We start from the raw sequence: 128,441 nt of genomic DNA on the forward strand, positions 1-128,441 counted from the left end.
TAGTCTTTCTTAACACTAGAGTTAGAGTGGTCAATTTTCAAACCTTTTCTCAAATGTTGTTGCTCAACTTTTATGCAAATTTGTACCAAATCATTGAGATCTTGATAGGGCAACAACTCCACTTTATCTCTAATATCAAGATTAAGACCACTTAGAAATCTAGAAATGGTGGTTCCTTCTTCTTCCCTAATTCCCGCTCTCATCATGTAGAGTTCCATCTTTTGCCTATACTCTTCCACACTCATGGTTCTTTGTTGGAGCCCTTGGAGTTTATCCATAAGCTCTCTATGGTAGTAGGAAGGTATGTGTCTTCTTCTTAGAGCACTCTTTAAGTCATTCCAATATTGGACTTGAGGGGAATTGGAGAGTCTTCTTTCTCTCACTAGGGAAGTCCACCAATACATGGCATTCCCTTGAAAGCTTAGGGTGGCTAGGGAAACTTTCCTTTCCTCTATTATTTGATGACACTCAAAAAGTTGTTCTACTTTCATTTCCCAATCTAGGTATGCCTCAACATCTTCTTTCCCATGGAAATGAGGAAGGTCTAGCCTAATCTCTCTTGGTGGTTGTTCACTCTCCCTTCTATACCTTCTAGGTGGAGGATGTTGGTAGAATTGGGCAGCAGTCCTACTATCTTGTTCAGGGTATGTGTTTTCTGTGGGAGTTTTTGAACTTCTCCTTGAGTGACTCCTACTCCTACTTTTCTTTATCTCTTCTTGGACCTTTTCTTGTTTTTGGGCTAGAACTCTAAGTTCTTCTTCTAAGGTTTCAAGATATTGTTCTCTTTCAATTCTTTCTTTTTCTTTCAAAATGGATTCTTGCTTTTGCCAAAGTTTTAGTGATTTTAGTTCCTTGGCCATTTGTTCTAAATTTGGTTGGGCCTCTTCACTATAATCACTATCAATTTGGTAAGAAGGTTCCTTAGACATTCTTTAAAAAAATTCAAAATATGTAATGCACACACAAACTTGTATTTCAAAAGTAAATTCCTTTAGAGATTTAAGGAGGCAAAATAATCTCAAGTTCACTTCCAGGAAAGAGAGGAGAATCACTAAGGATCACTTAAAATCCAAGTCTTTCCTAGCCAAAGTTTACCTCAAGTTCTCTTGCACCAAACTTCTCAAATGGAATTAGGTTTGATACACAAGTAGACACACAATAAATTATAAGCAGTTAAAGACAACAATTAAACTAGACTATGCGGCCTAATGGTAAAGTTAGAAGGCACTTTGGAACCTTCAAACTTTAACCAACTAAAAACGTTTTCAATATGGTTTACAAGTCTTTGTTAGGATATGGGATTGAGTATCACAGACTACCCCAAGATACCTAACAAGGTTATGAGTTACAAATCCAAAAGCAATACAATTTTACAACTCAAAAATGCGTAATACAAATAAATAATGTGTGTTCCTCTCTAAAGTGTTTCACTCCTTTTCTTCTTGTCTCTTCCTCAAGGTTTCAAGGTCCAAAGAGGTCTCCGATCACCCAATATACTATGTCCAATTTCGTTTTTCCTCCAAAGAATATCCTACACCAAATATCAAACCAAATCCGAAAGGTAGGAATCCAAAGAGAATGCAAATCAAGGGCCAATTTGAACAATAGCTCTTCAAAAGGAGTTATGTTGAGACAAAACAAAGAGTAATGAACAAGACAATCAAGAAAATAAAGCTTAAAAACAAAGGCTAGGCACTCAAAAGAATTACCTAAAGAAAGGCACTAGAATAGATGAATAAAACAAAAAACAATTAGAATAGAGAATTATTACTTCTTATCTTTACAAACACTGAGCTAATGGTGCAATGTAGGCAGAGACAATATTTTGTCAAAAGTGTCATGTCCAAGTCTCATATCCAAGGGTCATGTCCAAGTGTCATGTCAAGGTATTATGTCCAAGTATCATCTCCAAGTGTCATGGTAAAGTCTCATGTCAAAGTCTCAAGTCAAAGTAACTTTTTTTTTTCACTTTTGCTTTTGCTTGTACTTTTACTTTTTTTTTTTTTTTACTTTGGCTTTTTACTTTTGTCTACACTTTTGTTTTTCAACACAAATTAGATCTGGACAATTTGTTTGGGTAGCTCAAAGTTCATGACTCAAAGAAAAAAAAAATGGAAGAAATCTTACTAGAATCAAAAATAGAGCATGAAACTCAAAGAAACACAAGAGAAACTTAACTCTAAGAACTTGACAATGATCTAATGACAAGAATGAACTCAAATATGAAATAAAAAAGCACTCAAATGGATGTATATACTGTAATTTCGAAATCCCAATGGGACATATTTTTTTATGATTTTTGCAAAGCCCGAACTAAGAGAAAATGACATAAAAATGACTACACATGACTCTAGACAACATGGATGGAATTAAAAATAAAAAATAACCCAAAAATGACATTAAAACAGAACCAAATATATGAAGAAAGACTCAAAAAAAATATAAAAGCACGCCACAACACATGTATATGGAAACTTAGTGGTAAAAACCGAATGGTTCCGCAAAAGAACAAACTAGAACCATAAAAATAACATGTATGAAAGTAGACTATGGAAGACAATAAAGAACAACACAATAACAACAAGAAATACACAAAGATAGGTAAAGGACCAAGATACTTAGCTCTTGTAGACCCAAAGCTCTTGATACCAAATGATAGCGTCCTCCTCGAGCTAGGTTGGGCCAAAGCACGAAGATGAAGCTATGGAGGTGGAATTTGTGCGGAAGCGATGGATATGGTGGTGGGCTCACAATTTTGGTGAGTATTTGTGGTAGGATGGAGGTGTTTGATGGATCTCCGGAGAGGTTGGGCCAACTCTAGAGAAGGGTGGTTAGAGGGACCTCATGGGATGCTCTAGCCTTGACTTGAGACAAGATATGTTTGCACACATTTTGGCATAATAACATTCAAATTCATCAAGTGATTTTACAAGGAAGGATACCCTTCTATTTATAGAGAAAGGTGTCTCCTAAGTAGACAAGAAACCCTAAAAACTATCCACTCTTAAAGAGACATGTGGCAATCCTCTTTTACAAAGTTTCTCCACTCTTAGAGTGCCATGTGGCAATCCACTTTTGTAAAGTCTTCTCCACTCATGTGGTAATCCACTTTTGCAAAGTTCCTCCACTCTTAAAGTGCCATGTGACAATCCACTTTTGCAAAAGCTTTCCACTCTTAGAGTGACATGTGGCAATCCACTTTAGGAAGAGTTTCTCCACTTGGAAAGTGACACATGACCACTTCCTTTTTAAGAAGTGTCTTCACTAAGAGCTTGCCATGTGGCCATCATGTCCCATGGTGGGACACACTCTTTTAAGCTAATATTACAAACCATACAATACTTGGCCCATTATACAAGGCCTAAAAATATACCCTATACTACTTGACCCTTAATACAAGGTCTAAAATACACACAATTTTACCATGGCTAGGGCATATGCCATCACGTTCGGTCTTAGTGGATGGTCCCTTAAGTAGCGTACGATCTTAGTGGGTGGACTTGGTAGCGTTCAGTCTCTTAAGTGGCGTTCGGTCTCTCTTAGTGAGCGGTCCCTCTTCAATCTTACCATTTATGGATCGTTCGGTCCTGTCTTTTGGGAAGTGAGATACCGTTCGGTCTCCACCATTCACAGGGTGTTCGGTCTCTCCCATTATGGGTTGTTGTTTCCTGTTCGGCCTATATTCCTAATTATTCCAATATGCTATATTACTTAATTGTTCTAGTTGCTTTAAGGGTTTATGTATGCATGAACATGTTGGTGTTAAAGTGGAAAGTATTAGTATTGGACGTAATTCCATGATCCTCAAGGGGGATACATGGTGGTGCCATTTCAGTGTGTTTAGAATGATTTGCATGGTAGCTCAGTCTTGGGGGTTTTCCTGACGCTCCAATGGTCTTTCATTCTCAAGTATAGAGATTGATCCATGTGGTGAGGAGTAGCAGGAGGTCCTAGTCTTGGGTGCTTCTAGTATGGCCCAAGGTGAGTGATAACGGACTAACCTCGTGAGTGTGATAGGGTGAAACCCATTGGCAATGGCTTTGCAAAGCAGTAGAAGCCACCACGAGTGCATAATCCGCCATAGCTCGGCAATCATTCTAAGTCTGGACGAGTCAAGTTTAAGTGCAACAAGTCATGTTTGTATAGTATAGTATATTCGCCTTTACTTGCATGTTGCCTATACCTGTTAATAACATGTTTTTATATCTAGCTCACACATGCTTGTGTGTTTGTGTTTGTTTGGATATGTTTTCTTTTGCAATGATCATCCACTTGGATGTGAGCAGAGATGGATAAGGTGCCTTTAGAGCAGGCTTTGGAGGAAGGCGATGTTGCGGCTTAGTCTCCTTAGGACTCTCTTAGTATTTCTTGTATTTTGAATTACTATTTAGTTGTTAAGGATTTTCCCGATGACTCCTATCCTTTTGAAACACTCTACTTGCATTTAAGTTTTAAATTATGACTCATTCTGGGATGACTGTAAGCTTAACTACTTTGTTTACAGTGTACTCTAACTGTTCTTTTTTATTTAAATGTGGACTTATTATGTTATATGCTTCTATATAATCTGAGATGTTACAAATAACAGAGAGAAAACAATTCTATATTTTTGAAAAATAATATATATTTTTTTAGAAAAAACAAACAGTATTTATTTTTGAGAGATAGAAATACCTTTTTCTGTTTCTCAAAATAAAAAAGTATTAGACTAAACATATATTTATCTTTAAAAGTTTAAAATTAGTATAGTTTTCAATAGTAGGTAAAAATAACATTGCAACCCTCCCCTCCCTTTCTTTTATAAAAAGCTTGAAAATTTATGATCAAGCGAACGATTTTTTACTTACGTTAAAAGAGATTTTTTCTTTTAATATTTATTATAGATATAAAATGAATGTTACTTTGTATATTAATTGATTTTTAATTCAGTTTAAATGAATTATGTTGTTTGAGAGTGATTATTGAAAATAATAAAACTAGTATGAATGTGACATCATAAATTTGAAATAAAATATAAATTATTTCTTTGTATTAATTATTGTTACTGAAATTGTAATATAAATCTTTTTACTTCACTAATAGTTTAAGTCATCTTATTAAATGATGAGAAAAGAATGTACTGAAGGTAAGGAAATGATGTATTGATTTGATTGTAATAATATTGAATATACATATATTCACAATTCAAAAAATATTGTTTCGTTTCTAATTTTCTTTTCAGACTTATGAGTGAGAGAGTTACTCAAAGTTTGTCTTTCAATTGGTTTAATCATGTGTAAGTTAATGTTTTCGTGAGATAGTCAACAACTTGATCAAGTGGTAAAACATAGGCTCCAATAATTTGTTTCGCAACATTATCTCCGATATAATGCACATCAATCTCAGTGTGTTTTGATAAAGCATGCATAACTAGATTTGAAGCTAAAACCTTGTCACTCAAGTTATCACAACATAATGTTGGTTATGTTAACAAAGGAATTTTAACTCATTAAGGAGCAAGCAAATCCATGATATTTCAACAACTAAGTAAGTCAGGATGTATATTCTGACTTTGTACTAGATCTTGAAATTGCCTTTTCCTTCTTTGAGGACCAAAAGATAAGTGTTTCACCAAGAAAGACACATTGACCAACATAGAATTTCTATCATTCACACTTATGGCCCAATTTACATCTGTCCAAGTCAATATATGGTTTGATGTGTAAACAATGGTGAATGGTACCTTGAAGATACCTAAATATTCTTTTGATATCTTATTAGTGATATATAGTGGGAGATCCCATGAATTTACTACACTTACTTATTGAGAATCCTAATCCTATGTCAAGTCTTGTGTTTGTTAAGTATAACAGTGCTATGATAGCTTGCTTAAACATGGTTGAGTATTGTGATATCCCCCTTTCAAATCTAAATTGTTTGTTGGTTATCATAGGTGTTGGACACAATGAAGCATTTTCTACATTGAATTTTCACATAATGTTTTCTATGTACTTTGATTATTTCAAGTACATACTGGTTGTGTCTATGAGATGAGATTATCACTAAAACATATAATATATCTCATGTTTAATCTAGTGACATTTTAGACCAGATACCATTTACCACACACAAATAAAAAGGTCATGACACACTTATAAATGGTTATATATCCATATAAGAGCAATCATATATAAATCACGTACAATATACAAGGTATATCATACAAATGCATTTATTCTAACATCATTAATATTTTTTTGTGAATATAATATATTTTTTTTTATCACATGTGAATATCATCATGAGTCACACATTACTTGAACTAACTCTTTTTGCTTGAATAACCTTACTACCTTACGCAAAGAAAAGCATTATTGCTTGAGCAATATTGCTTAAGCGACATCAACTTCAACAAAAAGATGTTTTTGTCTCTCTCTCACTTAACTTGAGTGTTACATGCTTTGGAGTAGAAAAAATTGTCCCAATTTCTATTTGTTCTAAGTCTCAAGTCATAGCTTAATTGATTTACTTTAATCACTTGGTGCTAATTAAGAATATTTTCAACTATCTTATCATCTACTAACTCAGCAACATTATAATTTATTTATAAAAACAAATCACTTCATAATTCAAAATTATACAGATAGTTTATAGAGAGTAGAGTTTTAAAGCAACATAAAATTTACATCTATTCATAACCTTTTTACCTTTTATTCATTTAAAATTCTATAAAAATTCAGGTCTTACAATAATAAAATTTACACCCCATTTGTTCTTAAGATAATCCAATTTTATTAGATTATAAATAATAATTGGCTAGACTTTGTTTCTTCAAATGAACATGAAAGAGAAAGAGAGCTTGAAAAAACATTGACGAACCATTGATAGAAAGAAAAAAAAAAGTTAGAAATTATGAGCAACATAAAGCAGTACACAGTGTGCCGGGGCTGTACACATAATTGTTCTACCTCACACTGTTGTTGTGCATTAAATTGTTGAAGATGTTTGATGGGCTAGTTTTGTGAATCAAGTTATGACTTTTTTTCTCTCCCTCATCATCCAATGGTGATAGACCACACAGATTTGACCACACTCTTGATGCACCTTGCTTACATGTTGGCATTAGAAAGAAAAAAAAAAGATATGGTGGATTTGGCACCCACATGATGGTTAGAAGATGAAAAATTAATAAACAAAATAGAAGGGCCCCTACCTCTAAGATGAAGGGTAGTATGTGAGGGTGAGAAAGCACAATGATGAATGATGTGTTAGCCCCTCCCTACAATACCTCATTTCCCACTCTCCCACGTGCCAATCTGCCCAAAGCGTGGGCGTGGCTTGCTCAATGCTTATATACATTTCCCTTTTTGCTCCCCTTCCCAGACACCCCAACCCTACCATAAAGCTACACTTTTACATCATCCCAATACAACAAAACCTCAAGGCCAAAATATATATATATTAATTTAAGCATCACACAACTACTATCAAATATGGTATAAAAGTTTAGAGTTCACTTTACTCAATTATTAATTAAGATTTTAAATGAGAGAGAGAAAACTCATAACTTAAAAGAAAGTTTTAGATTCAAAATGATATTAATATCTCATATAAATACAGCTCATATTTTATTAATGTTGTATCATTCTAATACATCATCTTTCAAAAGATATATCATTGATTTTATATAAGATTATTCATTGTGAAAAATCCTATAATTTTATGCTACAATAACAAAAAAAAACATAAATCAAAATGTCACCAAGTATCTTTTTTTTTTGTCAAATTAAAGAGTTAGGACAAGATAATAAACTTAATCAAAATTTTCTTTTATGACAAGTTATTTTATCTAAAAAATATGTTATCAATGTGAATTTTATCTCCAACGTGAAGAATCAAAATTTTGGAATCATCACTTTGCTTTGGAAGGAATTTTCCTAACCAACCACTCTAAATAAATGAGTTGAGAGTTAAACTCACACTTATGTGTTTCGAGATATCAACCCTAAAAAGTTCTAAATGAACTAGTTGGATGCATGACCAATGCTTAAAAAAAATAAAGATATATGAGAATTTTTATTTTACTTCTCTTGATAAATATTAAACAAAGAAATTATCATCAAATTTGTATAAAAACGAGTGAATACACAAGTTTCACCTGTCAATTCTGAATATCACATATAAAAAATAGTTATTAGACTCAAAATCTTATCTAAGAAAGTCCTAGTAAAAGGTGAAACGATATTATAAAATCTCGACTAAGATAAACTCTTAGTGACTCTGAAAACAAAGTAAGAGTAGAACTTAAACCCAACTCTTAATAAATCAACTCAATAAGGAGAAATTTGTCTCCACTTATATATTATAATTTGATTTTATTTCTAGTTGATATGGAATCTCTAATACAATAATAGTCCAAATCAATAAAATATCACAAATCAATCATAAGATTACATTATTACATTGAATAATTGAACTAAAAACATATCTCTTAGACTCTAAAAGTGTAGCCCAAAATGTTGATATTTACAAAAGCAAGATAAATTTGGGAATTTAACAAGTTATAAGTTATAAAAGAGCTTATTTTTTCAATAAAATAAGACTCAAATAATAGTAAGAATTAACATTATTGGGTTGATTTTGTGAATGACCTATCACTAAAAAGGGAGTGTATAAGTAGATGAAAGGGTTTAGGATAGATTTTTCCAAAATTAGTTGATTTTGGCTTTATTTTGGAGAAGTTTTGTAACTTTTATCTTCACACCTCAATTAAGTTTAACTTTGACTTTAATTGCATCAACACACATTAGAATATTTGAAAATTATTTTATGTGTCTAACAAGCTATTTTCAAAACATTTTTGTTTCACAAACTCAATAAACCTTCAAACACTCATCACCAATGGCGATGGAGGTGGAAGCAATGGTCAATGGGGTTGACATGTTATTATCTTTTATGACTCTCCAACCCTTAGATCATAATGCTCATGGACTCATTTCTTCTTAATGTGAGCACCATTAAAACTTATAGCACTTATTAAGGTAAGCATTATCAAAGCAAAGGAAAATAGTTGTTTTAACACTATCCTCCACAAACTTTAAATAAAATGTTATATTAATGTATGAATGAGACTGTGTGTCACAACAGTACTCTTCAAAGACATTGCCAAAATTTAACAAATATTTATGATAATATGAATAAGATAACTATTAGTAGTTATGGACTATCTTTATACAAGGTGGTGAGTAGTATAAAATGTAAAAAAAGAATAATTTTACACTAAAGAAAAAAAAAAGCATAATTCCAAATTTGAAAAACTATATTAATACTGTAAAAAAATAATTATATAATGATTTGGAATTACTCAACACAACCAATAATAATTTCATAATTCCAAATCATTATATAATTCAAATTCAATATAGTTTTTCAAATACATCTAACTTTAACTTTTTACACTTAAATCATTAATTCAACCAATAAAAACATTTATACTCAAATCAATAGATCAATTACGACTTAAAATAATTTACCTTACTCTACAAGTTACTTACATTCCTTGTAATATCTATAAAGAGTTGGAAATTTTAAAAATATTAAAAACATTGTGCAATGTAATCAAGAAATACCAAACTTTAGTCATAGTTTAAATAAAATAAAATTGTTGAGATAATATTTTTTCTCAACTGACCAACTCAATAACGAGCAAAAACACTCTCGAAACAAAAAATTAAAGGATATTAAAATAAAAAATATGTAGTTTAAAATAAAATGCAATCAAGCTTACCTTTTAAGGATTGGCCAACAATTATAGGATTTGAATTTGAAAGAGATGAGAGCTAAAAGAAAAAAAACTGTAGATGTAACCTTTTCAGAAAAAGAAACAATAAAAAAAATGAAGAAATTATCTTTATATATATAATTATTTATATGTTATTTATAATATAGTTTGTGTATATTTTATGAAATATAAATTTTTATTATGAATTTAGTATGATCTCTTCGTATTTTACATTATTTTATTTTATTTTAATAAATTTTTATGTGATAAAAAATTATTGATAAACTTTGATATATAAACATAGTTCACAATAATACTTACTATTAACTTATTTAGTAAATAAGGAAGAAAAAAAGAAAAGAAAAAGAATAAATCTTAAGACAGACTTAACCATAACAGTGGGTTAATTATTTAATTTTATTTTAGTAATTTTAAATTGTTACTCGTTATCAATTTTATTTAAGTTCTTACATATTTATCAATTTTATTCTATTTCATTTTTACAATTTATTAGATAATTTATTTCTATGTAATATTTCATCATTTAAAAAGAGATATATATGTTTTAGTACATAAACATTTCCCAAGTTAAAGTAAATTGATTATAACTTCTACATTTTTTTAACACTTACTTGAAGAATAAAATGTTTATAGTAAAAAAAATGTAGAAGTTAAAGTATTGCTTTCAAGTAAGTGTTTTAATCAATTTTACTTGCAAATATATATTTAAAGTTAAACTTGAACATTATTTAAGAAATTGATAAATATATTTTTTATTGAAAGGCGTAACACTACCTACTCCATATAATTTTATCTAATGATGATCTTCCAGTATTTATAGTAATTTTTTTTCTTTCAATTTCTTACTGAGTATATTTAAGACGTTAGTTTGTAATACTCATATTTAAAAATATATTTATAGGTACAATTATAAATTAGGAATACAAATGAATTTATTTTTGTAGTATTAACCAATCTGTTTTTTTTTATGAAAATTCTTGAATGGATCATGTTTGAGTATAGACATAAGTAATATTTTAATTTTTCAATTGAACTAGGGATGGGGACGAGGATGTTTATATCTGCTTTGTTTCTGATTTAATATTCGTTCCAATATCATTATCTCTTTTTATCTCGTTTTTTTTCAAATTACTAAAATATATATATATATATATATATATATATATATATATTTTATGACGTCCCAAAATATATAGAAAACCATATATAATAAAGATGTCATCATTGTATAATATAAAAAAGCAGTCAAGATAATTAAGGATTACAGTCATCCTTAGAATAGCGTGAATTGAAAACTAGAGTATTAGAGTTTCCCTCTGGAAATTACAGAGAATTTAAAACTTTAAATGCACAAAAGTTCTTCAAAGCTAGCAAATAAAAGCTAGAGAATCTAAACTGCAGCGCTACCGTCCCCATCAAGAACTGTTTCCAAAGTATCCTCCTTGCTATTTGCTCCCGTATAACGAATTATACGATCATCGCACATACCCAAACACAAACACAAACAAGTAGGGGTGAGCTAGACATAAAAGCATGTTATTCAACCTCACACGACATGCAAAAATAATCACTCAAACATGGTAAAATGACATCGCAGGACTTGTTACTTTATAAACCGACTCGTCCGGACTAGAATGATAGTCGAGCTATAACGGGTCTTGCACTCGTGGTAGCTTATGAAACTTGGGCTCCCCCACCCTACCACACTCACGAGGTTAATCCATTATCACTCACCTTGGGCCATACTGGAAGCACCCAAGACTAAGACCTCATGCTACTCCTCACCACATGGTTCAATCCTCTCTACATGAGAAGAAAGACCATTGGAGTTTCAGGATGACCCCCAAGACTGAGCTCCTACTTTCATTCTAAACACTACTAGGGCACCACCATGTATCCTCTCCTTGAGGATCATGGAATTACATCCATGAATCATACTGTCACTTTGAAACTTAATCCCAAGACATGAATAACCGGATACCATCATATTATCACAGTGAATCCAACATATCTCATACATTCACATACTTCCAACATAAATCACATCGTTATAGTTCACATCCATGTTCAGATGCATAAATTCAAATCCAATAAAATCCAATCATTTCATAAATCATACAAACTGAATATATTCCAACAAGATATATTACACAATAATTTAACAGTACATAATCTGTTCAATAGGATTTAAGTTAAAAACTTGTCGAGTAGACTTCCAGGAAAGAGAGGTGCATCACAATGGACAACTTAAGTACCAAGTCTTTCCTTAGCCAAAGTGTTCCTCAACTAGTTTTTAACAAATTTCTTATTTACAGATTCAAAACAGCATCATATAATATTGACACTAAAATTCAATATAATTTAATTTTCTAATATATAATATATTATATTACTCATCTTCCAATCTTCAAAATACAACTACACATAAAATTTAAGAATATAATTATTCAAGATTTTACTCAATTCAAATAAATTTACTATTTCGTGAAAAAAAATTTCTTCACTCATATCATTAATTAAATATTTGAACCCATCAAACTAATTAACGACATGTTTAGATTATGTGGTAAAATTTTCAGTCCAATCCAACGGTTAATAAGGCAGAACTCATAATTTTGTATAAATGGTCCAAAGACAGAAATTAAGCAATATTGAGATCCCTCAGAAGATACAAAATTAATATCTCTAAATCTATAACTCAAATTTCAAATCTGAACGGTCAAAGTAATTCACTATGTGTTAGAAACTACATATTAAAATTTCCGGTTGATCTAACGGTTAACTAGATAAATATTGAGGTTTTACCGAGGTAACTCAGGGACAGAATTTTAAGTGGTTTTCGGTTAAAATAAAATTAAAATAATAAATAATATAAAAAAATGATGAATAGTAAAATTTTTGGACTATAAATAGCCATGAGGGAGGAGGCTATTTTGCACAAAGAGAGGAATAATCAAGTGAGAAACCTTGAGAAATAGAGAAGAAAGAGTTAGGAAAAAAAAATTATTTGCAAGAAGAGTAGAGGCTCTGGAGGATTTTCGGGGAAAACGAATTCGGAACAAGAGAAGTCTGGAATAGAGGTAGGGGAGCTAACCTTTCTATGCTTTTATATTATGATTTAGTATTTTTTTATTAGTATGCATGTCTTGAAATTATGTGTGAATATTGTTAATGCTTACTGTATGCCTATCTATATTGAATTTCGGTGTTAGTATTATATGCTGTTGTTTTGAATCTGTAAATAAGAAATTTGTTAAAAACTAGTTGAGGAACACTTTGGCTAAGGAAAGACTTGGTACTTAAGTTGTCCATTTTGACGCACCTCTCTTTCCTGGAAGTCTACTCGACAAGTTTTTAACTTAAATCCTATTGAACAGATTATGTACTGTTAAATTATTGTGCAATATATCTTGTTGGAATGAATTCATGTTATCGTGGTAGATATGGAATTATGAAATATAATTGTGATGGTAGGATAGAGGAATCTTAAAAACTGGAGTTGGTACATCCCTGATCATAGAGCAGCCCTGGTCTAATCCAGTAAGTTGTGACTAGTCATATGTACTGGCGTTTATAGTGAGTTTGATTCATCAAACATTTGATTCTTCTCCGGTGACCATTTATGGTGATATTTTAGAATTGTTAATTTATTTTGTGATTTATGTGGAAAGTATGTGAATGTATGAGGTATGTTGGATTCACTGTGATAATATGATGGTATCCGGTTATTCATGTCTTGGGTTAAGTTTCAAAGTGACAGTATGGTTCATGGACGTAATTCCATGATTCTCAAGGAGAGGATACATGGTGGTGCCCTGGTGGTGTGTAGAATGATTGCATGGTGGTGCCCTGGTGGTGTGTAGAATGATTGCATGGTAGCTTAGTCTTGGGGGTCATCCTGAAACTCCAATGGTCTTTCTTCTCATGTAGAGAGGATTAAACCATGTGGTAAGGAGTAGCAGGAGGTCCTAGTCTTGGGTGCTTCCAGTATGGCCCAGGGTGAGTGATAACGGATTAACCTTGTGAGTGTGGTAGGATGGGGGAGCCCAAGTTTCATAAGTCACCACGAGTGCAAGACCGACCATAGCTTGGTAATCATTCTAGTCCAGACGAGTCGGTTTATAAAGTAACAAGACGAGTCGGTTTATAAAGTAACAAGACGAGTCGGTTTATAAAGTAACAAGTCGAGTCGGTTTATAAAGTAACAAGTCAAGTCAGTTTATAAAGTAACAAGTCCTCTGACGTCATTTTAGCATGTTTGAGTGATTATTTTTGCATGTCGTGTGAGGTTGTATAACATGCTTTTGTGTCTAGCTCACCCCTACTTGTTTATGTTTGGGTATGTGCGATGATCATATAATTCATTATACGGGAGCAGATAGAGGAATATCATCTGACTCAGTGCCAAGGAAGGGAAAGATAGAAGAAAAAAGTAGAAGAACTCAAATTATAATTAGGATTTTTCAAATATGAGTTTACAACATATATAGACATATATCAACTAGAAAAATTTTAATGGTGAGATTACGAGATGTTACCGTAAATGTAATATTACAATACATAAACTATGAAAATTCAAATGTGAGATTTTAAAATGTTACCTATATTACTTCATCATCTAATTGTTTGACTTGTTTTATATCTCGATACATATCTTTTATTCCAATTTTGATTAAAATATAATTATATTCAAATCACGTATTATCAATTTCATTTAATAAAATAAATTTTATATCTCACAAATTACGTATTATCAATTTCATTTAATAAAATAAATTTTATATCTCACATATAAATTGTATTTAATTGTGTAAACTTTTTATTGATTAGATGATATTAAAATTTAGGGTTAAATATGTTTTTAGTCCCTAAACTATTGGCCGTTTCTGGTTTTCGTCCCTCTTTCAAAGTAAGGTACGATTTGGTCCTCAATCTTTAAAAAACGTTCGTTTTAGTCCTCAAAATTTTGTTTTTAGTCCTCGTTTTAGTCCTCGTTTTAGTCCTCAAAATGTTCGTTTTTTCGACTAAAACGAACGTTTTTTAAAGATTGAGGACCAAATCGTACCTTGCTTTGAAAGAGGGATGAAAACTAGAAACGGCCAATAGTTTAGGGACTAAAAACATATTTAACCCTAAAATTTATCTTCTTTGTTGTCTTTGATACTTAATTTTTCTTTGATTTAAAAAATATTTGTTATGCTAAAACAATTTTAATTTTATTGGCTTAACTATTGATATTTGAAAAACTTTCTCACTATTCAACGTATTTTTCACCTTATAATACTCTTAATTGTCGCTATTTTATTAAAATGTGTATCAAATTAATATTTTTATTTGTTATTCATTTTTATCATGTAAAATATTGTTTTTAATGATTTTTATATAATTATTTTCGTTTCTAATTTATTTTCATAAATATAATTTTACCATCACAATTGTATAAAAATGTTTTATAAAGTTTTTTATGCAAGCACACATGTTTGACTTAAAGAGGACAAGTATTTTTAGAAAAGACGAATATTATTGAAGTGTTTAAAATATTTAAAAGTATATTTGGTTTAGTAAGAGATAGTTCGCAAACTTTTCATTTACTATGTAATTTAAAAAAAATTATCTCTGTTATTTTATTTTTAATCTTTGCTTTATTTAAAGTATATTTTGTTTTGCTCAAATAATGGGTTCAATTAGTTCTATTTGAATTTTTTTTTTAGATGTTCAAAATGATTTTTATTAATTATACATGTTTTTATTTAAAATTTTATTGGTGATGTGTCAAATATTTTATATAATTTTTTGTTTTTTTTAATATTTTTATTTTGTTTATCATGTAGTATATTATTTCATTTTTTTTATTTTCTAACTTATTCTATCACTATAATTGTATTAAGTTTTTAATTCACTATAATAAAATAATTTAATGTCATGAAATTCAGATGAAGTACTTTTGTTTAAATTCAAACTATGATTTATGATTTTATATTTTTTTTCTTAATGTATAAAAAATATTTTATTATAATTTAAAAAAATAAAGCAAATAAACATTGAAAATATTTTAAAATTGAATATTTATTTATTTTTTATAATTTTTAACTTTATTAACTTTATTTTATTAACATTATTTATTGTTTAATTACTTAACTTTTCATTTTATTTTTTCACTTTTATTCTATTGTTTGATATTATGATTTAAGTTTTATGCAATTATCTATTACTTACAAATATTTGACATTAAATATGTTATTTTAATATTAAATATTTAATAACATCGTGTTTATGTTTTTGGTGAATTTTTTATAAATAATAATTAATTAATATTAAAACAGTGACACAAATAAATTCGTTACTTGACGAAAATAAGAATGAAACAAAAGTTTCATACCTATTGAATATGAAAATATAGATGTATAAATTTTTACTTGAAAGATGATAATAAGATAATGAAATTTAAAAAATTAGAATGAGATAAATAAATTTTCCCGTTGAGTTAGAGAAATATTTAATGTTTAACCATGTTTTATTTTTTATTTACTATGAAATTTGATTGGTTAGAATCTTATTTCAATGAAAATGACTGATATTTATAATAGCTCACTTTCACTCCATACTTTTTGACACTTATTAAGTAATTGTTGCAGAAAAAAGAATCAATATATATATATATATATATATATATATATATATATATATATATATGCTTGCAAGTAAATTGTTCTAAATAACACCTTTTAAATATAAAAGGATTAAAACTAGATTTAAGCAAAATTAACAAATTAAAAAATATTTAATCCTGTGATTTAAACAATGAGAGGATATCCCAGGCACTACCCTGCTTATTTCATTAACCTTAATAATAAGTATGAAATAGTAAAAAATAATATTATCTCCTAAATTTATTTTTCATATATGTTTAAAATAAAAATTATGTTAATTTAATATACATTATTTATTATTTTTAACATTTCATTAAATTAATAAGTTATTAAATAATATAAACGTGCTTTATAAAAAGCTTATACTAATGAAATGTTAACCAAAATAGAATATGTACCGGAAGAAAAAAGAAAGAAAAATAACTCGAGAAAAATTTCATCACTTTTTCTTCAATTCAAATTTTATTTATTTATTATATTTTCGTATTTATCTCTCCACCTTTAAAATGCAACATTAAATCGATAGTATTATATTAGGGCATGAATTTTCTCTATTTTGTCCATGGGCGCGCACGTGCGACTGTAATTATTACACACCCACATTCGTATACGCCATGCTCATCTCCTCTCCTGCAAAAGAAAAAAGTCAATATTAATAAAAATTAGAATATTAATAAAATAAAAAAGATACCAAACAACCTTTTCACCATCTCAATTCTCAAACCCAGGGTCCCTCTCATCCCAATAACGTCATCCGTTATTTTCCCTCCCTTTCCTCAGTCTCATAACGGATTTTCCCACCCTTCAAAACCCCGTCCCCACCTTCTTCCTCAATTACTCTTTTCTCCTCCTCGTTTCTTATTTTTACCATCAATGTACAAAAACAGACTCAAATAAATCATCTTAATTACTGCCTCATTTTCTCCTTTCTTCCTTTTTATAAAATCAATTATTTATTCTTTTTAAATTACCTCAATCAGATACCTTTTTTCCTTTAAATTAAATAAAAAGATTTGACAAATACAGTCATAAAACAAATAATTACGACCTTCAAAATTAAAACAGTGCTACTTGTGTATGCTTCAACTGAAATTTCGTATATAACTCAATTATCAAGCTCATAAATATTATATGATTAATTAACGGCAGAATAACCTACCAATCAAATGTTTTCTGAAGTTGACTTTTAAATTAATGTAATTCTATAATAAACACAAATAAGTAATTTGTATAGAAGATAGAAAAAATAGATATAGTTTTGCTGACGGATTATTTATGTTGTTACACACATTTTTCATAAATTGATATATGATTTGGATGTGGAATTGAGTTTGCGTTTAAGCAATATTCAATATTCTGGTCACTCATTTCAATGTTAATTTTTTGGGTTTGAGTAAACTGTTTTCTAATCTATTGAAAATATCAGTTAAAAGTGTTATAATATTAAAGTAAGTCTAATTGATTAAGTAGTTAATATTATAATAAGTATACAATAAAAATCAAAACCATTATATTTTATATTTATAGTTTTTTTTTATAAACTTTTGAATAAAGTCGGTTTAATAAAGTCTAAATCCTTTTATATATGATTATTGATTTGTTTAAATTATTTAGAAGATTAATTGACTCTAACCTTGGCTGACCGATCTTCTCATTATCTGAATGATCAGTCATGTTAATTTGATCAATAATATACCGAATAGTACTTATACTACATGATATTTTGTTATCGTGATAATTAATTAGTGTTAACAGTTTTAACTTAATTAATATATTAAATTTTAATATTAAATATATAGGTAGATTTATGATTGAAATAGTCTTAATATATGTTCAGTGATAATTATATCCTATATAAAAAAAAAAGTCTCTAATAAAACGACCAAAAAAGTTACAAAGTATTCTTCTAAAATGAATATGTAATTATTGTATGATAACAGTTTTGGTTATACTAAAATAGAAATAGAAAGATTGAGAATTTTGAGTATTGGGAAGGGTGAAGTGGTAATTTAAAGTGGTGAAGTTGTTTATATATAGCTCCCGCTACGGGAATTCAGTCTTAACTCGTTCTTTCATCACTACACGATCAAAAACAGTTTCCTTCCTCCTTCTCTTGTAACCGTAACTCGTTCCTTCTCTAATGGAAGACGAAGTTAACAGAGAACTCGACCTTCTCCCACCGTCGCGCTCCGATTCCTCTCTCCTCCGCCTGCGCTCGGCGGTGTCCTCCTCCTCCACCACAGACTGCGGTGGCGCCCCGTCGCTGGACCTGCAGCTGTCGATCAGCGTGCGTCCGCCGGCGGCGATGCTGATGTGCGACGGCGTGGATGCGCTGAAGTGGCAGGCCGCGGAGCAAATCCGGCTGGCGGCGTTGGAGAAAGCGTACGCGGAGCGTATGCGGGAACTGACGCGGCGCGAGATGGAGATGGCGCAGACGGAGTTCGCACGTGCGCGGCAAATGTGGGAGCGTGCGAGGGAGGAGGTAGAGCGAGCTGAGAGGATCAAGGAACGCGCGACCAGACAGGTGGATTCGACGTGCATGGAGATCACTTGCCATTCCTGTAGGCAAAGGTTCAGGCCCGCTTGATCCCACAAACACCACTACCTTCCATGATCGCTTTCTTTTGCCTCTGTTTCTGTTTTCTGTTTCTCTAACAAACCAACCACAATAACACTCCCCTTAATGAATTAACCGTTTTCCCCTTCCTCACAATAACACTTAACTACATGCGTGTGTTTCCTCTGTATATCGTTAATTTCATTCCATGTTTTTATTTCCAAGATACATACATGTGTTTGGCGGTGAACAGACAGCACAATTAATACTTACGTACGCGAGTGAGGTCCCGTGAGAGGACGGAGATTCAAGACTGAGCACCCAATCCTGTTTCCTTAAATTATTTCTGCGAATCTGTTTCTTTTACCCTTTTCAGTTAAAAGGATAAATCACAGTCCAGAAATGAACCAGCGTGGTGGTAACCAGTGCCGAACCTTTAGTTTTCAACTTTTCATAAACGTCTGTTATATAATTATTGCTCTTATTACACATCTCGAGGATTGCAACCCAGATATATTACCACAACTTGTGTGTTTCTGCTCTTGAATGCACAAAAACTAATATTATTGTCTAAGAAGGGCGATCTTCCCTCTAAATCATTACATTGCTGTCCATTCTATCTTATTCACCAGTGCGTTACTATTGTATTGCTATTGCCCTTTCAAGCAAAATTAACTACATTCTATATATGTTAATATCTGTGTTTCGATATGCTTAATTAATTATTATATAAAACATACAGTGCTGAAACTGATCGCGAATAACGGAGTGGTGATAAACTTGGTGAGACAAGACCCAAGTTGGGAACTTGGATGACGATAGAACAAATGAATCGGAACAAAAAGCATAGTATACCACCAATCACAAAGACTAGATAGCTGTATCCACTTGTATTCAACTTCTTAACTTTTGCATATCACCCACTATCCCTGTCTATTTTGGATCGGATTACTGACTAAAAGCATCAATCAGAACAGTGAACAGTAGTCCTCCTTTTCGAAGATGTTGCAAGACTGGAATTAGCTTGATATGTCGGCAACACCTTTTTTTTCTGTACGAAAAAAAGGGTCTTAGATTAGGGAAAGTAAGGAAAGAAACACTAGAATTTTTTATCTTATGAAATTTTGTATAATCCCGAAATCCAATTCTCGAGTTCAACTTTTGCAGCAAGTAATAAAGCAAGAGAGTCAATTATCGTAGTCTGCAATTGTCAAGCAACCTCTGATCTAAATAATATAACACTCAGATACGTACAGTGAAAAGGGTCAAGGGTGTGACACAATAATACAGTAGCCACTTTGATTCTATTATGAACTGAAAAAGTATCCAGTGGGCGCAAATCATAGACTTTGCGAAAAGTACGTTTGAGAAACGTTAGGGAAGGCATGAAGTCGCAATCCTCATAAGTCAAATTTGTATCTAGTCTTCCATTTATTCCGAATATGATTTTATTTTATTCAGTAATAATCTAGATATTATGGGTTCATGAATTGCCTTACTAACTACTAGGGGTCTTTGTTACCCACTATTGCACGACAAGCTTCAAAAGTAAGTTACTGCCTCCGTGTCCCTTTTATACGCTATTTTCATCTCATATTATTTTATGTCATTTTTTTCTTCAAAATAATAAAAAGATTAAACATACTTCCTAATTTTGCTATTACTTATTTTTCAAATAAGAGAGTGCAAAAAATTATGTAAATGGTGATTATGTCACAACCTTAATTGTTCTGCATCTTTCTGGATGTTTGATTTAACAAATGGCTTCTTTTCTGCTTTAGGGTACTGAAATCAGCATTATTTGATTCCATATTTTAGGATAGTATCACCCGTAAGTTATTATCATCAAAATCAGATGTTTGTTTGCAGCAAATTGCGCAACAGCCTCAATTATGAGTATATTTTTCCTTTGAAAATTGAAAATCATCGGAAAATGATGGGATATATAATCAAAACGGTATTTCTCAAACAAAATAATCATAGTCTCCTTGTCCACGAGGAAAACTTGGGTCATTCTAGGTTCTTTTTGAAATTTGGAACGGGGGCAAAAACTACAATATGAACCACAGAAAAACAATAATGCTTAATTTTTGAATCCAAACTTAGATAAAACATTGATGAGCTTGGTCATGAATGAAGATCAAACCGTACTCCGACATATGTCCAGCTGAATCACAGTTGCATTGTCTTATATATTTTATTTGGTTACAATCATAGAAATGCTAGAACAATCAATCAATTTCGTTCAGAAAGTCGATAGCACGGTAAAGATGTAGGACATGTTTTCCGATCCATCAAACTAGTCATCATGACAAAACCTTAACATTTGTCTTTTCAGGTTGTCCGCATATAATTGTCAAGCGATACTGTTTTGCTTGGATTGGGGAAAATTATGTGTGCATATACACGATGGTTACACATGCATGAACCATCATACACAGAAGATATCTCCTTTTATTATTTCATTGTTAATATCTGGGACAACCAAATCTACATCGGCATTGCAGGGATATGCAGTGCACAGTACACAACACCCGTACTTATTATTAGTGAATTTCCATACACTACTGAGATTCATCCACCTCCGTTTTGGGGTTGATTCAGCTCCAAATATATAGTAAAGGAGATAAAGGAAACCAGTAAATAATCATTATAACTATGCATTTCTATAGCAATATGACATTTTAGTTCAAGCAACTAATAATTTGCTTTAATTATTGAGAACTACTTTAACTACTATCTAGGAAGTTGAAAAAATCTAGCTACCTAGGTACTTGTTAGGTTATATAGCAATTAAATCTGCTACAATCCAAGCTTGTCAATTACTTTGAAGAGGAGAGGAAGCCATAATAATAATGATAATAAAAAAAAATAAAAAAATAGTGAATGTCGATGTTGTCATGTGAAGATTGAGGTTGAGCAAAGTTGATATAAAGTTGTTCCTGACATAAAGGAGAAATATTTCCAAAAATGAGGGAACCGTTTTCCATGTCTATCTAGGCAGGAAGAAGAAAAGGAAAATATGGAATGGAATGAGGAAGATTGTTGAATCAATCATTTAACCAATCAGGTAAAAAAGGAAGCTAGTTTTGGAAAGTATAGGAAAGTTCTGATCCTGCTAAACTAAAACGCTTGTAGAGTCACACCATGTGAGGTTATTGTGGAGCACCCTTTAATTCCATTATTGGACTTTGCCACTATCTGCTCTTCGGATGCTTAATTACCAATTTCATCAGGAAAGAGATCAACTCAACTTCTTGTTACGGCCACGTACATTATGAGCAATTCTATTATTTCTTCATTTTCTTATATTATTCATCTTACATAATAGGAGCATGGGGCAGAAGAACATGAGAAACAACTTAAAGCATCTCCTTCACTTTGCCCTATTAATCTTACCTCAAATTATATACTATACTTTTCCCCATTCATTATCAGATATCAGCTACTTTCTATCTATATCATCTCTATTTCACAATTCCTTCATCTGCCCAATCTTTCATTATATTCATTAGATGAATGTAAAAGTTTATTACAAGAAATATATAATACTAATTACTGTTTTCTTACAAACATTACTCATTCATAAAGATTCTAAATATTTTCACCAATATAACATCATTATTAACAATAACTATCTTACCTTACATGGGCCAATCTGTTCTTCGCGTCTACTAAACCTTTATATATATAATTTAATTTAATTTTAAGTTATCTAATGTAGTATATATCATTTTTATAATAACTATTTTAAAAATAATGATAAAACTAACTTTTATCATATTGACAATTATATAAGTTTAAGTCTATACTAAATTTTAATCTTTTTATAATAAGAAAAGCAAGCATTAAAGTAATATTTGTTTGATGTGAGATTTATCTTCTCATATTATCTCACTTGAAGATTTTGAATAAATTAATTAAATCGTCATGGTATAATTTTTTTTGTCCCCATGTTACTTATTTTTTTTCAATGGGACATTGTGGACTGGTCTCATATAAACTTATTAGTTTTGACTAAATTTGGAAATGATATACAATAATGGCTCATGCAATTCTACTTCCTATTCTCAAGATGTTATTCCTAATTACAAGGTTTTGAAAAGAAAAATTCAGTATTTGATTAAAAAACACTTGCAAAGTTTATTATGGAAAAAAAATAATCTTGATATAGTTCTTAGCTCTACATAATATATTATAAGTAAAGTTGAAATTTGGCACATTTAAAAAAAAACAAGAAAAACTTTATAAAAGTTTCTTTAGAAAATCTTTCAACACTCCATTTATAACATATTTAAATTGTTTGAAGAAGGAATTTGCTTCTAGTCTTGCTTGTTACATGCGAAAAGTTGGTGTGTCAAAGGGTAGATATATGTGTATATATGGATTCCAAAAAGTTTTCAAGAAAGTGATTAACCATTTAAGAACCAATATGATTTGGGGACTGAACTTCAGCTTTTAAAATTTGTTTTATAAGTGTTTCTGCAACTCAAGAAGATAATATGATATTTTGACAATGGCTATTCAAGGGTCATCAATCTTTCTTGGTTATTCAAGGCTGATTGAAGTCTAGAGAATATAGTAAAGTTCATCAATCTCTCTTGATATACTTGTATTTTTTTTTTGTTGCGTATTAATTTGATTTTGTTTGAGATATTATATCAAGTTTTGATAATTGTATATTTTACTTTATTGTGTTTTGACCTGTCTTTTAATTTGAAAGGTTAAATATATTTTTAATATCTATACTTAAATACGAAATTAAAATTCATCTTTATCCCAAATTTTAATATATTTTCGTTATAAACTTTAAAAATAAAAAGACATAGTCCTTTTTATCTAATGATGTTAATTTTATTTTGGCTTGTTAAACGGTGTTTAAGACTGACATTTGAGTTGAAACGTGTTAAAATAGTATAAATAATTTAAATGTAATCTTGAAACATGTTTGACATGTAAAAAAAATAGTACAACTAGGTTAGGAGGAATACATTTATTCATTTTTAAAATTTAGATTAAAATGTATCAAAGTTTGAAATAAAGATGAATTCTAATTTTGTATCAAAATTTATAGATTAAAAATATATTTAACCTGATTTTAGTGGATATGTTTTAAGTTCATTTTTCTTGCCTTGTTTGATCATATTTCAAATTTAGTGATTTTAGTTGACTAAAAGCTATTTGAATTAGCTAACATGAACTCGATCCCAAGCCAACTAAAATATTTTCACATTGTTTTAATCAACTTCCTTGATTTTAATTTACTAAAAAAGACATATTAACTTCTGTTTTAATTTTTCTAATGCATTTAATTGACTAAACCTATATTTTAATTAACAAAAATCTCAATAGTGGAAAATAACTTGGAAAATGGTTATTTTTCATTTGTCTTTTTCTTAATTGAAAACATTTAACTTGGAAAACTCACTGGGTCTATCGAAGGAGGTTTGCCGAGATATACAAACACCAATGAGATTTGAATCCAACTATATAAATGATTGACACCACTCTCTATCCAAAAACCTCAAGGCAATGGATTAATGAGTCTTTCATCTTCATATAATGCTATACTTTTTCATTTCCATCTAACGTGAGACTTAGATTCGGACTTGGATTTTCAATAGAATTTTGTTACAGACTTCTTCATACCATTTTTAATTTGAAGGTATTTGAAATAAGATTTACTTTCTTTGCAGGTTAATATTTGACAGTTTTTTTTAGTTGGATTATATTTTATATCTTGAGCTACTTTAAATTTTATTAGGTATTTTTTTACATTGTTTAGTTATCCTAGTTGAATTTGATGATGAATGTATTGGAAAGTTGATATTATAGTTAATCTAGTGTTTGTGTTGAAGTTTTGATGTTTTATATTTTGTAAGCTTCATTTCTTGATCTTGATTAGTTTTTTTGCTAAATTGTCTTTTAAGAAGTTTTCAGAACTTTCTTTTAAATGTTAAGTTAATTTTAGTTGATTAAAAATTTTAATCAACTAAAATGTTTTTTATTTTGCTGAGTTTAAGGGCTAAATCATTCAATCGTTTAAATCTTTACTGTAGTTTATTAAAATCACTTAAATTTTAAAGAATGAAATTCTGCTATTTTAACAGGTTAAAATGTAATCTTAATAGGTTAAAAATATAATACGTACAACGTTATGTTTCATATTCTTTTAAATATAAATTAACTAAAAGTTCAACATATATGAAATCTTTCAAAATATTTTGAGATTTGCATTTTAAGAAACATTTTATTGGAGTTTCTCTATAATAATCATGGAATCAAGATCATAGATTAATCAACTTACATTGAAGACTATCAATATTTCCTTTCTTAATGGTTTCAGCTGAAATTTATCCGGCTAATCTTGTTGCATATATTTTTTTTTTCTCTCTTGAAGTTTTATTATTCTTGAATAGGGTTGTTAAGAGTTCCATAAGAGATGGTAAGAGATCTTGTAAGGTTAAATTTTGCATGAATATAGATATCCGGTAACAATGGAAGATTCTTGAACTGGCACTTATGTTCAGTGTGTTTTCAATCGACAATGGAAGTCATTCTCTCCTTGGTGGCAAAGGCGATAAAGGAAGTTTACCACTTATCCCACTAATAAAGCGGTGAGTTCCTTTGTCTTTTTTTGTTTGTGTTTGTGATAGTGGGAAGGTGTATATCTGTTAATCATCAAAATATGAATGCACGAGTTTCTGCACTTCTTGGTGGGTTACTTCATATGGTCCTTTTCCTCTGTGTCTTTTTGTTAATTTTTTATGTTATGTCACCTGTATGATTGGTCTGGCTGAAAGATCAATGGATTTTAAGTTTTGCCTAAATTTTAGGTATCTAATTGCACGTCTTTCATGATCAAGGATTGTAGTTTTCTTCTTGAAATGTATGTTTGTACTTTTCTATCTGTTTTTACTTCCTTTGATGTTTTCTGTTTTCTTCTATTATGTCTATCAAATCTGAGATGGTAGAATGCTAACACAGTTGCCAGTTATTCAGCTTTATCTTTAATTGTAAATATATTGCATAGCAAGTGATTAATAATATTTAGATTTAATTACAAACAGGCAGAATAGGATTAGGGCGATCCAATTTGCCTTCTACATTATTATTTGGTTAAAGTATCTGTGACTATTAGTGTAGATTAGCTTGTGATCAGAGGAGTAATTAGAGTTGGAGATATATATTATTATGTCTCCTTCATTGCTAAACACATGAGTTTTAGTTGCTGGAAATCACACGGCTACTTTGAGAATAGAAGTGAAAACCTAATTCTTCAAGAAAATCAAGATCAGCAAGGTCTAGGAAACCCCTATCAACGAGTTCAAACGACAGATCCAGTTGTGGGTTTGATTTTGACCCTAAGGTTTTAAAACTAATTCTATGAGATTACTCTCTCAGTTTTTCGTCATCAATTATCCCTCTTCCCTTGTCTCTTTTTGTTTTTGCTTTTGCTTCCATTCCTATAGCAATATAAAGCTTTCAGAAAGGTACTGATGGTTCAAAATTATGCATTCAGCGGCAACATGGCATTTATGCTTAGAGAAGGTTGAGTGTGATGTTGATGACTCTGTATGCCTCATGGATTTTCTATCTTATGATCGTTGTGTTGCCCGTTAGTTGCAGAATCCTTCCAATTTTTTTGGCTGTTGAAACTTTCATATGGTTGATCAGCACAATTTTTTTTCAGTGACTCATCGTTTCGAGTTTATGTCAACCAGCATGATTTTTCAACGTGGGATTCTGTTTACAATCTTAGATGGGATTGATTTGCAACATGCTTCTGCTTTCCCCGGGGCAACATGGTCCATCGTAGTAAGCAAAATACTGAAAATTACCTTCAGTTACTTGAAAGATTATTAAGATAACCTGTATCTGCCTCACATTTATTATCATTTGAGCCACTGATTGTATATATTTATGATAGATAGTCAGGGAGTTGAAATTGAAACATTGTTTATCCAGTGGCACGTTTAGGGTGAAAAATGTTAATAGATTAGTGAGTTTTGTATATCATACATGTAACAGAAAACAAAAAATAAAAAATAAAAATTGAGTACTATATCCCTGCCTCAACAGGGCAGAATCTTGTGGAATTTGAGAGACCTCTGATTCTGAAATGCCATAACTTCCCTTTAGAATACAACAAATTCTCATCACACAAGAACTCCCATGAAAACCATTTCTCTATGATACGATCTACATCATGTACTATTACATCTGAAGTATTCCCTGCTCTTGCCAGTACACTAGTGGTGTAAATGGACCCCATTCTGCCTGGTGATTCTGGTGAATCCCCAATGGGTCCATCTACCACCATGACATCCCAGTTCTTTTCATACACCTGTAATGGTAAGTTTTTCAATGCAAGCTTGCATTTTGATTTTTGAAGGAGTCTAGGATTTGGTACACATGCAGCCGGGTTCTGCCTTGCGTGCTTGAGCAGTTTGTAACCTGCTTTTGTTGGCATGTTAGACTCAAATCTGTATATTTCAGTGTTGTTGGAGTTTATTCTTACCTTGCTTATTTTATCAGGGTCATCATCAAGAAAGATGGTGCTACCAGCAGCATTCATGTTTGAGAGGGTGAGGTACTGGGGTTGAAATCCAAATATAAGAAGGTTGCATGGGGATTTAAGAGCAACGAGATCTGAAAGAACTCTGAATTCTTTCTCGGTCAGGGTGGTTGTGGTGTTGGGAGTATGTGATGCAATTTTGTTGCAGGTGGACAAAGGTGAAGAAGAACAATTGTGTTGAGGAGGTGGAAACAAAGCAGATATCCCAGTTGAAAAGGGTGAAGTCTTGACATTGAGGCTCAGAAGTCTGAGGACTGATATGATTGAAAGGATCAAAACAAGGATGGGGATGAGTTTCTTTTTGGTAAGATTCATCCCTTTCCTTCCTTGCCAGTATTTGTGAACACAGAAAATATGATTTTCTTGTGCTCGAGATGTGAGTGAAGGAGAAAATTGAACCAGAGGTGATAGGAGAGGACGAAAATGAAGTACATCAGGGGGCATCTTAATTTTTTTGAATGCTCCTTTACTCTCTCCTTTGAAAAAACTGCTGTTACATTACATCCTTCTCATAGTGTTGTGAGATTTTGGTGATAATAACTGTTCATGGTGGTCCTTTTCATATTGTTGAGTAGGGAGGAAGGGATGGCTTTGCTTCTGTTATAAGTGTCCTCTTTCTTTTCATCCAGCTGCTGTTAGCTACCTAATTGTTGGGGTTGCAGGTTAAGCGTTAAGCTTAGAAATTTAGCTACATGTCTCATTTAGAAAGAAAGTTCATTTCAATCATTTGTTAGGGTGCTGACATGCGTCCTTTAAGTTTGGTTTGTGGTAATGTTTTCTTTTTGGATGCTTGTTTGGTGATCTTGAGTAAGCTTTAAGATGGCTAGCGGGTTGGTGAGGGGTCTCTGTTGAAATTTCAGCACTTATGACTAAGGAGCTTTTCTCATTTCATATGAAATTATTTGAGGTTTGTGATGGGGAGCAATGATTGATTCCTATTTACACTTCTCTTTCTGATTTTGGATTTTTCACTTACAAACTTAATGCTCAACTTGTGGAGTTTCTTATTAAGATTTTCGATACAATGAACTTTATATTCAAGATTCTTCCTGTTATTAGATTTTTTATTTATATTGTATTTAAGTGAGCTCATTCGTATTATATTGATTTAAGTGAGTCATTAAGATAAACTATCGATTCTTATAACATAGATGATTTTTTTAAAATATTATTAAAAAAAACATAATACTAATAAAATATTAAAAAATGAAAAGTTAATAATAGAAGAGCCCCGTCTGGAGCCTCAACATTTCCTTCGGATTCATTGAATTATGCACTTACACACAATAATTCAGTCACTTGTTTTTTGTTTGTCTTATATTAAACATAGGAGTTGGCATCTATAAACGGCCAAATCACCTCTGTCTGACTTAATAAAGATCATAAATATTTATATATTGGGGTTGAAATTTTTATGTTTTCTTAATAATTTAGAAAGATTATTGCTGGTATATTCTGAAGTGAGAAACTCTTCCGATGAAGACGAAATTGCCCCTAACAATAACATATTACTTTGCCGGAAAACAAAAATAGCGTTCTTTGTGGATTGTGCGCGCAACATTTAGCGCGAGACCAGGAATACTTTAATAATTTTCCCTTTCAATTTTCAATTCAATATTATACAAGTGTTTTTTTTTCATATCACAAAATCATAACACTATTGGCTTTCCTTTGGTGAAGATTCTAAATAACTATTAGATTATAGTCTTATTAGTTTCCCACCCTAGTTCTATTATTAAGTTAGGTAGAATTTTAGAATGCAAATTTGTGATTATAAAAGAAAGGTGTATAATTTAAATTTATAAAAATATTACTAAATATGATGGTTTAACTAAAACTAATATTTTTTTTCTAATGTAAGTTGGGAAGTGTGTTGTTTTTGAGTATAATATGTTCACAAATATGGTCTTAAAAATGTTAAATATGTTAACCCTACTCGATTCTATGAAATAAGGTTGAAGCCCTTTTTTTGCGTTGGAACGAAAATCCTAACCCAGCTCGTTCTTTTAGTTGAGTTAGGTTTTCCTACTAACTTAATTTTTTATAAAAGGGTATTTAATAATTTTACTTGTCTTAACGTTTTTTCTAAATTATAATAAGATGCAATTAAGAAAAGAGAAAAAATTATAAAACTAGTAAATATTTATGAGATATCATGAATGACATAAATTTAAATGTCGTATAAGAAAAAAAAATAAAAAAATTGATAGATTAAAGAGTTTAGAAACAATACTAATTCAATTCAACCCACGTTTAGTTAATAGGTCAAATTATATAAGTTGGTTGAAATGTAAAACTCAACCTAGTCTATTCAACAAAATTATTTGAATCTACATATTAAATAATAGCATGTTTGAAGATGAAAAATGATATTTTTGACACTCTTTGTTTTTGGATATAATTTGATAACCTTATTATAATAGTATAATAATATAATATTTAAAATTATCTTGTTAATTTAAACATTTATATTGTCATATTATTATAACTTTCTACAAAGTAAATTATATATAAAATAAAATTTTAAAAATATCATTATTCTTTGAAGATATATGACTTTAATATTAAAACATTGTTTCGTGAGAAGCAAAAAATGCTTGCTTTTACTTGAGTATCTGTTTGGTAGGATGAGAACAAAATTTATAATAATTAGCAAAATGGTATTTTTATTTGGAGGACGAAAAATGAAATGATTTAGCCAAACTCATCAAATGAAATAATGGTAGTCTTAATGAAATTTAAAAAAAAAGTGTAGCTCAATCCTAGTTTAGCACACAAAAAGTTAAAAAAAAAAATCAAAACTACATTGTTATAGCCCTCTTTTTTTATTGAGTTCGACTATGTTAATGATTAAAGTTTATTGAAGGCATGTTCACAAAAACATATATTAGTTAAATACCGTTGAGTAGTTTCTTACATGTTTCCAAATACATTATAATATACTCACATAAAAAATCTTCAATTTAATGTGAAAGCAATATTTTAATGTTTAGATGGACACAGGAGAGGTATTAAATGCAAATAGAAATTTGAGATTTCTCTTTAAAAAATTGTCTTATTGCCCAAACAAAACATTTTCATATGATTTTCTTTCGTTTTTTTCTTGCAACTCGTCAAATGGCTCTTTCATTCCTAGCAAAGCATGAAGACAGAGTAGCACAATTTTCAAAGGTGTTAGTTTCATCACAAGAATCAACTGTGAACAACTGTTGAAAAAGTGATAATGGTTTTACTGTTAACAATAATCTCTAGAATCTTACTTTTATGTTGAATTTGATCTCATTGTGCTTGTAGTTGCAGACCAAATTTCTTTCCCACTCAATTCCGTTCAGGTTTTTTGCCGGGATTTCATCTTAATGTCTAGCAGAAAGTTACTAAAGAGTCTCTTTCAAGTACTTAACAGTTAACCAATTTTCCCAGTAATTAAGGAAAATTATAACAGTAACTCTGATATAATGCTTAGCAAAAAGATTCATTGACACAGTTTCCTTGGAATCACACATGACATGAGGCCATGGTTTTGTTGAAATTCTCCCATTATTGTGAAATGGTCATTTTCCATCGAAAATATAAAATTCCCATTGTGACGTTGCTCTACCAATAAACACAGATGGTGATGCTGTTGCCATTGGAAAGCCTCACCTTAAAACTCTCACTCATAACGTGTTCTTTACCTCAATTGATGGAGCTAAGAATCAAAGCGAGGTTGAAATTTTAATCAAACCCATAATAAAAAAGTATTATAACGGAGAATCCTTTGCAATCCATGCTTACAGCAATAGGAGATGCCACCACAAGTTCATCATCACCTACTATCCTAGAGGGTTGCTATTGTCCTTGTCGGCTTAATCATTTTCTTTTACTTTTTTTAATATTTTATCATTAGATTCACATCTTCAACAAGAAATGTCATATTAGTGAGTTTCGCTGGACCAGGTCCTCCTTTCAAATACGCTTTTTTCTTCATATTTTTTTCCCTTATTCTTCATTTTGAAGCTGCCTTCTTTTTTGTCCATGGTATCCCAATTCTAATTAGGACTCGTTAGTCACTACCCTTAAACAGGTTTTCAATTAGTTTAACTTTATAACTTTATGTTGTCCAATTTTGCTAGGGGAAGAAACTAAAGTGGTATTTGCACACTGAAAAATAACTACTACCTTTTGCTTCTTTAAGGAGTGAAAAATATTGCCATGGGAACAAACAGGGAGGATCATGGAGGATCTGGGGTAAAGTGATCAACATTCATGGCTTATGCAGTTTATGTTTCTTGTTGATTTTATTTCAATTGCAAAAGCTTGAATAATCCTATACCTTATGTCAGGTAACTTATCAGGAAATGGCAGAAGATGAAGCCAAGGACATTCAGAATGTTTTTGTAGTACCTATACACAAATTAATAGCAGAGAATCCCAAGTCAAACAGTTTGGTTATAAAGGTAAGTAGCAAACTCTCACTTTAGTTGTTTCTGGTACAGACATATGATGCTATATATTCCATGGAAAATTAAGCAGTGGGCATAATTTGTACCAAAACAGAAACCACATGTGGTGATTCCTCCTCATATCATAGCAGAAGCCATATCAACGATCCGTGATATTGACATTAGATGGTCGGGTCCAATAACACTGAAAGAAATGGAATATGTTGAACAGTATGTGTTGGCAAAGTACCCTGAATATGCTGGCCTGATTGAAGGGGATGGGAATGGCATAGACATGTCTAGCTTTATTATCAATGAGGAACCTTCAGAATCTATGTCAGATGACAGGAAAAAGTCACCAAGAGGGACCTTTAGAGAACCTTTATTTGGTAGTAATCTCCCTGAAATGGATAGGACCCAGTTGGAGCCATCAAGATTACTGGATATTCTCACAAAAAAATCCTCCTTTCCAGGAAGTTTCATTTCAATCCCAGAAATCCAAGCCCAAAACAAGGTTTTGAAGCATTGTGGGTTGCCTGATGAAGAGTACCTGGTTCTCTTCACTCCAAGTTACAAGGATGCAATGATGTTGGTGGGGGAGAGCTACCCTTTTGTGAGGGGAAACTATTACATGACAATTCTCAGGGAAGAGGAAGACTATATCAGGGAATTTGCTTCTTTTAAGGAATCCAAGGTGATTCTGGCACCCAAAACTTGGCTGAATTTGAGGATAAGAGGGTCACAGCTTAGTCAAAATTTTAGAAGGAAGTGTAAGGTTAGCCTGAAAGGCTTATTTGCATATGAAGCAGATGTGAATGGGACTAATCACTGGGTCTCAGAGGCTCATAGGAACTACTGGCATGTTCTGCTTGATGCCTCTGCATTGGTGCTGGGAAAGGACAGGTTTTGCCTTGGCCTTCACAGGCCTGATTTCTTAGTCTGTTGTCTTGATAACACTCATTCCAATCCTTCAAAAATCACTTGCCTCTTAGTCAGAAAGAAATCTTTTGACACCTCCACTGCTTCTTCTCAGGCCAATTGATGGGTGAGAATGAGTACTCCTTTGAACTGCATTGTCTTAACTTGTATCAAGAACTCGGTTTAACAGTAAATTTTCCTTGAGTATTCTGTAGATTGAATAAAACTTTTGACACATACAGAGAAAACCCCTTATGACTGGTTCATATGTAATTCGGTATCTGTATTCGTCATTCATTACTGATCATTTGGGCGGTTTGTATTTTACTACAAGGAGAAATTCTGATCCGTGCTTGGTTTTTGTGGCCGAACCATAATAGTTAATCTCTTGTAAAGAATTAAAGAGTTTTAGTCGCTACTATTTTGGCTTATGGGAAAGTATTCAGGTGCTCAAATCAAATCTTATAAAACTGAGAAAAGACTGATTTAATTACCACCATGAAGATCTAGTAACTTAAAAAAATGGAGATGCAATAACATTACATTCAAGTTTTTTTTTATAGAAAATGCAGATGCATGAATGTGTCATAGTGCAGTCTCAAACAATAAAACATGAGAACAAAGAAAATTGATATATTCAAATATTTGACTTTTTATACAATAAAATAATAAGATTTTTATACAACACATCTCTTATATATTTCATATATTCAAAACAATTTTTAGGTATTACTGTCAAGATAAAATTGTTGGAAAAAAAGTTTTCAAATTTAAAATTCATTGAAAAAGTTTGATGTCCAAGTTGAAAAAGTATATGAAGATTCATATTCTAACTTTTAAAGATCAAATGTTATGATATTGGAATCCACAATAGCCAAAGAAGATAACGATGATAAATGAAGAAATATAATGAAGAATGTCAAATTTATTAATTCACTAAAGTTCCACAATGAAAAATATGAAGAAGAAAACAACAAAAAAAGTACTATAAAAATAAATAGTTGTTTTTTGAGTTGTAACCACAACCCAATAGATCTCTTGGGTGCATGAGGGATTTGGATAGTTGTATTGCAAGGTTTGTAATTTTTGTTAGAAAAATTGTGCAAGAAGAATTTAAAGTTTTGTCCATAAAAAATTACATGAGAAGAGTATGTGTGTCTTTAAATTTATGCTCTTATTTGTGTGTGCTTCCACTTGAAGAGATTCTTTTACTATTGTGTGATTCCCAGTAGTGGTATGGAAGAGGAGTTAGTGTATGTGTGGTTGAGTCTGACTTGTTTAAGGTGATGTTGGTGATAAATTCTCCTTGAGTATCAATGAGTTGTGAGCAACAATGATGTAGAAGTTGTTTATAATGAATCTAATGTACAAGGCAGTAAGGGTTGATGACAAAAAAATATTGTCATCATCAATGACTCCTTGCATATGCTTGGTTTTTATGGCTAAACCATTTTTCTACAATAGTTAATCCCTTTTGAAGAATTAAATAATTTTAGTCGCTATTATTTTAGCTTGTGGAAAAGTATTTAGGTACTCAAATCAAATCTTATGAAACTGAGAAAAGACTGATTCAAATACCAGCACGAAGATCTACTAACTTAAAAAAATGGAGATGCAATGACATTACATCCAAGTTTTTTACGAAAAATGCAAGAATGTGTCATCGTGCAATCTCAAACAATAAAACATGAGAACAAAGAAATTTGATATATTGCAAATATTTGACTTTCTATTACATTTTGCTCTCTCTATATATAAAATACATTAATAAAATAAAATAATATTATTTTTATAAACATATTTCTTATATATTTTATATATTGAAACAAATGGTTAGGCATTGCTATAAAAATAAAATTGTTGGGAAAAAAGTTTTCAAATTCAAAACTCATTGAGAAAATTCTAGTGACGTGAGAAAAATGTAAATTATTTACTGTTTTGTTGGAAAAGATATACAAATCCCAAGATCCTAAAAAAAATGTCAAGATTATAGAAGATGAATTAAAGGATGAAGTACTTACAACATTATGTGTTACAACCAACAAATCTACAAAAGGTTGGATTACAAATAGTGGTTGTACAAACCATATGACTCACAATGAAGCACTTTTCAAATAGCTCAACCGATCAAATATTTCCAAAGTAAAAATTTGAAATAAAGAATAATTTGTTGTAAAAGATACAAGAAGAATTGTTGTTAAAATTCATTTAGGCATCAAATTAGTTTTTTTATGTTTGATATATTCCTAATATTACTTAAAATTTGTTAAATGTTCATCAAATATCATAAAAAGGTTATAAGGTTTCTTTTGAAAACAAACTTTGTGTAATCAAAGATGCTAACAACATAGAAGTATTCAAAGTTCACATTAAAGATAAATGTTTTACTTTGAATTTGATGAAGGAGGAATTGACTACAAATGAAAAGGATATGAAATAATAATCAAAATGAAAAGATAAATATCTCTTAACGAAGTTTCATGTCCAAGTCGAAAAAGTATACGAAGACTGACATTCTAACTTTCATCAAAGGTCTAATGTCATTATCATGGAATCCACAATAGACAAAGAAGATAACGATGGTAAAAGAAGAAATATAATGAAGAATGTCTAATTTATTGATTCACCAAAGTCCCACAATGAGTAATATGAAGAAGAAAACAACAACAAAAAAGTACTATAAAAATAAAGAGGTTATTTTTTTGAGTTGTAACCACAACCCAATAAATCTCTTGGATGCATGACGGATTTGGGTAGTTGTGTGTCATTGCAAGGCTTATAATTTTTGTTAAAAAAATTGTGCAAGAAGGATTTGCAGTTTTGTCCATAAAAAACAGCATGAGAAGAGTATAAGTGCTTTTAAATTTTTGCTCTTATTTGTGTGTGCTTCCACTTGAAGAGATTATTTTACTATTGTATGATTCCCAATGTGGTATGGAAGAGGAGTGGTTAGGCATGTTGACCATAACCAACTTTACATGTTGCATCTTTAGATAAAGATTATCTTTATCATTCTTTTTGTGTTATAACTTTGTTAATGTATGTGTGGTTGAATCTGGCTTGTTTAAGGTGGTGTAGGTGATGAATTCTCCTTGAGTATCAATGAGTTGTCAACAACAATGACGTGGAAGTTGTCAATAATGAATCTAATATACAAGGCAGTAAGGGTTGATGACGAGAAACTATTGTCGCCATCAATGACTCCTTGTAGATCACTAGTGCCAAGAGAAATTCAAGCAAATATGTTAGTAACATGTTAGATATTTGTTGTAAAGCATGTAATACTTTTAATGGAGATAAATTGGTTTTTTAGTGTGTTCACCAAAGCCTCACATTGAGTTATATGAAGAAGAGAGTAACAAAATAAAGTATTAAAGTACTATAAAAATAAAGAATTGTATTTAAAGTTATCATCACAACCTAATAAGTCTCTTGGATGTATGAGAGACTTGGTAGTTATATGTCATTGGAAAATTTTCAATTTTTGTTAAAAAAACTTTATCATAATAATATGTAATTTTGCCTAAAAAAATTGTATAAAAGCTTACAATTTTTTCTCTTATTTGTGTTTTCAACCTAAACAAACTCTCGGTGATAAGTCAAAGAAAAGTAAAGATGACGTCAATTCATCATGTCCTTTATGTCTTAAAAATAATATAAAAAGATGACAAATGATTAAAAAATATAAAGAATATACATATATATATATATATATATATATATATATATATATATATATATAGATTAATTAATGTATGAGTTTTATAAATTAATAAACAATTAATTAATTAAAATTATAACTTATTCATCTACTCTATATATTAGAAATAATTTAACACTATAGTTTTAAAATAGTTGGTGCTCAATCTCACATAATTTGTTTATTTTATTTTAAAACTTAAATTTTAATATTAAAAATACTAATAATTAAGATAAACTTGCATTACGATATAAATATCTATCATATATCTAATTTATAATTTGTTTTAAAAATATTTATTTTTGTAAATTAATGATAATTTGTTTTTAATTTTTTACCAATATAAAGAAGCATCCATCTTGTGTATTGCACAAAATACATACAAGGACATTCCAAAAACATATATGTGTGTTTTTATTTTAAAATGTATTTTACAAATTAAGTTTTAAGAAGTAACAATACAATAAATTTTTAATATGTATTCAAATTTAACGGTATAATATGAAAAATAAGTGTTTTCTAAATTAGGTGAGAAGTACTTCCTATTAAAAAAAAATTTGCAGCCACCCACACGTTATCACTAGTTTTCAACTACTTCCCATCATATAACCACACACACACACTTCTCATTTAATAAGTTCAATAAATATACCACCAGCACAGTACACATAATTTAATACAGTTTCATAGACAAAAGAAAATCCTTTCAATTAAAATTTTGAGTTATATGAACGTTTGAAATAAATCATAATAAAAATACATTTATTTAAATATCTATACAATATTAAATTCATACTTGAATGAAGAATATATTACATTTTACATTTTGTTATTTTAAACATTTTACAAGCAATAATAATTAAAAATATTATTTTTAAATATACAGTTATGGTTATATATATATATATATATAATGTTTAATTATATTGACACTCATGTATCGATATTTAGGTATTTTTGTGCCGTTACATGGCTGGTATATTTATTGAACTTCTGTTAAAATGAAGAACAATCAAAGGTTAAGTCAAAATAGTCAACATTATTACTTAAAAAATTCACAAGACATTTTTTAATTGAAAATTTTAATATTTTATATTTATAACTAGCATTTATCACAGTAAAAAAATCATTATATAAAGTGTCTGGTTAGAATTTTCAAATACAAAATTATGAAATCTCTTCATTCAAAAAGCTTTTTTATTTAAATCATAACATAATAAATTTACACGACGTATGGTTGACTAAAATTTCATTTTCTTGTAGAACACTAGATTTAATATTTTCTTCACGAACATGAAATGTACCACACATGTACATATTCGAAACTCGTAATAGACATATAACCACCCATCATTATCAATAATAAAAACTGATGTCAAAACCTAAACCCTTCGAATTTCTCCCAGAATGTTTGTGTAAGAAACATTATGAACCATATTTGGAATGTATAAAACTACAACCAAGCCACCAATATCAGATGAACGCAAAACCATAATTCGAACTTCTGAACTGTCAAGTGATTCAGCAAAAACAGGAGCTGCAAATTTTCAAAGACCAAAAGTTCTTCCTCAGATTCAGCTTTGTAGTCACACATTATTTGGTCTTGCTCTTCAGCAATAGAACCAGCAACCAATCGAGATAGTGGTAAATAATCCAACACTTGCAACAGTCTCAATTTGAATTCAGAAAATCAGTGACTAAGAAGGTGGTAGGTTGAACCTACCGTTATCAAATGGTACACCTAGACATACTTATGTTTATAAAAGACAGTATACTCTCAAAGAACGGTGATGATAAAAAATATTCAAAAAATGACAACCAAACTGCCTCGAGATGATTATTTACTGTATACAATGAGCAGATGTACATAACCAGAAAGAAGCCACTCAAAACGAAGAATAATCGAAACAACTATCACTACGAGAGTATGCAGCAGCAGCAACTACAATAAAGGCCTGTATTGGATTATATGAACAAGTTGTGCCTAATATACTGTAAACCAAAAGATATGCAATTTCCCCAGCAGGCTGCTAGAACTTTTCTGACTAAACTTCGTCTTGACCATGACCGGTACTTTTCAAGATATTGTACTTGCACAGGGGGCAAGTAGCATTGATATGCAGCCATTTGTCCACACAGGAACAGTGAAAATGGTGGCCACAAGGAAGTTGCCTAAGTTCAACTCCATCATCATAAGCAGAAAGACAGATACAACATTCCTACAGTTTGCAAACCAAAATTTTTCAGATTAGCCGCACAACAGAGGGTGCAATCAGTTTTTCTAAAGCAAATTATCAATCTCATCAAAATTATCTACCATTTTCTGGAACCACTTTGTCGAATTCCTTCCAACATAAAATTAGATTGAAAAGCAAGGCCAAAAAGGAAGAGATGGAAGGCGGAATAAATACATAACGGATTCTCCATTCTGGGAATGTGTTCAAAAAATGACTCTGTGCTATGGCTTATAATAAGGCCATTGTTTTGGACCAAACATGGATTTCCCTTTGAAATATATTGAAAAAGACAGACAGAGCAAAAAGAATACGACGGAAAGGGAGAAAAAGGCCAAGCCAACACATAACAAAAATGAGCAGTATACCGCATCCTCGTCAGAAAGAACATGTTCAATGGGAGAATCAGTATCGCATTCAGTCATTATTCCTCCAGCAGTTCCTTGTGTATTCCCAGCAAGTTTCTCATTAATTTCGGTTTTCTGGAACTTGAACTTTGACAATTGCTCAATATCCTCTTTTGATGCCCCTTCCTGCTTTTTTTAATCCCGGACAAATGAGAAAAAAGAGATTAGACATGAAACAGTACAATTACTAGATAACTAGATTACAACAATTATCACAATTAAATACTCAAGAATCAATAAAACATTCACAATGAACCAAGCTGTAGGAAAGTAATCATATGACAAGTTTTACTCCTCACAAATCCTAAAAGGCCAACAATGTCAACCTGGATGAAGCATACAAATCACAGGATAAAATGTTATCTAAAAAACAAAAATATACAGGACGTGCCAAACTTAGTAAAAGAGACAAAAATTAGTGTCTAGAAGATCAGGTAAGAGACACAACTGAGTCAAACAGTGCTTCTGGTTTGCTACGGGTGAGAACTCCCTCAGAAAGTCAAATAGCATTATCCAGCTCAAAATACAATGGGCTAGCCTAGGTTATTCACCTTAAACAGTAGAACATACACAGTTCTTCCTTTGTAACAATTCATGGAACTCAGTAAATACAAGGCATAATAAATCAATCTTCATGTGTCGCAATCATATTCCATTCCAAATTTCTGCTAAGAATCTTATACACTACAAGTCCTATTAAAGTCCTACCAAAACTAGCAACAGTAATGAAAATTAAAAATTTCACATATTTTGGCCGCACAAGACAGTTTTTCCTTCACATCCAACACCGTTTGATCTACAAAAAATAGATCCTAGAAGCTAGCATATGTGTCTCTTTCTACCAAATAGAAAATCTATATGTATTCTATGTGCATCCTTCAATTTCATTTAGCTTCAATAAATTCAAAAACTCAAACATTTGGAGCCATAAATATCACTAATTTTCTTTAAAGACTCGGTAGATAAATGTTGATAAGTAGAGGGAAATTTAAGGACATGAACACTTGAGGTGATAGATTCGTACATCCATACCAACTCAAACAAGAACCAGTAATGACACCATGATGTACCTGGTCTGCAACTGCATACAGGAGTGCAATGATACATGGAAGACAACAGCAAACAGCTATACCAATGATGCATGCTAGTGCAATGCAGAAAACGACAAAGAAAACATCAAAACCCAGGAAGGCTATACATAACCTGCAAAGCAAGTAGAATTTGTCAAAGGTAATCAACCAAAATAACTGTAGGTTTTCCAAAAAGGAAAATAAATTACACATAAATACAATAACAGAAGTATGAACAAGTTGCACAAGCACACGAGTCAGATACAAGACAAGAGAGAGAGGGAGAGAGAAACAAACCAGTAAAGCAGAGGAGAATGTTGGACCAGAGCTTCACTGTCAGCTGATATCCAATAGAATCCAACAACCCACCAAATGAATGAAAACATTGTGTTGGCTGACTCCAAATGCTTGGCCATACTGTTTGAGGAAACAACATAAAAACTCATAACATTAAATAATAAAAATGATGAATGAATTAATAATTGATGGTACTATTTCCCGATCTAAATAAATATTGGACATGTTGTATTATTTTTCCAAGCTTACCTTCTGATTATTTTGAAGAGATGGCAAAAAGAAATGGGAAAACAAACTGCAACAAACTGACCCACATATAACCTTGCTGGAAATTATATCAGGCGAATAGAGAATTTTTCCCTAATCATCCATCATTTAGATTTCCAGACTTAGCCACCATACTGCTGTGCTCAAACATAATGTGTTACTAATTTGTCTGTACATAAAACATACACATTTCCACCCGTTTAAAGAGAGTGGATAGAAAAAAACTTTAGTATCTAACAATTCAGACAATTATTAGATGAGAGAGCCTTTTTTATCACCTATTCCTACAAAGTTACATCATTCATTTCACACTCACTCAAACCAATTTGAGTGAGATTTTAGATCCAAGAGTATTACAAAAAGTCGGAAAATCAGAGCATTTGATATATTTTGAACTGACAAAATTCTTTTTTAACTAAGCAACTGAGAAACCCAAAATCTCCCCGCGGTTTCCTGAAGCGTGAACTGAAGGTTTGGCAGAGTTTTCAATTAAACCACGTATATCATGAAACTTAAATTAGTTAAACGACTTTCAGTTACATCATAGTAAACAATTAAAAGCATGCTGGTTCCTTAAATTCATTTGGCAAACACAATTCATTATAGTCCAGCGCTATAGTAATAAATGCATATGAAATGAAAAAAGAAGAGAAAAGTACTCATATAGTAATAAATGCATTAGAAATTTACCTTATACTATCGTCCTCGAGCTGCGGCAACGACACGTAGTGTCCAGAGCCTTCCATCGAAGCCGAACTCAAATCCCCGCTGCCGCCAACAGCAACGGCGGCGCTGGACTGTTCACGGCGGCGCTGGCGCCTCCGGTACTCAACGCACACGCACCCGACGTGAAGAACGCACTGCATAGCGTAGCCTACAATCCAACACCGCAGGGGCATATTCGGATTCTCGTTGCGACTAAGAATCAAGACGGTGGCGGCCGCGGCGACGAACGCGAAGTTCCAAAGAATATCCAAGACTACGACGGGCTTCGAATAGGCCCAATCGCTCTGTCTTTCTTCCAATTGCTCCGCCGCCGCCTCCCGCACCACCATCGACGGCTCGCGCATCAGTCGGCGTCCGCTCGCCTGCCGAAGGAAGCGCGCCGCCTCGCGTAGGCTGGGGCGGCGGAGGAGACGGCGGCCGGAGTTAGAGTCATCGGAAGAGGCGCCGAGGAACGGCGTGGGATCGGCGCCTTCCTCGGAAAAATGGTTAGGTGACCTTGTCGTGGCCATGTGAGGCGCTTTAGGACATCTGAATCTGAATCTAGCCGAGACAGTGCAGAAGAACAAGGGATTCCAGAAATCGACGATTCAGCGGGGGTGAATATGGAAATACCTATTATCTGAAATCGAAATTAAATAACTATTATTTTTCTCAGAGTTCAATGTCTATGAGATATCACAACGGTGCCGTTTTTATCTTCGTCACGCGCATTCGTCTTTTACCCGCTTAAACAGATCAAGTTCGGGTTTTATTTCTTTTCTACGAGGGAATTTCTTGAAACTTCTCAAGTCTCAAATGTCGGCGTCCTTTTATTTAATTAATAGATAAATAAGGCAGTTATTTGGTAGAAGAGAAGAGTTAAAATAGAAAATTAAATAAATAAAGATATTTAATCATTAGAAAATTCTATTTTATGAAATTTATTTTTTTAGTTTTTTATTTTCTATATGAGTAAGATTGACAAATTTTTTTATAAACTTCTCTGTTTCCATGTAATTATCATGAAAATACTCCCACATACTTTTCTATAAAATTCGTCATCTTACACACACACACACTTAAACGTTAAATATATTACTCTAGTATTTTGAAAATTTTAAGAATCCTTATGAATATTTAGTAGAAAACCTAATTAATATTAATGTTTAATACAACATTTCGTCCTTACTTTTAGGGGTTTGGTTCAAATTGATCATACCTTTTAAAAAAGTTTAATAAGACTCCATATTTCGTTAAAAAATGTTCAATCCGGTCATTTTCGCTCACGCTGTTAAAAACACAACGGTGCAAATGCCACCGTGGCCAAACCTGAGTGAGTTGTGCAGTTTGATGAATATGTGACACGTTTGAAGAGGTTGCACAGTGTAAATATTTAAAAAATATTAAAATGACGTAAGTTAGGTGCAAATCCCAACAGCCACCAATGTCAGACCGAGACCGGTGGGGAACCACACCGATGTATCCCGGTGGGCACTGGAGGGAATCCGGCGAGACCCGGGGGTGCAGGGGAGCCACTAGCTGGGTATCCTCAACGACGGCGGCAGCGGGGGAGGAAGAACGTGCGACCTCCAACGTCTTGTGTGCGAAATAAGAAGCAACCCTAAGATACATTCCAGAACAACTCGAGAGAGTGCACAAGATAGAAACCACCACTTTTTGTCCTCCACCATGAGCGTAGTGAGTAATAGAGAGAAGACTGTGAGTACCAAGGAGTTGTGCAGGGGCCCTTGTTGCAGTCATGGGATTTTCTAGGAACCAAGGGGCTATCGAGAATCTTTGGAGGGTAGTCGTGGGTCGACTAGGTTAAGAATGTAAATAAGAGTAGAAAGTGTTAACGTGTTGTATGAGTGAAATATGACAATAGAGTGCATTGGTGATGAGTTGTGAATAGAGATACCAACATAGGTTTATGGGTATAATAAATTATTATTTTGTAATTGCATGGAATGTTTGATGGGTATTAAATGTATGGAAGTGATATAAATGTTGAGTAATATATTGTTATCACATAATGGTATAAGTACATGTTTTCTTTTTGCAAGTGAAGAGTTTCAATGCATGTGGGGCCAAGGTAAGATGAAGAGAAATATTATATTTCCTTTTTGTATAGTGTAGACGTTGAAATCTAGAGAGTTAGAAGGAGTTCTTGATATTGGCATTTAATGGTTTTTGTGGTACCTACCTTGGGAAGGAAATCATAATATGGTTAATACCAAGTGCATGAAATTGTTGTTGTGCATGTGCTGCTATGTCCCTTGTTGATAGGTAAAGTACGCAAATGATATTTTAGGGTTGCATGGGTAGATTATAAGAATGGTGAAGGGTTACAGGCTAAGGTTTTCGTTGTGCAAATTTTAAATTTTGGGTCTTTAAAATAGGTTTAGGGAAGCTAAAGGAGTTTTCTTTGAAGATATAAAGATTAATGAGAGAGGTGAAGAGGTCATCTAATGGTCATGGTTTTGTTTTAATAAGCAATGATTCTTTGTTTTAGTTATATTTATGTCGTCCTAACAGTGAAATATCTAGTTTTATGGGTTTTGAAAATTATATCATTATTGAGTGGAATAGTATATAGGGTGATATAGGGTGGAATCTGGAGGTGAGTGTATAAAACTGGTGCATTGTTGGGTAGTGTCCAGAAAAATATTTTCTCTTTAATCAATACATCAATATCTCTCTCTTCAACTATTAAAAGCTATTTATGTTTTTCTCTCTCTGCATTTAATTCTTTCAGACAACCATTTACGTTTCTCTCTCTACATTTAATTCTTTCAGTCATGCACAACTCACTCACGTTTGCCACGGTGGCATTTGCACCGTTATTTTTTTAACGGCGTGAGCGAAAAGGACCATATTGAACATTTTTTAACCAAATATGAGACCTTACTGAACTTTTTTAAAATGTATGATCACTTTGAACCAAACCCTTAAAAGTAGGGACCAAATGATGTATTAAACCAATATTAATTGTTTATAATTGATGAAAATATTTGATTAAAATTATAAACAAAATATGAAAAAGAATATTATTATTTGAAATGTTCATAGAGGTCAATTAAGTGTTTGTGTAGTTGAGTACTGGACTAAGGTCATGACTTATTAAATGAACAACATAGACTATTTTGAGATCAAGATTACATGTTTTTCAATTTTAATAACATTATTAGTGTTGTTAAATTAAAATAAGAAATGGAATGTGGAAGAAAGAAATAGAATGTTCTCTCAATCATTTTTATTCATTTATTTTAGTCTTTTATTATATGTATTTATTTTATTCGTGAGAGTGGTCTTTGATAGAAGAATGATTTTGGAAATCTGACTTCAATATCCCCTGACAGAAGTTATGAAAAGTTAATCCTTACTCTGAGTCTTTATATATTATGTTCATAATCAACATTAACATCTCAATCAAATGATATCTCATAATGTGATTAATATGATATCATAAGTATGAACAATTAATTTGTTACCCATACAAATTTTACATGAAACTTCTTTCACCATTCAAAAGTCCAACTATTTGATTTTTATCCAAATATCAATCACTACCTTTTAAAAAAAAACCAATTAATTAGATACACAAATAAAATTAGTGACTAACAATTAAAAGAAAAAAAATACAAATCATCAAACTTATACACTTGTCTCTTAAGCTAACTGGGTGTGTTAATTCAAGAAAAGTAAAGGTACTTTAGAAAAAAAATTATTACTTCACAAAGATTAATGAAGAAGCGGTGATCGATTCTTGAAACTAATGATCAGTGGGCAATGTGTTTTCTCACATAACTAGAGCTGTCAAAATCGGTCACAACCCGCGAGTCAATTCGACTCATCACAGGTTTGAGCTAGGTTGGGTTAAAAAAATTGTATTTTTTTTATACAGGTCAAATTTCAACCCGACTCATTTAAACCCGGCTCATGCGGGTTGAACCCGTGGCTCGCTAATAAATGAGCCGGATTGGGTTGACTCACTAAGTGATCAACTCGTAGTGTGTCGGGTCAGGTCAGGCCGAGTGACCCGTTTTGACAGCTCTACACATAACTGTAAGTTAGGTCTTCTTATACATAATTTAAGTAAGCTTTTAATAAAACTCATATTGGAGAGGATGATAAAGTATTACATTAAAATATGTGTGAATGAGGTGTAACTTGGATAAAAGGAAAGTTAAACTCTACTTTAATATTTATTAATAGAAACTAATATATATGTTAAATTCAACTTTGTTTTTTTATGATGATTATTTTGGATATGATTTTTCATAGCAACAAATTTATATATATTAATTTAAATGCGACAAATTATATATTTTGGATTATAATTTTTAATGTAGAGATTAGTTTTCAATTAGCTAGTTTGTTTACAAAATCAAAATAATTAAGCAGCAAATTAATTCTCAACTAAACAATTAAATTGTGCATTATGAACATTGATTTTTTGACTATCCCATTTAACCATGGATTAATTCACAATTAAGTCATTTTATGAAATTCAATTAGTCTAACCTAACACAACACTACTATTTTAACATAGATAATAACAAATTATCATACACTCATCACTGAGAATGGATGATTAATGATTTCATACCTGTTGATATTATTTGAATCCAAAATAATGTTAATGAAACTTTTTTGAGTTAGATAATATTCTACTTTTAAAATTAGATATAAGAATAAGACTTAATATATAAATAGTTGTTTAATTTCAATATATTTCGTACATATCTCATTTTCACATTTATCATTGTATTAACTTTTATTTTATTTGAATTTAGTAACTTGAATATATATATAAATATATATATATATATTATTTTTATCTTTTTATCATTACTCGACCTTTATTAGATTATTATTTAATATTTTTATAATTATAATTTATCTTCATATTTGATATTGAAAAAAAAATTATTTTTTTACATTAAATACTTGATAGTATAACATTTTTTTATTATAGTTGTCAGTAAAAAAATATTTTGTTAATATTTATAATAGTAAATGAACAATAGATATTGTGACATCCCAAATATATAATAACCACAATCATATAATATAGGCGTCAACATAGAGAATAGTTAGAGTATGACTTGCAATTAAGTACGGAATTTCAGTCATCCAAATATGAAGACAGAATTTTAAACTTAAACAGTTTAGAGTATTCAACACTTCAAGCGTTCAAATAGGAAATTTCTAACTAGACTGCACTACAGCATCAGTGTCCTCTAGTTCTTGCTCCAAAAGTATCTCCTCAACAATTTCTGCTCCCATCCAAGTGGATGATCATCGCAAAAGAAAACATACAAAAGCAACACACCACAAGAAGCAAGGGTGAGCTAGATAAACAAGCAATAATCATATAGTACAATCAATCGATGTCATCATGCTTAGTTACATATAAAAGAACAATTAAAGCATACCCTTTAAACCATGACTCAAACACTCAACAAGACTCATCCGGATTGGTATAATTGTCGAACTATTGGTCGTCTTTGCACTTGCATAGTTCAGCTGGCCCTCCCCAACACTATGCAAGGTAAATCCCCCATCTGTCTATGTCTAAACTCTAAGATTATAGACGAGGACCTCCCTCTACTCTCACTGTTCTTCTCTATTTGAGCATGAACAGTGCTTTGAGTGTAGGGATAGACATACCAGTTCAAAGTTCCATACAGTTATACAGAACAACATTAACACCCCGCACATCACTTTCAATCATCTCACCCTAAGATGTCCAGTTCACACTCAATTTCATCATTTCAATTTGCAGTCACATTATTTCAAGCCACACAGTTCAAATATATGGACATACATACATCATGGCAGTCAAACAACATCAAACCGCTCAAACAGATGTGGAAAAATATGAAACTCACTGAACCGGGTGTCACAACGCACCAAGATGCACGGCAAGACAACAAAAATTTGCACATCGCACCATCCAAGGCTTCTAATTCATATTTTGTACCTAATTAAACTTGTCTAGAAGATTATCAAGCGTTATTAACATGATTTTAAAGTGGTCAATACCCAAGTTTTAACTTAAACTCCCATTTTTTATTAACCTAAGAACCCAATTTCAATTATACCATGTTGAACATGATTTTACTCAGTTTTATGATCCTAACCTGTTCTAATTTACTCATCCCAGCTAGCCAAACTGCCCAATTGCACTCAGGACTACCTATGCTTAAATTCTCTACCTCAGTTCCTTTCAAAAGACTCAAAACAGTACTTCCTTAACTATTTACCCTTCTAACGCGACTAACACATGATTTCCACCTCAACCACTCCTTACTAACCCAATTGGTCATCGGAGAAGAATCAAATGTCTGAACGCATCAGTCTCACCTTCGACGCTAGCACATATGACTAGTTACAACTGACTGGATCAGACTAGGGCTGCTCTATGATCAAGGATGTACCAACTCAGGTTTTTAAGATTCCTCTATCCTACCAACACATTACTCTCAACAAGTCACAATTGATTTATCTAAGTCATCCAAACTGTCCTATGGTATTCTAGACTTCAAATTACTTAACTTCAATACCTCACAGTAACCTAAAACAGTTCCTGTGCACCTACTTACTAACCACATGACCAACATTACATACTCCAAGCCTCTCCAACAAAGCAAGTACAACCAACAAATATATCCAAGTCAAATCAAAATCATCAAACCATGGTTACACAAATTTCACATATTCAACAGGTGCAATTTAAAACATGTTCACCCCAAAATATAGTGTAACAGTAAACCACTCAAAATAAATTAAACAGGCCAATCATACAGCTCCTAAAATATAACTAGCTCCTTTTACCTTAGAGTTGTATTACCAAGCTCACAAGGACGCCCCTTTTTGGTATCTCACACACGCGAACTCAATCCAAACCCTACAACCACCAAAGTGGTGACAGCAACAACTCTTAGAGCTTGATTTGACAGAAACAGGAAAACGAAACCCCTAGTAACATACAACCAGTAATGTTGCATGCTCTAGGTTCGAAGATAGTGAAAGAGAATGGAAAAACGACTTACCGGTCCAAACGAAAATACTATCGGTTCAAAAGGAAGCCTTCGGTGTGGTGAACGTCTAAGCACCTTCCAACTCAAGATTGAACCGTTCAGAGAGCTGGAAATTTATAGAGAAGGCAGAGAATATTTTAGGGCAAAGAGTCTTAGAGAGAGAAGACCTTAGAAAATGAAAAATTATGAGGAGCCCTTCCTAAGGTTAGGTTGACCTTAGTTTGATGGGCCTGACTGTCCCACATAGGGCCCAATGGCCTTAAACTTTTGAGTGTTTCATCCTACACCTCTAACATCTCATCCTACACCTCCAAAAATTCCATTTTTAACCTTCTGACATCCTGCACCTCCAACTCTTTTAAAAATTTCATTTATTCTTTTTCTTATTAAAGACATTTTAATAACTATTTGTTTATTTTATTCTCTTTCTTATTAAAGACACTCTACACCACTTTAAAATTAATTCTAATTTAATTTAAAATTTAAATATTATTTAATATAATTTTATATTTTAATAATTATTAAAATATGATTTATATTATAATAATAGCTATATTAAAAAAATAAAAATAAAAATAAAATAATTAAAATAAAAATAAAAATAAAATAATAATAATAATATAAAAATAAAAATAAAAATAAAATCAAAATCAAAATTTTAGAAAAATTTATTTATATCCGATTATAAATTTATCGGACCTCAATATCCGACTAATGTTTCTAAAATTTTGTTTTTTATTTAAATTTTAATAATTATTTAATTTAATTTAATATTTTAATATAATTTAATATAATTTAATATATTTAAATATATTAAATGTGATTTTTAATATAATTTTTATTTTTATTATTTTTACTCTTATTTTAGTTATTATTAGTTTTATTTTTTAATAAAAATATTATAAAAATATAAATCATATTTTAATAATTATTAAAATATAAAAATATAATAAATAATGCTATAATTTTAATTAAATTAAATATTGATTAAATTTTAAATAAAAAACAAAACTGATTTTCGATAACAAGTTTTTAAAAATTTTTGTTTTTATTTTCAATTTAATAATTGTTTAATTTATTTTAATATTTTAATATAATTTAATATATTTGAATATATTAAGTCAAATTTTATATTATTATTATTATTATTTTATTTTTATTTTTATTATTTTATTTTTATTTTTTTAATATAACTATTATTATATTATAAATCATATTTTAATAATTATTAAAATATAAAATTATATTAAATAATATTTAAATTTTAAATTAAATTAGAATTAATTTTAAGGTGGTGTAGAGTGTCTTTAATAAAAAGAGAAGAAAATAAAAAAATAGTTATTAAAATGTCTTTAATAAGAAAGAGAATAAATGAAATTTTAAAAAAAATTAAAGGTACAGAATGTGAGAAGGTTAAAAATGGAATTTTTGGAAGTACTAGATGAGATGTTGGAGGTGTAGGATGAAACACTCTAAACTTTTTCAGATTCTTACACATATGATACCAATATACTTAATTTTTCTGGAATGAAAATAAAATATAAAAAAAACTAAATTCGTCGAATATAAAAATAAAAATAAAGAAAAAGGTATTTTTTTACTGGAAAATAAAGATAAGATGTTGAAAACTCCCTGTTATCTATGAACAATAAAAGTAATAAAAATGCAGTTTGCAAGTAGAATGGACACAATACATAATATACTCTTAAACAAAGGATGCAAAATATACTTTCTCCCTTCTCCTTCTACATTAATATTCCATTGTTGTTTATTATATTTTGTTCTTGAGTTCATCACGCTAAGTTGCACACTTAGTCAACAACTGCTTTTTATCTGGTCATTATACATTTATATATTAATATCTTTGTTCATTTCATTTTCATTAATTTATGTAAATCTTTATATCGAAAAATTACACCTATTACTCTACTACCAAATAAAATAGCAGTCCAAAAGCACAAATAATCATTAAATTATCTATAATAATTCTATTATCTATTTCAACAATTAGCTTAAAAACCATATTTTAGATTTTTATTTAAAATATATTTTCATTCTTAAATTTATCACAAAATTTGCTCTTGTTTTAAAATTTGATGCAGTTTGATCTCATATTTTAAAAATAAATGAATATAATTATTACCATTAAACAACTTTAAATTTTTTGATTTATCAAAATTTTTAAAAAAATAACAATTTTTAATTTTACATTAAAATTTTGAATTAAAAATATATTTAATCATTTGTTTAGTTAACTAATATTATAAAACTATTTATATCTATATTTTTAGTTCTATATTTTCAAATAATTTATAAGAGTTTTGGGTATTGAAAGGGTCCAATACCTTCTGCAGGTAGAGGTGCAGACTACTTACCTTAAGGTGATCTTGACTCCTAGCAGCAGAGGTGCTCTAAGCAAGTACAATTTATTTGATAAAACTCTTAGATTTTAATTGTCTTTTTATTTTATAGATTTTTTTTCATAAAATTATAATATTATAATACTACAAAATCATATAACTATAAATTAAAATTATAAAATTATAAAATATAAAATCACAAAATTATAAATTTATAAAATTTTAAAACTATTCTTTTAAGATTTGTCGTTAAAACACTTAAATTACTTTTTTAAATTCATCGTGAATCGAATATGAATATTATTATCAAAATTTAAAAACTCATAATAAAAGTTACTCATCATACACTACATTTATTCATTATTTTTATTATTTTTTATTAGTATATGAAAAAAAAAACAAAATTGAATATATAAATAATAAAACAAATATTTTAAAAGTAAAAGAATTAAAAAACATTTAATTTTTGGTTTCTAACAAAATATTCCTTTGGGATTTTTCCTCACACAAATCCAATCCCTGGCATGGGATTTTCCCTCTAAAATGGGGACACAATTCTTCAAAGTTTAAAGTGGTTTGGGACATAGGGTTTTGAGGGTTTTCTCTTTTCATTTGCAACAGTACACTGAAACCCTTGTTTGTTGGTGGCAAAGCATGTCATCGTCTTCCTCAAGTCACACCTATGATGTACCATGGGTAGAAAAGTATCGTCCCAACAAGGTCGCTGACATAGTCGGCAACGAGGACGCAGTCTCCAGGCTGCAAGTCATTGCTCGTGATGGCAACATGCCCAATCTCATCTTATCAGTAAGTTTTTTTCTTTCATTAGGTTTCTTAAATTGAAGTTTTTCCTTTGTCACTCTTTCATTCTATTTCTCATTGTCTCATTTTAGGGTCCTCCTGGGACAGGAAAAACCACTAGCATACTAGCCCTCGCTCACGAGCTTCTCGGACCAAATTGCAAGGAAGGTGTTCTTGAACTTAATGCATCGGATGATAGGTTTGTTCCGTGATTTCACATTTCACTTCTCTGATTGCAACACTTTTCTTTCAATTTATCCTTTTTCTTCTTGTTGTAGAGGAATTGATGTTGTGAGGAACAAGATCAAGATGTTTGCTCAGAAGAAAGTCACCCTTCTCCCTGGGAGGCACAAGATAGTAATACTGGATGAAGCTGATAGGTGAGTTTTGATGATAATCTAATTTTTAGTTCCAATTTTTGCATGTTTCTACACCAACACTATGTACTGTGATTACTCCAGTAGAGGTTTTAGTTTGTTGGAGGCAAATGTGAGTTGGACTCCTGCATTGATTATAAAGGGATAAGAAAAGCTTTGGTGTCTTAGTTTTTTATTCATGTCTCATTAGTGCCAAATCTCTCCATTGTTTATCTATGTAACAATCTAATAAATGGTGTCAGAGCCATTGACTAGGTGAAGGATCTTGAATTATGGATTCTTTGTATGGACAAACATATCCCATTTTGGTAAGCAATAATACAAGTAAGGGTCACCAAATTATGTGATTAATTAAGTTACAGATTATCCGTACAGTGTCTTGTCTTGGTGGTGGACATTTTTGCATTTGTAATATGGTAAGGAAGAAATTTGTCTGCTCTTATTCTGTTTGCCCTCTAATTCATTTTTTCAATTCAGCATGACCACAGGAGCACAACAAGCATTGAGAAGGACTATCGAGATATATTCTAACTCTACACGTTTTGCTCTTGCTTGCAATACTTCGGCTAAGATTATTGAGCCCATTCAGAGTAGATGTGCCATAGTGAGGTTTTCACGGTTGTCTGATCAAGAGATACTTGGTCGACTCATGATTGTGGTTCAAGCCGAGAAGGTACCTCAAAGTTCATTCTGCCTTCAACTATCATAGGACATGCTTGTAGTATTCCTACATGTCAGAGGAGCATAGGATTGACTATATGTCATTATTGCAAATGTCACATTTTATGTATAATAATACAATCACCACTGTCATCATCTGTTTCTTTGTAATTATTTTTCGGTGTCAAAAGCGGAGTTCTTGATTTAGAAGAAAGTTCTTTTCTGTTTTGTTCCCCTTTGCATGTTTTCTTTTCTATGTTAAGTTTTTTCTTGCACAAGTCTTATGACGTGTAATTCTAACGCCATGTTCTCTTTTGATTGTTTGTATATGTATCCATGGTTTTAACTTTGATTCTCTGACCTGTTTAGTCTTTCTCAACTATTGTTTTGCATTCCTTCCTTTCTGGGAATTTTTCATCGTGTATTGTATAATGATTATTGTTGCATAGTTGGGAAGAAAGTGAAAAGAAAAGAGTTTGGAAGCTTTGCTGATTAGGATTATTGTATGTATTTGCTGCTCACTGTTAACTAAGAACCATGCCCTTAAAGATTTGATCATTTGCTTAGTTTTGCTGTCTTTATGTGATATAGTAGTGAAAGGGTTGCAAAAAATTTATGGCAACTAAATCTTATAGGGAGATTTTGTGCATGCATTCTTAGATTTCTATAAGGCGGCCTAATATACTAGGCTTCAACCATTATGGTTATAAAACTGTTTTTATTTGCCACAATTTTTTATGGTTCATGGCATTGCATACTATATAGGTGAAGCAGGGTTGCAATGACAAGAATAATACATCTGCGTTTTAGTAACTACTGTAGTTATTTTTCATTGTTTTCTTTTATTTCTAAATTTATTATAAGTCTCACTAATGAGACCTGTTAGAGTGTGTCATTATAACTGCCATGAGCCACCATGAGAACAGTACCATGCCATAACATTGTGGCATCTCCATGGCTGCTATTTGACAATACTGGTTGCCATCTATTTTGACTTCTATAATATTGATGAAATGTATAACTGAGTCGTGCTCTTGTTGAAGGTTCCCTACGTTCCTGAAGGACTTGAAGCCATCATTTTCACTGCCGATGGTGATATGAGGCAGGCATTGAATAACTTGCAAGCAACATACAGTGGATTCCAATTTGTTAACCAAGCAAATGTTTTTAAGGTTAGAATCAACCATGATTTGTATTTTCCACAGTTTGTCATTGGTTTTGTTGAAATCTATGGTTGGTTTCAGGTTTGTGACCAGCCACATCCACTGCATGTGAAAAATATGGTACGTAATGTGATTGAAGGGAACTTTGATGATGCTTGTTCGGGCCTCAAGCAACTATATGATTTAGGATATTCTCCCACTGATATCATCACGACCCTTTTTCGTATCATAAAAAACTATGATATGGCTGAGTATCTGAAATTGGAATTCATGAAGGTAGCTAATAATCTATTCGCTTTTACACACACACGTGCATAAAGTATCTGACTGACAGTCTTCAAATTGCAGGAAACTGGGTTTGCTCATATGAGAATTTGTGATGGTGTTGGATCTTATCTTCAATTGTGTGGTTTATTAGCTAAGCTTTCCCTAGTTCGAGAGACGGCTAAAGCTGTATGAGCTGGTCTTGAGTGCAACTGAGTTGTCACTGTTTTCACATTTTCGATAGTGTAAAATGTTCTAATGATGTAACTATATTTTCTTATGTTCAGATGCCCATTGATACATCAATGCTTCGCCTTCTTTAACTACGTTGTTTTTAGCTTGGATGAACTGGGTCACTTTTGAACATGTTTTATCTGTGTATAGTACTTATTTATGACATCAATTGTAAAAGAATGTAGGGGTTAGTTACTTTTAACAATGGGGTTATGGGAAGGAAAAAGAACGAACAGCATTTGTTGCAGTCAACAAATCTTTACTGTTAGATTAATATTCAAGGCTTTATGCTATGCCACATCATCATCACCACATCTATACTTAGATATAATAAATTGTACCCACAGATCTTTAGGCTTTACCCATAAATTTCCCTCCCACTTTCATCAACATGGTTAGAATTGTTAATTTGGTACGCCTCCATAGTACTTGACCCTTGTACACTTGTTCACGTTGGTTGAGGTAAAAAAAGTCTATAAAATCCAAAAAATCAAACATTGCAAAAGTCAACAGGGTCAAAATATTAACAAAAGTTTTGTAGGTTCAAGTCAATTTATGGACTTTTTTTCAAACATGAAAAGAATATCAATTTTTTAGAATATATAATTAGACTTTCGTTTTAGATTTGTCTTGACTTTCACTTTGAATTAGACTTTTGTTTTAGGTTAATCTCAATCTGAATAAGTTTGTTTTGATCTTTAACTATGGTTGACTTTTAACTTGGGTCAACCTAGTTAACTTTTAGTTTAAGTTGACTTTTAACTTGGGTCAGCCTAGTTAACTTTTAGTTTAAGTTGATTTATTTTGATTTTTTTTAAGTTGCAATAATCTTGATCTTTAATTTAGATAGCATGTCTCAATCATCGATCTAGGTCGATCAATTTGATTTTCGATTTGGGTTGGTCTATCATGACCTTCATCTTGACTAGTCCATTTTGACCTTTGATGTGACTCTTTATTGACCTTCAGCTGGTTCGACCAATATCAATTTTTTTTTGTTTCGATCTTTAGCTTAGGTTAGTTTATCTTGACCCTTAGTCCAAGAGAATTTGTTTGAAATTTTTGTTTAAAAGTGTTTATTTGACTTTCGAGGTTGGCCGTCTTAACCTTAGGTTTGAGACAATTTAACCTGATATATGATCCTGAAGATATTATTTTTAAGAGTTAATTAAAGTTTTATAGTAAAATCAAACTTATTTTAATCTTGACTTTAACTTACTTGAAAAAGTTTTTGAGAATTAAAACTTTTTTTGACTCTTCAATTGGAAATATCTTAAAATGAATTTATTCAAGAATAGACTAAAATCAAGTCGTCAATATGTCTTGCTTATCGCATTTGATAAAATGTCTTGCTTATCGCATTTGATAGAATGTCTTGCTTATCGCATTTGAGAGAGATACGGAGTCTCCATATTCTAAAGGACCTAAAAGTTAAAGTTAGACGATGAAATTCAATTCTCCATCAAATATATAAAAAAACTGGAAGACCAATATCACGAGGGGTGTCCACGACAAAATCTCATTTTAATAAATGATAAGATTTTTCTAAACCCACATATATGGCAATCCAACCCAACATTCCCTTTCTTCTTTTCACAAAGCATATTTATCTCATCAGTTGGTAGTTCAGGGAAAGCACCTTGGATACAAAATGCTGATTTAATTCTCTAATTTATACTCCTCAATTCAAATAACATATCCAAAACATTTCTATTTACCACCTAATTACCATCATTGTCTTGTACAACATCGTAAGGACAAATCGAGGCAGATTAAACTTGAAAAACAAGACATCAATGCGGAAATAAGTCACATAGAAAACAAGAACAACGTATATCATTGTTGTTTGACCATAACATTATTGTAGTAACATGAAAGGATCAAATCTCAAGCTTGAAAACAAACGATACAAAGCTAATAAAAATAATTTAATATAACTACACTTATAACTCATCTTTATATATTTCTAATTCCAAAATAACAGGCAATCTTAAAAAAGTTGCATCAATCTTTTAAAGGCCAGATCAGAGTTTTTCTGTTATTAGCGAATTGGAAATGAGAACACGCTAAAAGTAAATTAACTAAAAATATAATGTGGTTTTAGCTGCAATTTTTACATCTGTAGAGTGTGTGCTATACGTATTTACATGTCCTCAGTATATTTTTATTAAAGAGTTAAATCTTCTTCCTAAAATATTAAACACATCCCCAAAATTGTTATGCATTATTTTGTTCTTCTAAACTTTAAATCTATTTTTAGATTCTCTAAAACCTAAACACATTTTTTATATCACCGTTAATAACCACGATAGATCAAATTTTTATATGAATAAAATTACGTTTAAATTTTAAAAGAATAAGAATAATACGATACTTGATTAACATGTAACTAAAATATTTAATATTTTATAGGGATGAATTTGGCTCTTTACCAGATATTACAGGTTGATTACTCCACGCGCAAAAAGTTACCAAAAAGAAATGAAAAAGCATTACTCAGTGGCGTCGCCCGGACTCGAACCGGAGACCTTCAGTGTGTTAGACTGACGTGATAACCAACTACACCACGACACCTTCATGTTCCTTTGCTTTTAAATTATTAATATATAAATGTTTGAATTTACTGAGCACTTCCAGTGTTGAATTATACCATGTCATATTAAGACTAACTGAATTAAGTTATAAATCCTTTTAAGACTGCAATAAAAGCCTTCTTAAATATTATTTGTTATCAAATCAATATCTTAACAAGTTAAAAATTATTTTAAAGTTCCTCCTAAATTCTAGCATCCTCACTTTTTAGTATATTTTCAAAAAAGAAAAAACGATATTTTAACAAATAAATTTTTTATATTTATTTGATATTTTTTCATTTTACTTTTCCTTCTTTTTCTTAAAAGTATAAAAAAATTATTTTCTTATAATCAGTTTATTCTTATGATATGCCAAATAAAATAAATATAAATATCTTACCATCAGTTATAAAACAAAGATATAGAAAATAATTTGATTATATTTAAAACTTTTTTTGTTGAGTTGCATACTAACCTATCTCAGTTCAAATTTAGCGAAATTGAGTGCATTTGATTCTATATAAATTTAAGGATTCATTTAACAATGTTAGCCCCATCTCACGGTAAAAGAAATAATTATGAATGGATGAAGCGTGGAAGGTAAAACTGAAAGGCTAAGATAATAATTCCTTTGAACGGTCCATCCAAGACACTTAGCAGCAGCATGCACTGAAATTTCGAAATAGATTTCTAATGCTAACACTTAAAACTGCAATGGAAGCCCAAAGTACAAGAAGTTAGCAAAATCAGATGTTAAGACTATGAAAAAAGAAGACACGTAACCTTAAACATTAACACAACTTAGTATCTGTACCCCACAGGCATACCAAGTTTGTCCAAACGACCAGAACCTGGATATGCCTTGTTGGTGAAGCTTGCTTGCATTGCCCTTTGTGTGGCCAATCTTGACATGTCAAATCCATTAAGAGAGTATCTATTTGATGAACCAGGCCTCTCACAATTTGGCCTTTGTTTTGGGGCACTCAAAGATCTGACCTTTGCTTTTGAAGACGCAGTGCATGCCATGTAACTTGGGTAGTCAGCATAACCACGAATGTAGCTTCTAGAGCCATCACTCCTTGTGGGAGTAAAAGGGCTTCTTTTGAAGCCATCATCTTTGGAAGTGGCTGATAAGAATTGTGGACTGTTGTCAGCAGTGCAGAATGGACTATCCTCAATCTCGTTGACTTTTTGTGAGCTGTAACTGTAGGACTGAACTTCACCACATGGACTTTGACCAGATTGAAGAGATGTTGACTCCTTTGTGCTGTTCAAACTCTTGCTATAATGATCAGAAACTGTGGAGTAAGAGAGGTTTCTACGCTTTGTAAAGTGTGGTTTTCCAGAATCAACTTCAAGAACCCTGTCATTTCTTTCATCATTGGAACTATATGTTCTTATCAATGATCTTGCCGAGCTCCATGGTTGTTCAGTTACTTGATTCTCCAATCTATTACCACATATCTCTTGATAGCCATTGATCTGGACACAGGATTTGGAGCCATTTCGCTGCAATGACACAGATGCTTCCATAAGAATTGACAACTTCACAAGGCATAAAATTCACACTTGGGTAAATTCTGGCAAGAAAATAAAGTACCTTGAATACAGGTGATTGCTCATATTTCATGCTCTTAGAGCTGATGGGGCTTTCAAATTTTTCTGGTGTTTCCGGACCCTGCAAATGGTAATTCGAAAATCACATGATCATATCATTTTTGGTGCACAATCATATCAGGAGTAATTAAGATGCTGAACCGTTTGATATATAAGTAAACAAGAGAATGAGTTAACCTCCACAGGTGCAAACCAACTTGCTACATTTGTCTTTTGACAACTGATATCAACTTACATAGTTCAAGTGAAAGATAAAAATGGTTTTGAATCTCCAATGAAAGGATGGGAAAGGCAACGGAGAAAGCAATTTACTAATACTAACATGGAAGTGGCTAGATAACTTTGCACTTGAAGGTGAGGCATGGAGAGCCAACCCTGCAGAGACTTGTGTCTGTGTATGCAAGAGTGCTTGCACTCTTTTCAGCCACTGCGCTGTACGCTTCCTCTCAATGTGACCTCTCACTAATGCTTGAAGTTTCACCAACCCTTTTAATGCTCTCAGTGCTCTCCTTGCCTAAACATTGCAACAAGTACAACATCAGAATTAGCCTCTTCTGTGCAACAAGGTTACATTCCAAGTTCTAGCAGGCAATGGTAAATAAACTTCAGTGAACAAGAAGGAATAAATACCCTTTATTTATTAATAAATATTTGAATCACATACGAAACATAAAATGAAAGACTTCTTATTTTAATATAGAATTTTCCTCTTTCATAATTTTTAACACTATTATATGACCATGGACACTAACCAAAAAGCTCGTATTAAGTATTATTTATTACAATTAAGATGGTGGAGAAGGAAGGAAGAACAGGGTTGCATTTCAAAAAACCCTGAGTTCACACTTTGGTATTTGTCTTGGAAAAATGATAAAAGCATATCAAAGTCAAATGTATTACGTCTCCTCGTTCTGAAGACAAAAGTCTGTCCCCACAGAACAAAAAGACCAAAAGCCCAAAGACATTGTTTAACCAAAAAGACAGTATCTTTTATGGGCCATGGCAGAAGAACTGAACCGTGTGGACACAATTTGGCCGCTAGTGGGAAACCAAACATGGAAAAAGGGTAATAACCACCAACTCATGCAATGCGCCACTACTACTGTCCTTATACATCAAACCTAAGTACAATACAAAGATATCACCCCTAGATTTCTAAATAGTTTCTACCCCAAAACAGTAAATCACCCATCAACTATATTCTTAATTTTTAAATTTCACATGTTTTAAATAATCCCTTCCATACGGTTAACGTTATTATTGTTATTAGTATTATTAAATATGAAATAAAGGCTTGCATTTTTCAAGTAATATTTCAGTTTTTGAGATTTTGCAAACCAAGAAATGATTGAGATTCTGCACTAAAGATGGTTCCCAAAATCAGTGAACCACTTTAATAATGCCGGTACTACTAAGAAAAGAAGAGTTCACAAACGATGCGTTTTGGAGATAAAAAATTTCAGGCAGCTAGTTTGGAGCAAAAGGACAAAACAGAACAGCTCGGTAACACAACGAACGGAACTACAGAGAATCACCTCAACAACAACAACAAAAAAACCAGAAGATTAAAAAAAGGAAAAAAAAAAAGAATAAGAAAGAGCTTTGTGCGTACATAGATGGCAGAGAAATAATAAAAAAAAAGAATGTTGTAAAAATTGGTGAGAATAATAACAGTGAAGGATACGAACCAAACAGCCTCGAAAAGCGGCTTGGATCTTAACGGCGGCCCAGTGTTGGCGAATCCTTGTGGGTCCCACGTCGGCACATCTGCCACTGTTGCTCGTTAGTCTGACAACAACGGCGGCAGCTTCGGCGGCAGCCACGGCCGCTTCCGCCACCGCAGCAGTGGCTGCTGCGACTGCCATGGCGTGCTTGCCGCCGTCGTTTCGTTGTGGTGGACACGTGGCAGCAGCGTTGTTGTCCTTTTCTGTGTTTGATTTAACGAAGCTCCATCGGCGTTTCTCTTTGGGTGGCTTGGCGGGTGGGGAGCTATGATGGTCTGTTTTTTTGAGACCGAGAAGCCCGCGAAACCACTTTGACGCCTTGCCCATTGCTTCTCAGAAGTTTTGGGTTTAGAGAAAAAAGAAAACTTGCGTAAAAAAAATAGCAACTGTAATGAGGGACAGAGGAAGAAGAGCGTTAAAGTTTAAGAGAAAGAGGGAAAAAACAGAGCTTACGAGTGAGAGAAAAGGAAGAGAAGGTGTGCCTTTGTGACGTGACTTTAAGCCAAACCAGCTTTTACCCTCTTTTTTTAATCATTCCACCCTTAAGTGAAATCTCATGTCTTTTCATTATATGTCTTGTCTCATCTCTTGATTATTAGGATAATCTACAGTTACAAAAATTTTATTATTGTATACTAAAAGACATTTTCTACTTTTTTTAATTAAGTGAATACTGGCGACTATTTAAGCTATTATTATGTTATATTTAATCAAGCGTGAAATGTGTGAGCTTAATGAAGTTCTTGGATACTTGTTTTTTGCATGGCGTACTCTAATTTCTCCTCTGGTTCTAACTTTGATGAAGATTTTTTTACTTTTGAAAATTTTGTTTGTGGTTGTTTGATTGTATTATTTGGTGGGTTATTATTAATATGTGAAATGGTAATGGAGGAGAAGCAAAGAAGGAAGAGAGTGAAATGAGAGTTGGAAGAAGAGAAAGATGATAATAAAATGTGGTGATAACCGGAGCTCGCGATCCCACCAAGGATTGATGGAACGTGTTCCCAGGCCAGTATATAACACTACTTCCCACACTCACCAGACATACAAATTCCCAAACTTCACATTTATCATTTCATTATTTTTATCAGTTTTCTCATTATTCTTTCTTTTTTTAAACATTAAATAAGTAAAAAAAAAATTAAGAAAGGGTTTTGTTTATTTATTATAAGGAAATAATAGGCTATTTGTTTTTTTTTTTTGTTTTTTTATAACTTTGTTTATGGATGAAGTAATTAATTAAATACGTGTTTAGCTTTTCGTTATCGTTATTTCTGTTTATTAACGAAAAAAAGTTAATATTAATAAATAATTTAAATTGAAGGAAGTTTTTATCTTTTATTTCTTTTTTGTAAGTTTAGTTGTTTTAGTTTCCTTTTAATATTAATGCCATCCTAACATTAATTTCTATTTAATAAACAACACAAGTCACAATTGCTAAACGTCAAATACATATTTAATCATATTAATTGTCTTTATTTTTTATTAAGTTATTAATTATCTTGATTGTTTATTGAGTTTATTAAGATTATATTTAAAGTTTATAGAAACATTTTTTTTTTCATATTTTTCTTTCATTTGTAGAAGTAGAAGAAGAATATGTTTAATGAGAATTGTTTAGAAAATAATCAAATAATATTCTTTAGATTGACTAATGGAGAATTTATGTTAATATTTTTAAAAAATAATGAATATATAAATAGTCATCTATATATTCTGATGTAGCGTATAATTTATACATTTTTGTAATATATTATGAACAATTGCAAGAATGTAATATATTATGATCTTATTGTACAATGAAAAAATAGTCCAAATTTTAATAAAATTATAGTTATTTATATAATTGTTGAGGCATTACATATTTGGCTTATTTTTCATGCTGTTTACTTCTCTTCCTACCATACCAAACAGTGGTAGAGGCCACCTATACTACAGGCAATTATAATTTATTCTTCACATAATACCTTGAACTAATAATTTAAACAATAAATACGACATGTTATATATCATGTAACACATATCAATCACGCATCAAATATTCTTAATCTAAAAATATCACAATAAATTGCAGTTGAATCACACTAATATATTATTTTTGTAATGAATTAATTAATATAATCCAAATATACCTCATTACTCACTCATACAAAAGTCACAATACCACACACAATAGGTATTAACATGCTCAACTACTTTAGGCCATATTTTAACACAAGTATAAACATACAATGTATGACATTATGTATATTATTTGACTATCACCTTTATAAAGTGCATATTTTCATCATCATCCCCCTCACACATATATGTATCACGACATAGCACACCCAACATTATACAATTTAAAATAAAAATATTTATTTTTATTAATCTTCTGTTTCATTGTAAAATCTATACATATGTAAAAGAGATTTTCCTTTTTCCTGTTCACATTTTTTATTTATTTTAACCTTTAAGTGACTTTTATTTCAAACTAAACTGATTATATTTCTATTTTTATCATTTAAATGATCATTCATTTAAATTTAATTATTTTTAAACTAAAATAATTATTTTACATTTTATTATTTTTAAATCACTTTTTGTTAAATTCACTTTTTTTATGTTCGATAAAAAAAAATATACATATTTTCTTTCTAATTTTATTTTCTAAATATTTAAATTAAAAAAGTGTATATATATATATATACTCTATAAATCACTATTAATTTAAATCTATTTATTTTGAAATTAAAATAATTATTTTATATCTTATTATTTTAAATCGCATTTTATTTCAATTTATTGTTTTTTAATTTTATCTATGATGAAGAAAGAAGACACATGTACACGTATGTTTTTTACTCTAACGAACCCAGGCCCAGGCCCACCCTAAGCTAGTTTTGTTCCATGACAACAATCTAATGGGACAACAACCGTAGTTCCAAATCTTTTTCTTCTCATCCGCAGAAACGTGAAAATGAGTTTAGATGAAGTTTATAAACGAAGAATATAAAAAGAAATAATGTTTATATCGTTTAATTTAATAGGAAAAAAAGAGAAAAAGAAAGCGAAATTAAAAAAAAATAAAATTAAACATAAAATGGAGAATCCAAATGAATAAATACTCTCCTTTTGTTCGTACAGTGAAGTATATGCGAAGAAAAGAAACATAAAATTTTCCATTCTGGAACATTTTGTTGACACCAATGCTTCATTGATATACGTATTGAGGAGTTTGAATTGAAGAGTATTTCCAAGTTGGAGATTTGGAACGGAAGAAAAGAGATGGTTGTTGGAAGAGTAGAGGGATGATAAAATAGTGTAGCAAAGCAAGAAGGAAGAATAGAAGAGCAGGGTTATTCGTTTTAGAAGAAGAAAAAAAGACATAAATAGAAATAGGGTTAGGGGGAGTAGGAAGAGAAAAAGGAGAATAAGGTTATTGATTGGTAGTCTAAGAAGGAAGCAGTAGGTGGTAGGTAGGCAGGAAGAAAGGGAAGAGAGTGGTATGGTGGATCACGTGAGTGACGTAAAGTTGACAGGAGGAAGGTCGGTGTTGGTACCAAGAGAGAAAGAAGCACGCAACAATCATCGTTTTAACCCCTGATCGTGTTCAACGTGGAGTAGAAATACGGTCAATTATTAGTTTATAAATAGATACAAATCTCATTCTACAAATCGATTTTGTGAAGTTGAGTTAGACTTAAAAATTTACTTTCTAACATTTTGCCCCTCCCTCTCTTTCCTTCTCTTCTGCTCCAACCTCTTTCTCTTCCGGTAATAAACAAACTTTTCTTTACCCTTCATGCAGTGTAAACTCAAACCACTTATTGTTATTGGTCAAATAGCCTCCTCCATTGCCTCACCAGCAGTACCACTTCTGAACAACAGAACAATGCTCGATTCCACGCTGTTTCTTCACGGGTCTTCAACTTTCGTAACATTTTATCATAATAAAAATTAACTTTTACCTTCTACCTTGCATCGCATTCTAAACAATAAACTGCAACATCTGAAACGCAGATTTCTTTCTTACATGCTGGTTAAATACCTACATCATTACTATATTAATCACAGTATTCAAACATCTTCCTTTGCTTTGATTTATTAATCGTTTCTTCTGTCAACAACGGTCAATCGACACAAAAATAACAGTTATGACCAGATTACCAGTTTGATAAATCATCTTGAATTCAACGAATAGAAAATAAACCTATTCCATATTTATAGATTTAAAAACATATTAGAAATGAAAACTTGTTCATCAATGTACAATGGCATTCTTTGGTTGGTGCTATATATTATTGTTAAAAATACGATATATTACTGGGTTTAAAATGAACTCAAATGACTTATCAAATGGAATCTTATATATAGTTAATATATTACTTGTTAGAGAAATCATGGTGACACACCACAATTTCAACATCGTCCACCACCTATCCAAACATATTGTTACAATTTTAAACATGTTTAGTGAGTCTTAAAATCAATCAACATGCTCAAAATACCTACTTCGATATTACAAAGAAATCAAAAGGGGAAAATCAAGTTTTAATCAAATAACTCGTTAATTTAGGGATAAAGATCTGTTCATAAATATAATAAAATATTTTCATGATTTATCCAATAAAACTTTTTCTCTTTTAAACCTGGTTTACAATAAAATGATGAAGTAATAAAAAAAAACGTGATGGATAACTATGTTTAATATTAATTAATTTTAAGTTTAAAACTAGTATGATGTTAGAGTTTTTCTTATGTGAAAAAGAAAGAAGTATTGTTTTAATATTCAGTTTGGAATTACTAGCCTCACAGTTAAAAGAAAAGGTATATTATTCAATAATAAATATTAATATCGATCGCCATAAATTAAAATTAAATAATAAGATTAAATTTGAGTTCTCAAAACTTCGTAATTTGAGAATTATATCACTATATTATAAGATACGTAATTTTATATAAAATAAATTAGACAAGAGTATCTGACTTTCCATATTAATTCATTAATTCTCACTGAATAATCTTTAATATCTATAAATAATTAACCCCACCAATAATAATTTTAATTTCCATTATACATTTATTGAGTTTCATCATGAGAAATATAAATAATTCACTTTATAATTTTTCTTTTTATCTTTACATATATGACCAATCAACCTAACCTTCTAATAAAAAATATAATAAAAATATAAAGAAAATTTAAAATTATAGTGCAGCTCTAGGTCATATCATTATTGGTAGGACTACATTCCCCTACCACTTAATCAGTTTTTTACCTTTAACTATATAAAAAATGCCGAAAAAATTTATATATATATATATATATATATATATATATATATATATATATATATATATATATATATATATATATATATATATATAAATTGTTTGATTGAAATAGGTAAACAAAAGTACCATACGCATTTAAGTACTACAAAACCAACAATGCCGTGGAATGGATTCACAGCGTTTACATATTTTATAAACTAATATTATACTTTAGGGCAGTATTTACAAGCGAGAAAGAGTTTGAAGAAGAAGAATCTATAAATTTGAGTAGATTTAAAAGTAAATTTTATTATTATTTTTAAAGAATTTGAAGATAATTAAGAATGAATTTGAAAATAAAATTTATAAAGGATTTGATTATGATAGATTAGAAACAGTTTTAAAAAATAAAAATTATCTAATAATAATATAAAATGATACTTAGGAGTAATATGAAAAAATATTCATTATTAATATTAGTTAATTAATTAATTATATATACTAAATTAATATATAATAAATTAATAACTTCACCTCCTTCATATTATCGACCTTACAAAACTCATCTAATTACTACAGAGAAAAAGATCGAACAAAAACCACGTGATAGTATTTTAACAAAAAACATATAAAAAAATGATAAAAAGGCATAAAATAACCATAGATCTCATTTAATCAATAAGATAAAAATTGGTAATGATCTTGTAAATTTATCCCCGATATCTTTCTCAAATCACTACATACAAATACAAGAATGATCTTATTTTTGTCTTCATTAATATGCTACTAACATTAAAAAGTCTTCTAAAACTAACAAAACATTAAATACAAGATATAATGAAGTTTTATATTAGACATATATACATCATTCAAACATCTTATAAATAATGCGGAGTATTAAAACATTTTTGGATTTGCTTGTCTATTTCTCCTATAGTGTTCTATTATTAAAAAAACAAGTTTTATTTTCATCACAAGCGTACGTTAATCTATGTCCAACACTCCCAGCTTTGGTCAAAGCCAACCGAATCACAAGCAAATTAAAGTGAACATCGCTCGCAGTTTTAAGAAAATAAATTCGTCTTTTATTTAAAATGAGTATCATTTATAAATTTTTCTTATTAACAAAAATAGTATTTTAAACGAGAATTGTACAAGGTAAAATAAGAGAGATTTATAACCGTCAGTTCTATATAATACGATCTAAGAGAGAGGGACTTACAACAACTGTTACTAGTTGTCGTTCATTGAATAATGCTCAGTTGAGCTTGTTATGTTCTTTGAACAGTAAACGTACTAATTTGTTTTCTCTTAACAAACGTACCAATTTTATTTATAGGAGCATTTGTTAAAATAAATTTTCTTAATTAATACAAATCTTGGGAAAGTAATATCAACTGGAAATAAGTTTTCCAAAAATGTATTTTAGCTATCTTTCCTAGAAAATATTTTCATCAGAAGTGGAAAATTTAAGTTTCTTATATTAAGATATAAGTTTATTTAATGTGATAAAAAGAATTAAAATTTATCTTTGATTACAAGGACAATGATATTTTTTTACTAATCAAACTTATTTTAAACATTCATATAAATCTTAGTTTTCAATATCCAATATTTTAAAATTTATTATTTTCATGTACCAAAATTAGTTTTTTATATCAAACTTGTTGGGTCCATCAAGGAGTAAATTACTCGTGGGTTACACAAACACCAATAACATCTTAGCCAACTATATAAGAAATCGACATCACTCTTTACCCAAAACCTTAAGGTAATGAATTAATGAGTCTATAAGGTGTTCTACTTTCTTATTTATATCAAATGTGGGACTTAGACTCACACTTAAATTCTCAAAAAAACTGACTAAACAGGGCCAATAATAATAGTGTTGTAATATATATGGTCATTGAGATGCTATCAAGAATATGAGGATCTCCAATCTTGTGATAAGAGATTCAGTGTAACGTTCCTTTTTGTTTTGTCGTGCATATTATTATTACGATTGCAATATTATTATACTCATTTTCGGATTTGTGGTTGACAATGGAAATGGAACAATTAAAATATTTAATTCAGTTTTATCTGGTTATATTCAGAAAAATATATATTACCATAATAAACAGCAGTCGATTTGAGGAAACCACAATAAGACCAAAAAATGACACAATGGAAAAAAATTATGATATTAAATTATGTACGTGTATCTATAAAGCTTGAATTTAGATTTGTGGATGAATTTAAAAGAGTAGAAATGAGCGAATTCTATCTACTCTCTCAAATATGCTCATATTACTAAAAACAAACATAAAGCACTCACTTTTTCTTTCGCATAAATAGTATTTCAGTGAAAACAAACATAGCGTAAGTGAACTGCTTATACATAATTGTACGAGTTACACCAACACGCCTAATTAAATAGAAAGATTCCCAACTAAAACTCAAACTATGGGTGTTAATTTTTCCATGACAGAATTCTTGTTTTTTCTTTCAAAATAAGTGAAAAAAGAAACACTTTTGACTTTAAACATAACAAAAAAAGTTGCCGAGGAGTTTTAATTCTTTAAACGAGTAATATTTAGATACTAAAAGCTTTAAGAAAAATGAAAAAAGGAGTACAATGCATGAAAGGTCATGGTCATGAAATTCACTCCGTGACAAAACCATGTGTTGTTATTTCATTCAATTTAATAATTAACGCTGACATACAGTAGATGCTATAGTTTTAATAGAAATTCTTTTAAATATATCTTTATTAGAAAAAGTTCTTGGTTCGTATTATTGAGTTCAATCTATCACTAGCCAGGTAAAATCATCTATCTGCAACGTGTAACATGGAGCTGTCTTCTTTGTAATCACATCACACTGGTTTGCCTGGCAAACATTACATCAAATTTGGAAGCATGTCGTGTAATTTAAATTCCATTTATGCCAAGGCCGAAAGCACATTCTTTGGTTTCACTTCACATCTAAGTCATTGTTTTTCACTCGATGCAGTCCAAAAGGTAAGTAGGACAGAAACATCGCTGACCGTTGTTGTCTAACACCTATCTCTAAATTGTGCATGTGAAAGGCCTTACATGTAGCAGGGAGAAGGCGCGTTTTACGGGTGTTTGTTCTTGCATACGACAAGACCAATTGCTTTATGCATATCTATATTTGTTTCACATGTAAGAATGTTCAAAGAAAGGCATGGACTGAGTCAAAGTAACATGTGAAATGGACTGCAGAAGTTGATGGCTGAAGTGATTAGACTAGGTGGAGTGCGTAAAACAGCCCATCCAACGTATGAATCAAGCAATTGTCAGCAATGACAATGGACTCAAATGGAGGAAAAGCAACAATAAAGGGGTGTTACAGAATTGTAATAATCACAGATGAAGCAACCAAAAAACCTTGACTAATATCACACTAGATAGATGATAAAGTTAGAAATGCTCGAAATGTTGGTGTCATTACATATGGTTCATTCCTATAGACACGCTCCAGATATTCCGACCAACAAGTGCATTCATTATAGTAACATGAATTTAGAACAAAATAAAAATAAAAAAATCATGTGCCGCATTATAGTTGCTTTTGAAGAACAAAGCCATTGAAACTTACTGAATGGTACACCAAGAACATAAGAGCTCTAAGAACCCCAACACAAAACCATGATTGTTTTTCCTTTTTAACCGGCATTCAGCATCAAGATTGCAGAGTCTTGCGTCCAGATACTAATCAGGGTGAAAAATGCTTACATCCAAATAAATGCAGCTATTTGATAAGTAATTGAAGGGGACAGCACCAAAATGGTTCCCGGAACCGAGAACTAATTCACGTGAAAAGCTCATGAATACCATGGATGCATAGAATCATAGTTCAAGTTCTCAAGATTTGACATTTTGAACCGCTGCAGTACATAGCTTTGTCAGCGTTCTGTCATGATTAAGCATGGCGCTGACACTCTCAACCACCAGAATGATCTGCCATATGCGAAGTAACACGCATACATAAATTTACAGGATAACATACAAAACGTTGAATTTTTATTAGGAAACTTATTATAGCCCAGTATGCAGAGCTAAAATGTTCACAAAAGTCCTATGGACAACAACTCATCCATGGGTTAATCTTTTTTTTTTAAAAAAAAAAAAAAAAAACACTCCTTTAAAAATGAAAGTTTTAATTTTTATTTGTTTTAAAAGAATCTTATACACATGAATAAAAACATTAATTTGCTTCAAGTTTTGGTCATTCACAACCTAATTTAATTTAAATTATTAATATCAATATCATGATCCAACGTAAGTTCATTATAAAACTCAATCTCAATGAAGAAAAACATATGTTTCTTCAAGGAACAAAAACATAAAAAACTAACTATAAATTAAAAAATAAGATGATTTCATCAGGTGATTGGAAAAGAGAAATGATGTGAGCTGAGAACCCAACCTTTTCTTTTAGGGATATTTGATATCTATGTGATATAATATTAATATAAATTTCAAGGTTGTTTAAAATTTTAAAAATGGATAATATTTATGGTTAAAACGAATATTTGAAATTACAAATCATATCAATTTTCAAAATGTGAGAATTTATTTTATGAAGATCAAAATTACCCATTTCAAGGGAAAAAAATCAATAATTCGAAATTTTAAAGATGTCTACGCCAACTTTTACTGTTATATTTGTAAATTTTTATTATTTTGTCTTCTGAGATATTTTTTAAAAAATAATAAGATGTTTTAAATTTTGCAAAAAATAATTGATAACTGAATAAAAAGATTAAAAATGCACACTATACGATGAACTTATAAATAATAATAGTGTTTGATTTAAATTGAGAAAGCTTAATTTTGCTTACCTTGATTTATGTAAGTTCATCACCAATAAAAATCATGAAATAGTAGATATATTATAATATCAATAATTAAATATTGTAAAAATATATAATAATAAAGAGGTTACTCTAAAAATAATAGTTATCAAACCATATTTATTTTACACCAGTTCTTTTTATTTTAGTTATTATGTAGCATACAGATATAAATAAAGAAAAAGAAAATAATTTGTTTCACATAAAAATAAATTAGTGAAAATTTATTATAAATTTAAGTGAAATAATTTTACATTATATGCTCTCAGTTAAAATAGACAAACTAATGAGATTTTGTTAAGCAAAGAGTAATATTAGTTCATTATGTGTTAATTTCTTTTTCTTAAAATTTACTGTTATGTTGTAATGGCTCAAACTCACTTTGGCCTTTACCTTAATCCCTTTATATGGGGTCTTTGGAAGCTAGTATAAAAAGGGGTTATTTTAAAAGTGAGCTGAGGTTGTCCGTAGGTTAAATTCATAGGTATAATTTTGACACAACTTGCCAATTGCAATGAAGTACACCACCATAATGGAATTAAGTTGGTTTTGAAGCGTGGACATCGAGGAAAGTGAAAAGGGTCAAGATTTTACTACGGGACCCTTGTCCTAGACAAGGCTGGGGCTTGTGTTGATGAGCTAGCATCAATCTTTGGCTCACAGTATGTGATAAATATTCAAGAAAGTACAAATAACTTCAACTGACATTATTTGATAAACATTTTCTGAAAAAGAATGTGAATAAACTAAATGCAATTCTGATCATGATAAAATGGGTGGCAGATGTAAATTGACAAAGATCTCCATTTGTATATAAACTTAATGGCTAGAAAAAGTTGTGAAGAAAAGAGATAAAGTAATAATGACTAACATGAGGTGAGGAGAAGCGAATATCACAATGAGTAGATATAACGCACCTGAAAGCACGCATAAGCAATTGCAGTTCCAAAGTAAAAATTTGCATTACCAGTACCCTGTCAATTTTTACAGAGATGAGGAACTGAAGATAACAACAGAAAAATCTATTTGAAATTGAAGGTAAACACAACTCCATACCCTCCATATCCATAAATTGTGCATCACAGGGCTAAGAAGTGAAACCCCAACATAACCAGATAATAAGAAGAATGAAAACTGCATATCTGAAAATCAAGGAAGTTGATTATCCAAAAAGAGATTATGCGCAATATAAAAGGTTAAAAAAGAAAGAGAAATAACCTTTGAGTTCATAAGCAAATAACCCAAGTAAACCCAAATATAGAGCTGAATCACCAACCTAGTTATAATGAAAACAAAATGGTTACAGGGATTAGTCCAGTTTGAAACATGACACAAAATCACAAAATATAAACACATCAGTGATGGATTTATTTAATGTCTGAGTACTGACAAGTTAGATAAGACAATATAGTATATAGATCATTCACATTGAAACATGATGCAAATTCACACAAAACACATAATATATATGGACTTCTCTAAGTAGATTGGAGATATAATAGATGCATAGATGAATGACAGATCAATCAGATACCAGCATGATGAAAATTCACACAAAATAAACACATCAGTGCTGGACATTCCATGTTCAAGTTCGTAGCTCAATATTTACAACTGCACTGATAATATTTTCCCATCAAAGCGTGCATATGTGAATGTGCTAAGTGTGTAACATACTTATTTGCATAATTTCTATTTTGGACGACGTAATCATACAATATCATGCATTTAACATTTAACAGGATAACGGCATCTCTTTCATTCTAAATTATAAAAATATTTTCAGCAACACCCAGAGAGACCATCATGCCTAAATTCCAAGAGCTAATTTGAGTCCAGGTAAAAAATAGAAACTTGTGAAAAAAATAAACAACTTACTGAAGGATAAGATTTCAAAATAGAAGATATCACAATGTATACAAAAGCTAGAAAGCATGGCCGGTGATTAAGCCGCAAGGCTAATGGTGCTAGCATCAACAGAATATTCCCATGAAATACTATCAGGAAGAAATTTCTGAAAAAATCGAAAACTTCTGCAAAGAAGTACCTGTAATGCAAATACCATCAGAACAAAATAAGTGCCAAAGTTCATGAGAGGAATAAAATATTCAAGTCCACACTAAAGGTGGTAGTTTCCCTTCCTTATAGCACATACCACAAAACACCAATGTTTGGAGACAGATCTTGTATTGTAAGAATGAAGCCATAGGTTCTGCACAAAGAACCTAGAAGTTTATTTACAAGATATAGAAAAACTTGTCATTCCCATGAAACAAGAAATTGTGACAGTTGACAGTTCAACAGTTCTTGATAATGATAATAACAAAAGAGAATAAAAAGAAATAATATAAATTTCATAATCACAAACAGTGTTCTTCAACAGAAATAATGCAGTAAAATCTACCTCCCTCAACACATGGTAAACATATTAATTCTCCGCACACTAAGTTCATTTACTTTTTAAACAATGATGTTGAAAAATGTGCATAGTTTCTTTTGTAAAAGAATAAAAATCAATTATTTGATTATTTGAGTGGGAAATGAATTATTTGACTTCCCAAAGGGTTTTACTTCAGAGTTTCACACCAACAATAACTAACTAGAGTATGACATGAACAAACAACAGCAATATGGACTTAAAATTTTCTAAATCTTATCAGGCCTCAAGGTAGCTTATGCTTTTCAAAAGTTGTTGGTGACTCCAAAAGTCGATAATGGCAGCAGTTACAAACCCAGTACTTCCGTAATTATTTTGGAGTTATCGTAATTGTGTTTTCACATGATATTCTGGATTTTTCATTGCATCTTAGAAAAGCTCCACCAGTTTTTACTTTTTAGAAGACCCGTTAACACTAAACCCGAATTATTGCAACTACTATAATAATGAACAAATATGCATATTTATTTCGTCATTTACAAAATTATGGTCAGAAATGAATAATTGTAAAAGTATTTAAGCAAAACCTTTTGAATAACTCCTGTAGACCGCCATACTGCTGGACATAAATACTACAAAGGACTAAGATGTAGGATGACCAAAGCAAAGTCCATAACAGAAAAGACACAACTGGCCTCCATGAGAATACATTCGCAACCTTTAGCTGATTCTTTGCTTTCTCTTCTGAATAACTATCACTTGAGGAGGAATTGCCAACTTCAAGCCTATTCCTTTGCCAGAATAATTTCCTAGGAGGAGCATCAGGACCATATCCCAATAACAATATCACCTGGAAAAGAGGATAATATTAGTATCTACAGATTAATAAATGCAAATTACAGAGAACAAAGATTTGCAGATTATGCTGAAAATGTTATACAACAAGTTCAAGCAACATCATACTGGGATAATAAGGATAGCAGGGTACAGAGACAAGTGTGTAGCCATGACCCATCCAAAAGCTGCCAACGGAGCTAGTCCTGTTGTACATCAGTACAGTTCCAACATTACACAAAATATTAGATGAAGATCACAAGACCACGTATGTAAAAGGTGATAATGATCTTTCTTCCTCAGTTCTCACAACTACTTTCAAAATCTAATAGCTAGCTGAATATAGCAATAGGCAACCTCTACACAAGTGGATATCAAATGAACAAAGACATGTAAATTCAATGGCAATAATAACAAAGAAATATTGCCCATGCATTTGAGAGAAAATATGAAAAAAGAAAGTTAAAGAAGAAGAATATTGTACATAAAAAATGATAGTCAGGGCTCAATAGTCAGCAAACTTACAGAAAATGTATACCAGACAGAAAATTTGATAGAAAACACAAAAAACAATGATACCTAAAGAATAATTATTCCTCAAATTAGCTTGGGGCGTTCAGTCTTAGTAATTACTATTATATTTACACAAGTTCAACCCCCTTTAGTAGCCATGTTTTATTGGTTTTATTGCTCAAATAAGAATACACACACACACACACACACATATACATATTCATTTCAATTCAACACAATATAAGACCAAGAAACATTTCAGGAAAACAGAAATATAATAAAAATAAATGGAAAACTGTTTATCAAAGTCCTTTTGCATAAAAGTAATCCTTCAGCTAAAAATTGAGATTCCCACAAAACTTCCCTAAGAAGCTAGAACTAACAGAACTTTTCATCAACGCCAAGCAAAATTCATGTTTCAATATTAGAAAGCAAATAAAACCTAACCAGAAAACAACTAACAAATACCAATTAAACATGACAGGAGTGAGTCAGTAGAATCTAAAAGTTCAGAAATTAAAACCATAGGTTATTAGCTGCTTACGCGAACATGCTCCATAAAGAGATAACACAACCATCAAATTCTCAATTGCAGATGTGGATAGACCAACGCATGCAACTATTGTGAAAGGATTCCATAAGTATACAAGAGCAGCAAAATCTCCTGAAGGAAGACGCTCTGGAAACAGCAAAGATACAATCAAATGGGATGAAAAAGAATTTGCAAGTTTCAGAAAGATCAACAACCAGAAGGGGAAATTTTTACATTAAATTTTAAAATATGACCATCACCTACCCTTCACAACAATAGTTGCAAATACCCTGTTTTATTCTCAGCAATTCAGTAAAACACATTATCTTTTGCCTGGAAAGGGAAGCATAGTGTTTGTTATGATACAAACACTAGACAGACACAGACTTCACCATCCGTTTGTTCACAGAAACAACACAGACGTGTGATGATTGACAAGGTGTTTCATTTCCTACCTTTACTTTTTCACATTTAATACATATCCCAAAAGAGGTAAGAAAAGCAAGCCAAGAGTCAAAGGGCCACTCCTTGCATATCTATTGTTAACACTACCAGTAACCTTCATCAAGTACCGTGTTACAGTTTTCTTATAATGCAGCATGACAGAACAAAATTTATCTCTTTGATTGTACAACATATCTTTATCTGAAAAAGATCTTCAAACTTATACACTAGTTTTATAAATCAATTAAAAATAACAAATAAAAATAGGAGAAGCACATACAACCATACTCATATCAAATTTGAACAGAAGGATCATAGTGGAAGCACATGCTAACAACCTGAATTCTCTGACAAATCACGAAGGCCGAGTGATTGTAAGCTTGAACTGTATGCCACCTGGAGTTTTTCACCAGCAGCACAAATAAGCATTGCACTAACCACATCTGCAATAACAAAAACCAAACTATATCCAGAAATGAGCTGATTATTTACTGTTTAACAAAGAATGCAGAAAACATAAGTGAACACAGGGGTAAAGAACTGCATATACAAGATTCAAAGGCAAACAGAATTCCAAGTATAGATAAGAATTATTGAGCAACGAAGATCACAACAAGTATGATTCAGGAGCTGTGGAAAATAGAAATAAACAACTGAATAGATACTAGTTATACTCATCAGTAAAAGGCGGAGAAAGTTACCTGCATAAAAGATGATCAGGCTGTCCTTCAATTCTGAAGCATCGACAAGGTAATTCGAAGTCATTACAACATAGGAATTTCAAACTTAGTAAGTGAGTTCATTTAAATAAAGCAATGGAACAAAATCTGACACAATTGAGAACAGGTACCTTTTAACTGTAAGCGGGCCGAGAAGTGTCAATAACAAAGGGGAACCATGGTACATTGATCCTGGAAACACGAACAAGAGCCTGAGATTTCTTACAGAGACTAAACAATAATATAAATTGATCCAATGAACGAATCTAGAAAGGGAAATACCAGCATAGGGTGAAACTGACGACTGCTTCAACCAGTAACCCTCGGCCACTGCGAAAATAGAAGTTGAAGTTGATAAGAAAGCATGGATATAGGAATTAAAGGTAGTTGAGGAAGAAGAAGAAGAAGAAGAGTATACGGCGGCGGAGGCTGGTGAGGGGGGTGGAGACTTCAGGGCGAGAAGAGAGGTTGAGGTTTTTGGGAAAGTAGAGGAGAATGAGCCTGAACACGACGGAACCTATGACCCAAGTCCAGAACCATGGAACCTTCTTCTTCTTCGTCATCTTCGTCTTCCTTTACGTGCTGCGTCTTCAGATCGGAACTTTGCGCAACTGCTTCTTTCCCTGCTCTGGCTTTTTCGGAGGAGGTATTCAACCAAAACGACTTCTATTGCTGTCGTTCGGCTTCTTTTGTTGTAAGTACACATCCACCAAAATAAAAAAGGTGAATAACAATTTTTAATTTCTGTACATGCGTATTTTGTGTTAATTATTATTATTATTATAAAATTAAATATAAATATTTTTATAATTTTATTTTAATAATTTTTACTTATTTTTAGATAGTTTTATAATTAAAAAATAATAATTGAGTTTAAAAACACGGTCAAAGGGTTAAATTTAAAAAATATAACATTTAAAACTTTTTTTAAGAAGATAACATGGTCGGGTGGAGATGATCTCAATTGAGAATTTTCTTAATTTAAAACCTTAATTTCCCTGTTAAATATTAAAGTATTGTTTAAAATGTTGCATAAATTAAGTAAGGATCTCCAAAAATGAATATTTTGAATTTTAAAATATACGTAAAATTATACTTCATTGTTATCTTAAACTAAATATTGATATGTTTAGACTCGGTTATCAAAATTTCAATTATATTAATTACAACTACAATTCAATCCAGATTCATATTCATATAAATTTATCTCAGTTTTTCATTTCTACAATTATAAATATCAAATGGAAAAAAACTTAAATAATTAGCTCCTCATATATTATACACTATTTCCACCACTATATATTTCACTTGAAGAGCTTCACCCATAGAAATCACTCTATCTATGTAATAAAAATACTCAAACAATGATCCATACACAACTTTAGCATGTCCACCACAAAAGTTTCATTAAGAACAAAAAAAAATGGAGCAAGCATGTGAAAGATAACAGGTTGTTATATAGAAAAGGAATATACTTTGAACTCATCTAAAAGAGAAATTGATCAAAAGATTTAGTAGAGTTCTACGTGTAGATCACTTCCATATGTTTGATCTTAAAAAAAATATGAAAGAGATAGAAATTTGGGAAAAAAAAAGATGGTTGAGAGAAAATAGGTTTTGAGAAGAAAAAAGTCTTCTAAAAATTAAGATTCTCACGTTTTTTAGGTTTAATCATTTCGGACATCCCTATTTCTGCAGGATTATCTCAAATAAGTTCTCGTTGTAAATGCTCTCGATTAGGTCCTTTATTGTAAAAAATTAAATCAATTTAGACCTCGTCGTTAGTTATGTACTAACATTGTTAAAGGAGGTGACACATGTCAGTTCATGGATTTTTTGAATTTTTAATTATTTCTTTTTATTTTTTTAAATAAAATAAAATAAAATCCCACGTGTCAAACTGATATTGTGCCACATGGTCATGATAGTGTGACATGGCACTGATAGTGTCACATGTCATTCTCAGGCCACGTGTCATTGCATTAGTCTCAATTTGATCTTGTATTTTTATTGTGTCTCAATTTAATCTCTTTATTTTTATTTTGTCTCAATTTAGTCTTAATTTTAAAAATTAAACAATTTTGTTCATCTTCAAATTCAAACAAAATTTAAATTGTATATAAATCTTAACAAATACTTTTATTAAAATTGATATTTTTATTAAATATTTTTAACAAGATTAAGTTTAATTATATTTATATTTACTTAATCATATAAATGTTAATTATATTATTTAAATATACAAGGATTTAAAAAAAGAGTGACATAATATGCTGATGTGAATTTTCATAGTGAAAGTTTCTATGGAAAATCATGAAAGAATAAACTACCTTTAATTACCGTTTTCACGAAATTTTTCTCTAATTTTTTATTTAAAAACAAAGTAAATTTTCACATTAATAATTTGTCCAATGAGCTAAATCATTTGGAAAACTCACACCACCATATTATGTCACTATAATTAATAATTTGGAAATTTCACATTAATAATTTTTTTTAAATAAAAAATTGGAGAAAGTGTTCATAAAAACGGTAATTAAAGGTAGTTTATTCTTTCATGATTTTGCATAGAAACTTTCACTACGAAAATTCACACTACCGTGTTATGTGACTGTTTTTTTAAACCCTTATAGATATATTTAAATAACAAAATTAACATTTATACGATTAAGTAAATATTAATATAATTAAACTTAATATTGTTAAAAATACTTAATAAAAATATCAATTTTAATAAAAATATTTGTTAAGATTTATATATAGTTTAAATTTTGTTTGAATTTGAGGAGTGACAAAATTGTTTAATTTTTAAAACTAAGACTAAATTGAGACAAAATAAAAATACAGGGATCAAATTGAGACAGAATAAAAATATAGGGACCAAATTGAGACTAATGCAATGACACGTGGCTTGACAATGACACGTGACACTGTCAGTGCCATGTCACATTGTCATTGTCACGTGGCACAATATCAATTTGACATGTGACATTTTTTATTTAAAAAAATAAAAAACAATTCAAAAAACCATGAACTGACACGTGTAACCTCCTTTAACGATGTTAGTACGAAACTAACGGCGATGTCTAAATTAATTCAATTTTTCATAATAAGATACCTAATTGAGAACATTTACAATACGAGAACCTATTTGAGATGATCACGTTGAAATAAGAATGTTCGAAATGATTAAACCTTTTTATTATATATTATTTGTTGATATTCTTAGTTAGTTTTAGAAGATTATGCAAAATTATAAGTTTTACACAAAGTGAAACTCTTGTATATAAGAATTAGTGACATCTATCGGGAGTATATGTATTGATTTTGTTATGATAACAAAAAAATAATAATTTTTTAAATATAATTATTAAAAAATTAAATATTTTTTAAAATTTATTCGAGGTATTTTTTTTTGCAGATAATTTTTTATTATAAATAATTATTTTAGTTTAAAAGAATAGTTAAGTTTTGCAAAGAAAAAAATGTCAAATAAATAAAAAATTTACTTAAAGAATAAAATTAATAAAATAATGATTTTAATTAAAATAAATAATTAAAAAATAAAATTTCAAATAAAGTGTGTACATTAAGAAAATCCTCTTTATATAATACTTTTTATATAATAATATAGGTGTTATATTATGTTTAATTGAAAATGTTATAATGTGTGGTAAATAAATATAAATAACTCATCTGTTAATTTATGTAAATTTTTATTTTTATTTTTAATTATTGATGGTGATAGGAATGTGGGTCATAAGCCATTTTCAAACCTTGAAAAGAAAACAACCTAGATGGGAATGTATGGTCTCCAAAGTAATTTAAATGTATGCCTATATTATCTATTTTAACCATCACCAAAATTTTACAAAGGTAAAAAATGTCCTATTAATTAAATAATTAATGAAAATAAAAATCAATAACAAAAACAATGATATAATATCAAAATAAAACTATATAAATTCATTATTAAATTACACACTTACACGTTATTATTTCTTTCTGGCTTTTCAAATAAATCATATTACATTTAATTTTATTACTATTATTAATATAATTGTTATAGTCAATGATTTGATATTATTAATTATATGTTTTATAATTCAAAATATTTATACATAACTTAACACATAACACAATTATATCAAAATATTATCTATTTAAATATAATTACTAAAATTTTCATTTTATTATTATAAAATAAAAATATTAATATATTAACATAAAAAAAAAGTTGGGTCTAATAGTAGTTTTCTAATTAAGACAAATGATAAACATTTTATTAAATATTTTATATAGGAAAATAGTTTTGTAAAAACTTATAAAATAAAGTACTAGTATTGATTGATGTTTTCAAATAATGAAACTAAGTTTTTAATGTTAAAATAATTCAATAATATAAATAAAATTTCATAAAGGCATATCATTATTTAAAATACTCACTATTTCTCTAAAACTCATTCTCTTTTCTTTCCTTTTGTTTCTTTTATGATTTCTAACTCCTAAGATATTTGTTTGACAATCAGGAAGTGTCTAGGAGACCACAATTGTGAGTTCTCCATTCTCTATCAATCAGTTTTTCTTATAGAGTAAGTTAGTTTTTGCTTATTTTCTTTAATTATTAGTTTAAGACAAATGCATGTAGAATTCATCGCATGTGTCACTCAATCTCTCTATCTAGTTCTTTATCGATCAATGGTCCTAAGGACCTATCCTGATCATGATTTTGTGGTTTGTAGGTATTTTTAGAGTTATCTGAGCTAAGGTAGTGGTAGTTTGCTTCGTATAACTGTTGTAGCCTTCCAATAAGGCAAGGGAAGCTAATGTTGTCCTTATTTTCGTGTTATGATACACGAATTTATGTATGCTATGCTGTGAAGAATTATGTTTGACCGAAGTGTAATAATGGTCATGTTTGAGATTTGGTGTTGGTTTGAATGTTTCTTGTTGTTGTTATAGTCTAACTAAGTATTAAAATCGATGTAGGATCGAAGGTAGTGAAAGATAACTGTTGATGGGTTGTTTTGGCCTAAAATTTGGGGTTTTAGTAAGAGAAATTATAGAGAAGCCATTTTAGAGTGATAACTGATATTTGGTAATTGGTCTAGGATCTTTTAAAACTTATAACATTTTTTGGATAACCAAAAAGGTGATGTTAAATTGAGAAGTAGGAATTTAGCTCAAATATGAGGCTTGTTTTATGTGTTAAAAAGGGTTTTTTGGTAGGCAATACTTTTAAGGAGTTGTTGGATAGGGAAAATAGAGGTTTGAGACTAGTTTTTAGGTCATTTAGAACTTACGCAGTTCGTTTGGGTGAAAATGTGCTTAGGAATGACAAAGTTGAATTGTGAGAGTTGAAGTAGTGTTTTGGTGTATAGGAGTTGAATTTCATGAAAAAATGAGTATGGTTGTAAGTAAGTTGAGTCATAAATAGGTCAGTGAAATCCATTTAAGTTTAAAATGTCAAAATTGGATCCATGAATTTTGGGAGTTAGGTTCAAGGTAGAAAATTTAAAGTTGATAGGCTCAAATTCCGCATAATTGTTATTATGCAGTACTTTGCAATCTAACTGAGCGAGTGTAATCGCTGAGCGAGTGTAATCGCTGAGCGAGTAAAACTATATATAATTGAGCAAGTATAAGCGTTGAGCGAGAAGAACACACTATTTCTATATTCGTAGAGCGAGCTATGGGGCTGAGCGAGTTAATTTGAGGGAGAAGTTTGTCGTAACAATGGATGGGTGAGAGTCCTTGCTAAGCGATAGGGTTTTCTTTTTACAAAGCAAGTGTAGGCATTCAATAAGCAGAACCATATATAGCTAAACAAGTATAGGCGTTGAGCGATTTATTAAGATCATGTTTTGAGTCTTTCTTTCTTTTGCTTTCTTGTAACTTTGAACTATGTTAGGGCTTTGAGGATTGTGTAAAAGTATCTATTAATTATATGATGGTTTATTCTTGAGGTTATTTATGTATTTGAAGTATGGTCTGAAAAGAGTTTCTAAAGTGAAGTTCTCTGTTAGTTGTTTCAAGTTTTATATGTATGAATGTATGAAGTCCAATCTTGGGGTTATCTTGACGTGAAACCTATTGACAATGACTCTGTAGAGCAGTGGAGGCTACCATGAGTGCATGACTTGCCATAGCTCAACATTTATACTTTATCCGGATGATCAAGTCTAGGTTCATGGTATGTTTAGGATATTTGTTTAACTATTGTATGAAATGTGTGATGAATCTTGACATTGTATGTTTGTTTCTTTTAACATTAGCTTACCCTTTGTGTGTTTTTTGTTTGTGTTGTTTGTATATGCTTGGTTTCTTTTACAATTATCACCTAGTTAGTGTGAGCAAAGGATGATGACGTCTTTATTGAGCAAGATCTGGAGGCGATAATACTGATGTATAACTTGAGTAGAGTAGATAACCTTGTATAATTATAGTTTGAAAAACATTGTGTAAATATTCCTTTTATTCTCCTTTGTGTTGTATATATAAGTGAGACTTATTTCTGGCTAACTACATGGATATAATTATATATTTTTTGAATTGTTTAACTATTTTATTTTATTAATCTTGGGATAGTTACTAAATAATGTCCATAATATTTAAATGAAATATAGTTCCATAACAATGTTGGTATGATTTAAATGAGATGTTACAAGTTTATTACGTTATTATAAATTAATTAAAAATTATAATTAACAAAGACATTATATTGCTATAAATTTTGAAATGCCTTTTATTATAATATATAAAAAAATGAAAAAAAGTTTTTCCAAATGCTAAACATATCTAGACTAATATATATATATATATATATATATATATATATATATATATATATATATATATATATATATATATATATATATATATATAATTATAGTAAGATAATTTCTTCTTTTGCTTTATACATTTTGTTTTTAATTTTATTCTTTAAGTATGTTTTAAATAAAACATAAAACATAATTATTTTACCAATTTTATTTTTAAGTGACCGTTTTATTTTTAATTTAATTGTGTTTTTATTTGACTATTTTATTTTCTAAAATTTAATTATTCTTTCAAACTAAAATAATTATTTATAATAAAAATTATCTACCAAAAACACTAAAAATTACCTACAACAAAATTATAAAATTTATTTTATAATGATTTGTACTTGTATATTCTGTACTATATTACATTATATTATTATTATATAAAGAGAATTTTTTTTTGGCGTACACATTTTCTTTTCCATTTTTATTTTTATTAAGTATTTTTTAAATTGAGATAATTTTTTTTTAAATTTTATCCTTAAGTGATCGTTTTCTAAAATTTAAAAGTTTTTTATACGACCATTTTTTAGCTAAATCATTTTAAAAATAAAATTAAAATTACTTTTTATTATAATAATTGTTTATACTTATTTTTATAATTCTAATTTTATTATTTTTTCTTATCATAAATGTGCAAACTTGCTTTCTGGTAAAAAAAGTCATCTTTCAATTTTACCCTTTTAGTAATTATTTATTTAAATTTAAATAATTATTCATAATAAAAAAACTTATTTATACATTAAAATTATTGCCTATAATTAAATTATAAAGTTTTTTATTTCTATAATTATTTTTTTATACCAATTATTTTATAACTTTTATTTTATAGTTTGTTAAAGTTTTTATTTTGATATATATATATATATATATATATATATATATATATATATATATATATATAACATGATGAATAGAATTTAACCTAATTAATAAAATATTAAATAAAATTTATAGATAGATTTGGATTACCTTAACTATTAATTCTAGTTACAAAAATTATAGTTTTAAACATACAGAAATCCATGATAGAAAATAAAACAAGTCATTTTATTTGATAGTTTGAAATATTTTTTAAGGAAATTAATACAAAAATGATCAAATAGTTGATTAAAAACTGAAGTTGAAAGTTAAAAGAATATATGATTTAGAACTTAATAAAGAGACTAAAATTAGGTTATAAATTGGCATTTCTTAAAAGAACCCATATATTAATATTTTAATAATATTTCTTTCATATTTTAATACTATATAAAATAAAATACATTCAATTTATAACTTATTATAACAATATTAATAATTTCTATTAATATATAGTGTCAATTTTCATTTTCCTTGAATGATTATATTTATGTATACACCTTTATATATATATATATATATATATATATATATATATATATATATATATATATATATATATATATATATATATATATAACTGCTCATATTCAAAACTTGATTATTTAATTTTAATTTTAGTAATAGTACATAATTGTAGACAGGTTCAAGCGTAAAATATGAGTCTGTTGTTAATTTCTAAATTGAAAAAAGTATAAAAAAATAGTAATTGTAAAAGTGGTATTTAGAATACCGGTTTATTGGTAGTTAGTAAATTTTAAAAACTTAAAAAATCAGATAGTTTTAATAATGGTTTGAAAGAATGATTTATGGTTAAAAAATAAATTTAAAAAGAATAAAATGGATAGTTTTCAAAATAATTTATTAAACTCTTAACACTAATAAAAGAATATAACATAATAATGTTTTGCCTCTCCAACAAGGAAGGATCCAGATAAGAGAATAATAGAATATTATATCCAAACATAAAACACAACAATAAACCAGATCTATTTCCATTGAATATAAGGAACAGAAAACAAATAAAAAACATAATTTTCAACAGTAAAATCAAAAGATAAAAAACAGAGCATAACAAACAAAAACCGGTATAGTTCTATTATAAATCGAACTTAATTAATTGATTAATATATATATTTGCATGTTATTAAATAATAAAAAATACTTTATACATGATTTAAAAAATAATTAGTATAAAGATAACAATTTTAGTAATGTTAATTAGGGAAATTAAATATGAAAATTGTGGTAACCGTAATTGATTTATTTATTGAAACGTATTTATAAAGTAAGTTGGATGCGTGGATGTATTTTGAAAGCATACTTGTCGAACAAGAAGAGTTGCAAAGAGATAGAAATAGCGAAAGGAGGAAGCAATTCCAAACACTTTCACCCTATTGCGCACTTCTCACTCTAGAGGCCCACCCACCCTTTCTCACTCTCTCTCTATCTCTCACAGCACCCAATTTCTTTTTCTTTCTTTTTTTATTAAAAAATAAGACAAGGAATAAAAGCTCTGAATTTTGGATTGCCTTCTGTTTCATACAATTTCGATTGCAATGGCAAGGCCTAATCAAGAGGCGGTTGAGACATTCGTCAGCATCACTGGTTTGCCTGAGGCAGTAGCGCTGCAAAAGCTCGAGGTATTCTTCCCTCTCTCTTTTTTTTCTTCCAATTGTGAAAGTGCTTCTTAATAGGTTTTGATTGGGATCCAAAGCACAAAATTTGATGTAATTTGTAATAGATGTTTAATTGATCCAAGTTAGGGTTTTTGGGCATTGCTTGATCACTTCAGTTAATTTTCAATTATTTATCAATGTTTATTATCTTTTGCTTTCAAATTACATGAATTATGTAAATGGGACTCCTTTGCATACCCATGTTTTTTCTTTTGGCGAAATTTGCAGTTATTCATGTAATATATAGATGGATTGTCTAATACTTCTCGGATTCCTTATATCCAATTCATGGATAACCGCTTTCATAGAGGTTTAACTTTAGTGAATGAACACATAAGTCCTCGCAGTTAGGGGGCAAGCATTATTCTAGGAATATAGGAAATATGTTTCCTTTTGTGATTTTCATTTGTTTTTTATCATTATATGAAGTTAAACATGGAGTTCATTATGCAGAGAAACATATGTTTCATCACTAATGAAAATGTTAGAAATCTGCTTTATAGTAAATGCTAGTTCTTGTAAACTAACAACGAGGGCTAGCTAACTATATTTGAAAGTTTGTGAATATATTATGACCAATGACTGAGCTGATCTGTTTTAGCTACTTGTCTGACCTCAGATGATTTTTTTTTGTTAGATGCTTATACATGAGATTGAAATCTTCTTATTGCAATAAGTTTTTTTTTTCTTAAGTGATCAATTACTCTTATGTGAGCTTTTGCTTTTCATTGCTCTACACAGACGATCTGATTGTTATCCTATAAAAGGATTTAGTGACTGATTTATTTATACTTGACAAGTTATGTAACTAAAGACTAAATACATTTTCAGTGGACTCAAGTGGTTATTTGTATATATGCTCTTCATTGTGTAAATATTATTTTGTGTCAGGAGCATGGAGGTAATCTCAATGAAGCAGTCAATGCACATTTTAGTGAAGGAGACAGAATTTTAACGACTGGGTATAGTCTCTTTTCCATTAGTAAGCAAGTGATTATTGAGAAACATAACCCATTTTACTGGTATTACTGTTTAATGTTTTCATTTTAATTCTTTATTTTTGGAGTTTGATATTTTTATTCCTTCATGGCCAGCACTCACAATAGCTCTACTGCATTTCCTCAAGATGATTTCATGGATATAGATGATCAACAGGATGCAGATATTCAGAGAATTCCTTCACTTCCAGCTTTAGCAGCAAATGTCAATCCGTTTTCTCTTCTTGATCCTACACTTGGGAGAGGTATATTTGGTACTCCTCTTGATTCAACTGTCCAGGCACCCTTTGTTACACATCCTAGGGAGGTGAGGGAGATTCCTATAGAGGTTAAGGAGGGTAACCAATCCACTACTCAATCTGGTCATCCATCCATTGAAGATGTCACTGGAACTGTTGATGCCCATGGTCCAGATATCCATGGGACTGTTATAATCAACGATGAAGATGATGACACTCCACTTGCCCAGATTGCACATCAAGATGAGCAAAACCATAACATCCTGGCTGATACCTCACTCAATACCCGTGCTAGACCTAGTGCTCCTGAATCTGAGAATTTACCAGATTATAACAATGACATAGAAGAAGAAATGCTTCGGGCAGCCATTGAGGCTTCTAAACGGGAGGCTGAGGAAAATTACAGAACTCACAAACTTGGAAGACAAACTGTATGTGTTTTTCTTGATGGATTTTCTTATGCTTTGCTAAGCATGATGTCTGTGTTGGTATTTATTTTCCTCTTGGCGCAGGACTCAACTGAATCAGGATCACAGTCAAGGCAATCATATTTGGAGGATCCCGAGCTTGCCCATGCAGTTTCATTGTCTCTAAAGGTATCCCTCTAATTTGTATTTTCTACATCTTAACAGAGTTTTGAATTTTTTTTAGCATTGGAAATTTCAAACCTTGATTTCTTCTAACATGAAATGAGTTCAGACAGCTGAGCAAGAAAAAGCATGGCGTGTACAAGGAGGAGATTCTGAATCTCTACCAGCCGGGCCATCAAAGTCATCAGAGGCTGGACCAGTGGAAGTGGCATCTAATGGAAGGTACGTTATCTCTTCTACTGTGCTTGCTGTGCACCTGTAGCTGTTGCTCACTGCTGCACTAAACTAAGCATTTCCTTCAAGGTACATTCTCTTGGATTGTAAAATTTGAAATGGGCAATTGTGGTCATTCTAGGTTGCAGGCAGGAAGCTTGTCCTTTCATGATGAAGCTGAAGATATAGAGGAGCAGCCACTCGTTAGGAACAGATCTAGACATATGTCTTCAGGATCCGCAGGGTCAGTCAAAGATGTTGAATTTGCTGAGGCTAGCACACTACCAAGCACAGCGCCACAGGAGACCAGTAATCCTCCTCATAATAGAAATTCCTTCCCCTCTGATGAGGTATAGCCTTTCAATTTTTCCTTTTCAAAAAGAATTACTATTCCTTTTCAAGAAGAATTACTATGTTTTTACTTGCCACGTCATTTCAACTTGTCCCTGCCTCTCAATTCCCAATCTTTGACTACAATGAGATTGCAGTGGGGTGGCATATCTTCAGAGGAGCATGATGAAGCAGTAATGCTTGAAGCTGCAATGTTTGGTGGAATCCCGGAAGGTACTGGATACCAGTATGCTTATGCACCACATGAGTTTATGCAAGGTAGGGGTTCTAATCCTCGTGCCTCATATCGCCCACCTTCACCATCACTAGCAGCACAGCGTTTGATAAGGGAACAGCAGGTATGTCTTGTTTCCTCAAATAGTTTGGAGTTGTTGGTTGTTGATGGTCTAATTGTAGCTATTGCTGTCTGTTTATTCATGTAGGATGATGAATATCTTGCATCATTACGAGCAGACAGAGAAAAAGAATTGAAGGCCAGAGAAGAAGCCGAGGCTGCTCTTGAAGAGGAAAGGCGGAGAGCAGAAGAAACTCGCAGGAAATTACAGGAAGAGCAGGTAGTGCAATTATAACTGATAGCACTTCTTTCTCTTGCCCCATTCTTCAATCGTCCTACCCTGTTTTGCTGATTGGAGTCTGTTTTTAGTCTTCACACTCACTAGAAATGGCCTTTATAGCTAAATTGCTAGAGTTACCATTGATATCCTTTAAGTCATTGACACCTATCATTATCTCCTCTTAATTCAAGTGTGAATGTTATCAGAACTTAGAGACTCTTTAACTAGTATTAGAAAATAAAAATTCTGGTATAAATATCGTCAGTTAAGAATCGGTCCATACTTGGTCCCAGAAAAAAAAATCTGTATTTCATATCATGTACTTGTTCTGTATCCTGGATGTGTGGCCTTGGGCAGATCCTAGCTATAAATTGATTGTCTTATGCAAAGAAAACAAACATTTCCAAGTTGCTTAATCTTGGATTTTGCATTAATTGTGTCAGGAATTGGAAACACAATTAGCCGCCAAAGAAGTTTCCCTGCCTCCAGAACCATCATCAGATGATGATAACGCTGTTAATTTGCTGGTAAAAATGCCAGATGGCAACCGTCGTGGACGCCGATTCCTAAGATCTAATAGGCTACAGGTGATAGTCTATTAGGAAGTATTGTTTCCCCCCCTTTTTTTTGTGCACAATTGTACTAAACTTGCTTCTGGAAAATTTCAGTCTCTGTTCGACTTCATAGACATCGGTAGGGTGGTGAAACCAGGCAGTTACAGACTGGTAAGAAATACCATTACCTTTCAGTTTTATTATTGATACTAATTTTTCAGGGAAATGGTTAATTTGTACTGTAATTTTAATTTTAATGTGATTGTCTTTTATGGGACAGGTGAGACCATATCCTAGGCGTGCTTTTAGTGATGAAGAAAGTGCTTCAACCCTGGCTGAACTTGGCCTAAACAACAAGCAAGAAGCTTTGTTTTTGGAGTTAATCTGATGCATTGTTGGAATTTGCTACGAAACAAGCTATTGAAGTTTTTAGTTTATTAATTAAAATTAAAATTTGAACCACAATACACAGACGGATGTGACATTTTAGTTTAATCTGGGATTGTACTGTTTGGGTGATGCAATTTATAAATTTACAGATCTACATGAAATACACTGTCATTTTTACTTGTGATTACCAAATCCTTATGCCGATTATTTGTATATTTTGCGGTAAGATTGAAATAATTCATGATTAATGAAATTGCAGATGTTCTATTATGTGCCCACCTTCTTTCCAAAGAAAATTCCAATTCCAATTTAAAGGCTACTTGTGCTCTATTAATCTCTTTTTAGTACAAAAAAAAAGAGTCAAGCTTACTTGTACCATAAGATCACTTAAGAAATATAATGAATAATTATACAAAGTATTCAATACTTAATAGACTTTTAGTTATAAACCATATCTTTAAAGGTCAGCTCTTAGAAATGTCCCCATAATTTGATTTGGTTCAACTAAGGGAAAAAAACCTAAATAGACAGCATTCATTTTGCTTCTTTTTCTTGGCTAAATCTAGAACAAACTAATTCAATCAAGAATTAGGGAGTTTGGTTTTGTCAATAACAGTTATAATATTTTCTCATTAACATATAAATGGATAAGGGATTCGTGCTGCTTAATTCCAATAATTTCTTTTAACTAATATATATATATATATATGTATGTATTCAATAGAATAAAAATGGCTAGTATTTTTCTCATAATTTTATTTTAGCTACACATATGTATTGGTTTGGTTAATCTTATTTTCAAAATATAAATTCATTTCTTTTAACCAATATATCCAAAGCAATCGGAGTGGATTGTATTCCGTCCATAATTTTCTTAGCTGATCATAAACCAAACTAACGAAAAATTAGGTAGCTTGGTTTGGTTAATCTCATTTTGTATGTATGAAAATATAGATACAAAATTCACTTTTATTAGTTCAAAATATAATTTCTTTTAACCAAACCAATATTTACTGCGAACATATACAATCAATATAAAACTAAAGTTGATTAGTTTTCAATATATGTTTTAAAATCCTACCTGTCAATGAACGGACGTCAATGAAATTATTTTAGGATTTAAAATATATAAATTAAAATAAAACTAAATCTCTTCTGTCTTAACATTCAAAATACATATAAAAGTTTAAATAAAATTTATCTATCATACTTTAATATATATATATATATATATATATAATATGAAAGATGTTAAATGCATATATTGGAGTTTGTTTTGAAATAATATGAATTATAGATGTTGCTAATTGTTAGTGAGAAATGGAAATAATGTCAGATGAATTTTGATGCATTGGTTCGGGATTTTCATGATTTTTTTTTCTTTGATAATTAGAAATGTAGTTCTTGATTTAGATATTGTACAAGCACAAGTGATGTATAATGATTGTACTATCTATTCACGCTCAAATATTAGAATGCACATTCAAGCAATTTGGATGATAACTTCAAGTGAGAAATCTTAATTTGAGCAAGAGAAAGCAAAATATAGTTTATTTACAAACAAAAATATATTTAATTATAATTTTAGTTTATTTAAATATTAATTATTTTATGGGTATATAAATATTAAATACTATAGTAATAGCGACGAATATTATACCAATACTGATGTAAAAATTTTTATTTTATAATTGGATGTTTGAATGTATATTTTAGAAAATGGTATTTTAAAAAATAGTGATTATATATATATATATATATATATATATTAATAATTAAATATCTGTATGTTTATATGTTGTAGATTCAACTTTAGCGGCCATTAATCAAAATTTCAAATTTATTATAACATCTGGATTTAAGTAAATTTAATACTCTTAATTGTATTTGACTAACCATTAAATTACTTAAACGAATGCTGATTATATATGTTTTTATAATTGTCTTAAGTTAATAATAGTGAATTAATTAAATAAAAAATGATCAAGTATCAATATATATTACATTAAAGTTTAGTTTTTATTCAAATTCAAATTTTAAACAAATTCGATGTATATAAACATATAAATACTATAATAACAATAATGTTTAACATTAAATTGATATTTATATGTTTTTTTATTGTATTTTTGAATGAGATATTTTGAAATATATTTATAGAAAATAATAATAAATTATGTTAAAGGATTTTTTGAATCCATCTCTCTCTTTCTCTCTCTCATATATTTTTAAGCAAATGCTATATTAAAAGTAATTAAATTTAAATAAATAATAATTTAAAAGGATAAAATAATAAAATAATTATTTTAAATTTAAGAATATAAAATTTAAATGAACCGTTATTCGAAAGATAAAAATAGAAGTATAATTAATTTAATTTAAAGTAACCGTTACCTAAAAGTGAAATAAAAAAATGTATAAAATCTTCTATATATAGATAGATATATATAAATATACAATTTACACGAATCTGGATATTTCAGAATCTACAGAAAAAGAAAAGAAGAATGTAGTGTGACTCTTGGGCTATTAACTTATTTACATTCACTTCTGTGCAAAAGAAAATTCAAGTTAATTCATTTTTGGAGTGTAAGTTTGAGTTATGCAAAATAACTTTATTATACTGATAATGTACAAGTTAATAACTTATGAAATTATTTTTGACAATTTTTATACTATGAGTAAATTTTGGTAAAGTATAACGTCTTTTAGAGTAAAATAAGTGGTCTAAAAATCTCCCAGAAAAAAAAATTTAATAAGGGTGAAATATTAAGTGAAAAATACATTAACCAGAAAAATAAAATTAATGTTAGCATGATTAGCATAGGATAAAGGAAATTATTCTTCTCACTTTCTAAACACCAAAATAACTAGAGCAGTCAAGTCATCATCAATGGTCAAGACGAGGAGGAGCATCCAATTCTGGGACCTTCTCCACTCGTGTGCCACGTGTTTCACTACACACCATCATGAAAATAAAATATGCTCTGCAAACTGTACTTAAAATAAAAAAGAAAAAAAAAGTTGTGTTTATTTAATGGAGAAGTATGATCCTCCATCCAAAAGAAAAAATGGAAAAAATACAAATAATTTAATTAGAAAACAAATAAAAAAGTATTTCAAAAAAGGAATAATAAGTGGTGTAATTATAAGGTGTAAAAGTAACGGTCAAGTGAACGGATATCAGGGGACAATACGTGCAACGTGGCACGTGAAAAGTCTGAGTGGCATGAGTTATGCGTACACCAACTCCCTCTCAGCAACGGTCATATTTCACCGACATGGCTCAACGGTAATGTAAATCCCCAGCTGTGGACCGTTGGATCTGAATCGGAGGGCGCAGGAGCAAAGTGTTTCTGTCCCTTTCCGAAGCATGTTGTCATCATCATATTCCTTACTTTTGCTCTCATGCTGGTAGATGAAAGCACTCGTAGGACCAGAAGAGAAGAGAAAGAAGAGAAGAGGGGATAACTACAACTACCTACTATGATGGAGTGGTGAAGAAGAAGAAGTAGTAGAAGTAGAAGAAGAAAAAGTGTATAACGCAACATGGTGGTGGAGGAAGATCGTACGTAGTTTGTGATATATAAAAGCACTGGTAAAGGTTTGTGTTATCTTTTGGGTAAGTGAGAGGGGGGTGGGGGGGTTTCTAGTAGTAGTCTTCTCTTGTTCCTTCTACTTCATTCAAGCAAATGCATGTTTAAAGTGCATTCATTCAGAGGTTGGGTTTCTGCCTTTTACTTCACCCGCTGCTGCAATGAAGGACTTGTTCAACGTTTCCACTGCTAATATGCCTTTCACTATTTCTCAGGACTTCTTCTGCCGCCAATTCCAAGGTGTATGTTTCTGTTTCTCGTCCCTTCTTTCTCAACCGCAAACCACTTCACATTTCCTATAATGTCCCTTCTTTGAATGCTTCGGGAATCCGATGATTGCATTCATGTCTAGCTAGCACTTTTTGCTTACGCTCTTCAATTCTTTCATTCTTTCCTGCATATACCAATAACTTCTTATTCTTTTCAAATTACATTTACTTTCCATTTTTTCCAGATTCAATTCATATAGGAACACTTGGGATTTGTAAACATTAAATCAACCCCAAACAGTTTCTTAAATTCATCGGATTCCTTTGTTTTTGACATAAAAAGAATTCTTTAGAAAAAATTTCCACACACTCACATAGATTTTCACACTGCATTTTCTCTCTTCTTCACATACGCATGCGGATTAAGCTTTTAGAGGAAAAGAATAGTACATATATTTTGCATAGTTGATCAAAGTTATTACTAGATAAAGAGAAAGGGAAGGGAAAGAGAAGCAGCAGCATTGGGGTTAGTGAAACAACAGGCCTTCCAAAAAGCATAGACGATGTTGGCTGGGTGTTCTAGTTCGACATTGTTGTCACCGAGCCACAGATTGAGGAGCGAAGCACCAGCACCGTTTCAAGCCTGCCATTTCCCGCGACCTTCCATGAGCACGCAGAGGTTGGATTTGCCATGTTCTACCTTCACCCGCAAAGACGGCTCTTCACGCTCGCAGCCCCTCAGGCCAGTGGGGCTCTCGGTGGAAAAACCCATAGAAGCCAAGACCAGCACATGTTCTCTCAAGCACAACATTCGACTCCCACCTTTGGCCATCACAGCTGCAGCACCATTGGTTGAAGAGTCCATCAAGGACAAGAGTTTGAAAAGGCTCGCGGAGCACGATGAGTCCTTCACCAACGTACCCAAGAGGAAAAAGGGTATCACGGAGTTTGACAATTCCGGTGATAACTTTTGGTTTCAGCCTGGCGTTGAAGGTAACACTTTAGGAGGGCTTAACAACACTTCACTTGCTTTCTCCCCGGAGGAAGAGACGGTTTGTTTTGTTCCTTCTGAACTGGTGTCTCATTCTGCACCTTTTCCCTTAAACCCGTGGCTGGAATCGTGTGTAACAAAGATCACCAACTTCGGTGAGGGTAGCCACCGTCCTCGCCAGCATCACAACGACCATGCAACTGAAGGGTCGGTCTCCAACGCTTCTTCTGAGAGCCAAAGCCTGAGGCTAAACGAGAACGCGTCAGATCATGAAGTGGGAAACGGTTCGGGAAATCCTTACCATCACCACGAGGTGGAGACAGGGGAAGAAGATGATCATCACGGGTTGGAACTCGTTAGCTTGCTCACTGGCTGCGTGGATGCCATTGGATCAAGAAACGTAGCTGCTATAAACCAGTTCATCGCAAAATTAGGTGATCTTGCATCTCCAAGGGGAACCCCCATAAGCCGCATATGCGCTTATTTCACAGAAGCCTTGGCCATCAGAGTAACAAGGCTTTGGCCTCATGTTTTTCACATCACCACCACTTCCCGAGACATGGTGGAGGATGACGAAACCGGAACTGCACTGAGGCTTCTCAACCAGGTGACCCCAATTCCAAAGTATATCCATTTCACATCAAACGAGATGCTGCTGAGGGCGTTTGAAGGAAAAGACAGAGTTCACATAATAGACTTCGACATCAAGCAAGGTCTTCAATGGCCAAGCTTGTTCCAGAGCCTAGCGTCGAGACCACACCCTCCGAGTCACGTGAGAATCACGGGGATAGGAGAATCAAAGCAAGAGCTAAACGAAACCGGAGACAGACTCGCGGGCTTCGCGGAAGCGCTGAACCTCCCCTTCGAGTTCCACCCCGTCGTGGACAGACTCGAAGACGTGAGGCTGTGGATGCTCCACGTGAAGGAGCAGGAAACGGTGGCCGTGAACTGCATTTTGCAGCTGCACAAGACGCTTTACGACGGAAGCGGAGGAGCTTTGAGGGACTTCCTGGGACTGATCCGCAGCACGAATCCGAACGTGGTTGTGGTGGCCGAACAGGAAGCAGAACACAACGAGGCAAGGCTGGAAGCAAGGGTGTGCAAGTCGTTGAAGTATTACTCAGCGTTGTTTGATTGCATCGAGGAGAGTGGGGTGGCGCAAGAGAGTGCAGTGAGGGTTAAGATAGAGGAGATGTACGGCAGGGAGATAAAAAACATGGTGGCATGTGAAGGGAGGGAGAGGTTGGAGAGACACGAGAGTTTCGGGAAGTGGAGGAGGATGCTGGTGGAGCAAGGAGGGTTGAGATGTTTGGGAGTTTCTGAGAGGGAAATGAGTCAGAGCCAGTTGCTGTTGAAGATGTATTCTTGTGAGAATTACAGTGTAAAGAAGGTGGAGATTGAAGGAGCAACAGGGGTTACTCTTAGTTGGCTTGAGCAACCTTTGTACACTGTTTCAGCTTGGGTTCCTGTTGATGTTGCGGGTACATCGTCCTCTTTTTCTCACCCAACTTGATTTCATTTTCTTTCTTCATTGATTTCTTCACAGTCAAGCTATACACACGTAAAGGGAAGTATTCTTTCTAGGTAGGGAAATTGTCATCACCATCATTATTATCATTATTATTCTTTGATTCTTTGTTGCAGATAAGATTTGGTAGCCCAAAATTTAGTTGGTGCAATTTGTATCAATACATACAGAGCAATACTGCCTTCTGTTATTTGTTTTTTTAGTCGTGATCATTGTCTAGAGCATAGGGTCATTTTCAGAGATCATTGTTTCATTCTTTGTTATCTAAGTCCAAATTCTTTAGTTCCACGAGTCATTCAGATTGAAATGAAATTAAATGAATTCAGTTATTTTTGTCCCTCTGTTTCCTATTTGCTATGTTTTCTTTCTTCTGTTTCTAACTGCAAGAAGGCATGGCCATTGAAGACCTTGCTTGATGCTGAGAATGATTCAATTGATGAGTTTAAATTGGTACAGAAATTGACAAGTGATGAACTGGTTTGTTCTATAATTCATGTGTTGTGGAAACAAAATAATTTGATTTCATCCGATTATTTAGGCCTGTTTAAGGATTTTAAGGACATTTTCTAAATTTGAATGCAACCAAATGAAATGAAATGGGTTTCTAACAAGTAACATGATATTTTAACAATTATTTAAAAATTTATTGGTCCCTATATTTGATACAACTAATACATGTCTTGTTGTAAAAAAGTTGTCAAAAAAAATTATTAAAAGAACATTTTCCATTTAATAAATTAGGATAACAATACTTTGACAATGTTTTTTTAACAAAATTTTAATATTATCCATGTGTCAGTCATTCTATTATTGGTTATAATGTTTATGATTATTATTATTAATTGTGAAATAATTTTGTACTAATAAATGATTGAATGATGTTAAAATGTTGTAAAAAAAATTGTTTTCAAACTATCACTATCCTATAAATTAGTTATTTTTACTGTGAAAAAAATTATCGTCCGACTTCATTTTTTCCTTTTAACAACAACTTGGAATAATAATGCAATATTAAATGAAGTTATTTAATTAAAATATAAATTAAATTATTTAATAATATATCAATAAAAACAATAAATTAGAGGGTTGGCAATGTCTCTCGGTCCTCTTTCACAATTATTTAGGCCCTTTTCATTGGATTTTCTCTAGTGAAATAGTTGAAAAACAATGAATAAATAGAATGTCTTTATTGAAAAGTAAAGTTTACATAACATTATATTAAATGGCATTCACATTTTTTTCTTACAATTTTAAAATAGATATTTATTCTTTCTCTGAAAAATATAAAGAGAACATCTTTAATAAAGAGAAAACTGCAGTTATTTTCGTTAACGTTATTTAATGAAATTCACATTTTTTTAACAATTTTAAATAGATATTTATACCCTTAAGTTGTTAAGTAAATAATAATTACACTTTTTTAGTTTCTAAAAGCATTTATCTTCTACGTTTCGCAAAAATATAACTAAATAATAATTATACTTTTTTTAGTTTCTAAAAACTTTTATCTTCTTTGTTTTATTGTAGTTTTTTTTATAATGGTTTAATATATACATTTCATTATCGATTTTATTCTTATTAATATTTTTTTAATAATTATTTTATTTTTAAAATCTTATAACTATTTTTTAAAAGTATAATTTTATAAATTTAACAACATATTTTATTTTAATAATAACTTTTATTTTTCATTATCATAAATAAAAGTGACGCATGTATGTTTCTACTACTAAAATATATTGATATTTATCTCTCTTATCTTATTTAAAAGTAATATAATTAATAAAATTTTAAAAAAATATTGAAAAATAAAAATTGAATTTTTAAAATAATTAAACATTTTCTATCAAATATACAACTTAATTATTATATATTAACCATTTCTAAAAAATGTATTGCTCCTTATTAAAATTTATATATTAGAAAATTAATGTAAAATAATTGAATATTTTTTAAATGAATGAATAAATTTATTAAGTTATCATTATAATTAAATATAATTTCACTATAAATATAAATAAATAAATAACTGTCTCATAAAAATATAAAAAAAATATATATTTTAGAAAACTAATATAAAATAATTAAATATCTATTAAATGAATGCGTAAATTTATTAAGTTATCATTATATTTAAATGTAATTTCAATAAAAATATAAATATTTTAAAAAATATATATAAGCATAACTATACATAAAATAAGAAATATAACTTTTATTCTTTATGACATAAGTTATGCAAAATCTATGAAAGAAAAATATGAATACCATTTTAAAATAATCATGAATTAATATAATTTTCTCATAATTAAATCATACAAATGTTATTTATAAAAATATTTAATTTATATTTAAACATTTAATAAAATAGATTATATCTTAGTTAATATTTTTAAAATAAAAAAATTAAATAACTTTCTTTCCTGAGTAGTATGTATTTGTACTTTACCTGACCCATATCATCGCAGGTTTTAGTGAGTAAGTTTTCATCCTATTTTTGGGTAAAAATTTGTCATTTTTATTTCATTCTCCAACTAATATGTTTGAAATGTTTATTTCATTCTCATCTTTATTCGGAAGATGGTATACTTTTATCTATGTATGTATCCGTCTTTTATTGTTTTAAATATTATTTAGTTTTTTTTCAAAAAAAAATAAAAATAAAGAAAATGTCATATTATTAGATATTAAATGTAAAAATAATATATATTTTTTATTCTACTATTAAATATATAATTATATAAATAAAAAATAACAATGAGTAGAACTAATTTTTTTCAAATAAAAGAAAGGCAAATAACATATTTATATTGTTGGTGTGATGTTTACTCACTCGTTTGAAAAGTATAAAGAATTTTTTCTTAAAACATATTTGTTTATGTATGTACTTAATCTCATATAATCTGACAAGAGTTTTTCATACCTTATTCATAGAAATCTTTTATGTAATGAATTTGACAAAAGTTTTGAAAAAAACTCCAATTTATCATTAGTACACTACAAAAATAATATATTTTAGGAGCGGTTAGTTTCCGGCGGTTTTGAAAACCCCTAATAAGTTTCGGCGGTTTTTACTAAAACCGCAGTTATCCCCCTTTTTTTAATTTTCTTCAATTTTTTAATTTCCTTCAATTTTAATGAAGGTGCCTTTCATTTTTTCAATTTGGGGACTGATTATAATACCCTAAATAATACCCGCGCCTTTCATTTCTTCTACCTTTCCCTGATTCTCTAGTTTCTCCCAATCCCTAATTCTTCTACCTTCCCCGCGCCTTCTCTGCACCATCTTCGTGTTGGTCTCCCCTTGTTAGGACTGAGCAAAGTGTCGAGGTGTGGAGGCATTTGTGGGTTGAGCGAGGCTTCGAGGCAGCGTGGAGGCGCCTTATTGTTCGTCGAGGTGCTCTCAGAACTGAACCGTAGATTTGCTCTCGAAATTTCTTGCATCTATGGTTCACGCGGCTTAGAAAGCGGCAAGGTCACTTCATTTTCACTTCGTTCATTTTCACTCTACACGTTTGTCTTACCTTAGTCTATTGAACGCGTTCATTGATTCGATTGTGTCTAACTCTTGTATTTTGCTGCTGTTGTTAACTCTTGTATTTGATTATGCCAACTACTGTTCCGACTGCCCCACATCCACCAGCAGTGTGACCTAGAGTTCGCGCTAGAAGAGGACAGACCACTGATCCACACAGTATAGCTGAAAGAATCAGTGTGGAGCTAAAGTTGTAGTAGCCCTTGCCGAGAAAAGAAAAAATTGTGAAAGGTGAGCTTATACTTCCATGAGATTTGTTGGCCAATTCATGTATATATGCTTGGAACTGTTAATAATCTGTCAATGCAAATTTTACTCAATGTAATCGTCAAAAATTTCTTCCATGTCAAATGTTAGCTTCTCTGTCTTCTTCATGCTATTAGATTTTCTTTAAGTAGAAAATATTATATTGAAGAAATTTATTAAATTACATTCCACTTAAGATATGTAGTCATGAGATATGAAGCGCACACACACTTTGCGGAACTGCCTTTACTGCTTGTTAGATGCAGATCAGATGGGAGTGGAGTGGACATGTTGATGATGCTGTGTCCAACAGGCCCAACAAGTTGAACACGACTCGCCATCTGAGAACAACTTAACATGCGTGGTCCACTCTCTAGACACGCGGAAACACACAACCCATCTCGTCTGCTCCTTCATGAGCTGGTGTTCTATTTTCCTTCTTTATGAGTGTTCGTCTATCAACACATTGGAAGTAGCCATTGTCAGCCTTTGAACCACCAGACCATCATAGTTGGTACACACTACATTCTAACTTAGAGCAAAGGTAGTTAGGATACTGAGTGGTTAGTTAGGTGGTGTTGGTATGAACAACCATTCAAGAGTTTATTACTATTTGGATTATAATTAAAGAGGCACTCAACCTTCTAACATAATTAAAAAAGTCTAAGTGTGAGCAACAAAATAAAACTCTGGGAATTTATGAGAAAGCGGAGAGTAATATCTGAGAATATCTAATGAAGCTTTTCACTTTCTTATCTGGTGAAATAAGCGACGAGACATTATATCTAGTGTTTGTTGTACAGTAGGTGAAAACTGTTACCACAGCTAACTAACTCCAGAAAAGCTATTCCAACTAACAACCTTGAACAACAACTAAGGCTTTCAGAAATAACTCACTTCTGTAATAGAATGTTATGGCCCAAGCTACTGACCCTTTAAGCCCAATTGAGCTGACAGACCAACTGGAAGCAGCAGGGCCAACACGACAAACTGCATGCAAACGTAATAATGTTAAGCAACAGGGACAATTTTAGTTTTGTAGAGAGTAATAAGAACAAAACTACCTGCAAGCGTGAGAAGGATTTCATTGCAATTTTGTTTTGCTTAGTCGTGAAATTTGTCACACATGATTGTGCTATATGTAATAGTAGGATTAGGATAGAATAAAAAATGCAGAAATAGAATGTTCAGTTTGTTTCAATTTTGTTGCAAGGAGGCGGCTCCCCTCTAAAGAAGCAGTTTTTCTCTTCTGTTATTACTCTTTTGCTTGCAGTACCTTATACGTGTCTTAGTGTGAACATGGATGACTTTAGATTGAATTGACAAAATAAGACTCTAAAAAATTGATGCAGTTTTGTTTCTTTTGTGGAATCACATTTTTAGGTAGTAAGTTGCGACTATACATCTGCATGTGCTTTATAATATAATTTGAGAAAAGTGAGAAAAAAAATTAAACCAGCTCTGGAACAAATGAATCGTCTATAAATGATATTATACCCCATTACCAATCTAGAAGTAAGAGAATGTACCCTGTAAGAGTAGTAATAGAATAAACCCAAAACTTTTTGTTTTCTTAGCACATCCAATTCACTGTAGAGATAGACTAGGATGCATAAGTAGGGGTTTCACAGCTTGGTTGATTATATATAATTCAATTTCACCAGAACTTTTAATACACACTTACATCATCATTAATCAATTATATTAACCTATTTTCTTTTTTCTATTTTTGAATTAATTTACTCTATGAATTATTGTTTTGAAATTTTTTTATTTTTTATCTTAAAAGTATATCATCTTCTTGTTGGTTGAAGCAGAGGTTAATTTCTAAAAGATTTAGATATGTTAGAATTTGAAAGATAGAGATTCCTAGTTTCCGTACTTTTAAATCAAAAGATTGGTATATTAGGAAAATAGACATCTAAACGGCCTACTCTATTTGTTCAAATGTTTAGATTTTTAAAATTAGAAAGGAGTTGAATTGCATTTAAAGTTGTATATATAGTAATGAAGTTAAATAATTGCATACTTTTTTATTTCTATTTTATTACATTCATCATTACAATATGTGCAGTTAAGCTACACAGAAGTGATTGACAAGTGTTTTTGGTTAGTTGAAAATTGTAATTGCAACATACTTTAATGCTTCATTTTTCACGTTATATTGTCTTTTTTTATTTAGTGTATAATCTTTTGGGTGGTTACTTTAGGTTAGATTGGATAATAATTTTTATACTTAAATATATTTTAAGTTTATGCATTTACTTGAATATTATATTTTAGTTCCTTGTAAAAAGTGTTTTTTTATTAATAAAAATGTATGTTTTAGAATATGATCATACATCATGGCCAATTTTTAGGACCTGTGACTTGACTTGGGAGGACGATGGTTCCTACCAACATAGTCTGGTGAATTAATAATAAATCACTTTCTTTTTTATAATATGATTTATGTAGATAAAAAGTGAAACAAAATCAATCCTAGTAAAGTAGCTAATTGTGAAATTAGCTCCTGAAATAAATCCCTTGATCTAAGGGATTGTGAGTTGACTTTCCCCATAAAAGGAAAGTCGATTGTAAATGATTTTCCTTGGATTAGTTCTCAAAGTTTAGTAAATTCATCTCATGTAGTGTATTTCATTGAATATCGTCACTTATTCTAACCTTCCAATCCTCTTGGCATGAACAGAGGTCGTTGTAATGGATAGATCATGGATAGACATGCCTCGAAATACAAATCAATATATAAGAGGATTGAATACGTTCTTGGACTTTGCATTCACTAATAGTGGTGTTAGGGGAAAGATAGTATGTCCATGTCAGAAATGCAATTTTAAGAAATGGCAAAGTCGTGAAGAAGTATACGAGCACTTAATTATTAAACCTTTTCCAAAAGGTTATACAGTGTGGCATCTACACGGGGAGAGAAGAGTAAATGCTGAAGCTCCTCAAGTAATGGCCGAAGCTCCTCAAGTAATGGCCGAAGCTCCTCAAGTAATGGGCGAAGCTCCTCAAGTAATGGTCGAAGAAGATGGTGGAAGAGTTGAAATTAATGATAATATGTGTGAAATGATTAATGATAATATGGGTGCAGAGTCAAGCCATACTAGAAGTCATGATGGGACAAATTTTTTTGAATTAATGCAAGATGGACAACAAAGCTTATATGAAGGATGTGATAAATATTCAAAACTTTCTTTCTTGGTGAAGTTGTATCACATCAAATGTCTATGCAGAATAAGTGACAAAGCTATGTCCATGATACTGGAATTGCTAGCAGATGCATTTGAACATGCTAAAATTCCAAATTCATTCTATGAAGCCAAAAAAGTGATTAACAAGCTTGGTCTTCATTACACCAAAATTGATGCTTGCCCGAATGATTGTATGTTGTATGTTGGAGAAGACAAAGATAAAGATTCTTGTAAGAAATGCAAGACATCAAGATGGAAGCCAAAAAAGAGAAATACAATTGGTGACGATGTTGTTGTTAATAAGCGAAAGAAGATTCCTGCAAAGGTGTTAAGGTATTTTCCTTTGAAGCCTCGATTACAGAGGATGTTTTTTTCATCTAAAATAGCTGAGCATATGAGATGGCATGCATCAGAAAGTACGAATGAAGGCATGTTAAGACATCCAAGAGATTCTGAAGCATGGAAGAAATTTGACTTGATGCACCCTCAATTTGCCTTAGACCCTCGAAACATGAGACTCAGTTTAGCTACTGATGGGTTCAATCCATATGGGAACTTGAGCACCAATCACAGTATTTGGCCAGTTGTTCTCATACCATACAACCTTCCTCCTTGGATGTGTATGAAACAAAGTTCATTCATTTTGTCCATGATCATTCCTGGAAAGCGAGCACTGGGCAATGATATTGATGTTTACTTACAACCATTAATAGAAGAGTTGAAGGAGTTGTGGAAAACTGGAATTAAAACTTTTGATTCATATGGAAATGAAGTATTTGATATGCGTGCAGCCATATTGTGGACTATTAGTGACTTTCCAGGACTTGGAACCTTATCGGGATGGAACACACATACAGGATTGGCATGTCCGAGATGTAATTTTGACACTACTCCTAAGAAGCTTGTCAAAGGTGGGAAATTTTGTTTTATAAGTCATCGTCGGTGGTTAGATGGAAGACATAAGTTCAGATTGGCTCATAGCAGGTTTGATGGAACTATTGAAAATAGAAGCCAACCAATGGCAATCTCAGGACATGATATCCTACAACAACTTGGGAATGTTCACGTTGAATTTGGGAAAGAACCTATAGTTGAAGAAAGGTCAAAAAGACAACGCAGAGTTGATCATCCTAAGGTAGATACTCTACAATGGCGAAAGAAGAGTATATTTTTTGACCTTCCTTATTGGGTAGATAACTTATTGCACCACAATCTGGATGTTATGCACATTGAAAAAAATGTTTGTGACAATATATTGTTTACATTATTGAATGATAGTACAAATAATAAATGCAAAGACAATCTAAAGGCAAGAAAGGACTTACAACTTTGGGGTATTAGACCAGATCTGTGGCCTGATGAGAATGGTAGATATCTTCCTGCTATATATACATTGTCAAATGTAAATAAGGATATATTTCTAAAAACTTTGAAGAATATAACTGTACCTGATGGCTACTCAAGTAACATCAGTAGATGTGTTGATGTCAAACAACGTAAGATTAGAGGACTAAAAAGTCATGACTCACATGTGTTGATGGAGCAAATTCTTCCTTTGGCAATAAGAAAGACACTCCCTAAAGAAGTGTCCTCTATTTTGATTGATCTATGCTCTTTTTTTAAACAATTATGTAATAAAGTTTTGAAGATAGATCAACTTGTCCAATTACAAGATAGAGTTGATTCCCTCCTTCTTTTTTCACAGTGATGGTTCATTTGATTGTGCATTTAGTAGAAGATGCCAAGCGTGGAGGACCTGTCCAATATCGATGGATGTATCCTATTGAGAGGTACTTGGGAAAATTGAAGTCTTATGTGCGTAATAAGGCACAAGCTGAAGGCTCAATAGCTGAAGGATACTTGGCTGAAGAGTGCTTAACTTTTTGTTCTAGATACTTAGATGGAATTGAGACTGTGTTCAATAGATTGCGTCGTGTTGATGATGAACCGAGTATTGGCTCTTGCACTGTAAGCACTTTATTCCCACCGATCGGAAAAGCAGTTGGAGGTTTCACTTATTTCACTTTATCTGAAAAGGAAAAGTTACAGGCACATCGTCATGTCTTAACAAACAGTGCCATAGTTGATCCATTTCTTCAGTAAGTATTTTCACTTGATCAATTGTATTAATTAGTCTTTTATTAGAAAGTAACTATGTATAATTTGGACACTTCATGTAGGGAATTTAGAGACACTATACGGAGACAATTGAGAAATCGGAGGCGACAATCATCTTTGATAGACAAGAGAGTTCATAGGGAATTTGTAGATTGGTTTTCACGTCGTGTACGTATATTGGGTCATTGCTGATTGGTTTCATTCTATGTTATAATTAATAATTGACTTGGACATGTTATTTCTTTTTTCCTTTTAGATAAGGAATGACTCAACTAGCCTTCACTCAACTGATTTCAAATTCTTAGCCATGGGTCCAATTGATATAGTACAAATTTGTAATAACATTTGTCATATCTTATTTTTATATTTGATATTTGATGTCCATTATTTTTCTTCAATTTTGTGTCTTTTCTTAAAAGTTTTTTTTCTTTAGTTTTTATTATGATAAATTATTCTCTCGAATTTATTTTCCAAAAATTTTCTTCCCAAAAATTTTCTAAACATGTATTTTCACATTTCTACCTTCCTAACAAGAATAAAGATTTTTTAATGCTAAATGTAATATTTCAATTTTTAGCAAATTACTATTGATAAAATAAGATGTTATAAAATTGATAAAATAAGACGTCACTTATACATGTATTATTATTATAGTTATCTAAAATAAAATAACTCTAATAATAAGTATATCAATAAGAATTAAACTTAATTATTAGATAAAAAAGAAGACCTTATGCAATATCTCTATTCTCCACCAATGATATTTCAATACCTAGTCCTCATGCTCCCACCAATAAAATGATCATCATAGAAGAAACATACAAACAGATAGACTTGAAGATTTCACCATCGTGATCAATTAGAGCGTATCTGATCTTCAAACAGATAAACACGAGAGAATAACTCTTAGAGAAAAGTCAAAAAATTCTAAAAAAATAATTTTTAGAGAAATGATATATTTTAAAATTATAAAACTTGTCTATAATAAAACTATTTATATTAAAACTATTTATATCTCACATAACATACTAAGATAATCTATCATCAATAGCAGCAGCACACTATTATCAATAGCCAAGTTCTAAACATAAGAATTGACAAGTAAAATAAAAGGTAAGAAAAATTGATACTAAACAATGGTATAATTTTATTAAAGAAAAAAAAACATAATATATTCTCTTTAAGTTCAAAGAGAAAACAATATCATTCTCTCGTAATAAAAAAAACGAATAGCAATAAAATCTTAAAAATAAAAATGATTTTTTCTTTCTTATTTTTTCTTCTCAAATACTAAACACTAAAGAAGAAAACAAAAATAGTGTCTAAGAGAAATAGCCATGTCCTTTTTATAAGAAAAAAAAAACAAAATAAAAAATCTTGGAATCTACAGTGAAGAGTTAATATGACTATGGTTTAACAAATTATGAAAATCATGGAAAAGAATGGTACAACTAATAATTCTCTTGTATATGCTTTAAAACAAACTGCTTATAATTTCTCAATATTCGGACATACATCAAGTCTGTCAACTCTAGTATATTGCTAATAATTTGTTGCCTTTCAGGTCTTTTTGTTGTCTCCGTTTATTCCAAATAAAGAATATGTTTTTTCTTTCTTAATAAAGTGAAGAGAATCAAGAGTGGGAATTATTATGTCCATGACGCATAGCTTTTATGGGTCGTAATCTCTTCTATTAAGATTTTTTTTTTGTTATACAAGATATTTGATTGAAAACTAATGATTAAGGTATAAGTTTTACATTGAAACGTGGAATGAATTTGACTTGTTTATTCATTGTATCATGACGGACAAATGTCAATTTGTTTAAAAAGTAATTACCAGATTTATGATCAATGTACTAAGTACTAAATTGTGGGTTTTTAAATAAAAAGATTCTCCTTTGAAGTTCAGAACCACTTATTTACGTTTAAATTTATTTATTATTTCGAAAAAGACCTCAAATTGGTCTTCTATAACAATTCTTAAGGCCATTTCACATGCAGGTATATTCTATTTATAAAAAATAGTGGTTAATATTATTTCATCTATCGAATATCCATATATGAGTCGATTCTTTAAAAGCTCCCTTAAGTCTATTAATTTTTAAATGATTCTGAATTATTTTATTTAAATTTAAAATAAAATAATGAATAACGTTTAGTCACCTAGATCGAATTATACTTTCTTAACACTGCAAAATTATGTATAAAATATGATAGATATGTAAATATATTTAAATATTAAAATTAGAAGATAAAAAATAAGATTTCTTCAGTTTCTTTTTAATCCAATACTTATTGAATCGTTTGTTCTTTTGTATCAAGATATAATCATAGTAAAATCATAATATCAAATATAAAAAAGTAGTAATATAATATAAATTGCATCAAACATTTTACAAGAAAATTTGGTGGATTATTTTTAAAAGATTAATATTACGTTTGGAGAGATTAATACATATCACTAATACGGTATATTTTACAAACTAACTATTTTGATATAGATTTGTTCTAACTAGACCTGTCAATTTGGCCCCTAACTATTTTGATATAGATTTGTTCTAACTAGACCTGTCAATTTGGCCCTCCTTACATGGTTTGGTCCTAACCCACGTAGGTTGGGGCCAAAAAAATTCACAGGACCAAAAAGTTCCTCGTAGAAAAAGCCCACGGGGTCAAAATATCTTCAAAAGCCCTGTGAATCAGGGCCAACCCATGGGCATTTTTTTAGAAAAAATGTTTATTTTGAATACAAAAAAAAATATAATTAACTCCTAATTTGTTACAAAAATAGTTACTATAGAAAATAAATTGAAATTTTTATAAGAGGAGAGTTCTAAAATCAAGAAGCAAAAGCAAAATGACAATATTTATTGAGTTAGATTCTCTAAGTATATAATTAAAGGATCATTTTATAAATTTGAAATTTAAATATTTAATTTCACGTTTTTTTAAGTTATAAGTAAGAAATTAACTTTTTATCTAAAATTATCCTAATTGAAATTTAAGAGAAGATTTTCTCTAATTGAAGCTCTTAATTTAAAAAAAATAGACTTCTTTATTTTCTTAGAAAGTTATTGAAAAAGAAATTAAATATAAATGATTTTCTTTTTTATTTTATACTCAACAAATCATGTTCATAACAAAAATAATAAATAAAAAGAAAAAACTCATAAACCTTGTGCAGACTGAAGTTGTATTCGCCCATAGAATTCAATCTCGTCGTACTACTCACTCAAAATGTTTACATTTTAAATGTCATAAACATAAATATAAACATAAACATAAACAAACATTTATGTTATGTGTTCTAATTGAAAGTTAAAAATAAATTATTTAATGTGTTAGTTAAGGAATTGAAACACTATAACATTTGTCATTCTTTAGTACTTTAGGTCTATTTAAAATTTTCATTTTTTTTATAAACTTTTAAGAAATTAACTTTCTTTTTATAATATATCTTATGGTGATTTTGAGAAAAGATTATCAGAGAGAAAAAAACAAAATAAAACATAAGTTTAATTTACACATAAAATATTAATACTTTTTTTGAACAAAAAAATTTAGATAATAAATTTTTGAATTATTTTTAATTTTAAATAATTAAAAGCAGATTGAGTGATATTTTAGAAGTCGAGGAAACAAAACAGTGATTCTTTTTAAGAACTGTAAAAGCAGTGCAAATATTAAATCAAATTAATATGTTATTATCTCTCTTTGGGGTTATTTTGATATTACTAATTATATATAATTTTCTAATAATTGGTGTCTGCAACATAAGACATAATTTTATTAAAATTGACAACAAAATAAAGCATTTTTATAATATTTCAGGAAAATAAATTTGTAATACTATTTAGTTGTATAAAATTAAGTGTGTGGTTTGCAATTGTTTTTAATTATTTAAAAAAGTGGTTATTTTAAATATTAAATATTCTATTATACTATAATTAATTAGTTTTATTTAATAATTTGAAATAAGAAATCAATTACATGAATATAAAATTTAGTACTTTTAATAGTTACTATTAAGAATGTTGAAGTTTAGTTTCCAAAAAAAATTTAGTGGGCTAAACACACCTTAACCTTGACCCTAACCCCCTTGAGAGGGGGCTTTGGGGGTTGGAGCTTTTTTTTGGCCCCCATTTAAGGGGCTTCTTAAGAGGGGGCTTCTTCAAGAGTGGGTTAGGGCTAACCCCGGGATCATGGGTCAAATTGACACCTCTAGTTCTAACAACCTTTTAGATAATTTTTTACATTTCTAGTTTAGTATAAGTGAGTCTGCTTAATATTTATCAAATCTTCACTATAACATAAACAATTAAATTGATTGTTATATAACTTGAATATATCATATATTTATATTTATATCTTTTTAATTTGTATTGACATATAAATATAGCTTCAGTATTACTTTCAGTTCATAATTATTTGTAATATATATTATTTACAACTTAAATATTTATCTATTTCAAAGTCTTGTTCGATACTGTTTTATCCTTAAAAAATATATAAAAAATATTTAAATTATGATCTCAATTCATCAAAGTAATAAAGTATAATAAAAAAATAAGTATATCTATCAATTGACATAAATTTTAACTCCAAAACACATCAATTATATGATAAAACTTAGTTTTTTTTGGTTAATAATCAAAACTTTCGTGGAACCAAACAATAATGTTACTTAAACAATAAAAGTGATTCACATGAGTAAAAGTATTTTAAAATTAATTAATATAATTTTTATTTAAACAACGCTTAAACAAAAATTAAAAATATATTTTTCCTTATTTTTACTTGAGTAAAAACATCTTATTCTAACAAAAGTATATGACAAAAAAAAACTATATTGAAGTTGAATGGTGTGACCTGGAAAATGGGTTAAAAGAGTGAATATGTGTATTATACTAACGAGACCAGATTTTATTTTAATATAAATGGATTTTAAATATATCCTGGTTCATTAGCATAAACACCCAACCTCTCTCTAAAACTTAGAACTCCAAGTTCTTCTGTCTTCTCTCTAACCTTCACTCTCACTGACTCAGTGCATGTCCGCTTAGGTGGTGCTCAAGCGTTCACAGCATAGAGGGCTATATTTTGAACCGATTACTTCCTTCATTCGGACGGTAAGTAATTTTCCTCTTTTCCTCCTCTATTTTGGAACCTAGGGCATGCTATTCTACTAATTTCATGTAACTAGAAACCTCCGCCTTACACTACAAAAAAGAAGGGTATTACCGAAGGCCAGAAGCCCTCGGAAACAACCCAAAACCGTCGGTAAAAGGTAATTACCGAAGGCTTATCGACGACCAAAGAGCCCTCGGTAAATCCCTTGTCGCTAACATTTATCGAGGGCTTTTACCCTTCGGTAATTACCGAGGGCCAAAAGCCTTCGGTAATTACCGAAGGGCAAAAGCCTTCGGTAATTTGCGAAGGGCGGAGAGCGGGATTTCAGATTTGGGCAGAGAGCGGGATTTCAGATTTGGGCAGAGAGCGGGATTTCAAATTTGGGCAGAGAGAGGGATTCCAAATTTGCGCAGAGGAGAGAGGGATTCCAGATTTTGGTAATTTGGGGAGAGAGCCCTCACTCCTATTCCCACGTTGTAACCGTCCACGAGACTCACATCGTAGAAGTCCTTGTTACCGTTGCCGGAGCTTCCGATCTTGAACTCCACCAGCGTCCCCGGCAGGACTCCTCCGTCGATGCATTTAAGTCCCCCCTGCACAATCTTCAGTGGCGCATTTTTCGGCGCCGGAGTCGTCAAAGGTGCATCCAGTCCGAGCCCAGAAGCGGCCTGACCAACCGGACAGAGCTGTGAGGTGGACCGACGAACCGGGCTGCAGGGCAAAACCGCCAGAACCGAGAATGTCGGCGCCGTTGCCGGAAAGCGTCCCCTGCCAAACTGTGTAACTACAATGATTCTGGAGAGAAAATACCGTGGCAGATGCTACCTGAAAATGTATAATCCAGACATTGATTAAGAAAAAAATTAGAAAATCGAAAATGCTTGGGTCTTGGGGTTTGGTGTTCTCGTTGGAGAGGAGAGGAAGATGACGTTTTGGAGGAGCAAAGCGGAAGGGTTTCAGAGGAAGGGTTTTGGACGACGAAACTTGAGCTACTGGAAAATGAATTGCAGAGAGGGAATAACTTGATTTTAACCAAAATACTTCGAAGACATTACCGAGGGCCACAAGCCTTCGGTATTTTATTTCACCACAGCATTACCGAGGGGTTGTAGGCCGTCGGGAAAATGCCGCCGGAAAAACCCACATTTCTTGTAGTGTTAAACCTCTTGTCAAAACTTAGATCTAAAGAGTTGTTCTATCACCCATTGGGTGGTTTGTAGGGTTTGGTTGAGTTATTGTTGAGTCAGGCACTGTTGAATCAAGTTGTGAGCTTAACTGTGAAACCCTAAGATAAGGGGAGCTAGATATTGTTTTCAATTTTCTTGCAGTATTTGTATGTATGTTAAATTCCTTAATGGGTGTGCTGTTTGGTTTGCTTGGTTAAGCTCTAAAGTAAGTGGGTCATACATGTTGATGCGTGTGATGTATGAAATTGTAGCGTGAGGTCTGTAAACTGAATTGGTTGAATCTAGCTGCTGTAATTGTGTGTCTTGGAAGTGCTTGGAGTGATAAATCTGTTATAGCTTGAATGAAATGGAAAGTTAAGTGAAATTATGGTGTTTTATGGCAAATGGGGGAAGTGAGGTAGTGATTTTGGGCATTTGGTGCCTAAAGCGCAATTGGGTTGTTGGGGTAGTCTTAGCTAGTGTATTGTGACTTGTTTGAGTCACTAAATTGATCAAAATAGGTGCAAAGCAGTAGGATTGAGTTTTGGATCCCTAAGAATGGTAGTATGAATGTTTAGAATCATTTAGATAAGTTTAATTAAGTATAAGACAATAATTAAGGGTGTTAGAAGTTAGTAAAAATGGTTAGGAATGATTATGTTAGGTGTTGTTCATAATTCTGCAGAATTATGCAGTTTCGCCGAAAGTGAACTGATAATCGTTCGGCCATGCGTTGTTGAGCGTTCGGTCTCTTAGGTAGCGTTCGGTCTCTTAAGTAGCGTTCGGTCTCTTAGGTAGCGTTCGGTCTCTTAGGTAGCGTTCGGTCTCTTAAGTAGCGTTCGGTCTCTTAGGTAGCGTTCGGTCTTGATAGTGCTCGATCTTAGGTAGCGTTCGGTCTTGATAGTGCTCGGTCTCAGGTAGCGTTTGATCTCTCAAGTAGCGTTCGGTCGTAGTAGCATTCGGTCTCTCTTAGTAGGCGGTCATAAATAGTGTTAGGCCACTTCTTCAGTCTTACCTTTTATGGACCGTACGGTCCTGTCCTTTGGGAAGTAAGATACCATTCAGTCTCCACCATTCATAGGGTGTTCGATCTTGCTCATTATGTGTTGATATTTTCCGTTCGGCCTATATTCCTTTTTATTCCAGTATGCTATTTTACTTAATTGTTCCAGTTGCTTTAAGGGCTTATGTGTGCATTATCATGTTGGTGTTAAAGTGAAAAATATCAGTATTGGACGTAATTTCATGATCCTCAAGGGGGAATACATGGTGGTGCCCTCAGTGTTTAGAATGATTTGGATGGTAGTTCAGTCTTTGGGGTTATCCTGAAACTACAATGGTCAATCATTCTCAAGTAGAGAGGATTGAATCATGTCGTAAGTAGTAGCAGGAGGTCCTAGTCTTGGGTGCTTCCAGTATGGCCCAAGGTGAGTGATAACAGACTAACCTCGTGAGTGTGGTAGGGTAAAACCCATTGGCAATGGCTTTGCAAAGCAGTAGAGGCCACCAGGAGTGCATGACCTGCCATAGCTCGACAATCATTCTAAGTCCGGACGAGTCAAGTTTGAGTGCAACAAGTTACGTTTGTGTAGTGTAGTGTATCTGTCTTTACTTGCATGTTGCCTGTGACTGCTATGACATGATTTTTGTATATCTAGCTCACCCTTGCTTATGTGTGTTAGGTGTTTTTAATTCAAGCTGTTATACAGTTTGTTCTGTTATTCTGTTTACTATAAAAACACTGTTTGTATTGCACATTTGCTGTTCAATACACATTCAATATTTTCACGTTCATTTTTCTGTTCTGATATCTTCTATCAGTTTCATTCTCTGCAAGTTTCATTCTCTGCATTCTCTAACAGTGGTATCCAGAGCCCAGGTTGAAAGAATACCTAAGGGGTATCGTTCCGAGTACAGTGCGGCTGACTGTGGGTGGTTTAGAACGATCAAGAAAGAAGTTCTTGGGCAGAGAAGAAGGGTGGACCATGGCTGATTTTTCTACGACAAACTTTCCTGTACTCACCGACAAGAATTGGAGTAGGTGGAGTACGCAAATGCGCGTGTTGTTTCGTGTTCAAGATGTGAGCAGTGTGGTAGAAGGAGATAATTCCATGAGTGATTTTCGTGGTTCAGATGATCAGAAGGAGATACTAAGAAAGAAAGATGATAAAGCCTTGCTGATCATTCACCAATGTGTGGATGATATGCATTTCGAGAAGATACAAAATGCATCTACGGCTAGAGAAGCGTGGGAGATATTGGTACGGTGTCATTCTGGGGGAGAGAAAATCAGAAAAGTGAAACTCCAGACGCTGCGGAGACAATACGAATTGGCACAAATGGAGGACAGTGATAAGGTTAGTGATTACTTCACAAGAATTCTGAGTATTACTAACCAGATGAAGAGATGTGGCGAGTCCATTAGTGATTTCATGATAGTTGAAAAGATTATGCGGTCTCTACCTCAGCGGTTCGATTACATTGTTGTGGCCATCGAAGAATCAAAAGATACAGAGAAGATGAAGATTGAGGAACTGCAAAGTTCCTTAGAGGCACATGAAATGAGATTGGTAGACCGAAATCCCGTAAAGAATGATGAGCAAGCACTCAAGGCGTTGTATGTCAGAAATGAAGAGAAAAAGAAGTTCAAGAAATGGAAAGGAAAACCAGCGAAAGGAAAATGGAAAAATGAGTATAATGCAAATGAGCAAGATGAAAAGGTTGAATGTCCAGAAGGCAAAAGTGGTTCTGAAAAGAACATAAAGAAGAAAGATAGAAGGAATGTAGAATGCTTTAGTTGTCACAAGATGGGGCATTACGCATTCGAATGTTACTCAAATAAAGGTAAACAAAAGAAGAAACAACAAAACAAGGAGGCGTATCTAGCTCAAGAGGACTCTGACTCAGAACCATTGACGCTGATGGTGACAACAACATCTGATAATTCACAATCATTTGTGAAATCGTGGTATTTGGACTCGGGATGCTCAAATCACATGACATGCAACAAGGAGTGGCTGATCAGATTAGATGAATCAAAGAAGAGTAAGGTCAGATTCGCAGATAACAACACACTCCAGGTAGAAGGAATGGGAAATGTGGTTATACGGAGAAAAGATGGCTCACATGCTATCATAGAAGATGTTCTACTTGTGCCAGCAATGAAATGCAACCTTCTGAGTCTTGGACAACTTGTTGAGAAAGGATTTACAGTTGTTATGGGAGGCTGTGATCAGGTAGAAGTGTTTGATAAAAATAAAGTGTTGATCTTGAGAAGCAAGATTTCTAAAAATCGAACATTTCAAGTGTGTATGGATGCAGTAGGAAGCTGGCAGTGTTTGTCAACTGTAAAGGATGATGATACCTGGAAGTGGCACTTAAGGTTTGGCCATCTAAACTTTAAAGATCTAAGGCAGCTAAGTGGAAAAGGTATGGTTTCTGGAATGACAGAAACCAGTATACCAGAAAACGTGTGTGAATCTTGCATTGTGGGAAAACAAAGCAGAAGACCATTTCAAGCGAGACTGGAGATGAGATCCAAAGGATGTCTTGATGTGGTGCACTCTGATATATGTGGCCCTATGGAAGTGTCGACCATGGCTGGAAATAGGTATTTTATCACTTTTGTTGATGAATTTAGTAGAATGGTTTGGGTGTTCCTGATACAGCTGAAGAGTGAAGCGCTTGAGACATTCAAGAGGTTCAAGATTAAGGTGGAAACAGAGAGTGGAAGAACCATTAAAATACTCAGAACCGATGGAGGGGGTGAGTATACATCTCATGCATTTGAACAATTCTGCCAAGACAGTGGAGTCAATCATGAAGTAACAGCACCATACACTCCACAACACAACGGTTTGGTAGAAAGGAGAAACAGAACAATTATGAACATGGCCAGGTGTTTGCTGCGTGATAAGTGCATGCCACGAAATCTCTGGGGTGAAGCTGTGTCAACAGCTGTTCATATATTGAACAGGTGTCCTACCAAGAGACTCACAGGCAAAGTTCCACTCGAGGCATGGACAGGTACAAAACCAAGTGTAAGTCATTTCAGAGTGTTTGGATCTTTGGTTTTTAGCCACATTGCAGATCAGAGGAGATTGAAGCTTGAAGATAAAGGAGAGGCGATGGTTCTCGTGGGATATCATCCAACAGGGGCATATAAGCTCTACGATCCTAACAAAGGTAGAATGGTGATCAGCAGAGACGTAGTAATTCTAGAAGATGAGAGTTGGGATTGGGAGAAAGGGCAGACCAGTATCAAGAAGGTGTCGGTGGTGACTGAGATATCAGATGCAACTGATAAGAAAATGGTTGATGGTGCTGATAGTGATGATACACTAAAAAGACCTAGAAGACAGTCTACAAGACCACCCAGATTTTCAGATTACGAGTTATATACGGATACTGGTGTGAGTGATGAAGGTGATCTGGTTCACATGGCGTTAATGGCTGGAACTGAACCAATAGATGTAGATGAAGCTATGGCAGAAACCGAATGGAAGAAAGCCATGATTGAAGAACTCAGATCCATCGAGAAGAATAAAACGTGGAGTTTAGTCGATCTGCCACATGGAAAGCAATGCATTGGATTGAAGTGGGTTTTCAAGCGAAAGATGAATCCAGATGGCACTGTTTTAAAGCACAAAGCTAGGCTTGTGGCAAGAGGATTTTTGCAAAGACAAGGAATTAATTTCACAGAGGTGTTCGCTCCAGTAGCAAGGTTAGAAACAATTCGTGTAGTAGTTGCTATTGCCTGTGCTAAAAGATGGTCTATGATTCAACTTGATGTTAAATCTGCGTTCTTGCATGGACCACTGGAGGAGGAATTCTATGTTCAACAGCCTTCAGGATTTAACAGAGTGAATAAGGAGCAGCAAGTATACAAACTTCATAAGGCTCTCTATGGCTTGCGGCAAGCTCCAAGAGCATGGAACAGAAGGATTGACGGGTTTTTCCTTGATCTTGGGTTTAAACGCTGTGTTGTGGAGCATGGTGTGTATGTAAGGGAGAGTACTGATGGCAACAGGATGATTGTCGGCTTGTACGTAGACGATTTGTTGATATCTGGATCAAGCCTAAAGGAGATAGACGAGTTCAAGCGTATGATGGAATCTGAGTTCGAAATGACTGATCTCGGGAAGCTTAATTACTTCTTGGGCATGGAATTTACTCAAACAGCAGCAGGATTGTTGATGCATCAGCAAAGATACATGAAAGAGTTACTGGAAAGATTCAAGATGGCTTCATGCAATGATGTTAGAAGTCCTCTTGAGGTAAATACCAAGCTGAAGTTAGATGAGACTGAAGAAGGAGTGAATGAAACGATCTTTAAACAGGTCATTGGTTCATTACGATTCCTATGTAATAGTAGGCCTGACTTGATGTTTAGTGTAGGCCTGCTGAGTCGCTTCATGGGAAATCCAAAGAAGAGTCATATGATGGCTGCCAAAAGGATATTAAGATACGTAAGAGGGACAATTAACTATGGAATCTTGTTTCCATATGGTTTGCGTGAGGATGAACTGAAGTTTGTTGGCTATGCAGATTCTGACTATGGTGGAGATCTTGTTGAAAGGAAAAGTACGTCTGGAAACATATTTTTCATCAATAAAGCACCTGTTTCATGGAGTTCTAGAAAGCAGAATGTTGTTGCTCTGTCTAGCTGCGAAGCAGAATACATATCTGGATGCCATGCAGCTTGTCAAGGAGTTTGGTTAAAGGAACTAATGAAGGAGTTAGGGATAGTTGAAGAAAGTCCAGTGCTGTTAAAATTGGACAACACTTCAGCTATGAACTTGGCTAAAAATCCTGTTAGCCATGGAAGGAGTAAGCACATTGAGATCAAATATCATTTCTTGCGTGACATGGTAACCAGAGGAAGAATTGAGCTGATCTACTGCAAATCTGACTTACAACTTGCAGATCTTCTCACAAAACCACTTAAGACTGATATAATTGAGTTTCTGAGAAAAGAGATAGGAGTGTTACCTCTGGACAGCTTGATTTAGGAAGGAGTGTTAGGTGTTTTTAATTCAAGCTGTTATACAGTTTGTTCTGTTATTCTGTTTACTATAAAAACACTGTTTGTATTGCACATTTGCTGTTCAATACATTCAATATTTTCACGTTCATTTTTCTGTTCTGATATCTTCTATCAGTTTCATTCTCTGCAAGTTTCATTCTCTGCATTCTCTAACAATGTGTTTGTGTTTTGCTTGGGTATGCTTTTCTTTTGCAATGATCATCTACTTGGATGTGAGTAGAGGTGGATGAGGTGCCTCTGGAACAAACTTTGGAGGAAAATAATGCTGCTGCTTAGTCTAATTAGGACTCTAAGTGGTTCCTTATCTTTTGAAATACTCTATTACATTTAAGTTTTAAATTATGATTCAATATGGGATGACTGCAAGTTTAACAATTTTATTTACAGTTTACTCTAACTGTTCTCTTATATTAAAATATGAACTTATTATATGATTCTGTATAATCTGGTTGTTACAAATGGTGATACATTTTTTATTTGAAATAAATAATTGATAGTTGTAACAAGGTTTATAAAATATGCCTAAAAAAAAGGGGGGGGGGGGGGGGGGGGGGGGGGGGGGGACAAGTATTATAGGAAATTGACGACAAGCGACCGAAAGTGACCTACCCATCACCATGCAAACATGAAGTCTTACAATTCTAAGATGCATCGTTGATGTCTGCGTCAAGATTTTGGAGCTGGACATGTTACACATACATATGTCAGCTTTAATCTTCCCTTTTTTTGTCACCACAACTTCCCATCACACTATTTTTTTTTCTGGTATGGTGGGAAGAATCAAGATCAGCGACCTGTCATTCATCATTTCATTCAGAGTTTTCCCAGATATTTTATTTACAAACTTTATTATTACGTCAAATGGACAACAACATCAGTTATTAGTCTTATCTTCACAGGATACAAAATATAAATCAGTACAAATTTTGTTTTACACGCAAACTTTACAAAATTAAGATAAATTTAAAATTTATTTTAAAGTTTATCTTAATAAAATTTATTATTTTTAAATATATTAGGTCAATTATTATTTATTAAATTTATTATTTTATTTATTGTCAAATTATTTATTAATATCTAATTTCATATTTAAAATATATATTTTTTAACATAAATATATAAATGTATTGAAAGTCTCGTATTAATTAATAATAAACAAATTTAAATTTTACTTTATGAATTAATTTTATAAAATTGAATTAAGTTTAAAATTTATTTTTTAATTATAATAGAATCCAGTAACATTATCGTTTTTTTTATGGAACTTTTATCAAATTCTTAAATCTCACCTTATATGGCCGTCTGAAAAATAGAAGAAGAAATTATCAAATAGAATTCAAACTGTTCACGTTAAATTAGCAAATTTAATAAGTGATTAAACAAAAATAGAAAAACCTTAAATTTTGTAAATGACAATACTGAATTACGTATTTAAAGAAATATTTTTGGAATGGTTAGTTAAAAGTGGTACCATATATTAAAGAGTTTTAAGTATTAGCCACTCTTTTCATGAATGGACAAGCTTGCGTCTGAGTCGATCGACAGCTGCACGTAAGCTACCAAATCCATCCAACGTAGGTTGTGGTCTTGTGAACATCACTTATATATTTTGTTCTGTTTTGGTTCTGTAGCCATAACTTTTACTCTTTATTGTTTTTTTCTGTTGATATATTATAATATATTATCGTGATGATATGAGTATGCTGTAGTTGTGAGCTGTTGGAGTTGTTGTATAATGAAAATGTGGCAGAGGACGGTGCACAATCAGATTTTGCGAATGATAATAATTTGAAATTGACAAAAGGGGTGGTGGAATTCATAATTAAAATAACATAAAAAGGAATGAGGACGAGATCTTCCAAGAATGCACTACATATTATATTATTACTATATAAAATATATTCCATGACTCACCCTTCTGCCGAAAGAAAAATGTGTTTATTTTACCAATTTTTTATAAATATCAGTGTGCTTGCTTTTAAGATGTTTAAAAACAAGTATTTTTTTTATACACATACATTATATACATTATGACTCGTCACTGTGTTAAACTAGTAGGTGCAGAGCAGGAGTTCAACATGATAAAATATAGAAAGCTATATGTTATGATGGATGTGTTTCACAGAATGAAAAATGTAAAACTCCATGAAATGAAGGGTATGTTTGACAGAAACAGAAAACGGGAAATACTGTCAATAAGAAAACATAGTAAACGAACTTAAGTAAAAAAATTGGCTAAAATACTAATTTGAATTTTTATTTTTTTAGTTTGTTCGCCTTAGTAATGATATTATTTTATATTTAATTTGATTTTAATTTTTATCAATTTTACTAACATCATTTAAATAATTAACTCATAATGAACTGTGTATGTATGTATATATTCATTCGTAGTATTTGTTTTATTTTTTTAATTTAAAACAAATTTCCTATATGTTAATCCAACATTATGTTATGTGACGTAATTAGATGTTAATGTGTTATATTTAATTTGGTTTCTTTTTATTTTTGTTAAATTCAATCTTCATTTTTTAAAAATGTAGCAAATTGAAACAATATTTCATTTTTATATAAATATTATAATGATATTTTTATTAAAATAAAAATTTTATTAAAATTTTTTAATTTAGGATTAAATTTAATTTAAAATTAAAATGAAAATTTTAAAAATCATTAAAACCTATTAACACTAATTTTATGATGGATGACCCTTTAACAAAATGGTTACAACCAAAATTATTTGTTAGTCATATAAAGAATATGGACATTATCTTTACTAATGACCGTTAAATATAAAGAACATTATTTCTACTAATGACTGTTAAATGTTGAATGTTATTAATACTTATGTAATACTCTATAAAAGAAGAAAGAAAGATAAATAGATAAATTGGGGAATTAGAGAATAAAAAATATTGAAGAATGGACACTCGTTGAATCTTTCATTGATTAAAATTAGTATTATATTTTATGGTGAGAATCTTAAATCTTAAAGATCCTATAGTAATTTTTTGGAATGAACTAAGAACCTATAAAAGTAAAAATTAACTTACATGTGATCCTTAACCATGTGTACTCTGATTATCAATTATCAAACAGATAAAAGATAAAGTGAAATATAAAAATAAATAAAAGAATTTAAGAATTTTTGTTTAAAATAATGATTTTTATAAAATAAAATTTCACATATAATTTTACCTTTTTAATAATAAGACGTTTTAGTGTAATTTATAAAATATTTTACTCTTGCATTTAAATCTTTACGATCTACATGAGATAGTGTAAAACCTATGAAAAATATTTATCTTAATAGTAACAATTTTATTACTAGATTTCTTTGTGAATGGAAAATATAATAAGTTTATGTAAAAAATAAAATGTGGAAAGCTAAATAAGAAATTTTGGTAGCTTAATTGATAAAAAATTTTGGTGATTTCAAGAACATGGGTTCAAACTCTCTTCTACCTTTTTCTAAAAAAAAAATTAAAAAAAAAAATTAAAATATTGATAGTGGATAAAGCACTCAGATTTTAAGGCATTATTGAGAAATCCAATATGTCAAGTGGTGATTAAAATATTAAAATAATAAATAATATTAAAAAATTGGTGAATAGTAAAATTTTTGGACTATAAATAGCCATGAGAGGGGAGGCTATTCTGCACAAAGAGAGGAATAATCAAGTGAGAAAGCTTGAGAAATAGAGAAGAAAGAGTTAGGAAGAAATTTTTAGTTGCAAGAAGAGTAGAGGTTCTGAAGGGTTTTCGGGGAAACAAATTCTGAGCAAGAGATTAAGTCTGGAATAGAAGTAGGGGAGCTAACCTTTCTAAGATTTTATATTATGATTTAGTATTTTTTTTATTACTATTCATGTCTTGAAATTCTGTGTGAATACTATTAATGAAAAACATAGGTGCTTACTGTATATCTATCTATACTGAATTTCCGTGCTAATATTATATGCTGTTGTTTTGAATCTGTAAATAAGAAATTTGTTAAAACTAGTTGAGGAACACTTTGGCTAAGGAAAGACTTGGTACTTAAGTTGTCCATTGTGACGCACCTCTCTTTCCTGGAAGTCTACTCGACAAGTTTTTAACTTAAATCTTGTTGAACAGATTATGTACTGTTAAATTGTTGTGCAATATATCTTGTTGGAATGAAAATTTCTGATGAATTCATGTTATTGTGGTAGATATGGAATTATGAATTATAATTGTGATGGTAGGATAGAGGAATCTTAAAAACCGGAGTTGGTACATCCCTGATCATAGAGCAGCCCTGGTCAAATCCAGTAAGTTGTGACTAGTCATATGTACTGGCGTTTATGGTGAGTTTGATTCATCAAACATTTGATTCTTCTCCGGTGACCATTTATGGTGATATTTTAGTATTGTTAATTTATTTTGTGATATATTCATTTTGTATGATTTCTCTGATGATTGGATTTTATTGGATTTGAATTTATGCATCTGAACATGATATGAGTATTATGGGGAGATTTTGTAAGGGTATAATGTGAGTTGAGGAATATGAGCATGGTACGAGTCTCGTGGAGAGATTTAGTAATGATATGGTATTTGTGTATATATTGATGTTGAGGGTCCTGTAGTTGGAGGTTATTCTGATACTCTAATAATCATCCAGTCTCAAGTAGAGAATGATGAATTATGTGGTGAGAGGGGCATGAGGTCCTGTTCTATGTGCCGGTTTTGGACATAGTGTTGAGGACTAACCTTGTGGATGGTATGGAGTATTTTGGAAGTGTATTTGTAAGAAGAAGTAGAAGTCATCACAAGTGCATAACCTCCCGTGACCGCTCATCAACATATCATCGGAATGAGTTCTATTGGGTATTGTGGAATGAGTGTCCATTGGGTATTGTGGAACGAGTGTCTATTGAGTATTGTGGAACGAGTGTCTTTTAAGTATTGTGGGACGAGTGTCTATTAGTAATTGTGGTATTGTGGGATGAGTATCTATGATGCGATTGTTGTATGATGGTACAAGGGTGTCTGACATAATTATTATATGATGTTTGTTGGAGTGTATCAAAGTAATTATGCATGTTTTATAAATGATTGGTTGCATGTTAGCTCACCCTACTTGTTTGTATTTGTGTATGTGCGATGATTGTATAATTCGTTATACGGGAGCAGATAGCTGATCCAGTGCTAATGAAGAAAGAGATAGAAAAATAAATTAGAAGAATTCGAGTTATATTTATGAGTTTATAGTTGAAATCTGAGTTTAAAACATATATATATATATATATATATATATATATATATATATATATATATATATATATATGTCAACTATAAATTTTCAAGTATGAGATTAAGGGATGTTAGATAGACTCTCCTAAACTCTACGATTATCATTATAATATAATTATTTGTTTAACACATGCACTAAGTCATGATTAACCTATTATTCCAAATTTGTGATCCAAATTTCATACGTATTTCCTTAGACATGATATTTAAACTATTGTTAATCATTGTGTCACACGTCGTTTAAATAAAGCAAAACAATAATATTCAACCTAATATCACATCATATGTCATGTCCTCATAATTATGTTGCATCATAATTAAAAACAACTCAAACTTAAATTCCAAAATAACGATTAAAATCTCAAGTATCGCTACCCAATCATGCTCTAATATGACTCCTAATAAAATAAGAAGATAAACTACTACTCTTACGAAGGACTCAAGTTCAAACATAATAATTTCCTTGGCCTAAAAATTCAAAAATTGCAACAACTTCAAGTAAAACAAACAACACGACTCATTAAAACAGCTACAACTAATGTTAAATAGCATGTTGTTACATTGTTTACAGTATATTGGATGCACATTAAAAGTCTACTAAGAATATTTAGTGATTCATATAACTCTTTATATTTGTAACTATTAGAATATTGTTCATTTTTAGTTCTATACACACAAACATATAAAATTTAAATGATAAAAATTTCATAAAAAATATAAAATTTTAAATACTTAATAAATATATAAAGTTTAATTAAAAATATTTAAATTTATAAAACATTTAAAATTTGACTAATCCTTACTTTCGTTTATCTATATTCGTATAACTCCTTTTTTTTAATTTTCTTAACACGTGATTTGCACTGTCAATTTTTTTTCTTATCTTCACGATAACACTTTCACTTTGATTTAAAGATTTAAAGGCATAAATTCACAACAAAAGTTATAGATCACTTAATTATAAATATTTAAATCATATGCATCAAGAAAAAAAAAAGTAACATGATGAACACTTAACAACTCTAATATGTTAATAAAAAAGAGTATTTTAGTTTTTCCTACTTAATATTTTAGTTTGATAAATATGAATTGTAAGAAAAAGTATATTGCCAGTCAATAAGAAATATATTTAACATAAATTTTTTAATATTTTTTTATTAAAATAAGTATTAGCGATTATTTTTTTATTTCTATAATTATTACTCATTTGTTTGTTATTAAGGATGTGTTTGAATTAAAAAGATTATTTGAGAAAGAGAAAGTGGATGAATTTGAAGGGATAAAAAAAATTGTAGTGTTGTTTGGATTAAGAGAAAAATTATATGATTTGAATATATTTGAGATAAAAGTTTATGTATGATGTGATTAGTATAATTGATTACAAATATATTTTAATAGATAAAATTAAATGATTATAATATTATCTTTAAAAGTAAATATAACGTAAATAATAAAAATCATCTTAAAATGAAAATAAAAATGTTATTTAAAATTACAAAAACATTATTATTATTATTGTAAGAGTCTGAAAAAGTTTAAGGTCATTGGGCCCTATGTGGGGCAGCCAGGCCCATCAGACTAAGGTCAACCTAACCTTAGGAAGGGCTCCTCAGAATTTTTCATTTTCTGAGCTCTTTTCTCTCTAAGACTCTTTGCCCTAAACTCTTCTATGCCTTCTCTCTAAATTTCCAGCTCTCTGAACCGTTCAATCTTGGGTTGGAAGGTGCTCAGACGTTCACCACATCGAAGGCTTCCTTTTGAACCGATCGTATTTTCGTTTGGACCGGTAAGTCGTTTTTCCCTTCTCTTTCACTATCTTCGAACCTAGAGCATGCAACATTACTGGTTGTATGTTATTAGGGGGTTTCGTTTTCCTGTTTCTGCCAAATCAAGCTCTAAGAGCTGTTACTGTCACCACTTTGGTGGTTTGTAGGGTTTGGATTGAGTTCGCGTGTGTGAGATACCAAAAAGGGGCATCCTTGTGAGCTTGGTAATACAACTCTGAGGTAAGAGGAGCTAGTTACATTTTAGATGTTGTATGATATGCCTGTTTGAATTATTTTGATTGTTTTACTGTATGCTACTTTTGGTGATGAGCATGTTTAAATTGTGTTTGTTGAAAATGAGGAATTGGTGTGACCATGGTATGCTTATTTTCACTTGACTTGGATGAGTTTGTTGGCTGTAATTGATTTTGTGGGAGAGGTGGGAGTAAGAATTATGTAATATTGGTCATATGGACAATAATTAGGTGCACAGGTACTGTTCTAGGTTACTGTGAAGGGAAGTGAGATAAGGAAATGGGGAAATCGGAGTCTAAAACACCATAGGACAGTTTGGATGACTTAGATAAATCAATTGTGACTTGTTGAGAGTACTGTGTTGGTAGGATAGAGGAATCTTTAAAACCTGAGTTGGCACATCCCTAATCATAGAGCAGCCCTGGTCTGATCCAGTCAGTTGTAACTAGTCATATGTGCTAGCGCCGAAGGTGAGACTGATGCGTTCAGACATTTGATTCTTCTCCGATGACCAATTGGGTTAGTAAGGAGTGGTTGAGGTGGAAATCATGTGTTAGTCGTGTTAGAAGGGTAAATAGTTAAGGAAGTACTGTTTTGAGTCTTTTGAAAGGAACTGAGGTAGAGAATTTGAGCATAGGTAGTCCTGAGTGCAATTGGGCAGTTTGGCTAGTTGGGATGAGTCAATTACAACTGGTTAGGGTCATAAAATTGAGTAAAGTCATGTTCAACATGGTAGAATTGAAATTGGGTTCTTGGGTTAATATAATCGGAGTTTAAGTTAAAACTTGGGTATTGATCACTTTAAAATCATGTTAATAACGCTTGATAATCATCTAGAGAAGTTTAATTAGGTAAAAAATATGAATTAGAAGTCTTAAAAGTTGGAAGAAAGGCCTAGAAGTGGTAAGGAGTGGGTGAGTGGGTAATTCTGCAAAATTTGCGTTCTGCAGATTATGCAGACTCGCTAAGCGAATGCTTTCGCATAGCGAGTCCTCATAGAGAGGTGCTCTCTGTTTGAGCATTCGCACAGCGAGTTGGTGCGCTGTGCGAAAGAGTAGAGAGAGTTGTTATCTGTTTGGTAAGTCGCGTAGCGAATGTAGTCGCTTTGCGACTGTTGCTAACTTGGGAAATTAGTCAAATTAATTCGAATAGCGAATTTGGGGCGCTATGCGAATTTTAGTTGTCCCCCTGTCAGGAAAATTCGCTCAGCGCATCAAGGGTGGTGCGCTATGTGAATTTTAGCTGAAAAACACTCTCCTCGTCAGGAAAATTCGCTCAGCGCACTAAGGGTGGTGCGCTGTGCGAATTTTTGCTGTCTTGCCATGCATTTTGGTGCATTGTGAGACCTGGTTCAGTGAGTTTCATATTTTTCCACATCTGTTTGAGTTGTTTGATGTTGTTTGACTGCCAAGATGTATGTATGGTGTTGTTGAGTGGTTGTAAAGCATATGAATGTGAACTACAATGATGTAATTGAGTATGAAGTGGACATCTCAGGGTGAGATGATTGAAAGTGATGTGTGGGGTGTTGTTGTTGTTCTGTATAACTGTATGGAGCTTTGAACTGGTATGTCTATCCCTACACTCAAAGCACTGTTCATGCTCAAATAGAGAAGAACAATGTGAGTGGTGAGAGTAGAGGGAGGTCCTCGTCTATAGTCTTAGAGTTTAGACATAGACAGATGGGGGATTTACCTTGCATAGTGTTGGGGAGTGCCAGCTGAACTACGCAAGTGCAAAGACGACCAATAGTTCGACAGTTATACCAATTCGGATGAGTCGTGTGAGTGTTTGAGTCATGGTTTAAAGTGATATGCCTTGATTGTTCTTTATATGTAGCTAAGCACGATGATATTTATTGATTGAACTATATGATTACTGCTTGTTTATCTAGCTCACCCTTGCTTCTTTGTTATGTGCTGCTTGTGTATGTTTTTCTTTGCGATGATCATTCACTTGGATGGGAGCAGATGTTGTTGAGGAGATTCCCTTGGAGCAAGAGTTGGAGGACACTGATGCTACAGTGCAGTCTACTTAGGAATTTCCTATTTGAACGCTTGAAGTGTTGAATACTCTAAACTGTTTAAGTTTAAAATTCTGTCTTCATATTTGGACGACTGTAATCCCGTACTTAATTGCAAGTCATACTCCAACTGTTCTCTTTATTTGGATGTTGACGCCTATATTATATGATTGTGGTTATTATATATTTGGGATATCACAATTATCATTATGATTATAATAATAACTATTATTATTTTAATATATTATTTATATTATATATAATAAAAATTGATTATATATATTATAAAGAAAGTAATAATATTATTAATCATTTATTTTTGTCATTATTAAATTTATTTGTATTTAATTTTTAAATGAAAAGCCAAGACAGTAGCACCACATCTAATCTTTGTATGCATATGGTAGCTTTGGAACAAAAAAAAAACAGTTTGTAATCTTACTATCCATCCACAGTGAATCAGTGCCAATCTCCTTCTTATGAGAGGATGAAAATGTGCTCTTTCACCTGCAATTCCATTTCAGAAATCCGAGCAAATCTGCTTATCCAAACATATCAATTACTTCCTCTCCCTCTCCCGTAAGTTGGTCCAAATAAACACTATCTAAATTAAATTAAATACAATAAACATATCCTTGAGAATTAAATAAGCTATTTAATTCAGTTAATAATATTTTTATATTATCCTTTAACATCAGAATTTAATATTTTGAAATGTTTTATCTATTTATTTTTTTCTTACCTTTCTTATCACTAATGTATAATAATTATATGACTTAAATAGTTTTTATTGAGTTTTTGGATGTGGTTCCAGTTTTCTGTTAATAAAATCACAATTTTTATTAATTTTATTTAATTTAGTGTTTTTATTAATACTGTTTAAATAGTTAATAGTATAATATATAATGTGATCCGTTACTATAACGTACTACACCTAATTTTTTTCTTCATGTAGTATTGACCTTCACAGATAACATCTTTATCACCTTCGTCATCATCACCTTCCTCACCACTATTTCAAAATCTCATTCACCTCCACAAATTTTATTACTTATTCAACATCATCAATTTAAAAGTAATAATTAGATTATTTTAAATTTTGGTTTACTCTCTAATAAATAATTAGATTCTTTTAATTTTTGGTTTACTTCGTAGTAGTAATTAGATTATTTTAATTTTTTGTTTACCCTCTAATTATAAAAGATTTGGGATTGTGCATTTAGGATGAAGGAGACAAAATTGGGAAAAATGAAGGAATGTCTCGAAGCTCAAGAAATGTATTGATTTTCAGATTCTCACAATTTTCCACGTATAATAGAAAAATGAGTTCATAATCATTTATGAAAAATCCACTTCAACATTAACACCAAATTTAAATCATCCACAGTTGCAACATTCTATTTTATTTAATCATAATAATTAAAAGTGATTGAAAGTGGAAGATGTGTCCCTTATTAGAAGTTATTAAAAGAAGAAGTAGTATATGTGTCCTTAAATTGTATCCTTGATTTAAGGTTCTAGGTGTGTTTCCACGTAGGTACACACCCCATCTAGCAAAGATAAATTATCAGCTCTGATATCACTGTTGGATTTAACAAGAAATAGATTCACCGAGAAAACTGAACAACAATGAGATTTGAGCCCAACCACATAAGATATTGACATCACTATTTATCTAAAATCTTACGACAATTGATTAATGGGTCTTTTATCTTTATATACTGCTCTACTTTCTCATTTCTATCTAATGTGAGACTTAGACTCACACTTAGATTTTCAATACCCTAACGAAAAGTGGAGAAGAAAATGAATAAAAAAATAATAAATGATTGAAAAGAAAAGATGAAAAAGAAATATATCTAGAATAAAAACCTTCACCTTATAATAATGAATCACATTATAAACTGTATCATTAACTATTTAAACATATTAGTAAAAAAAATTAAACTCAACAAAACTAATACAAATTAGAACGTTACCAAACAAATTAGTATTTAAGTCTACTTATATTTATTTTTTATATTATAAATGAAAAAAAATGTAGCCAAAATTTATAGAACGGATGTGGATTTCCATTTTATTTTTCTAGAAGGTCCTAAAACTTGAAGACTTTAATTTCAATTGGAAGGGAAATAAGTAGTAATTAAGATAAGTTATTAAAAG

The 128,441-nt window shown here is 31.2% G+C and overlaps 10 protein-coding genes, 1 long non-coding RNA gene and 1 other non-coding gene across 23 annotated transcripts; 6 read left to right on the forward strand and 6 right to left on the reverse strand.

Moving 5' to 3' along the window:
• The first annotated feature begins 18,508 nt into the window (after positions 1–18,508).
• On the forward strand, positions 18,509–19,565 carry LOC108340281 (zinc finger protein SHOOT GRAVITROPISM 5). The gene has a single exon (XM_017577547.2). It carries the CDS (start codon positions 18,572–18,574, stop codon positions 19,016–19,018), a length of 447 nt encoding a protein of 148 aa, XP_017433036.1. The 5' UTR covers positions 18,509–18,571; the 3' UTR covers positions 19,019–19,565.
• Positions 19,566–27,050: 7,485 nt separating this feature from the next.
• LOC108336637 (glucuronoxylan 4-O-methyltransferase 2) lies at positions 27,051–28,010 on the reverse strand. The gene has a single exon (XM_017573112.2). The coding sequence runs from the start codon at positions 28,008–28,010 to the stop codon at positions 27,051–27,053; it is 960 nt and encodes a 319-aa protein (XP_017428601.1).
• Positions 28,011–31,178: 3,168 nt separating this feature from the next.
• On the forward strand, positions 31,179–33,336 carry LOC108339200 (uncharacterized). Of its 6 annotated transcripts, none has more exons than XM_017576340.2 (4): positions 31,179–31,390; positions 31,679–31,793; positions 31,889–32,002; positions 32,103–33,336. In XM_017576340.2, exons 2-4 carry the CDS (start codon positions 31,758–31,760, stop codon positions 33,027–33,029), a joined length of 1,077 nt encoding a protein of 358 aa, XP_017431829.1. In that variant the 5' UTR covers positions 31,179–31,390; positions 31,679–31,757; the 3' UTR covers positions 33,030–33,336. The 6 variants fall into 6 exon arrangements, with proteins under 6 accessions (XP_017431829.1, XP_052726863.1, XP_052726871.1 ...); XM_052870903.1 differs by lacking the exon at positions 31,179–31,390 and adding an exon at positions 31,459–31,483; XM_052870911.1 differs by lacking the exon at positions 31,179–31,390 and adding an exon at positions 31,490–31,629 and having other exon boundaries at positions 31,741–31,793.
• Positions 33,337–38,420: 5,084 nt separating this feature from the next.
• Positions 38,421–42,321, reverse strand: LOC108323099 (E3 ubiquitin-protein ligase At1g12760). Its single transcript, XM_017555446.2, has 5 exons — positions 41,571–42,321; positions 40,614–40,733; positions 40,317–40,449; positions 39,208–39,372; positions 38,421–38,824 (listed from the first exon to the last, which is right to left on the reverse strand). Exons 1-5 carry the CDS (start codon positions 42,113–42,115, stop codon positions 38,651–38,653), a joined length of 1,137 nt encoding a protein of 378 aa, XP_017410935.1. The 5' UTR covers positions 42,116–42,321; the 3' UTR covers positions 38,421–38,650.
• A 4,348-nt stretch (positions 42,322–46,669) lies between these two features.
• Positions 46,670–48,792, reverse strand: LOC108341990 (uncharacterized). Its single transcript, XR_001833328.2, has 3 exons — positions 48,644–48,792; positions 48,426–48,498; positions 46,670–46,864 (listed from the first exon to the last, which is right to left on the reverse strand). It is a non-coding gene; the product is annotated as an uncharacterized LOC108341990 (long non-coding RNA).
• Positions 48,793–51,487: 2,695 nt separating this feature from the next.
• Positions 51,488–54,600, forward strand: LOC108333860 (replication factor C subunit 2). The gene is made up of 7 exons (XM_017569324.2): positions 51,488–51,798; positions 51,885–51,991; positions 52,071–52,172; positions 52,647–52,842; positions 53,873–54,001; positions 54,074–54,268; positions 54,341–54,600. The coding sequence occupies exons 1-7, from the start codon at positions 51,646–51,648 to the stop codon at positions 54,449–54,451; spliced, it is 993 nt and encodes a 330-aa protein (XP_017424813.1). The 5' UTR covers positions 51,488–51,645; the 3' UTR covers positions 54,452–54,600.
• Positions 54,601–56,990: 2,390 nt separating this feature from the next.
• Positions 56,991–57,064, reverse strand: TRNAV-AAC (transfer RNA valine (anticodon AAC)). The gene has a single exon. It is a non-coding gene; the product is annotated as a tRNA-Val (tRNA).
• Positions 57,065–57,657: 593 nt separating this feature from the next.
• LOC108335378 (protein IQ-DOMAIN 22) lies at positions 57,658–60,944 on the reverse strand. 3 transcript variants are annotated; one of them, XM_017572556.2, is made up of 5 exons: positions 60,858–60,944; positions 60,369–60,733; positions 59,003–59,194; positions 58,664–58,741; positions 57,658–58,572 (listed from the first exon to the last, which is right to left on the reverse strand). In XM_017572556.2, exons 2-5 carry the CDS (start codon positions 60,729–60,731, stop codon positions 57,865–57,867), a joined length of 1,341 nt encoding a protein of 446 aa, XP_017428045.1. In that variant the 5' UTR covers positions 60,732–60,733; positions 60,858–60,944; the 3' UTR covers positions 57,658–57,864. The 3 variants fall into 3 exon arrangements, with proteins under 3 accessions (XP_017428045.1, XP_017427250.1, XP_017428699.1); XM_017571761.2 differs by having other exon boundaries at positions 60,369–60,769; XM_017573210.2 differs by having other exon boundaries at positions 60,369–60,923.
• Positions 60,945–69,056: 8,112 nt separating this feature from the next.
• LOC108327776 (uncharacterized) lies at positions 69,057–76,631 on the reverse strand. Of its 2 annotated transcripts, XM_017561515.2 has the most exons (14): positions 76,362–76,630; positions 76,226–76,273; positions 76,075–76,135; positions 75,926–75,958; positions 75,563–75,687; positions 74,793–74,927; positions 73,865–73,941; positions 73,489–73,751; positions 72,680–72,736; positions 72,403–72,571; positions 71,743–71,800; positions 71,581–71,666; positions 71,442–71,498; positions 69,057–69,628 (listed from the first exon to the last, which is right to left on the reverse strand). In XM_017561515.2, exons 1-14 carry the CDS (start codon positions 76,504–76,506, stop codon positions 69,533–69,535), a joined length of 1,410 nt encoding a protein of 469 aa, XP_017417004.1. In that variant the 5' UTR covers positions 76,507–76,630; the 3' UTR covers positions 69,057–69,532. The 2 variants fall into 2 exon arrangements, with proteins under 2 accessions (XP_017417004.1, XP_052726895.1); XM_052870935.1 differs by lacking the exon at positions 72,403–72,571 and having other exon boundaries at positions 72,680–72,749; positions 76,362–76,631.
• Positions 76,632–84,942: 8,311 nt separating this feature from the next.
• On the forward strand, positions 84,943–89,357 carry LOC108328554 (plant UBX domain-containing protein 8). Its single transcript, XM_017562466.2, has 11 exons — positions 84,943–85,271; positions 86,199–86,269; positions 86,402–86,975; positions 87,057–87,140; positions 87,244–87,356; positions 87,490–87,697; positions 87,836–88,036; positions 88,121–88,252; positions 88,696–88,839; positions 88,921–88,977; positions 89,087–89,357. The coding sequence occupies exons 1-11, from the start codon at positions 85,188–85,190 to the stop codon at positions 89,192–89,194; spliced, it is 1,776 nt and encodes a 591-aa protein (XP_017417955.1). The 5' UTR covers positions 84,943–85,187; the 3' UTR covers positions 89,195–89,357.
• Positions 89,358–92,531: 3,174 nt separating this feature from the next.
• On the forward strand, positions 92,532–95,858 carry LOC108323932 (scarecrow-like protein 28). 4 transcript variants are annotated; one of them, XM_052870944.1, is made up of 2 exons: positions 92,532–92,917; positions 93,008–95,858. In XM_052870944.1, the coding sequence occupies exon 2, from the start codon at positions 93,565–93,567 to the stop codon at positions 95,503–95,505; it is 1,941 nt and encodes a 646-aa protein (XP_052726904.1). In that variant the 5' UTR covers positions 92,532–92,917; positions 93,008–93,564; the 3' UTR covers positions 95,506–95,858. The 4 variants fall into 4 exon arrangements, with proteins under 4 accessions (XP_052726904.1, XP_017412257.1, XP_052726910.1 ...); XM_017556768.2 differs by having other exon boundaries at positions 92,532–92,818; XM_052870950.1 differs by having other exon boundaries at positions 92,532–92,800.
• Positions 95,859–98,685: 2,827 nt separating this feature from the next.
• Positions 98,686–104,203, forward strand: LOC108329247 (uncharacterized). Its single transcript, XM_052877110.1, has 3 exons — positions 98,686–98,995; positions 99,167–99,286; positions 101,991–104,203. The coding sequence occupies exon 3, from the start codon at positions 102,002–102,004 to the stop codon at positions 104,201–104,203; it is 2,202 nt and encodes a 733-aa protein (XP_052733070.1). The 5' UTR covers positions 98,686–98,995; positions 99,167–99,286; positions 101,991–102,001.
• Positions 104,204–128,441: the final 24,238 nt, after the last annotated feature.

Source organism: Vigna angularis, chromosome 1 (assembly GCF_016808095.1).
Source record: "Vigna angularis cultivar LongXiaoDou No.4 chromosome 1, ASM1680809v1, whole genome shotgun sequence".
Classification (NCBI taxonomy): Eukaryota; Viridiplantae; Streptophyta; class Magnoliopsida; order Fabales; family Fabaceae; genus Vigna; species Vigna angularis.

Bases quoted from the DNA above. Each gene is read 5' to 3' on its own strand.
- LOC108340281 (XM_017577547.2), top strand. From the start codon at position 18,572: ATGGAAGACGAAGTTAACAGAGAACTCGACCTTCTCCCACCGTCGCGC.
- LOC108336637 (XM_017573112.2), bottom strand. From the start codon at position 28,010: ATGCCCCCTGATGTACTTCATTTTCGTCCTCTCCTATCACCTCTGGTT.
- LOC108339200 (XM_017576340.2), top strand. From the start codon at position 31,758: ATGGGAACAAACAGGGAGGATCATGGAGGATCTGGG. The intron at 31,794-31,888 runs GTAAAGTGATCA...ACCTTATGTCAG, and splicing joins AGGATCATGGAGGATCTGGG to GTAACTTATCAGGAAATGGC. The intron at 32,003-32,102 runs GTAAGTAGCAAA...GTACCAAAACAG, and splicing joins CAAACAGTTTGGTTATAAAG to AAACCACATGTGGTGATTCC.
- LOC108323099 (XM_017555446.2), bottom strand. From the start codon at position 42,115: ATGGCCACGACAAGGTCACCTAACCATTTTTCCGAGGAAGGCGCCGAT. The intron at 39,373-40,316 runs GTACATCATGGT...TAAAAAAAGCAG, and splicing joins TGTATGCAGTTGCAGACCAG to GAAGGGGCATCAAAAGAGGA. The intron at 38,825-39,207 runs GTATACTGCTCA...TGCAAACTGTAG, and splicing joins TTCTTTCTGACGAGGATGCG to GAATGTTGTATCTGTCTTTC.
- LOC108333860 (XM_017569324.2), top strand. From the start codon at position 51,646: ATGTCATCGTCTTCCTCAAGTCACACCTATGATGTACCATGGGTAGAA. The intron at 54,002-54,073 runs GTTAGAATCAAC...GGTTGGTTTCAG, and splicing joins ACCAAGCAAATGTTTTTAAG to GTTTGTGACCAGCCACATCC. The intron at 54,269-54,340 runs GTAGCTAATAAT...TTCAAATTGCAG, and splicing joins TGAAATTGGAATTCATGAAG to GAAACTGGGTTTGCTCATAT.
- LOC108335378 (XM_017572556.2), bottom strand. From the start codon at position 60,731: ATGGGCAAGGCGTCAAAGTGGTTTCGCGGGCTTCTCGGTCTCAAAAAA. The intron at 58,742-59,002 runs GTTAGTATTAGT...TACCATTTGCAG, and splicing joins AGTTATCTAGCCACTTCCAT to GGTCCGGAAACACCAGAAAA. The intron at 58,573-58,663 runs GTACTTTATTTT...GTGTCATTGCAG, and splicing joins AGCAATCACCTGTATTCAAG to CGAAATGGCTCCAAATCCTG.
- LOC108327776 (XM_017561515.2), bottom strand. From the start codon at position 76,506: ATGACGAAGAAGAAGAAGGTTCCATGGTTCTGGACTTGGGTCATAGGT. The intron at 75,959-76,074 runs GTACCTGTTCTC...TCGATGCTTCAG, and splicing joins GGCCCGCTTACAGTTAAAAG to AATTGAAGGACAGCCTGATC. The intron at 71,801-72,402 runs GTAAGTTGTTTA...CATTATAACTAG, and splicing joins TTTTGAAATCTTATCCTTCA to GTTGGTGATTCAGCTCTATA.
- LOC108328554 (XM_017562466.2), top strand. From the start codon at position 85,188: ATGGCAAGGCCTAATCAAGAGGCGGTTGAGACATTCGTCAGCATCACT. The intron at 88,253-88,695 runs GTAGTGCAATTA...TAATTGTGTCAG, and splicing joins GGAAATTACAGGAAGAGCAG to GAATTGGAAACACAATTAGC. The intron at 88,840-88,920 runs GTGATAGTCTAT...GGAAAATTTCAG, and splicing joins TAAGATCTAATAGGCTACAG to TCTCTGTTCGACTTCATAGA.
- LOC108323932 (XM_052870944.1), top strand. From the start codon at position 93,565: ATGTTGGCTGGGTGTTCTAGTTCGACATTGTTGTCACCGAGCCACAGA.
- LOC108329247 (XM_052877110.1), top strand. From the start codon at position 102,002: ATGGATAGATCATGGATAGACATGCCTCGAAATACAAATCAATATATA.